Source organism: Cibotium barometz, chromosome 17 (genome assembly GCF_041138505.1).
Source record: "Cibotium barometz isolate CiBa-2024 chromosome 17, ASM4113850v1, whole genome shotgun sequence".
In the NCBI taxonomy this organism is placed as follows: domain Eukaryota; kingdom Viridiplantae; phylum Streptophyta; class Polypodiopsida; order Cyatheales; family Cibotiaceae; genus Cibotium; species Cibotium barometz.
In genome coordinates this window covers 17,908,511-18,052,689 of record NC_141062.1, presented here as the reverse complement: position 1 = coordinate 18,052,689, position 144,179 = coordinate 17,908,511, and the positions used below count along the sequence as shown (strand labels likewise).

The 144,179-nt window shown below is 42.2% G+C and overlaps 2 protein-coding genes across 3 annotated transcripts; one reads left to right on the top strand and one right to left on the bottom strand.

Annotated features, from left to right (window-relative positions):
• Positions 1–26,161: 26,161 nt before the first annotated feature.
• On the bottom strand, positions 26,162–116,485 carry LOC147629727 (uncharacterized). Of its 2 annotated transcripts, XM_086811270.1 has the most exons (9): positions 116,355–116,484; positions 116,120–116,276; positions 77,312–77,389; positions 76,041–76,205; positions 75,824–75,873; positions 75,671–75,731; positions 26,897–27,253; positions 26,723–26,821; positions 26,162–26,632 (listed from the first exon to the last, which is right to left on the bottom strand). In XM_086811270.1, exons 2-9 carry the CDS (start codon positions 116,266–116,268, stop codon positions 26,584–26,586), a joined length of 1,008 nt encoding a protein of 335 aa, XP_086667396.1. In that variant the 5' UTR covers positions 116,269–116,276; positions 116,355–116,484; the 3' UTR covers positions 26,162–26,583. The 2 variants fall into 2 exon arrangements, with proteins under 2 accessions (XP_086667396.1, XP_086667395.1); XM_086811269.1 differs by lacking the exon at positions 26,723–26,821 and having other exon boundaries at positions 26,162–26,668; positions 26,822–27,253; positions 116,355–116,485.
• On the top strand, positions 108,435–115,857 carry LOC147629728 (uncharacterized). Its single transcript, XM_086811906.1, has 3 exons — positions 108,435–109,968; positions 110,092–110,386; positions 115,756–115,857. Exons 1-3 carry the CDS (start codon positions 108,548–108,550, stop codon positions 115,855–115,857), a joined length of 1,818 nt encoding a protein of 605 aa, XP_086668032.1. The 5' UTR covers positions 108,435–108,547.
• Positions 116,486–144,179: the final 27,694 nt, after the last annotated feature.

Here is a 144,179-nt window from a genome sequence, read left to right as displayed (position 1 = left end):
AGGGTTAGGTATGAGCCGCAACACTCCATCATTACCCTGACGATATAATCTCCCTAAGATTAACTTGAATGGTCGTCATAGGTCCACATTAGGACCCGCTAGTTGTATCTGCCCACTTGACAAAATTTCTAAGATGGATTTAGACCATCTAGGAGCTGTCTCTACAAGGAAAAGTGTTGAATCTAACATATCATCGTCCACACCCACAGGAGCTTCGCCAGAGGTGATTCAAGACAAATGATCTGCTCTAAGATGAGTTGTTCCTTTTCGAACTGCCACTTCAAAATCAAACTCAAGAAGGATGATAAACCACCTCACAATCCTTCCAGTTGCACAAGGCTTATTGACCAAATATAGCAATGCTTGATGGTCCACAAAAAATATGAATTTGTTTGCCAAAAGATAATGGCAAAACTTTTTCACCGCATATATCATGGACAAACCTTCTCTTTCTGTTGTGGTATAATTCTTCTCAGCATTGTTCAACTGTCGACTAGCATATGAGATTGGCAAATCCTTATTATGTTCTCCCGATTGAGCCAAAATACATCCAATTGCAAAGTTTGAAGCATCAATATGGACATGAAAGATTTGGTTCCAATCTGGTGCCCGTAAGATGGGTGCAATCACTAATGCTTGCTTCAACTTTTCAAAGGATTCCTCACACTCACCAGTCCAATTAATCTTTACAAGAAGAGTATATAATGGTCTGGCTACTAGGACGGCGTACATGTAGATGAATCTACGATAATAGCCACAATGTCCCATGAATGTTTGTACCCCTTTAGGGTTGATAGGTCGAGGTAATGAGACAATGACATCAATTTTATCCATATCTGTTGAAATCCCATTGCGAGAAACAATATGGCCCAAGATTTTCCCTTGTCTTACCATGAATTTGCACTTGTCAGGATTCAAGCATATACGATAAAGTTGACACTTTTGAAACACAAGTCTGAGGTGTTCTATATGATCATCACGCTCTTGTGAGTGAACACATAAATCATCCATGAAGATCTCAAGAAATTCCATAAGGTACTCCTTGAATACATGACTCATTAACTGCTGAAAGGTTGCTGGTGCATTTGTTAGACCAAATGGCATAACACGATAGGCAAAGATGCCATCTTCAGTAGCAAAGGCTGTCTTGTGTTGATCCTTTGGATTAATTGACACTTGATTGTAACCGGAGAATCCATCCAAGAAACTATATGCCTTTTTCCCTGCAACTCGTTCCAGAACATGATCCGTGATTGGAAGTGGGTAATGATCACGCACAGTAGCTGCATTTACCTTCTTGAGGTTTACACATACTCGAAGTTTTCCATTTTTCTTGGGCACCACTACAATAGGGGAGACCCATTCAGTGTGTTCAATCTCATAGATAAATTCTGCCTCTAAGAGCTTGTCTATTTCTTCTTTTATCTTTCGTGCAAAATTCTCATTGTAAGTATAAGGACGTTGCTTGGAAGTCTTTGCATCCTCTCGCAATGGAATTGTATGCTGACATATGCTTGGATCAACTCCTTTGAGGTCTTTATAACTCCAAGCAAAAACATCGCGATACTCCTTTATTGTTTGAATTAATAACTTCTCCTCATCTAAGGACAAGTCTGTGGCAATCCACACATAGCGAGGATCTTCTCCTGGCTTAGCAATATCAATCTTTTTTGCATCTTCTTGACCATCATATGAAACCCCTGGCACGCTTGGTTTTTGTCGCATGGGCTGTTGAAGAACAATCTTACGATCCTGAAGAGTGTACTGTGTGAAGTTGGGGGGAACATTGAGACCTTGTTCTTGTCCACTTGAGTCGTCACTCATTGAAGACCATGTGGTTTTAAGCTCTCCTTTGCCATCTTCCATCGGATTTTTTTGTTCAACCGTTGTCTTTACACTTCCGACACTCTTTTGAATCGGTTTTAGACTTGAGTTTTGGTTTTTGTTTCTTCGTTTTTTTACGATTTTTGCTAATAGTTGTTAGCTTTTCTCCTGCTTGGAATCCATCTGATCGTTTTACTTGGTCTTTGATACTATCTTGTGCTTGGACATAATATAGATATCCGTTCTTTCCTGAGAAGTGAGGTGGTGGTCGAGAGTGTTCACTCTTAGACTCCTCCTTTTCTTTTTGTAGTCTCTCACGTCGTTCCCTCTCATCTTGTTTACGGATTCTCTTATGGCTCTTACATCATTTATGTTTAAGTCGGCTTCAAGGGATCTCTACTTGAACCTCTTTTCCTCTCAAGAGTAGGCGTGCCTTTCCTAACTCTTCCTCAGGGATTATCACATCATTATCAAAATCAGAGTCCCATCCATCTTCCTTATCAGTATCATTAGCAGATTCGAGTGTTAAATCCTCCACTGAGACTTCATCTACATGCAGAGCTGTTGTGGATGCATCCCTATATCAGTATCATTAGCAGATTCGAGTGTTAAATCCTCCACTGAGACTTCATCTACATGCAGAGCTGTTGTGGATGCATCCCTATAGTACAAATCATCTAGAAGGTCACGTGGTTGTACCATTCGTATAGGAATAATATCATATCCATCTGAGTCACAAAATTGAATTGGCTTAGGTAAAGCACAGGTCGATAATGTTGCAAGGACATGACTCCATTCTAGTGGATCAATTAAATGCTCAGGGAAGGGTTGTGGAATGTATGCCTCATCTGATACACTTCGATTACCCTTAAGTCTCTCAGTGTTGAAATCCCTACATGAGGCTCCACACATCCACAGATCTTCTCTCCCGTCTGACAATGTAACTCTTGAGCCCTCAGATGAAGCAGAATCAAACTCATCTATTGGAGACCTTGTTACATCACGATATGAGCGATTCCTTAGGTTGACCCTTGTGATGACAGAATCATGTTGGAGGTACAAATAATTGTATCCCCAATCTTGAATCATTTGAAATTGTCGCATGAATGGTCTACCCAATATCACTTCATAGTTTGGATGTTTTCCAAAATCCACTACTGCAAAGGTGTGCTCATATTCAATCCCACATGTGGTGACCAATATGTTCTCAAGCAGCCCAAGGGGATGTTCTAAGCTTCCATCTGCTAGCTGCAAGCACATCTTGGTACTCCGAATAGCTGGTTTGCCCCACTTTTCCCAAATGGACCTTGTCACAATGCCCACTCCTGCACCACTATCAAGTATTGCACTTGAAGCTACTTTTTGCACTTCTAATGGGAGGGTAGCATTTCCCTGATCGTCCTCACAAAATTTTCCTACTTTGTTTTGATAGGAACTGGCATAACATGCTTTGTCGCAGGGTGTATAGTACACTCATAGTGACCCTTTTGTAGCAATACCTGTTCTGACAAACATGTGGCAATATCATTCCACAACTCAGGTCGAAGCTTTATCAAATCAAGCAAAGGTAAGGTACAAGCCACTGGTGCTGACAAAATAGCTTGCACGATACCCATATCCATCTCCTTTGTCAACCTTTTATGCATGGAGGGTATTCTCAAGGTTTGAGAACAGTTCTCATATTCTCCCAAATATGATGGTAAGGTTTTCATTGTATGCTTACTTCTAGGAGAAACAATTGTTTGAACTTCCTCCTGGATGCTTGGGCGTCTAGAATTGTTTTCTGTGCCCCTGGTAAAATCCACCTTAGAGAATGGAGGTGAACTAATAGAGGACATGTTCTCATTAACTTTCTCATGAACTGCTGCCCACATCTCATTTGCCATGTCCTCGTTAGCATGAATAACTTCATCATTGCATGGGAAGACAAGGCTAGATGGTGGCAGAATATCTTCTTTCAATGGGGTGTCAATTGGTGCAGACCTCTCGCTATGAGCTTGTGAAATGAGCTCACTTTTCATAAGGTCAAATTTTTTTGGTTTTTTATGTGTTTTTTTAATGTTTTTCTTTTTTGTTTTGTTTTGTTTTTGTTTTTGTTTTTTTTAAATATAAATATATATATATATATATATATATATTTATGTATATATATATATATTTTTTACCCTACCTAACCACTAAATGCAACTAAAATGAGTATGTGTGTAACTATCTATTTTTTTTATTTTTTTATGATTTTATTTTTTTTTACTTTTTTTTCTAATTACACAAAAATATGAATTACGCTAAAAATATACTAATTATGCACAAAATTTACAAAAGTTTGAAACAATGCAAGTTACACTAATTATGCAAAAAATTACAAAAATTTAAGAAAATAAAAAGTTGCAAAATATGCAAAAAATTTGGATTCCTAAAAAATGCATAATTTACAGATTTTTTTTTCTATTTCTATTTCTATTATTTTCTTTTCTTCTCTCTCCTCTTTTTTTTTAATTTTTCTTTTTCTTTTTTTAATTTTTTTAATTTTATTTTTTTCTTACTAATTACACAAAAATACTAACTATGCACAAAATTTCAGAAATTCTAAAAAAATGCAAGTTACTTTAATTATGCAAAATTTTATAGAAATTTTAAAAATGAAAAATGGTCTCAAAATACAAACACAAAAATTGTTTTTTTTCTTTCTTTCTTTCTTTTCTCTCTTTTTTTCTAAAATTTATTGTTTTGTGGTTTTTTCTTTATTTTATTTATCTTTTTATTTTTATTTTTTATTTTAAAAAAAACAAAAAAGCAAAATAATAAATTAAAAAAATAAAAAATAAAAAAAATTACTAACCTTAACGTTATCGGCTCCGGATTCCCTGCTGCACCCACGCGCCTTCACGTGCTTGGCTTTGATGATCTTCACAACTGGCCTTCGCCCACCGCCTCCCCTCCAAGCAGGTCTTCTGCGACCTTCTCTCTCCACTTCGACCCTCCTTCCACGCCTTTGTCGACCACTGGCTGCGCTCTTTCCATGCTGCCTTCTCTCCACACGGCCTCTCAAGCCAGCCACGCAGCCTGCACTTCGACCTCCTCTTCGCCTGTCTTCCACGCACTGCTGCTGTCTGCGCTGCCTTGCTCTCCACGCAGCCTCTCCTTCTCAACTCCACGTAGCCTCTCCAGTTCGCTTCCCACGTTCTTCTCGTCGGTCTTCTTCGTTCACCACCTCCACAGCCCGCCTACAGCGACACCTTCAACCGCCGCCTCCACGCAGCCTGCACTTCGACCTCCTCTTCGCCTGTCTTCCACGCACTGCTGCAGTCCGCGTTGCCTTGCTCTCCACGGCCTTGCTCTCCACGCGGCCTCTCCTTCTCAACTCCACGTAGCCTCTCCACTTCGCTTCCCACCTTCTTCTCGTCTGCTGCAGCCAACCCTACACAGCTGCAGCCGACCAGTCACCACCGCCATCTTCAACGCCATCTTCACACTGCCATCTACAACGCCATCTACAACGCCTTCTACAACGCCGTCTTCAACGCCATCTACAACGTCGTCTACTACGTCGTCTTTGAACCAGGCCGCCAACAGTTTTGTGTGTTTTATATATATATATATATATATATATAACAAAATTTCAAACTCTCCTCTCTTCCTTTCTCCCTTCTCTTTCCCTCTCTCCTCTCATCCTTTCTCCCTTCTCACTTGGGAGCCTATGGAGTTTGCCTAAGCTAGCAACGCACCTCTTTTCTTTTTTTTCTTTTTTTTCTTTTTTTTCTTTTTTTTTATTTTTTACTAATCACATGTTAGCGAAAAGCATGAAAGCATGAAATGGCAAAAAAAACAATGAGAATGTAAGCATAATGACGGTACTTGAAAAGGAATAAAAGCAATAAAACATAAAAAACAATGCGGGAGAAACCTCAACTGCTCAATAGTTTTTTTTTCTTATCCTAACCTTATCCACTCACACTGGGATCGCACACCCGAACTTAACCTAATCACTCAATGGTTTTGCAACCAAAAGAGGAAATAGTGGTGGTTTCTACACACTCTCAACCGGATTTGAGTCTTCTCCCCGGCAGTGGCACCAATGGAGAGACGGAAAACTCTCACTTGTAGCAAGAGTAGTATGATCCACACTTAGCTCAATCCAATGGGATTTGCATCCCTTTCGGGGCTAGGGATTCAACCCGTACCGGTGCACAAAAGCTTATCCATTTGATGGAGAGAATGCTAGGAATACTACTACTATTAACATAGACTTAACATACACACAAGCTCAATCTTGCTATTGCTCACTCTACTCCACATTCCACTCATCCATGCATCCAAACAAGAAGAAAGCTTAGCTATTGCATACACAAGATCAAAGCATTCTTCATTCTCAAATACTCATTTCCCTAGCATGCACACAACCCTTGAAGCTATCAATAAGAAACATGCACACTAGAGAATAGACATGAGAAGAGAGACAAATATCAACTCATTACATTTAATTAACAAAAAATAGAACTTACAACAATGTAGATGGGGAGAGAGAAGAGCTTGCACCTCTATGGGAAAAGAGGGAGAGCTAGTCTCAAGAGAGCTCAAACATGAGTTTTGCCAAAGTGTCCATAAGCTCTCAAATGAGCCACTTTTTATACAAAAACTCTAAAACTCCCAAAAGTTTCCATGTGGGATTATTGTCAAGCCCACTCCCACACTCATCTACAACTTGGAACTCTTTACAAGAGCCCTAAGTGTCTTTTTGTTGCATCCTTGCATTGATCTTCACTCCCCATCCAACGAACTGTGTGAGCTACTCTCAAAGCTGAAGAGTCTCAGAAGGGACACAAGATCAGCAAAAAGGCTTTTATTTTTTAGGATTATGATGGCAAAAAGGATGCACATGTCGTACTCGCATGGTTGAGCTAGTTTTATGATTATTTTTATGAAGAAAAAAATTCTGAGAAGGATAAGGTTAAATGTGCTACTGATCATTCGGTAAGCAGTGCAGCTCTTTGGTGGAATGTTATTAGACAAGGCAAACACAAACCAAAGTCATGGAAAGAATTCAAGAAGCTAATCAAGAAGGATTTCTTACCTCTGTTGTATAAGAGTAAAGCTAGACAGCAATGGGATATTTTTAAACAGCTTGAAAAGGAGAACATATCAGCTTATGTTGACAGATTTTGGCAAACTTTACCATACAGCAATGGGATATTTTTAAACAGCTCAAAAAGGATAAACATATCATCTTATGTTGACAGATTTTGGCAAACTTTATTGCAACTTCAAGCTATAGAGACAGTGCGTGAAAAAGAGCAAAGGAGGAAGTTCATAGCAGGTCTGAAACCAGTTATTAAAGCAGAAGCAAACATGTTTCATCCTCGTTCTCTTAGCAATGCCATCTCTCTAGCAACAAACTGTTTCATCCTCGTTCTCTTAACAATGCCATCTCTCTAGCAACAAACTGCCAGAAGAAAAATGGGTTTCCAAGGGACACTATAGTGACAGATTCTCATATTCCTCGATCTTCTTGATCTACACATTTTGAGAAGTTTCAGCACAAAGAGAAAGTAGAGAAGCACAATGGTCCACAAGCAAATGGAAAGAAAACTAAAGCTGCAAAAAAGACCAACAATGGGGATCAAAAACCTCGCGTGATTACATGCTACAGGTGCGACAAGAAATTTGAATTATGCATATGAGTGTCCAAAGAAGACAAAGAATCGAGTCGCAACCGCAAATATGGTTAAAGACGAAGACGGCAACCAACCTAAACAGGAGGGTACTCCCAATCATGATTTCTACCACTTGAGAGGTAAGCCTTAAACTCATACTTATGCATTGTTCAATTAAAAAAAACTATAATTAAATTCAGATATATTAGTTAAGATAGTTCAATGATTAATATGTACTTTCTACACGTGAAAGAAAATACATATTAGACCATTCACTATTAGGACTTGAGTGAAGTAATAATGATGCACATATGTTTTTCAATTGATCACCGAAGAATGTATATAACTTATTGTTATTTCACATTCAACCTTTAAACTTTAACACCTAATTTAAAACACTTTCTTCAAATTATTCTCTTTTCTATTTCAAATAAGGTTAACCAGGTGTCTGTGAAAGATACTTGTGTTGGTGTCTATGAGAGATACTTGTGTTGGTGTGAGATACTCATGTTACTGTTCTGAAAGATACTCGTATTAGTATATGTGAAAGATATCTGTGAGATGGATAACTTATCACAATCTAGTGTTGAGAGGGATTCTAACTGACAGATATTATATCATGACTCTCTTCACTTGCTAATTAAATATGCAACTGAGGGATGTTATGATAATTAATTTATTATTGGGTGACCTAATGAGTGAAAAGAATGAATATCTTGGGTGACCTAAGTGTGATTGAAGAATTATTTGGATGTGAGTGAATTCAACCAACTATGACATGTGTGACGCATGTAAGAAATGTGTGAGTTTGATTGTGAGTGAATCCGATTAACTCTTTTAAATTAATTTTTGATAAGGGTGACCCTAGTTGGTTGTGACTGATCCAACTAGTTGTGACATGTGTGAAACGTGTGGTATACTCTGTGAATACGTGTGACGTGTATAAAAACATTGTGGGTGAATCCAATGTAGGAGTTTGATTGTTGTGAGTGAATCCAATCAACTCTAAGACACGTGTGATGCGTGTAAAGGTTTTGTGAGTTTGATTGTGAGTGAATTCGATCAACTCTAAGACACGTGTGACATGTGCAAAGATTATGCGAGTTCGATCGTGAGTGAATCGATCAACTTTAAGACACGTGTGAGGACATTGGGAGTGAATCCAATATGAGAATGATTAATGTGTTTCATCACTCGTGTGTGCTGATAGTTACAACTAAGGATGGTTTTCTTCTCAAATAGAAGGACTATCACAAGAGCTGCATATGTCTGCAATAGTTTGTAGTCATTTGGAGCTTGGCTATCCAGATGGAGTGTTTGACTGAGCAATGTGTTTTGCAGCTCGAACATTCATCAACTCAGGTGGGGTACACAAAGCTACTTCGGTATTGGAAGTATCATTCGTGGGCCACTAAGGCATTGGAGTCGTTGTTATCATTCTGGATCTCCATTTACTAAAATCCAAAATGAATATCTTAAGGCTCTACAAACATCTCTTTATATCTTTGTCAACATATAGCATAACCCTAACTGTATACCAGCATTATATACATGTAGACACCTTGTTGATAGAAAAAGTACACAATGATAACTCTTAGCAATACATATAATTGTCTCTCTAGAAGTCTAGTATTTCCAAAACCATAAAGAAAGTTCTTTACTTTTAAATAATATTTCTTTTCTACTCTAAGACTACTATAGTTTACATATTCTCTAAGGCCCATATATTCTCTCTCTAGAACTCTCTCTATAATCTCTGCTATTCTAAGGCTACTATAGTTTGTATATTCTCTAAGCCTACTATAGATTGTATATTCTCTAAGGCCCATATATTCTCTCTCTACACTTCAGTATTCCCTGAAAATGAAGCACTTTTCCTCGGAGCTCCTACATCTACTACCCACAATGTACAAGCCATCAACTAATCCCAATGCCTCTTTGATTAAGAGGAGCTTGAGATTGTCATCTAGCCTATAAGGATCTAAGACTATATAAATATAGGGTGGATTGGGATCATCCCATTCATCAAATCCAAGAACTTCCCATTTTGGGCTAGGTTGGTATCCAAAAAAACCCAATTGTGGCATCTCCTCAAAGAAGATCATATCAAACAATTTATTATTATCATAGGTCAACTTTAAAATGTCTAATGCCATATTTTGTAAAAAGCATAATCAAAATATACATTAATAACAATCATGTTCTTTTTATAGTTAGCCACATAGAGAGAGCAAAGGAAAAGAATGAGACAGACAAGCACAATATTTTATTTAAAAAAATACCAAAAGCAACCTGTTAGCACCAATGGGCATAGAAGAAGAACACAATCATATTTATTTTTGAATGAGCTTCCGTTTTGGGATACATTTAATTACTTGATCAAATACTTGTCATACTTGATCTCTATCACCAGGGACATTATAGTCTATTTCATAATGATCAATCAAGCCTAGGCTTTCTTTAATATTCATTAGCGTAATATTTTCCTCTAATTTTTAAAAATCTAAACATATAATAATTTTTAAAAATCTAAACATATAATAATTTTAAAAACATCATTCCATTTAACATCATGAACCGCCCTGGTCTAAACCAGTTTGGGCCATGAAAATAGCGACGCTCAAATTCTTTAGCCACCTCATGTGCTAAAAAAATTGCAAGTCATCTTCTCCATCTCTGTCAAACATACATGCATACATATAAGTAAGTTCATGCATGACTACTATGTGCATGCGTGACATGGGTGTAATAATCATGATTGTAACTACTATATGCGTGCGCATGGGTGTAAATATCATAATTGTAACTACTATGTGTGTGTACATGTGTGTTTCAATTTTTCCATTTGGGTGCTTTCCCTTTTGTGTGTGTACATGTGTGTTTGAATAAATACATGTAATTCTTTATATTTTCCTCGATGTATGTGTGTGTGTGTGTGTGTGTGTGTGTGTGTGTGTGTGTGTGTGTGAGAGAGAGAGAGAGAGAGAGAGAGAGAAAGAGAGAGAGAACATTCTTCATTATTTACAACATCATAATTCATCGAATAAGATAGTAAAATTTATCTCTCCCCCTAGGTGTAAGTGCAACTTGGTTTCTTATAAACCTACTATAGAATAGTAAAACATGTCTCTCTCACTCCCCCTAGGTGTAAGTGCAACTTGGATTCTTATAAACCTACTATGCAAAACATACGGCATGATGTATACTACAAAGTTAACACACATACAACATACATGCCATTCAAATCACAACAACAAACATTTCAAATAGCCATGTCACTAAAGCGCATATGCATCCATGTGTCATCTATGTGCTCTACATGTTTCAACATATGTGAGTCAAATGTGCCTCTCTCTCTCTCTCTCTCTCTCTCTCAAATAAACACAAAGTTAATGCATGCCAATAATGCCAAAGTATATTCAATCATTTATCACACTTTAAAGGCAATAAACATGCAAAGGGATCACACACACACATATGGGTATATGTATGTTGTACTCTCTCTCTCTCTCTCTCTCTCTCTCTCTCTCTCTCTCTCTCTCTCTCTCTCTCTCTCACACACACACACACACACACACACACACACACAACTTTTTATCGCACTTTAAAGGCAACAAACATGGAAGGGCAAAGATCAATATTACATTTCAAATAACAGTGTTACTAAGCAACTGCATCCATGTGCCATCTATGTGCTCAACATGTTTCAACATATGTGAGTCAAATGTGCCTCTCTCTCTCTCTCTCTCTCTCTCTCTCTCTCTCTCTCTCTCTCTCTCTCTCTCTCTCTCTCTCATGTAAGGGCAGAGATCAGTATTACATTTCAAATAATAATGTGACTAAGCATCTGCATCGATGTGTCATCTATGTGCTCTACATGTTTCAACATGTGAGTCAAATGTTCCTGTGTGTGGACAAACATATAAATATGTTTCAACATATGCCTATATTTGAGCAAACATATAAATATATATTTATCTCTGTCTCTCTCTCTCTCTCTCTCTCTCTCTCTCTCTCTCTCTCTCTCTCTCTCTCTCTCTCTCTCTCTCTCTCTCAAACACTCTTTCTAGGTAAGATAGCTATACCTACTATGCATCATTGTCTAAGAGAGAAAAACAAAATCCACATGTCTACCCGTGTATAACTCAATAATCACCACATCATTACATGCTCTTGGATGATGGCACAATCATACTTTATCTAGTGCAAAGTATAGTTAAGCCACCACATGCTCTTTCACCTTCAAAAAGAAGACTTTTGACACCCACTCAAGCCAAATGCTTTCATAATTACAAATTAGGTCATAAAGACATAAATTGAATGGGTAATATGATTATTAGGTCACAAAGATGCAAATTGAATGGATAATATGAACATTAATTATTACAAAAGTTGAAATATCGATGTATTTTTAGAAAATGTTTTTTTGTATTATTTGTGCCTATTCAATCTTACTAAGGTCTACATGGAAGATTTTGTGAACATTGCTGCTCAACATGTTGAAGAGTTAGATAAAATGTTTGATGTTATTACGTTTGCAAATCGATTGCTTTATAAATAGTTTATCCACTTACATTTTATGCATGCTAAATGTATCTTCACATTTGTGCATGCTAAATGAGTTTATTTAAATTTTATTCCAATATTAATATCGATAATATATGTATCTAACTACAATGCTTCCCCTTAGTCACCACACTTCCAATAGTGCATTTATAGAGACAATGCAAGACTAAATGGATGTGTCCATGTGAGTAGAGTAAGAGTGAGACTAAGCATCTGCATCCATGTGTCATCTATGTGCTCTACATGTTTCAACATATGTGAGTCAAATGTGCCTATATGTGAGCAAACATATAAATACATATTTATCTCTCTCTCTCTCTCTCTCTCTCTCTCTCTCTCTCTCTCTCTCTCTCTCTCTCTCTCTCTCTCTCAAACACAAAAAGTTAATGCATGCCAATAATGCCAAAGTATATTACCAATGGTAGCCACCATCATTGTTATTAAAGGTAAGATACCTATACCTACTATGCATCATTTTCTAAGAGAGAAAAATAAAATCCACATGTCTACCCATGTAACTCAATAAGCAACAAATCATTACATGCTCTTGGATGATGGCACAATAATCCTTTCTCTAGTGTACAATATAGTTAAGCCACCACATGCTCTTTCACCTTAAAAAAGAAGACACCCACTCAAGCAAGATGCTTTCATAATTACATATTAGGTCATAAAGACATTAATTGAATGGGTAATATGATTATTAGGTCACAAAGATGCATATTGAATGGATAATATGAACACTTCCAATAGTGCATTTCCAAGAGTGTATTTATAGAGACAAAGCAAGACTAAATGGAAGTGTCCATGTGAGTAGAGTAAGAGTGAGGCAATGTGTAGGTTGTCCACAATGTCATGTCCATAGAGTCTAAAAAGGCCAAACTCGCAAGTGCATTTGCACTCCTTTAGTCCTTAGGGTCAATATAAAAATATTAATTGATACTTGCAAAGAGAATATGAAGCTTAGTATAACCTTTTTAAAATGTCTATAAGCATGTAGCTTGCAATGGCCACAATCTATGCACACCCCCCCAAATCAATCTCTCTCTCTCTCTCTCTCACACACACAAAAAAGTCGACGTAAAGCGACTCCGTCTCCATCTCTTCTCTCTCTCTCTCTCTCTCACACACACACGCGCACACACACACACACACCCAATAAATTACACCCACACACACACACACACACACACCCACCCACCCAATAAATTACTGCACACACGTCCCCGAAGTTGCTTGCTGCATGCGCACCAGGCTCTCTCTCTCTCTCTCTCTCTCTCTCTCTCTCTCTCTCTCTCACACACACACACACACACACACACACACACACACACCACACACACACACACACCCCTCCTTCAATGTTGGCAGCTAAATTTGAATTCGAGCAAGCTTTCCTCTTTGAGTGACCTTTCTTTCATCATCTTCATCTTCATTCCTATTCCTTCTTCATTTCAATCTGCAGACGTACTCCCTTACGGCTCTGTTTGCAATTGTTACACATCCAATCTTATCTCGACTAGATAAGATAAGCTAGCAGAGGACGGTGAAGTTGTAGGGCTTACACTTCCAAGTAGAGAGCAGATGGTCGGCCAGGCATTGGGAGGATGATTCTTTCATATTCCTTAAAAGGATCAAAGAGATAATGTTCAGAGGGCTATGGTTGTTCAGAGGGCTATGGTTGTTTGGATACTTATGGTCTTGCTTTAGGGTTATGCATTAATATGCATAAATCTGCTCTAATAAGTTGTATCAAGAGCGATTTGCTTGGTTTATGATGGAATGGGCAGGTCATATAAAGGGGATGCATCACACACCACTTGGGTTATCCAATTGGAGTTGATGTTAACTCATAGGCTTTGTTGGCATGGATTTCTGCAAGGATAACTAATAAGTTTGTGTATTAGAAATCTCAGGGTTGGCCTATGCATGTTCAGCTCTCAAAGTGGCACAATCCATTATGATTAGCATGATATCTTTTTTCTTGCTTTTATTGCCATGGACGGGCAAAACTTTGCATCAGACACAATAGCCAATTCGATTTATGCTATAGAAAAGAGCAAGAAATAAGCCAGGGTAGTCTTGTGGATTTCTTGGGAACATGTTACTACTCCGAAGAGGAGTGGAGGGGCAGCCCTATTAGATGTCATATTACATATGGTCGTTAGGAGATGGTCTTTAATACCAGGATTGATGGTACATGGTGGGCCCTCCTTTCTTATTTGATGATCTCATGGAAGGAGGTGTTGGCACACACTAAATGGAAGCCTTCAGATTAGTAGTTGCAATTGAATTCCATGACATGTGAGGTGTTGGCTACTTCACGACTTCTGGAGTGGCATGACAAACTTGTTGAGCGGCCAAAATTCAATAGAATGGCTCGATTGGGACTAGTGAGAATTCTGGATGCTTTATTGCCACGTAGAGGCCGCTTATTGTCTTTTCAAAAAATCCGTCAATATTTTCGTGTTCCATGTACAGTTATGGGAGAAGGTGAGGGCATCACTTACACCGTTTAGTGATATTACTCAGTTGGAGGATCAAAAACCTTGGTTAGATTGGGCATTTAAGCCTCATGACATTGTCTAGTGTACAACAAATCAAGTGTACCATATGATGGTGGAAGATAAGTGCTAGATCATTGAGAATGCTAATATGGTATTATGGAACATTAGGAAGAGTAGGGCATGGTGGAAGGAAGTAATCTTACAGGGCTAGTGGTCTAAGATTCCATATCAAGGGAAGGTGTTCCTTTGGCGCATGCTAGTTGGAGGCCTACCATTGGGGGACCAGTTGTAAAAGTGGTGGATTGATTCTAGTAATTGTGTGTTTTGTACTACATGCTTGGAAACATGCCCGCATCTTTTCATTTCATGTTCGGTGGCAAGTAAGGTGTGGGATTTACTTTCTCGCGTATAGACTCCATTGATAGATAGGCCCATAAAGGTTAAAGACTAGAATTTTGGCAAGATTTCAAATGGGGCCAGATAACCCAGAACATTCAATTTTCTTTCATTTTTTAAGGTGGACAGGTTTATGGCATATCTGGTTATGCTTGCGATCATCTCATTTGGTGGAGAATGACACGATTATATATTGGATGAGGGTACTCCGAGCTACACTTGTGGTTTGGAGTAATTGTTGAGGAAAAGCTAGTACATCACATGGCGGCCATGTGGCCATTTGTAAAGTAATTTTGGTAATATATCTTCTATTATGAAAAAAGAGAGAGTGATTTGGGTAATAAATTTAAACTCCACACAAAGTTCCTTGCTATGAGAGGAGGATTGAGTGTCAATGCCACCTCTACATTTAATATACATGGCTCAAGGGTAAGTCACACGATCATCTAGTATTATCGTAGCCTACCATGTGCACAACCATTGAAAGTTACTTCCATTAAGCATGCAATCCATTGGTGGTGACAGAAATATGAGATGGAGCATATAGGCTTTTCTTGCCCATTTTTTAAGAATGGAGGAAAGATTTTGTCAATTGACTTTGGCTCCTACGTTGATAGAGTTGTGCTTGGCATGATCAAGGAAAACACAATGTTTCACTTGAAAAAAGACGATACCATCATATAGATTTGCAATTGAAGTATGCTGATGCAAGAAACTCCATAGCTAAGAATGTGAGGTCCCATTTCACCCTAGTGGCATTTTCTTCTTAGATGGGTTAGCATAATCAAATAAGTGTCTTAGGTGGATTTTTAGAATTGTTGGGATGGATGGCTCAAGAATTGAAGACAAGGTGCAAGAATTATGGGCAATAAACACACTTCTAGCATATCAACTATCCAGAATGGACGAGATAAGAATTAAGTTAATCAATCAAGATTAAGAGAAGGGTTAGGCGATATTAGCAAGAACTCCATGTGAGCCAAGTGGAAGAGTGGAAGGTATAGAAACCTATTTTTAGGGACATGAAGGGTTATAGTTGGAGGGGTTCTATCACAAATTTGGAAGGGAAAGTGTTGCTAGTTTTGGACCAGTCATGCTTGCGTTAATAATGGTTTTTGCAAATGGATTTTGAACTTACCTCAAAAGAATAAACTCTTGTGTTCGCTTCTAAATTTCTAAAAACCTAAGATCACAAATTGCCATGGAATTTTTTAGCTAGGTAATATTTTGGGGATCATTTGAAATTGAAGTGGTAAGATTGGTTTCATATTGGGCTAATTTTGGCTTTTATGGAGAATCTATGGGATTGTTTACAATATTTTGCAAGGTCATGTGATCAAGTATATGGTGGAATCCCTTGGGGCATGATGTGGGCTTACTTTTGGACTTTGGAAATCTTTTATCATATCAAAGGCTCATGCAAAATTATGTTGGGGGAGGCTACTAAAATCAATATTGATAATTTATTAGGGCTATTTAAAGCCTCAGGCTTTGTTAATAGTCTACACAAGCTCTAGTCTCTAAAGTGGAGAAATAGGAGAATGGAGCAAAAAGTACACCTTCAAATGGACAATATAGCCATGTGACAGTTTTTAGGTGTCCCATTAGTGTGGGCATCACCAACAAACAAAGGTAAAAATGGTTGAAAAAATAAAGAAAGAGCTAGAGAATATTGAAACACATTACAATTCTCACTTAGAGGGAAAATGACTGCATGTTTTTACAATTCTCACTTAAAGGGAAAATGACTATATTAATAGCCTACTTTTGTGGCCTCTATCTGCATTTTTGAAAAAATAAAGAAAAAGCTAGCATATTGGAACACATTACAATTCTCACTTGGAGGAAAAATGACTATATTAACATCCTTTATTGTCTTTTTAGCCTCTATCTACATTTTTGAAAAGACACATGGGGTCAAGATTGAGTAGGTATTTATAAAATTTTTGTGGGGTTTAAAAAATAGGAGATAGCATGCATTATCATGGGATTGCATGACTAGCCCTAAAAGAAGAGGGTTGGAGCTCCCTAGATCTAGATAAGGGCAAGGGTTTGGTATATAAATGAATCTATCTTTTGTTACCTTGTAAAGTGAAGAACCTTGGAGCTTGGTTAAGCACACCACATGGAATACCATGAAGATGAAATTTGACAGGTGGAAAGGGTATCAACAAAACTTGAAAAGCGGATGCCTAGTTTTGAGACACATTCTCATCCCTTCAACCATGTCCTGCTCGAGGTCCTCTAATAGTGATCTCAAAGTACTAGAAGCTATGTGTATGATTTTTCTTTAATCAGGGGATTCTAGCATATAAAAAATTCCAAAAGTGGCTTTGAAAGTCTACACTCTACCAAAAGCTTGGTACTCTCACGAGCATCCACCTTTTCTATATAGAGAACTTTAAGAGATGGAGGGACTTGCCTCTTTTGCCTCTCTTCTTTGGACCTCTTCAAACCAAAGCCCATAGGCCCTCTTACTAAGGATTTTTGGAAAGCATGGAACTAATAAATATGCTTATTGATAATGTGAGGTTTAAACCTCACCTCTCCCATCCAAATTCAATAATGGTTTGCACTAGTACCAATGCATCTTTGAAGGTTTGATAGTCAGAGATAGTTGACTAGGGAGGAAATATAGTTAACCTATAGACTCTTACTAAGGATTTTTGGAAAGCATGGAACTAATAAATATGCTTATTGATAATGTGAGGTTTAAACCTCACCTCTCCCATCCAAATTCAATAATGGTTTGCACTAGTACCAATGCATCTTTGAAGGTTTGATAGTCAGAGATAGTTGACTAGGGAGGAAATATAGTTAACCTATAGAGTTAATAGATATCCTTGAACTGATATATATGAGGTTTGACAGTTAGAGATAGTTGACTAGGGAGGAAATATAGTTTACAGAGTTAATAGATATCCTTGAACTGATATATATGAGGATGGAGCTTTGGGATGCACTTAGTAGCCCCCTTATTCAAGGAAAATGCCTAATCAACATCAGAGCCATAGTATGGAAAGGAAAATATTGGCTACTCCCAATCCCTTGCTTCAAGTCTCACAGTTCCTACCTATATATAAAAGCTCAATGGTACTCTGCCTTTGTACTCGACAAGGCAACTGTTGTGGCTGCTTCTTACTGCTCCAACTCACAGTATCACTCCCAAATGAGAACATAAAATCCCTGGAAGATCTCTTGTCTGCAATACTACCAGCCCAATCAACATCTGTGAATCCATGCAATACTACCAGCCCAATCAACATCTATGTATCCATGCAACTGTATCTCTGTACCAGTCTCATAGAAAAGTTCATAATCAACTGTGGACTTTATGTACCTGAGGATCCGTCTAGCCGCATCCAAGTGTGGCTTCCTAGGGGCCTGCATAAACTGACTCACAAGTCCAACAATGGTCATGTAGATCAAACTACCCACTATGCGCCTGTATGTAGTGGGGTCCTCTAAAAGCTCACCCGTGTCTATGGAAAGCTTTGTGTTCTGCTCCAATGGCACTGAAATAGACTTACAACCTGTCATACCATACTTGGATAACATGTCCAAGCCATACTGCCTCTACAATAGCAAAATGCCATGAGGTGATCTCACCACCTCTATGCCCAAGAAATACCGCAGCTCACCTAAATCCTTCATCTCAAACTTCTGCTTCAAAAGTATCCTGATATCATGTATGTTTGCATCACTATCACCAGTGATAATCAAGTCATCCATATAGATGACTAATAGCATGATCCCTCTATCTGTCTTTTTCACATATAGTGAAAAATCTGCATTGGATATCTGAAATCCAATGGTAGCAAGATACTCCCCGATCTTGTTTGACCATGCTCTGGGTGCCTGCTTCAAGCCATACAAGGCTTTGTGTAACCTGCACATAAAATTTGGATATCTGAAATCCAATGGTAGCAAGATACTCCCCGATCTTGTTTGACCATGCTCTGGGTTCCTGCTTCAAGCCATACAAGGCTTTGTGTAACCATATAAGGCTTTGTGTAACCTGCCTGCTTCGCGCAATACAAGGCTTTGTGTAACCTGCACATAAAATTTGGATGTGCATCACTCTCATAACCTGGTGGCTGCATCATGTACACTTCTTCTTGCAAATCACCATGCAAGAAATCATTCTTTACATCCATTTGATGTAAAGACCAACCCTTCGTAGTAGCCGTAGTAATGACAGCTCTCACGGTTGCCATTCTTGCAACCGGGCTCATAGTTTATGCCATAAGTTTGCACATAGCCCATCCATTTGATGTAAAGACCAGCCCTTCGCAGTCGTAGTAATGACAGCTCTCACGGTTGCCATTCTTGCAACCGGGCTCATAGTTTATGCCATAAGTTTGTGCATAGCCCTTGGCAACCAATCTTGCCTTGTACCTGCTCACTGAACCATCAACATTGTGCTTGACTTTATACACCCACTTACATCCAATTGCCTTCTTTTCCTTAGGCAAAGGCACTAACTCTCATGTTGCATTTGCATCCAATGCTGCCATCTCCTCATCCATGGCATCTTCCCATTTCTTATTTCCAAGTGCCTGCTCAAAGCAAGTGGGCTCAACCTCCTATATTGCTTTTACCATGTAAGCATAATGATAGGTTGTATATCCATCATATCTCAACCTGTCAATAGGGTATCTAACCCTCGTAGACTTGCGTACACTAGGATCACTGCCAAGTGTCCTCAAAACAATCTTGTTTCTCCTTACACTAGGAGTAATCACAGACGGAATGCCAAGCTTCTTAGCAAGGCTCTGCTTAGAGCCACTAGAGTCACCATCCACATATGAGTGACCTGCTGAAAGATCAGGCATACAATATTGATATACCTTTTCCTTCCCTTTCCCTGATACATGCGTACCTGCATCATTCCTCAACATGCCTGACCATGGGCTAACATTGGATCCACTGCTCGAGAACTCGCCATGTCCACTCAACACCTGTGATTGCTCCTCTACATGTGGTGCAACATCAGCACTTTTTACATCTGCATCTTCTGTTGCCTTCACTACTGGTGCATACGAGCTACTCATCTCATTGAAGATAACATCTCTGCTTACTCGCATCTCACGAGTGGTTATAGCATCTATAACCTTTTTTCTCCATAGCATAACCAATGAAGATGCATTTCTTTGCCGTTGGATCCAACTTTGTTCTCTCTTCCATCAGGAACATGTACATATGCAATACACCCAAGCACTTTCAAGTGAGACACATCTGGTCTTATGCCTGTAAACTTCTGTTCACGAGTCATACTATGAATAGCTGCAGTGGGTGTCCTATTCATAATGTACACAACAGTTGCTACTGCTTCTGCCCAAAAGTAATGTGGCATATTCTTTTCAGCCCATCCGAGGCACGTGCCACTTTCGCAATATGATTGTTTTTCCTTTCTGCAACACCATTCTATTGTGGAGTGTACCTGTACGTAAACTGCCTCTTGATTCCCTGCTTTCTCAGGAAATCGCTGAACTCATTGGAGAAATATTCTCCCCCACCATCTGATCTTAGGCATTTTATAGTGTGGTCATCAATGAATGTAACATAGTACCTGCAACCTGTAATTGTTGCAGTCTTGGTCGGTCCCCATGTATCTGAATGTATGACATCCAATGGCCTTACACTGTCATGCTTTTTATGTGGGAAAGCATGTTTGGCCTACATACCAAGTTGGCATGCTTCACATACCTTATGCATACCGTCAACCTTAAACTTTGGCAAACCTGCAATAATATTTTGGGTCTGCATAGACTTCAGTCTCGCTGTACATTCACATGACCAATGCGTTTGTGCCATATGCCAATATTTGCACAATGACACATGTTCCATGTGCAAACATGTTGCCTTTATCTCAAGTATGTTCACATCCAAAGTAAACATCCTGCCATTTTTGTTACCCTTTGCAACCAAGGGACACTTATTTTTAAAGTCTTCCACAAAACATCCTTGAGGATTAAACCTCACTTGTGCAGACCCTGCTCAACCATCTGTCCAACAGAAACCAAGTTCTTTGTAATATTCGAAACATGAAGTACATCAGCCAAGTACTTCATTTTGCCATCCTGTATAGACAATGGCACTTTACCAACGTGCGCAACAATGGGATGCTCAGTCACCTGTTTCTACATAACCTGGTTTTTTTATTTTCTGCATGTCTCTAAACCACTCAGCATGATTGGTCATGTGGTTAGAGGCGCCATAATCCACATACCATATATCTTGAGATCTTGACACATCCCCTGTTATGGAACTAAGCATGTGCTGCATCACAAACAACTGCTCACTTCTGCCATCACCTCCATGTTTTCTAGATGATGCATAGTTGCCTTGCTGCAATTTTCCACTTTTAATGGCATTCTGCTTTTTGTAGCAGTCCTTTGCCATGTGTTCTGGTTTGCCACAATAATAGCACTCTATGCTATTTGCATTTTGATTTTTTTGCCAACTACCTCGGCCTCTTTGGCAACCCCTACCTCTAGACTGGCCTCTTCTACCTGTGTATGATTATTGTTGTGAATCATTGAACTGTTGTTATCCAGAATTCTGATTTCCTTATCGGCCACCACCTTGGCCTCGACCACGGCCTCTACCTTTGCCTCTATCTGAATTAGAATAGAAGACATGTTCTGATGTGTTCTTGCTTTGTGAAGAAGAATCCTCACCTAAAGCATTTTCTTCTATGATCAGCATAGATATCAAGTCCCGAAAGTTGGCAATATTCTCCCTAACTGCAATGGAGGTCTTGAATGGTTTGTACTGCCAAGTCCATTCAGACAGACACTCACCAAATCATCATCCTCCACTGATCTTTAAGGCATATTCATTGATGGACGTGCTTTTCTTTTCCACAGTATGCGATTCTTTCTTTAACTACAACTTCCTTGCCTTTGTGTTAGTCTGGAACATTTGAACCAGATTCTGCCATACAACTGCTGGAGTGTTTACATTGTGTATGTGTCCTATCATAGTGTCTGTGACACTAATTGAAAGCCAGTACATGACTTTTCTTGCACCCTGATTCCAATCCTTGAATGCCTTTATATCTACAGGAGTGGCATTCTCCTCAGAGAACACTCTGGAGGCTCCTCATTGTCTCCTTCTACATAATCCCAAAATCCTTTACCCATTAGGAAATTGGTCATTCTGAACTTCCAAGCATGGAAGTTATTCTTATCCAGCTTCTCACTAACAATCTAATTTATTCCATCAGACATGTTTTCCTGCAGTAATCAAATAACCTACAAACAAACAACTTCTATATGCAACCTGTAATACAGCAGTATCTCCTGTAATAAGTGCTGCAGCGATACTTCAGCATAGCCTGTGTGTCACCAAATGTGACCAGAGTACATGTACATATACCCAGTATCAACAATACATGTGCAAACCCTGTCTGCACTTCCAAAATGCATTGTCGCATTGCAATAACCAGATTTTGAGCAGAAATAGTTCTCTACTACAACTGCCGAAAATACCCTACAGTGACAAAACGGGACCCGTAACACACCTGAAACGTGAATCTTGCTGAAAAAATACGTCTAATAAGACAATACACCTGCCCTGTAGCTCCTCTCCCACAAAGACAGCTTCTCAATCAGAGATATGTAGCTCCCAGAGCTACTGAGGGGGTGTTGTACCTAAACCAAGAAGGGGAAAGAGATGATGGTGCTCTTACCCGTGTAGTACCGCTTCCTTCCTTGCTTGTTCTTGCCTCTTGCTTGCCTCCTTAGCTCTTATATGAACCATGCTCTGATACCATAAAGAGAATGTGGAGGAGAGGGAGAGCTTCAAACCCGAACAAGCAAACACACACACACGAGAGAGCAAGATACAAGAGAGAGATGGATAGTTGAATTTTCTTCTATCTTCTTCTTCTCTACCAACTCCTTTAGAGACATACTTAACTATTTTTTTTGCAACATGGGTCCTTCCCCCACAACATTACACACACCCAATCAAGTTCGAGTCCATGGAAGTGATATTAATGCCATACGATGTTCAAGGTTAGTACTATCACATTAGAGCTATTAGCTACAAAGTATGTCCCCTAAGCATGTTTTCATGACAGCCAGTGCTAATAGCTATTGGTTAAATGCAGCTCACATTGGAGTTTAATAGCTTTTGAACTTGTTCTTTTTTGTTGCTACTTTCTTAATAGTAAACTCAATCCACATGGAATCACCAAAACATAAGGATGTCCTATTATGTTTATGTTGTTTGATCACACAATTATAACATTGCAATTCTTTTAAACTCTTTACCCCACTGTGTGAAATCTTCTAAATGTGCAAGGAAATTCATTGGTATTGCAGATAATTGTCAAACCAATTATCAACTCCTTGACAACATAATTTACATACCTTTACAAGTAAGTGATAGACCTCAAACTCATTTGCAAACGATAGACAAGGAAAAATATGAGTGGGTAAGTGTCCAGGCATTAGAGGACATCAATATTATCTAGCTAGGGGGTTTTCTAGGTGTAAGGCAAGAAGCAAGATGTTTATCGTTCGTGATTGAAAGGGGCGAGATATGTTGGTCCTCTCACCATGTGAACAGTCACAGGAAATCTTATCTTCTCAAGTTAGCATGCACAAGGGAATAAGGAAGGGAGGAGGATTCACATGCCATCAGTCGATTTGATTCACTTTCCATCATCTTCTTCCTAGAGTTTTGGAGTGCAAAAAGGGTTCTCAAGTTAGCAAGCACAAGAAGGGAATAGGGAAGGGGAGAGTATTCACATGCCATGAGCTGATTGTTTCATTTTCCATCTCCTTCTTTCCCAGAGTTCCGGAGTGCAAAAGGGGTGTCTTTCACTTGGTATTAGAGCATGTCGTACAACTATCTTGACCAAAATGGTTCAACATGAGTGGGTAAGCATCTAGGCATTATTCTGGGTGTCTTACCAAACACCAATAGGGTGCCTAGGAGGACATCAGTATTACCCAACTAGGGGGTTTCCATGGTGCAAGAAGGCGAGAGTCAAGGGGTTTATAGTATGTGATTGAAGAGGGCCAGATAGGTCGTGTGACCAGTCCCAAAAAATCTTATCTTCTCAAGTTAGCATGCACAAGGGAATAAGGGGGGAATATTCACATGACATGAGCCAATTTGTTTCATTCTCCATCTTCTTCTTCCCAGAGTTTCGGATCGCAAAAAGAGTCTTCTCAAGTTAGCATCATGCACAAGGGAATAAGGGAGTATTCACATGCCATGAGCCGATTTGTTTCATTTTCCATCTTCTTCTTCCCATAGTTTTAGGGTGCAAAAAGGGTCTTTCACTTGCTATTGGAGCTTGTCATCACCGCCATAGCCACCACCCACCATCGCACCATGAGCAACATATCCAAGGACCATCATGCACAGCTGACAATGCTCATAACCACGCCCTCGCTTGTGCATGTGCTTCATTTTTCATCTTCTTCCGAGAGTTTTGGAGTGCAAAAAATGGTGTTTTGACATGGTATCAAAGTGTGTCGTATTTCTATCTTCCATTAAGATAGCCAACTCCCACCATCACACCATCAGCAACATATCAAAACGTTGTCACACACAATCGGCAATGTGCATAGCCATGCCCTCGCTCATGAATGTACATGCTCACACAGGCTAGCCCACGTACAACTATCTTCCACTACCATAGACACCACCCACCATGTCATCGTGAGCAACATATCCAGATGTCATCACGCACAACTGGCGACATGCATAGCCACACCCTTCCTTACGCATGCACATGCTCACATAGGCCGGCTTGTGCATAGCCACACCCTCGCTTGTGCATGTGCTTTATTTTTCAGCTTCTTCCCAGAGTTTCGGAGTGCAAAAAGAGTGTGTTCACTTAGTATCGGAGTGTGTCTTATAGCTATCTTCCATCAGGATAGTGTCGCCCACTATCACACCATAAATATATCCAGACATTGCTATGCATAGCCCACAACTACGCGCATAGCCATGCCCTCGCTCGCACATGCGCATGCTCATGCAGACCTACTCGCGTAGAGTTATCTTTCACTACCATAGCCACCATCCACCACCATCGCACCATGAGTAACGTAGCCCCGATAACGTGTATAGCCACATCCTTGCTCATGTAGGACCACCTATGCCCATGCACCCAATTTAAGGATATTGTTACAACACATTTAAGTAATATCAAAAGTCTCATTATCAACCTTCAGGGACTAGTGTAATCATTATAGAAGTTGTCTTTATGTTGCTCTCTTTAATGCATTCAAAGTTTGATAATATGACTCGTGTTATTACCAATCAATCAAATTTAGCAACATCACATTTGGTAATGGAAGAAGCTCAACAGAGTTTCATCATATGGCATTGAATCCTAAAGTGTGGAAGTACTTGTTGCAGAATCTACCATGATGTCCAAAGAAGAGAAGAAAAAGAAGAAGGGACCCAAACCTTGCTTTCACTACAAGAAGAAAGATCATATGATCAAAGAATTTCCAAAAGTAGGTAGAAATGTTATAGATGTTATAACCCTAATACTCGTGAGATGCAAGTAAGCAGAGCTGTTGTCTTGTAGTTGTAGTGAAACCAACTGGTATGACTAAATACTCATAATGACCAAATTTTGTTTTGACAGAAGTTTTATATACATCCTCTTCTCTAATTCTAATTTGATGGTAACCAGTTTGCAACTCTTACAAAGGGATGATTCTAAAAGCTTGTAATTCACTTGAGATTGAAACACATCACCTATTTATTTGATGTGGTTATATGCTCAAGTCTCCTAAAGCCAATACTTCAACCACCCGAGTAGTGCTAACCGAGTAATGAAACAACTAGCAGAGCACTCTCTACGCTTGAGGGATCTAGGAATATGAGATGCATCTATACAGAGTTAAGAACATTGAAAGAACGATTTGATGAAATACACGTTTGCTTAAGTACGGTATGCTCCTAATAATTTCCACTAAAACTGCAAACCTCCATATACATGCATATATAACTTTTGAGAAGGCAAAAGGAATACAAGGTTACGGCTATTGTTCTTTTGGCAATGCCTTCATAAAAGGTAGATCAAAACCGTATGCTTTTGTGCTTAGAGACCCTTTTTTTCAAAATCACGATTTCAGTAATGTTCTCTCTCCACTCCCTGTATGCACTAGTATTTTGGCAATTTTGTTTCTTTTAATATTGTTGTTATATTCAAGCCAAGATTTTGAAACTCCTTGCTTAAAAAGCTTTAACCCATTCCACTTCCTATCAAAATCTATTTAAAAACTTCATACAATACTATCCTCTACATGGAGAGGTGAGGCTTAAGAGGAACCCACATGAGGTGATTTCAAGGTGAGCCTATTGACTTGTAACAATAGTAAGCACAAAATTTAGCATCACTGGTGTTGAAAAACATGGTGTCAATAAAAATAACCTTCGTAGCACTATTTCTCATCTCCTAATACTAGTGACGCAACAAACATATATTTATCAATGAAGTTGCCTTACAGTATTACTAAGTAGGGAGACTGTCTCATCATAGCACCATTGCAAGTTGCTTCAGCTGTAGGGAATAGTAGTGTACTACATTAAGGATTCCTCTGCTCAAGAAACCAGGGTTACATCACAAAATCTGCCACAGAGCTCACCTCCAACTTTCAGTCCTCCATTGATGAATGCTCAGGTGAAGCGCCTCCATCTTGAGATCTATTTCCATGAGTGTAAGAGCAATAAGCAGCTGACCTACAGCACCAGAAAGAAACTTTTCAAGAAGAAAAAAAATCAAGACGCACATACCGATCCTCAGTAGGTGATCGGGATCGTGAATCTGGAGAGCGAGATGAGTGACCCCTTCTTGGGGGTAAAGAAGGAGACCTGGGGGGTGATCTCATGTACCTGCAAGCAGGAAAAGCCCTTAAATATTGCTGAGTAAAGATCTTCAGGGTGACAAGATGCATGTGTTGGGCACACCTATCTGGCGAAGACGCCTCGCTGTGGTAGGGGGACTTGTGCCTGCCTTTCGCGGAATCTCTGACTGGACTTGGCAAATGCACAGGAGCAGCAGACTCAGAGTGATCCTGTGCCAACCTCTTGCTGTCGGAGCGGGATTCGTATTTACTGCCTTTATGGGGATGTCTGCTGAGTGGACTTGATGAATGCACCGGAGATCGAGAGCGAGATCGTTCTCCTCTGGACCTCTTGCTATCCGAGCGGGATCGCCGCTGCTCATGCCTCCTGCTTCTGTGCTGATCTCTCTCAGGACTTGGTGATCTCGCGGGAGACTCGGGAGAAAATTCATGTGCCCTTCTTTCGTTATAAGATGGAGACCTAACTTTTCAACAATGTTACAGATTAATGCATTACTTTAGAAGTTAAAAATCACTAGCAACATACATGGTAAAATCTTCTTTAAAGGACAGGCTTCCCTGTTTCACCACCACCACCAAAAGAGGTTTTGAAGAAGGGAAAAAGGGGGAGAGAGAGAGAGAGAGAGAGAGAGAGAGAGAGTTGTCTGTCTCTCTCCATCACAAGCTATCACCTGAATCTGCTGCAAGAAAGGAATGAGATCTGCTGATTTTTACAGAGTTTCCTGGCTGTGTTAAAGCTGTCTGGGACTGCAATGTGTGCAACGTTGCTGTCTTCAAATTAACCTATTTTTGGAAGTAAATTCATCACTATTCCTGATACCAGCCTCAGTGATGTCCATCAATACAGGGGTTATCCAAGTTCCCATACACATGTGCCATATCTTAGTGGCACTACTTTCTTTGCGAAAGAAAGAAGGTAGAGATACGTAATTCTCAATGCCAAACACTTCTGTAGCCTGTAAAAAACAAGAGTTAAGGCCAAAAGCATACACCTTTAAGACTGTCCTCAAATACCAAGTCAATCATGACAATTCCATTGATTGCTTTCTTTCAGGAGCCTGAGGCCGTCCCAATATGATCTGTGAGAAATTTTCTACAGTGCCCAGGCATCGAAGCCTGTGGCTACATCTTATGTATGGGGGGAAAACAGCTAAATCATGTGAGAATCAAGCTTTCTTCTCCAGCCCGCGTATTGAGACCTCACCTGTGTGAGCAGCCATCTCCCCATGTATCCATTTCAATATAATCCTGAACAAAAGACAAAGTGCTATATTAATGCAGCAGAGACCATGTGACTAACCCCTAATCCGTGGTGGCACTAACGGGTTCAACATGAAGGACACATCTGAAGGTGCAGATAATGGACCGTCTAAAGGCCATGTATCCAAATTCAATTCACGAACGACCCATTGATTTTTCTCTAAAGCTGCCAGCCACGGATATGCCTAAAGGCCATGTATCCTTCCTCAATTCAAATGCCTTATTGAGAACCACCCACTGTGCAGGTGTGGCCCAAAAAAGGAATCATGGAAAATGATGTAAAAAAGAAAGCAGTACCACCTCTGATGACAAGCCTAAGCTTGGTGTCATTAGGTCAACTGGATTGCCCACAAACTCAGTAAACAGCAATGCCTTTTTTTGGCAGCAGCTTCCAGTAATGGCCCTTGGAGCACAAAGAGATCACAATGACGTAGACTAGGTTTCTAGTCTTTTGCTTTGCATTTTTGCACTCATATAGCAAAAAGATTCTCCGCAGAGGGAGGAGGGAAGCTGTTGGGACAAGCATCCATGACGTGTGTGAGTGACATCTTTTCGTTCTTGTTTCTTTTTGTTGCTGTCTAAAAGATCAGTACCCTAATGTGTTGGAAATACAAGTGACAAAGGGTTCAATAATTTGGCACTAAGAGGGGGCACACAACCTTAGGATATAATGGGGTGGATTTGATGTAGCTTGTATGCATAAAAATGAGTGCAATGTGAACAATAATCAGCCCCAAACTAACTCAAAAGTAGGCGCCTCCTTCAAGTGCGCTACTGGATGAGTTGTAGTCAATAATAAGCATTAATGCACCTAAAAGTGGGGAAGGTGGTCCTTGATTAGTGGGAGCTTGATTAAGTATGATTATGGAGCCAAATGTGGGGGGGGGGGGAGGGGGGGATGTATTCTCTGCCTATTTAAGAGCCATCCATCTAACGCAATGCATGTGTTCATCTTATATCATTGCCTTGTTATTTTGTTAATCCAATTGCTAATTGTAGTAGTACTCTCTTATGCTAAAACCATGACAATAATCCATTTCTACACTCCATGGCTTGCTCCCATGTTGGATTTCCACATAGTAGTAGAGCCTCCACCATCCCCTCATCAATCTAGAGCATCTAATCATCTCTATTAGTTAATTGCAATTAATTCCTAATCACACTACTAATCCATTTACCATTGCTAATTGTATTAGTACTCTATTACGCTAAAACCATGAGTTTAATCCATTTCTACACTCCATGGCTTGCTCCCATGTTGGATTTCCACACAGTACAGAGCCTCCACCATCCCCTCGTCAATCTAGAGCATCTAATCATCTCTATTAGTTACCAATCAAGTGTACGCTACCAGTCTCCTTGCCAGATTTTTTGGGTCTCTCAACAGCCCCAAATGGAGAGTGGACACGAAAGTTGCGAAGTATTGCGGGCATTTGTGATCTTCGTTGAGCAGGATTTCTATTTCTATTGAGCATTTGGTGTTTTTTTCTCAAGGGGGGGGGGGGGAGACTTGTACCGTACAATATCGTATGGAACCGTACCATACGAGCTGTACGGTATGAATAGGTTCATACCGATACGAGAAACAACCATGCACGCATGTGATAAGATAATAAGTGCCTGTAGGGATTGGCCTATGCCAATGAACAAACTAGGAATGAATGAGCCAAAAAGGATGGGGGTTGAACACTAGTGACCAAGAATGAGGCAAAAGCCACATAAATTGGGCAAGTTTAAGAAGTTTTGGGCAGCCTTAGAACACCCACAATGTTACGTCCCAATAGGTCTAGGGTGAGAGCTAGATATGTATATATATGCCTAGATGAATCCAGGAACATGTCCAAATTCGCCTTTTAAGAACGTGCATGTTATATACTCATGGTAGTCAACCCACGAGACTATATAACTATAAACTCCATTATGTATAGTATGGACTAGATACTATGACATCCCCACTAACGTCATCAGTGCCTAATAGTGGGTGTAGAACTCTGTATCAAGATATGCTTGCACACACGCACTCCACACACACACACACACACACACACAAGAGCATATATTCACACAGCCTTTCATATTGAGTTTTTATCAAACCTTCGGAGATGCAGGGCAGACTCAACCATAATGAAGCCTAATACTAAGGAAAGTAGCAAATAGAAAGAATTAGTACAACAAAAGTTAGTTGATAGGGCAAATGCACCGCTAAAGATAGAAAGAATCAGCAAAATATCAACTGGCCGCAACTCGGACGAAAACTTCACATGTGAAATCTGCATGTCCGCTAATACAGCTGAATTATATACCTAGATGAATCCAGGAACATGCCCAAATTCACCTTTTAGGAACGTGCATGTTTTATACTCATAGTAGTCAACCAACAAGACTATATAACTATCAACTCCATTATGGATAGTATGGACTAGATACTACGACATCCCCACTAACGTCATCAGTGCCCAATAGTGGGTGTAGAACTCTGTATCAAGATATGCTTACACACGCACTCCACACACACACACACACACAAGAGCATATATTCACACAAATCCCTTCATATTGAGTTTTTGTCACTGTCTGTAACTCGCGGCGGTGCCCGGGAGACTAGGGCCTTTGACACACTTGTTGATACCATCAATGCATATCAAAAACACTTAAACATAGCCACAGCCTTAACACATATCCATCATCACTTTGCATAAAACATAAAAGCGATAAAACATCCACAAATGCTGAAGGAGCTTGCACGTGTGACACCACATAGAGGCCGGAATGGGCCGCCCCCCCCCCCCCCCCCCCCGCCCCACCCCCTTGGAGTATTTTATTACCCAAGGAGAATAATATCATGTACAAGCTTTGAGGGCCTTACTCTCCCCACGGGAGATGCCGGATTATCCATATACAAATGCCAAAACACAGCCCAACACAAGGCAACTGAGCCGGAACATAGGCTGTAGAAAAGCCGAGCCAACAATATAATCCATATACCTCCGTGTGGGTACTGATTCTTCCCCAAAAACCACGGGTCTTCATGTAATAGAGCTGGTACAGCAAGTACAACTCTCCATTCAACCGGTACAGCAAGTACAATGGCTGGTATAGCCGGTACAATGGCTGGTATAGCAAGTACAATGGCTAGTATAGCCGGTACGGTGACTGGTATAGTCGGTACAACAAGTACAAATGCTGGTACAGCATGTACAATGACTAGTACAAAAGGTACAGTGGCTGGTACAGCAAGTACAAAAGCTCATACAACCGGTACAATGGGTGATACAACAAGTACAAGGACTGGTACAACCAATACAATGGCTGGTACAACAAGTACAAAGGTTGGTACAACAAGTACAATGGCTAGAAATCATAATAAATGATTAAATACCCTTGCCTTCAGCGATGGAAGCCTCCAAAATAGTCCCCAACAGCCGGTATTCTTCATGGGCAGCCTTCAAGAGAGAGAGAAAGAGAGTAGCCATCATTAGGGCAGCCTGTAACGGTAGTAGAGGCTAGTGTGCAGCAAGAGAGCCTCCATCAATGAAGAGAGAGGACTCCAATTTATAGATTTGGGTCTCCCATGAGCTAAAATGGCAAGAAAAGGCTACAATGCCAAGTGGAGAGCCACTCAATAGCTGAAGTGACAAGTGTGAGGCTGCTTGTCTCACTTTGATTCACTTTCTAACAAGTGTCAGGCCACTTTGTCTCACTTTGGTCCACTTTCTTGCCACATGTCCCAATCTAAGAGATGGGTCCTTCCAAAAACTTTATCTCTAAAAATATCCCAACTGGTAGACATTCTGTCATAGGCACTTTGCCAACTCTTGGTATCTGCTCAATTCTAGATGTAATGACGCGAATAGAATTTCCATCGGAGTCGGGCCAAAAATAGCAACTCTCCTAAATTTTAGGAGTGTGGTCCTTGGTATTCTAGGATAATCTCCCATTCCCAAAGCTTGTACTTTCCAAATATTTAGACATCCTGGAGTCCACAAGCCTCCTTTCATAATGGGAAATGTCCAGGCTGGTGACATCCTCCTCGGCTTCTAAAAATATGTCTGCAACTTTAAGCTTCAAGCCATATATTCAAGATATAATCATGTTCCATCAAGTGGGCGAGACGAGACAGTCTCAAAAATCCTATATATCTGAAGAATCCATGTCCCAAAGAAATGGGTGAGACTAAATAAGTCTCCATAATAGCAATATCATGTCCCAAAATAAATGGGCGAGACAAATCAGTCCCATAAGTCCAGATATCATAATCCATGTCCTAAGTAAATGGGCGAGACAAATCAGTCCCATAAGTCCAGATATCATAATCCATGTCCCAAGTAAATGGACGAGACAAAATAAGTCTCCTGTCAACAAGACATCAGTCCACATGACCCTTGGCATAGACATAAGTCCCGTGCCAACCAAGCGTCATGTCCACTTTACAGCTTGCACTCCGTGTTGGTACTCTAACCACACACCTTGGATGAGAGGTGGGCTTAAGTAACAAGATAAAACAATCACTCGCAAGCATAGATAACCTGGTGTTCCATAACCATTTCTGCTACACATAGTTTATAGGCATTTCGGCCACCAATAGTTTGTAGGCATTTCGACCACCAACTCACACTACCCTCTCAAGTGCCCATGTTCCCTTCCATCTAATCTCTATTGTTCCACCCAGATATGGTAGAAACAATCTTCAAGAGAGGACGTAGGACAAGAGAACACTACACACGGCATAATGTGCTCGACACTACCCTCTGAAGTACCCATGTTCCCTTCCATCTGCTCTCTATTGTTCCATCCACACATGGTAGAAACAATCTTCAAGAGAGCACGTAGAACAAGAGAACACTACACAGGGTATGTGAACCATGAGTTTCATAAGTCCAATGCATCCCAAATAAAGGAAGCCAAAAAGAATAATCCATAAACTTGAGGATAGATCCAAATCCCTAGAAAAGAAGTCTAAGAATCCATAGACTTGTATACCATAACTCTTACCACATACTCCGTGCTAACCACACACCTTGGAGTAGAGGTGGACTTTATCCATAAAAGCATCATATCCATGAGATATCCAAAGATTTCTTCTCTATAAACTCGGATAGATTCGTCCATAGAAAGTGCTTGTGAAGCCCAATATCTATATAAATCTCGACCAAGAAAGAAATCTCCATAGATATAATCCATCCCAATAAAGGGAGCCATAAACAATGTTTCCCTGAAACCATCTCAAGGCAAACAACACCACCTTTCTCCTTGCATGGCTATACAAGGGTTAGTGAACATCAAAAACACTTCATAGTAAATAGCAAAAGCACCAACTTTGCAAACTCAAAGTATACTTAGCTTTTCTTTGCCAGGTTGGTCATAAAGCCAAAAGAAATATCTCGTCACCATATCCTTAAGATATCCTGAGATATATCTCTATATAGCGTGCCTGTAAGCTTGATAATATAATCCACAATATCCATATGGAAAGAGTGCTAAACGTGTGCACATAAAGCCAACTCCATACTACCAAGATAAATTTTGTGAATTCATAAATCCTTATATCAACAAGCTGTCTACTGCTCATGCTCTTGCTTCATAAGCTATGAAGCGGCTGGCCATGCTTAATAGCAATGATGGTAAGTGTGGTCTCCACTTGAGATCTTTTCTCTTCCTTATTGATAGAAGGAAGCCTCCGCTTTCAAGAAAGCCTATGCTCTGATACCAATGTAACTCGCGGCGGGTGCCCGAGAGACTAGGGCCTTTGACACACTTGTTGATACCATCAATGCATATCAAAAACACTTAAACATAGCCACAGCCTTAACACATATCCATCATCACTTTGCATAAAACATAAAAGCGATAAAACATCCACAAATGCTGAAAATGGAGCTTGCACGTGTGACACCGCATAGAGGCCGGAATGGGCCGATCCCCCCCCCCCCCCCCCCCCTTGGAGTATTTTATTACCCAAGGAGAATAATATCATGTACAAGCTTTGAGGGCCTTACTCTCCCCACGGGAGATGCCAGATTATCCATATACAAATGCCAAAACACAGCCCAACACAAGGCAACTGAGCCGGAACATAGGCTGTAGAAAAGCCGAGCCAACAATATAATCCATATACCTCCGTGTGGGTTCCCCAAAAACCACGGGTCTTCATGCAATAGAGTTGGTACAGCAAGTACAACTCTCCATTCAACCGGTACAGTAGGTGCAGTGGCTGGTACAGTAAGTACAGTGGCTGGTACAGCCGATACCGTAGCTGGTACTACAAGTACAACAGGTACAAATGCTGGTAAAGCATGTACAATTGACTAGTACAACAAGTACAATGGCTGGTATAGCAAGTACAGAAGCTGGTACAACAAGTACAAAAGTTGATATAGCAAGTACAACAAGTACAAGGACTGGTACAACCAATACAATGGCTGGTACAGTAGGCACAAAGGCTGGTACAACAAGTACAATGGCTAGAAATCGTAATAAATGATTAAATACCCTTGCCTTCAGTATTTCTTCGCGATGGAAGCCTCCCAACAAACAGTCCCCAACAGCTGGTATTCTTCATGGACAGCCTTCAAGAGAGAGAGAAAGAGAGTAGCCATCATTAGGGCAGCCTGTAACGGTGGTAGAGACTAGTGTGGAGCAAGAGAGCCTCCATTAATGAAGAGAGAGGGCTCCAATTTATAGATTTGGGCCTCCCATGAGCTAAAATGGCAAGAGAAGGCTACAATGACAAGTGGAGAGCCACTCAATAGCTGAAGTGACAAGTGTGAGGCCGCTTGTCTCACTTTGATCCACTTTCTAACAAGTGTCAGGCCACTTGTCTCACTTTGGTCCACTTTCTTGCACACGTCCCAATCTAAGGTCCTTCCATAAACTTTATCTCTAAAAATATCCCAATTGGTAGGCATTCTGTCATAGGCACTTTGCCAACTCTTGGTATCTGCTCAATTCCAGATGTAATGACGCAAACAGAATTTCCATCGGAGTCGGCGGGCCAAAAATAGCAACTCTCCTAAATTTTAGGAGTGTGGTCCTTTGTATTCTAGGATAATCCCCCATTCCCAAAGCTTGTACTTTCCGAATATTTAGACATCCTGGAGTCCCCTTTCATACTGGGAAATGTCCAAGCTGGTGACACTGTCCCTTTGAGGCCCTTCTTCTGTTTCCTCTACAATGAGGGATGTAACATGGAGCAAGCATACTGCAAGACCATAGCAGGAGTGGAGCTTTATGGAGGGCAAGATCAGGGATCAACTGGCCCACATCTCATCCCAGTCTAATTGTATCGCTGAATAGGGATCCTGCAGGAGCTTCAGATGTTGGGTTTTATGCTGTGTATGCACCCAGAGGAGTGCTAGTGATCATGAGTAGATTACTGGGGCACTTTTTACTTCAGTTAGTGGTGGTTTTTTCCCCCAGTTTAGCTTAGTTTCACTTATAACAGTTAATAAGTGTTTTGGTCCACCTGGCACACTTTATGGCCGGACATGTGAACACATCTTTTAGGTCACTTCATTATGTGGCTATTGTACTTCACATTATCATACTGAATACAACAAGAGTTGTGTTCTCTCTCTCTGCTCTCTACGTTTATGTTTGCAATACCTCCAAACCCTAACCCTAACTGCTGAAAGCCTTCACTTGGTATCAAAGCCATCCGTACTGGCCATCGCCATCAGCTGAAGCAATCAACTGTCCGTACTATCAGAGCTGGTTCGCCTGCAACTGCCCGTACAGCTTCGCCTGCCCGTACCCTGCAGTTGTTCGTACAAGTTCGCCGACAGCTACACAGCACCGTACAGGCTACTATCCTGCTCCGTACACTGTGCCTGCCCGTACTGTTCCACACCTGCGCAGACAGCGCCGTCAACCTCCGTACACACCTGCGCAGACAGCACCGCCTTCAGTCGTGTACCTGCTCGCTCTGTTTCCGTACAGTACCACGACTGTACTGCAGTACCTGCTTCCGTACAGTACCATGACTGCAGCTGTTGTGTACCTACACAGTACAGTCGACTGTACTTGTTCCTTACAGGACACCAGAACCTGCTCCGTATAGTTGTGGTAAGCTTTACAAGTTTTGAAATTTGGGCATTTTTCTCTGTGAAAATTTTCTGGTAGATATAGACAGATATTCTTGCAAAGAAATCTCTACAGGTTTTTTCCAAGGTTTTGGGTGCATTAATTTTGGGCATTTTTGGGCATTTTGGCACTGTGTAAGCCATTTTTGCTGCTCTACTCAGTCAGTGGTGCATTGTGTTGCACATTCAGAGGATTGAGAGTGCAGGCATATTTGGGTTAGCTCTATTCAGTGGAGTACAGTTGCTTTCAAGGTTATTGCTTGGGTTTTTTGATACACAGGTACAACATTGTGCATTGGCATAATGGCAAATCAACAGCAGAGTGATGTATTCACGTATTTGTCTAAGGAAGACAAATTGGACAGCACGAACTACTCCTTGTGGAGTTTTATGCTGAGAAATGTGCTCGTGGCAAAAGGTCTTTGGGATTTTGTTAGTGGTGATGAGCCACGTCCAGGTCCATTGGCTCCAGAGACTCCTCCCCAAGGGGGTGCTCGCGTGGACGAGGACAACAGGTAAACGCACCAGGTCAGCCATTGCGTGTTCAAAGAACAAATGCTCAGAAGACATGGGATGCCAAAGATGCACAAGCCTTGTCACTCATTGCATTGTCAGTACAGAGGTCTATTATACCTCATATTCGTTCAGCTGGCTCTTCACGGAATGCATGGGTGACTTTGGAGCAGATGTATGCTGCTCGTAATGAGGCTCAGATCTCGTTTTTGAAAAGAGAGCTAGAAAATCAGAAAATGCATGAAGGAGATGATATGTCTAGCCACTTAAACAAGTGGCAGGATTTGAGAGAGCAACTCATCAATGTGGATGAGATTATTCCTGAGACACAGCTTGTGTCCACCATCTTGAACTCTTTGCCAAGATCTTACTTGGCTTTTCATACCTCTTTGAACCTCAGCATGAGGAATGCTGTTGAACCCCTTAAGTATCAGGAACTTGTTGCTCTCTTGCTACAAGAAGAGCAAATCAGGAAGAATATGAATATGAACACAAGTGCTGAACAAGCATTTACTACATGTCAAAAGGGGAAAGGTAAATCTCAGCCAAAGAGTTCAAATCAGAATTCACGTGATGGTGGTTCATCTCAGGATACCAAGAAAGGTGATGGACAGCCCAAGAAGAAGGGCAAATGCCATTACTGTAAGAAGCCAGGTCACTACATCACAGAGTGTAGAAAGAGGATTGCCAAAGAGAAGGCAAAAGAATCTGGGATGTCTATAAATGATGCCTCTAAAGCTCCTCCAGAGACTGCTTCTTTTGTTGAGGACAGGGATTACTGTTTCTATACATGCAGCTATGATGCCTCTTGGTCTTCACAAGCACTCAGTATGACAGAGCATGCATGTACTTGGTATTTTGATAGTGGTGCTTCAAAGCATATCACATCTCGGATTTGTTTTGTCATGTAGGCCCTGCCCCTGCTGGCAAAATTGTTCAGTGTGCCAATAATGCTTCATATCCAGTTCGTGGCATTGGGGAGATTCAGCTCACAGCCATTGATGGCTCTATTCTTCGCCTTACAGATGCCTTATATGTACCAGGGATAAAGAAGAATTTGTTGTCCATTTCTTTAGCACACTGTGGTATGCAAGTCCACTTTGATGATGACAAATGCATGGTAAGAGACAAAGCTAATGCTTTGACCTTGATGCTTACTGGTACATTATGTCATGGACTTTATCAGTTGGATGCAGTTCAGCCAGTGGATTAGTCTGCTTATAATGCATTCACTCTTACTCCAGCTATGGTTGATGCGGAGTTATGGCATGCTCGCATGGGGCATGTAAATTTTGGTAGTCTTATGCTTATGCAGCGACATAACATGTTTACAAACCTACCTCTTATGGAGAAGCCTCCAGATCACATTTGTGAAGGATGTATTTTGAAAAAAATGCATCGGTTTTCCTTCCCACGTGATCAGGCTCTACGAGAAACTGCAAAGTTGCAGCTTATACACAGTGATCTTTGTGGTCCCATGCAGACGAAGTCATTAGGAGGTTGCTTCTATTTTACTACATTTATTGATGACTTCTCTCGTATATGCTGGGTCTATCCGTTGACACAGAAATCACAGGTATATGATGCATTTTTGGCCTTTGTAGCACTTGCTGAAACAGAGTCAGGATGCAAGGTTAAGACTCTCCGTTCTGACCGAGGGGGGGAATATATGTCACACATGTTGAATTCCTTTCTTGAGTGTAGAGGTATAAAACATCAGTATACTACTCCTTATACTCCACAGCAGAATGGGGTTACAGAAAGGAAGAATCGGTCACTCATGGAGATGGCCAGATGTATGTTAAAGGCAAAGAAGCTACCACATATCTTTTGGGTGGAAGCTGTCGTGTGTGCTTGTCATATTTTGAATCGATGTCCCACAAAGGCATTGGTTTCCATTACTCCTTTTGAGGCTTGGCATGGCTGCAAGCCTTCGGTATCACATTTTCGTACTTTTGGGTGTCTTGCATATGCACACATACCCAAAGAGTTGAGGAGGAAGTGGGATGATAAAGCCACAAAATGCATTTTTGTTGGGTATAGCCGTGAGAGCAAGGGCTATCGGTTATATGACCCACTATCCAGGAAGATATTCACTAGTCGGGATGTGATTTTTGATGAAAAATCAGAAATATCCATGGCTGGTTATGATGCAAATCAGGTTGAAAATGATGTGTTTGAAGGTCTACTACCTATGGAGTTTCATTCCACAGTTGGTGATCCAACTCATGAGGGTACAAGACAGCCAGCAAATCATGAAGGTGGTGCAGAGAATACAAGGGGGTGCATTACATTGGTATTAGAGCATGGTTGTTTCCAAAAAAGTACAAGTTGACTTGTTCCGTGCAACGTACAGATATGTATTGTACGGACTTAATCTTTCCGTACCAGTACGGAATGCAACTATGATCCAAACCACACCTTATAGCAGCTTATAGCTTCCGCATTGGCTACCAAGCAACTAGAGTTGAAGATCAAGAAATCTGAGAGGGATAATCCTGGTTACAACGCAAAAGAAAGGGCTGTCCCAAACCTGCAAAAAGGTGGACAGCCACTTAAAAGGGACTTTAAAGAGGGCAAAAGTGGCCGGAAAGCTGAAAAACCTCCTACCAATGATGGTCCTGTCAAGAGGCATAGGTTTGGAATCACTCCTGAGCAACGAGAACAATATGCACAAGGTTGCATCCATACGTACGTACCTTATGATAAGGTACGTTTTAGTGTACGGAATGGTAGTGTACCGTACGGTACAAATCCGTAGCCTTCTTCATACGTTGGAGACACCCAAGCAGGTGAGGATACATGCACTTTCTTGTTTGACTTATGTGTGTGTTTTATTGCACGATACACACATACTTTTGGTACTAACAACTTAGTAGCGAGAGATGATGATGATGCAGTGCTAGCCGCTACACTCATCGCCATTGCAGAGCCAGAGTATGATAGTAAAGGAAACATGTTGACGGATAAAGATCTTGAATCTTCATCTTCTTCATCATCTCATGGTGATAAAGTGGATTGATCATTCAGCGCTCTAAAATATGCAGTGATAGTGATACTAGTGACTAGAACTATTATTTTTTGGCTTCTCTAGATAGTAAATTGTCTTTTAACTTTTAAATTTTGATTGACTACTTATAGTATGTAACCCGTGGCATTTGAGTCATGGGTACTGAACGTTTGAGTGATTCCACTTCATGAAGCCTATTTATGCTTTTGTTTCCTGATAGCTCTCATTTTGGTAATTGTGTTGCTATTCAAAAATGAAGTGTTTTTCAAATTCAAAATTTGCAATTTTTCGTTCATTTTTCTATATATATATACTATATAGTATATTTTTTATGTTTTTATGTACCTTACGTATTTAACGTACCCCAAAATCTCAACCCGTACCTAAATGCATATCTTATGATTTGATTCGTACCGTACCTTACGTACCTTTCCACAATATGCAGAGGAGGGTAAGTGCTTTTCTTGTGGGAGTAAAGATCACATGTTTAGGGATTGCCCGCAACGCAAAAAGAAAGAGGAGGATAAGCAACCAAAAGTAAATGTACATGTAGTTCCAGATATACAAGGAAATACAAGGCATGACAATAAAGAGAGGGTTGTATGCAAAACATGTGGCCAAATTAAGGATCAGCCCTTTCTTTTCATATTTGATGATTGTGCCATGGACAACTGCAGCTCTACACATATAGCAACCCCATTGGGCATTGAGGTTGGGGACATGGGACCCCAAATTGAAGCAGAATCTGCCTTTGTGGGGAAGGTGGTGCAAGTTTTCTCTCTTATTGGAAAGTTACATGTGCATATTAAGGGATATCTCGACCATGAGCATTTCTTGGTTGCTCCACTCAATGGATGTGATGTGCTACTTGGCAAACCATGGCATTACTGTCTCAACCCTTCAAGGACTACAAGTCAAATAAGATCACTTTTATGCATAAGGGCCATAAGCATGTTGTTGATGCCGGCAAGGAAGGGGATTCAATCCCAATTGTATACCACATCCAAATAAATAAAGCAATGAAAAAGATCCTTTCCGTGTACTTGGTTTTGTTTGAGATAATGTAGAACATAGCGATGTTCATGTGGATACTCTAACACAGGATAGACTGAAATCTCTAAATGGCTTTAAAGATTGTTTTGCTGACACATTGCCCGCGGAGCTACCTCCAGAAAGACCAAAGGATCATCACATAGATCTTGTGCCAGGTAGTTCTCCACCTAACAGACCCACATATTGTGTGAGTGCCGCACAGCAAGAGGAGATTATGAAGCAAGTTAATCAGCTTTTGAAGAAGGGCTTGGTTCAGCCAAGCTCTTCACCATTCTGTTCTCCCGTGCTTCTAGTACAAAATGAGGATGGCTCCTTCCGTATGTGCATGGATTACAAGGCTTTAAACAAGCTCACAATCAAGAACATGTTTCCTATTCCACGCATTGATGACATCCTTGATAAGTTGGATGGATCAGTATGCTTTATTAGCCGTATTGATTTGAAGAGTGGGTATCACCAAGTGCGTGTAGTACCCCAGGATGTACATAAGACGGCATTCCAGATAGCTTTTGATTTGTATGAGTATTTGTTCATCTCTTTCAGCAAATGCCCCGGCAACATTCAATAGAATGATGGATCGAATTTTCTACGAACACTTGAAATTCACAAGTGTCTTTTTCAATGACATCTTATTCTCCAAAAATGAGGAAGAACATCCGAGTTCATTTGGTCATTGTTTTTTATGAGCTACGAAAGCACACACTCTTCGTTAATGCCAAGAAGAGCGAATTCTTTCTTTCAGAGATACACGATTTCGGTCATATTGTTTCAAAAGATGGTGCCCATGTGGACCCAACAAAGATTGATACAATCCCAAATTGGCCAAAGTTACCTAATGTACACAAGGTTCGAAGGTTTCTTGGTTTATGCTCAAATTATAGACAATTCATAAGGCACTTTGCTCTTATTGCCTCGTCGTTACATGAGTTGGCACCGTTCAAATGCTATGACAATGAAAGGGATGCCTTAAATCTCAAGGATGCAATCATACATGGGCCAGTTCTGACCATTCGAGACTTGCATAAACCATTCAGTATAGAATGTGATGCATGTGCGGATTGCATTGGAGCTCTCATAGATAACAAAGGGAACAAGTTGGAGTTCTCATCAACTTATCATCCCAAAACTGATGGCCAAAGTGAAACTGCAAATTCAGCCGTGTTAGATCTTCTCAAATGCTATGTTGCAGATCAAAAGACAGCATGGGAGAAGTATCTACCGCTTGTAGAGTTTGCGTACAACAACACGGTACATACATCCACAGGGAAGGCCCCATTTGAGATTGTTTATGGAAAAGTGATTCTACCTCCCATCCTTTGCACTAAGATGAGATCTTTGTTGTATGTAAGAGACCTTAATGTAGCCTTTGCACAAGTACAGATAACCATTGCTATATCTCAAGATAACCATAAAAAGGCTGCAGACAAACATGGAAGGCAATTGGACATCAAAGAAGGAGATTGTGTATTGCTAAAATTTGAGAAAGCAAGACTTCATAAGAGGCCAGGTAAAGAGAGAGCATATCCTAAGCTCTCTACCAGATATTATGGTCCCTTCAAAGTGATCAAGCAGATCAATGAAGTTGCCTTCAGGTTGGCATTACGTGATCATTGGAAGATTCACAATGCTTTTCATGTGAGTTTGCGGAAGTACGTGAGGCCAGACCCGCAAGAGCCTATCACGGAAGATCCACTAGAAGTTGATCAGCTAAAAGAGATACTTCAATCAAAACAGATATTCTTCCACAAGGAGAGAAAGCTAGCTAGAGGTAAGGTTTCTAGGTGATACCTTGTAAAGTTTAAGAACTATCTTCCCATCGATGCAAAGTGGGTTAAGGATGATTTCTTCACCGACTATCCACAGCTTCTTTAGGCATACCTCCACACTTTTTAGTTGAAGACAATTGTTTAGAAACCGGGGGGGTGTCACCATTTGGCCACTTAAATGGTTTTCCCCCGTTTCTCGTGCCCAAATGTGGCCAATGTGTGGATCAAGTGTTTTGGGTCCCAGTTCTGAGCTTTCCAATGTGCCAGATTTGTGTTCGGAAATGCCAGTGTTGTACATGTTCCATGACCGAACGATCAAGTGCACATGCACACATATTCGCATGCATTGCATTGTTTTTGCGTGCTCTGTATTCGTGTGTTTGCCTGCTATGAATGTCCTGTTCACAGGCTTGGGACGCCTACCCGTGAACCGTGCGAGTCCCCCCGTCCCCCCCCCCCCCCCTTGGAGTATTTTATTACCCAAGGAGAATAATATCATGTACAAGCTTTGAGGGCCTTACTCTCCCCACGGGAGATGCCGGATTATCCATATACAAATGGCATAACACAGCCCACCACGAGGCTATACCAATCCGGGACATAGGTTGTAGAAATGCCGAGCCAACAATATAATCCATATACCTCCGTGTGGGTACCGATTCTTCCCCAAAAACCACGGGTCTTCATGCAATAGAGTTGGTACAGCAAGTACCACTCTCCATTCAGCCGGTACACCATGTACAATGGCTCGTACAGCCGGTACAGTGCCTGGTACAACAGGTACAGTGGCTGGTACATCCGGTACGATGGTTGGTACAGCAGGTACAACAAGTACAAATGTTGGTACAGCAGGTACACTGGCCTTGCCTTCAGTATTTCTTCGCGATGGAAGCCTCCAAAACAGTCCCCAACAACCGGTATTCTTCATGGACAGCCTTCAAGAGAGAGAGAGAGAGAGTAGCCATCATTAGGGCAGCCTGTAACGGTGGTAGAGGGTAGTGTGCAGCAAGAGAGCCTCTATTAATGAAGAGAGAGCACTCCAATTTATAGATTTGGGCCTCCCAAGAGCTAAAATGGCAAGAGAAGGTTACGATGACAAGTGGAGAGCCACACAATAGCTGAAGTGACAAGTGTGAGGCCACTTGTCTCAATTTGATCCCTTTTTCTAACAAGTGTCAAGCCACTTGTCTCACTTTGGTCCACTTTCTTGCCACATGTCCCAATCTAAGAGATGGGTCCTTCTATAATCTTTACCTCTAAAAATATCCCAACTGGTAGACATTCTGTCATAGGCACTTTGCCAACTCTTGGTATCTGCTCAATTCCAGATGTAATGACGCGAACAGAATTTCCATCAGAGTCGGGCCAAAAATAGCAACTCTCCTAAATTTTAGGAGTGTGGTCCTTTGTATTCTAGGATAATCCCCCATTCCCAAAGCTTGTACTTTCCAAATATTTAAACATCCTGGAGTCCACCAGACCCCTTTCAGACTGGGAAATGTCCAGGCTGGTGACATCCTTCCCAGCTTCTTAAAAGTTGTCCGCAACTTTAAGCTTCAAGCCATATATTCAAGATATAATCATGTCCCATCGATTGGGCAAGACGAGACAGTCTCAAAAATCCAATATAACTGAAGAATCCATGTCCCAAAGAAATGGACGAGACTAAAGAAGTCTCCATAATACCAATATCAAAATCATGTCCCAAGATAAATGGGCGAGACAAAAACAGTCCCATAAGTCCAGATATCATAATCATGTCCCAAGATAAATGGGCGAGACAAATCAGTCCCATAAGTCCAGATATCATAATCCATGTCCCAAGTAAATGGGTGAGACAAATCAGTCCCATAAGTCCAGACATCATAATCCATGTCCCAAGTAAATGGGTGAGACAAAATAAGTCTCCTGCCAACAAGACATCGGTCCACATGACCCTTGGCATAGACATAAGTCCCGTCATGCCACTTGCACTCTGTGTTGGTACTCTGACCACACACCTTGGATGAGAGGTGGGCTCAAGTAACAAGATAAAACAATCACTCACAAGCATAGATAACCTGGTGTTCCATAAGCATTTCTGCTACACATAGTTTATAGGCATTTCGGCCACCAACTCACACTACCCTCTCAAGTGCCCATGTTCCCTTCCATCTGCTCTCTATTGTTCCACCCACACATGGTAGAATCAATCTTCAAGAGAGCATGTAGGACAAGAGAACACTACACAGGGTATGTTTTGCTTGTCACTATCCTTTGAAGTGCCCATGTTTCCTTCCATCTGCTCTCTATTGTTCCATCCTCACATGGTAGAAACAATCTTCAAGAGAGCATGTAGGACAAGAGAACACTACACAGGGTATGTGAATCATGAGTTTCATAAGTCCAATGCATCCCAAATAAAGGGAGCCAAAAGAAATAATCCATCCTTGTAAAAGGGAGTCGTAAACATAATCCATAACCTGAGGATGGATCCAAATCCCTGGAAAAGAATTCCAAGAATCCATAGACGTGTATATCATAATCCTTGTATACCATAACTCTTACCACATACTCTGTGCTAACCACACACCTTGGAGTAGAGGTGGACTTTATCCATAAAAGCATCATATCCATGAGATATCCAAAGATTTCTTCTCTATAAACTTGGACAGATTCGTCCATAGAAATTGCTTGTGAAGCCCAATGTCTATATAAATCTCGTCCAAGAAAGAAATCTCCATGGATATAATCCATCCCAATAAAGGGAGCCATGAAAAGAATTCATCCCATTATTAAAGGGAGCCATAAACAATGTTTCCCTGAAACCATCTCAAGGCAAACAACACCACCTTTCTCCTTGCATAGCTATACAAGGGTTAGTGAACATCAAAAACACTCCATAGTAAATAGCAAAAGCACCAACTTTGCAAACTCAAAGTATACTTAGCTGTTCTTTGCCAAGTTGGTCATGAAGCCAAAAGAAATATCTCCTCTCCATATCCTTAAGATATCCCGAGATATATCTCCATATAGCTTGCCTGTAAGCTTGATAATATAATCCACAATATCCATACGGAAAAAGTGCTGAACGTGTGCACATAAAGCCAACTCCATACTTCCAAGATAAATTTTGTGAATTCATAAATCCTTAGATCAACAAGCTGTCTACTGCTCATGCTCTTGCTTCATAGGCTATGGAGCGGCTAGCCATGCTTAACAGCAATGATGGTAAGTGTGGTCCCCACTTGAGATCTTTTCTCTTCCTTATTGATAGAAGGAAGCCTCCGCTCCCAAGAAAGCCTATGCTCTGATACCAATGAAACTCGCGGCGGGTGCCCGGGGGACTAGGGCGTTTGACACACTTGTTGATACCATCAATGCATATTAGAACATTTAAACATAAAAGCTGGACAAAAACATCCACAAATGCTGAAAATGGAGCTTGCACGTGTGACACCACATAGAGGTCGGAATGGGCCGACCCCCCCCCCCCCCTTGGAGTATTTTATTACCTAAGGAGAATAATATCATGTACAAGCTTTGAGGGCCTTACTCTCCCCATGGGAGATGCCGGATTATCCATATACAAATGGCATAACACAACCCAACACGAGGCTACCAAGCCGGAACATAGGTTGTAGAAATGCCGAGCCAACAATATAATCCATATACCTCCATGTTCCCAAAAAACCACGGGTCTTCATGCAATAGAGTTGGTACAGCAAGTACCACTCTCCATTCAGCTGGTACGGTAGGTACAATGGCTGGTACAGCCGGTACAATGGTTGGTACAACGGCTGGTACATCCGGTACGATGGTTGGTACGATAGGTACAGCAAGTACAAATGCTAGTACAGGAGGTACAGTGGCCTTGCCTTCAGTATTTCTTCGCGATGGAAGCCTCCAGAACAGTCTCCAACAACCGGTATTCTTCATGGGCAGCCTTCAAGAGAGAGAGAAAAAGAGTAGCCATCATTAGGGCAGCCTGTAACGGTGGTAGAGGCTAGTGTGCAGCAAGAGAGCCTCTATTAATGAAGAGAGAGGACTCCAATTTATAGATTTGGGCCTCCCATGAGCTAAAATGGCAAGAGAAGGTTACGATGACAAGTGGAGAGCCACACAATAGCTAAAGTGACAAATGTGAGGCCACTTGTCTCACTTTGATCCCTTTTTCTAACAAGTGTCAGGCCACTTGTCTCACTTTGGTCCATAGTTGGAACCGGACGCGTCCGATTGAAGATTCCAGACGTATGATACGTTTGATATCATACGCGTATGGAAAACAGTTTCAGACGTGGCCTTTTTTGGGAAAAAAAACGGCGTGCCCGATAAAGTTGTGTTAAACAATTCTGGCAGGAGTCGTACGTCGTGTCGCTGTCATCTGTGGGTGCGCTTCTCGACAAAGGTGCCGCTCTCGACGATTGAAGTTGCAGCCTTGCAGGCTGCAGCCACAGCCTCCACCTCCTACGGTCCTACTATCCAAGTCCTCATTCTTCAGGCAAGTGCGTGTTGGTGGCTGGCCCTCTCATCATCCTTCCCATGGGGAATCACCAAAGCTGAAGGCTTGGAAGTTGAAGGAGACGTGCGTTGAAACGCAGCTCCTTGCACGTTGCAAGTTGCAACCACAACTCCCACGCACGAGGGCTGGTCCCTGGGCCTGAATTTTGCTCTCTTCACTTGCCCAAAGCTCCCAAACTGTCTCGGGACTCTACAGAGAATTCTCTGTCTGTGTGACTGTGTCTCCCTCAACTTTCAACTTTCAAGTTCTCTACATTTCAATGTTCATGATTTCAGCCTTCATATTCTATAATTTCTATCGAAGTTGATTTGTTTCTTGACTCAATTGTCCTCTCTTTGTGCATACGGAGTCCAGGACTCCAGACCACAATCTTCACTTGCCCAAATGGGAAGAAAGCGTGGAGCTGAATGGGAGTTTGTGGACGCAGTCAAGCCCTTGGGAAAGGGACAATACACATGCAAATGCAAGTATTGCCCGCATCAATGGGATGGAGGACCGCTCCGTATAAGGGCGCACATGCTTGGGTTGTCAGGCTTGGGGGTTGACAAGTGTACCAATCCACCCCAAAATGTCAGAGATGCTTGCCGAAGGTTGCATGCAAAGGCGGAGGTGATTGATTTGAAAGCAATGGTTGATGCAAAGGTGGCTGATTTGGGGGCTGCTAGTTATGTAAATATTGATGCAGAGGGGGCAGAATTTGTTGATTTGGGGGCTGCAAGTGCAAGTGCATCATCAGGTCAGCCTTTGCAAAAGAAACAAAAGGTGTCCAAGGGAGCTTTGGCTGCAGCATGGGAGTCACAGGCAAGAAAAGATGCATACATTGCTCTCCGTCGTTTTTTCTTTGCAGAGGACATTCCTCATTGGAAGGTGAGGAGTCCTTATTTTTTGGACATGGTTCAGGCGATTGGGAAAGTTGGACCTACCTTTAAGCCTCCAACATACAGAGCTTTGCGTACTACGGAGTTAAATAATGAAGTGGTTTGCATAGAGCAGGAGTTGCTAGACCTTCAAGAGAAGTGGAAAAAATATGGTTGCAGCATTGTGTGTGATGGTTGGTCTGACACTCGACGTCGGCCTATCATCAATGTGATGGTGTCATGCATATATGGCTCTGTGTTTTAGTAGGCAGTGGATACAAGTGGGCAGTACAAGTCAGGGGAGTACATTTTTGAGATATTGAAGGGTGCAATTCAAGTTGTTGGCCCTGATAATGTGGTGCAGGTATGTATGGACAATGCCTCTACTTGTGTGCGAGCAGGAGAATTAGTGGAGCAAGAGTGGCCCCATATTTTCTACACTAGGTGTACATGCCATTGCCTTGACCTCCTATTTGAGGACATTGGACAGCTTGCATGGGTGAAGCCAGTGTTGGCACATGCCACTAAGGTTGTGACATTTGTTACACGGAAGCACACTGTGTTGGCATTGTATAGGATTTTCAGCAAAAAGGAATTGGTGAAACCTACACAGACTCGGTTTGCCTACGTGTTTATCATGTTAGCAAACTTGTTGGATGAGAGGGTATACAATGGATTGCGCCGCATGCTTGTCAGTGATGAATATTGCAGGAAGAAGGTGTCACGCACTGTGAAAGCACAAGAGGTGTCTTCTATTGTTTTGGGCTCTTCATTTTGGCAGGATGCTAGGGTCATTGTGAAGATTTGTGCACCTATTTTGAAGATCCTTCGCCTTGCTGACAGGGAAGGGGCCACCATGGGGCTTGTGTATGAGCTTACTGATCGAATGGTGGAGAAGATACAAAGTGTAGAAGGGGTTGAGTCCTCTAAGTTGGCAGACATCAAAGCCTTGTGTGTTAATAGGTGGGATATGATGCACTCTCCATTGCATGCAGCTGCTTTTGTTCTCCATCCTATTTGGAGAGAGAAAAATCCTGATTCTGACAAGGAGGTACATGATGGGCTGATGGATGTTATGGAGCGATTCACAAAGTTTGATGTTGAAAAGCAGGGCATATTATGTGATGAGCTGGATATTTATAAGTCAATGGCAGGCACATTTGCTCGTGCCATTGCAAAGGATCAAAAGAGGATGCATCAAGGGGTGAAATGGTGGGAGACATTTGGGGCACACACACCAAAATTGCAGCAATTGGCTCTTCGAGTGCTCTCCCAGGGCACATGTGCTTCTCCTTGTGAGAGGAATTGGAGCACATTCTCTCTTATCCATACCAAAAGAAGAAACATGTTGCTTCCTAAGAATACGGAGAAATTAGTGTACATCCACACTAATTTGCGTCTCATCTCCAAAATCAAGGAAAGGGGATTTGAAAAGATAGAGATTACCTTGGAAATGATCAACAAGGAGAAGGATGATGACAGGCTGCTTGCTTTGCAGGAGACTACAGAGGGAGACGAGGAGATTACAGCTCCTTTTGTTGCAGGAAGGATGGGTGGTGCTGCAGCTTCAAGTAGCTCCACTCCTTTCGAGTCCCATGGCGAAGAGGCAACCGAGGATGTTAGTGAAGACTCTGCTGAGGATGATGAGGATGAGGAGGATGAGGATGAGGAGGAAGAGGAAGTTGCTGGCATTGATGAGGATGAGGATGACCAGCCTTCAGTATGTGGATGATGAGGATGCATCATGTGTGTGACATGCAGGCTGCAGCCTGAGACTTGAACATGCTAGCCAGTGGCACTGGGCAGTGGGCACTGGGCAGGCTGCAGCTACTTTATGAGTCATCATTTGTGATGCATTTTGGTGTTTGATCATTGATGTTTTGGTGTGGGCCCTAGGACCTAGGCTGTAGCCTGGGCCCTGTAGCTATTTCTTTGAAGTTTCATATTTTTGTTGTAGCTAGTAGGCTGTAGCTACTATTTCAAAATTCATGTTGAACTGTTTGAACTTTGAAGTTGAACTTTGAACTTTGAACATCAGTAACCAGTTGGAACTTGGAAGTTTGAACTTGGAAATTGGAATTTGGAAGTACTAAAGTGTCTCTGAAGTTTAAATGTGTGCAAATTAAATTGTATATTTTCTTGTCTTTTTTCATGGAAATTAGGGTCACGTATGGTTCAGCCCCAGGGGCTGAACCATACTCCAATCATACTTCCGTACACGTATGTGTTTGCCGTATGGTCCCGTATGGAAAAAACTATGCTTTGGTCCACTTTCTTGCCACATGTCCCAATCTAAGAGATGGGTCCTTCCATAATCTTTACCTCTAAAAATATCCCAACTGGTAGTAGACATTCTGTCATAGGCACTTTGCCAACTCTTGGTATCTGCTCAATTCCAGATGTAATGACGCGAACAGAATTTCCATTGGAGTCGGGCCAAAAATAGCAACTCTCCTAAATTTTAGGAGTGTGGTCCTTGGTATTCTAGGATAATCCCCCATTCCCAAAGCTTGTACTTTCCAAATATTTAAACATCCTGGAGTCCACCAGACCCCTTTCAGACTGGGAAATGTCCAGGCTGGTGACAAGTTTCACTCTAGGTTTTTTCATATTTTCAAAATTTGGGCAAGAAAAGGAGAGAAAGAGAGAAGGAAAGAAATAAGTTGGAAGGGAAGAGAAGAAAAGGAGGTGAGAACTTAGAAGGAGAGGAAGAGGAGGAGTGAGGAGGGGTGGACCGTGGAGGAGAAGAGAGAAAGAGGAGAAGGGAAGAGGAAGGGAAGGGAAGAGGAGTGGAGAAGGAGGAAGAGAGGATGGAAGAGGAGGAGGGGAGGAGGAGGGGAGGAGCAAAGGAAAAGGAGCAGCGAGCCACATCAGGGAGCTGCCGGGATGAACCGTGGGATTAGCGAATTGGCAAAGTGTAGCAAACAGGGACGCAAACAACGGCCAAAATTCACATTTGCACAAAAAAAAAAACCTTCCGTCTGTTTTTTGACCTTACTTGACATTTGGGCGAAACGTCGTGCCAGAAACGTTTCATGCCGTTTTGAGAGAGCGAAACGCATTTTTATGTAACTATGGTTGTAACCCATCAACATGTTAGGGGTGGAATATGTTATAACCATTGTCCTTCAAGATTTCTATTAATGGGATGGCATGGACTTTTAGTAACCTTAAGGTCATTCCAATTTGGAGGAGTGAAAAGTACCTGGAAGATGTATGTGGTCTTCAGGCTATTCGAGGACCTGGGACATACGCAAAAACTAATGGGGAGTTTTATACTTGTCCTAGAGCCTTTCCTCTTTTTCTCACAGAATGAAACTCGATATGTTATGGCTCTTCCACCCCTGGTAGTTTCTCCAATACAGGCTCCTCTGGGAGGAACCTTGTACATGGTTTCCATAAATTGTCATGGAAGGCATTATATATCCTCCAATGATCTGAATGGTCCAACCAATAACAAACATGGTTTATCTTCTTGGTATCCTCAGAAAGGTCCATACACCATCATTCCCTGACTTTGGCAATCCAAAGATAAAATCCATAGCAATACTCTCCCATACAACATTCAATGGGTGGAATAATCCTTCTAGCTTTTGTCGGTCAAACTTGATCATTTGACAAAACCAAACATTCTTGAACATATTACTCAATGTTCTTTCTCATACAAGGCCTAATAAAAGTAGCCTTCCAAAGCTTGAGTTGTAGTCAATATGCTTCTTTAACCTATGTATGGTGGAGCATGGCTTTTCTTTTGTTCACTTTTGGCCTCAAATCCTTTGTTACACATATACGGGATTACTTCATAAAAGAATCTTTCTTGATGACAAGAAAAGTCACAAAATTTCCATTCTAAAATCCGTTCCAATACAATCCTAGAAATCCTCATCTAAGAATTTCATAGGCTACACCATGGTCCTCAAGGTACGAGACTGCCTCTTAACAGACTTCCTGGCAGAATGTCAATTTGATGATCTTTCCCTCTGTCTGGCTTGTTGCTTTAGCTTGTCAGGACAATTTGCAGCCAAGTTCTTTCCACATTGAAAACACTTCCCTTCTTTGGCATATTCTTTGCTCGAGGGACAATCTTCTTCGAAAGAGTGGAAGTTTGTCCTCACTCCGCTGCTCCTCTTGTGACTCGGCTCTTGATGGGGATCAGTCTTTAAACTTCTTCCTTTGAAGTGGATCCCGATTGTCGTTCTTTGTCTTGCCATCCATCCAAGGCATGTACAAGGCCTCGGCTTGTAAAGCCTTGCCTTGGGTTTCTTCCAAGGTTTTCGGTCCAGTCATATAAACTGCTTGCATAAGCTTAGGTTGCAATCCATTCACAAACTTACGCATCCCCATTAGTGGTGGAATGGGAGTATATGAAGTAAACTTCCAAGAAACAGCTGCAAATTTGTTAAGGTAAGAAGCCACATTCTCACGAACTTTCTGCTTTACCTCATCCCATTCCTTTTGCACATCTTCTTCAAAGTTTGCGGGTAGGAACTTCTTGTTGAACGTAGTCTTGAAGTTGTTCCACGTCTTCGGCTCGGTCCCTTCTTGTACTGCTTTTAGCCGCCAATTCAAGGTGAACCATGCGAAGTTTGGACTTTTCAGAGTAGTCGTCTCCTCCAAAAGCGGCATCAAACTGCTTAACAAAAGATAATGCTTTTTGTGTATCCCCCTTTCCATGAAAAGCATCAAACTTGACACTCTTCTCTCTCGGCTTGAAGTCCATCTTGTCGGTTGATGAAAGCTGAGTAGCTCTGGATCCTTCTGCAATGGTCACTCCTTTAGCCCGAAGATAAGCTTTAGCAGCTTCAACTCATTTTGCTTCGGTGGCTCGATCCTTGATGAAATCTTCAAACATTCAAGCCCTTCTTTGGTCCTGTTCCTTCTTGGCTCTCCAAGCTATTCTTCATCTTGAAGAAACTCTCTAAACTGCTGAAAATCTCGGTGCTTTGCCAATGTCGTGGCTATTGTCTCATGAGAAACACTGTCGGCCTTGGTTCCCATCTTGAAGTCCTGGATTGGCCTCATAGTCGTTCCCTTCATTACGCCCTTGGTATCCCTCTACTCTCGACATAGCTCTATCACCCCAAGAAAGTTTCTTTAAGAGAAATCTTGCTCGGATACCACTGTAAGCCTAGCAGGGCATCCCCTGACAGATTCAACCACGTGTTCAGAGTAATGAGAGAGAGAGAGAGAGAGAGAGAGAGAGAGAGAGAGAGAGGGAATAGGGATCTTGCACAGTACACCACACTAAGTGGGAAACAGGCCCTGCCTGTCACCAACCTCGACATTTCCTAGTATAAAAGGGTTCTGGTGGACTCCAGGATGTCTAAATATTTGGAAAGTACAAGCTTTGGGAATGGGGGATTATCCTAGAATACAAAGGACCGAACTCCTAAAATTTAGGGCCCTTAACAAGATTACTATCAAGAACAAGTTTCCGATTCTCTGAATCGATGATATTCTTGACAAACTTGAGGGAGCTGCTTGTTTCAGTCACATTGACGTGGTTACCATCAAAGTGAGACAAGTGGCCTGACACTTGTTAGAAAGTGGATCAAAGTGAGACAAGTGGCCTCACACTTGTCACTTCAGCTATTGTGTGGCTCTCCACTTGTCATTGTAGCCTTCTCTTGCCATTTTAGCTCATGGGAGGCCTAAATCTATAAATTGGAGCCCTCTCTCTTCATTAATAGAGGCTCTCTTGCTACACACTAGCCTCTACCACCGTTACAGGCTGCCCTAATGATGGCTACTCTCTTTCTCTCTTGAAGGCTGCACATGAAGGCATACCGGCTGTTGGGGACAGTTTTGGAGGCTTCCATCACAAAGAAATACTGAAGGCAAGGATATTTAATCATTTATTATGATTTCTAGCCATTGTACTTGTTGTACCAACCTTTGTACCTACTGTACCAGCCATTGTATGGGCTATACTAGTCCTTGTACTTGTTGTACTTGTTGTAGCACCCATTGTACCCATTGTACCAGCTTCTGTACTTGCTATACCAACCACTGTACCTACTGTACTAGTCACTGTACATGCTATACCAGCATTTGTACTTGTTGTACCTGCTGTACTAGCCACTATACCGACTGTACCAGCCACTGTACCTGTTGTACCAAGCACTGTACCGGCTGTACCAACCATTGTACCTACTGTACCGGCTGAATGGAGAGTTGTACTTGCTGTACCAGCTCTATTGCATGAAGACCCGTGATTTTTGGGGAAAAATCAGTACCCACACGGAGGTATATGGATTATGTTGTTGGCTTGGCATTTCTACAACCTATGTTCCGGCTTGGTTGCCTCGTGTTGGGCTGTGTTATGGCATTTGTATATGGATAATCCGGCATCTCCCGTGGGGAGAGTAAGGCCCTCAAAGCTTGTAAATGATATTATTCCCCTTGGATAATAAAGTACTCCAAGGGGGGGTCGGCCCATTCCGGCCTCTATGTGGTGTCACACGTGCAAGCTCCATTTTCAGCATTTGTGGATGTTTTGTCCAGCTTTTATGTTTTATGCAAAGTGATGATGGATATGTGTTAAGGCTGTGGCCATGTTTAAGTGCTTTAATATGCATTGACGGTATCAACAAGTGTGTCAAAGGCCCTAGTCCCGCGGGCACCGCCGCGAGTTACATTGGCATCAGAGCATAGGCTTTCTTGGAAGCGGAGGCTTCCTTCTATCAATAAGGAAGAGAAAAGATCTCAAGTGGGGACCACACTTACCATCATTGCTGTTAAGCATGGCCAGCCGCTTCACAGCTGATGAAGCAAGAGCATGAGCAGTAGACAGCTTGTTGATCTAAGGATTTATGAATTAACAAAAATTTGTCTTGAGAGTGTAAGTTGGCTTTATGTGCACACGTTTAGTACTCTTTCCATATGGATATTGTGGATTATATTATCAAGCTTACAGGCAAGCTATACAGAGATATATCTCGGGATATCTTAAGGATATGGTGACGGGATATTTCTTTTGGCTTCATGACCAACCTGGCAAAGAAAAGGTTGTGATTTTTGAGTTTGCAAAGTTGGTGCTTTGGCTATTTACTTAGAAGTGTTTTTGATGTTCACTAACCCTTGTATAGCCATGCAAGGAGAAAGGTGGTGTTGTTTGCCTTGAGATGGTTTCAGGAAAACATTGTTTATGGCTCCCTTTATTGGGATGAATTATATCTATGGAGATTTCTTTCTTGGACGAGATTTATATAGGCATTGGGCTTCACAAGCAATTTCTATGGACAAATCTGTCCAAGTTTATCGAGAAGAAATCTTTGGATATCTCATGGATATGATGCTTTTATGGATAAAGTCCACCATTACTCCAAGGTGTGTGGTTAGTACGGAGTATCTGGTAAGACAGGTCTATGGATTCCTCGACTTCTTTTCTAGCGATTTGGATATATCCTCGGGTTTATGGATTATTCTTTTTGGCTCCCTTTATTTGGGATGCATTGGACTTATGAAACTCATGGTTCACATACCCTGTGTACTGTTCTCTTGTCCTACGTGCTCTCTTGAAGATTGTTTCTACCATGTGTGGGTGGAACAATAGAGAGCAGATGGAAGGGAACATGGGCACTTCAGAGGGTAGTGTCGAGCACAACATACCGTGTGTAGTGTTCTCTTGTCCTACGTGCTCGGTGGGTTCACAAACAGGCTGACAAGTGTCCCCATAAGGTGTCCAGGTAGGTGTCCAGCACATAGTGTTCGATTTGTCCTGTTTGTATAAGTTTAGGTCCAACCAAATGGGAAATGGCCATAAGCTGTCCGGACTTCATTAATTTTGGTCCAACCAAATGCGAACGCATTATAAGTTGTCCGGCCACTTATTAATGAGTGTGGACCTGCAAACCAATAAACTTTAGTAGTAAATGAAATAAGCTGTAAATTGAGTGTGGACGCACTTACCACCTGCAAAACCCATAAGCCCACAGTTTTAGGCCCAAGCAGGAGTGCACACACGTGTCCACAAGGTGCCCGGGCGTCCCCGGTCCCTTGGACTTCACAAGCCAAAATAACAAGCATTGTCCAGGCAGCAAGACAATGTCACGCAAAGTAAAATAAAGTTATGGCATGCATCATTTATGCATTGTGCACATGTAAACTTGGAGAACCACCTATCATCATTCTTGTACTTGAAAATATTCCGCCTGCCATCATAACACACCATGTGTGCATGGCCGGAATCCGCACGGGCACCGCCCAAAAGTCCACAAATGTCCTGCCATGTCCTTGGACTCATATGCATCCACTCATATGATCCATACACATGTCCAGGTATAATACATACATGCATCCGCATGTTTCTAGGCCTGACACGCATCCGCATGTCCCTAGAATATAGGGATTTGTGACATCCCCCCGGCTTCTAATCAGTTGACCGCAACTGAAAAGCCTCCAGATAGGCCTTCAAAAGATCTGGGTAATCCTCGAAGTAGGCCTCATCCATCCATTTCGCATCCAAAGCTGAATAATTCTTGAACTTCACAAGGTACCTACGAACAAGTTTGCCTCCCGCAAGCTTTCGTTCCTTGTGAAAAACAATCTGTTCAGGTTGAAGAATCTCTTCCAGCTCATCCACCTCGGGTGGGTCTTCCAAAACCGGCTCAAACGGTGTCGGTCCCACATAAGGCCTCAATAGGCTCACATGAAAAGCATTATGCATGTTCCAATGATCTGGGAGTACAAGCCGAAATGCAACATCATTGATCTTCTCCAAGATCTGAAAAGGTCCATAGTACCTGTTGGAAAGTTTAGGATACTTTCCCTCTTTTCCTGGCCTCTTCCGAAGGCGTGCCTTTCCAAATTTCAGCAAGACCCAATCACCTTGTTTGAATTGTACATCCCTTCTATGCTTATCAGCTGCCTTTTTATTCTTGATTTGAGACCTCTCTATGGCTGTCCGTACCTGTGCAAATGCAGTATCCAAGTCTCTGACATACTCATCTGCAGCAAAAATCTCATCCTTTGTACGAAGGATGGGTGGTAGTACCACCTTGCCATAGATAATCTCAAAGGGCGCCTTGCCCGTAGAAGTATGTACCGTATTGTTGTAGGCAAACTCCACAAGTGGCAAATACTTCTCCCAATCCGATTTGCGGTCGGATACATAAGATTTCAGCAAGTCGAGGACGGCTGAATTTGCTATTTCACTTTGCCCATCTGTCTGTGGATGGTAAGCTGATGAGAAGTTCAGCTTTGTACCCATATTGTCAAACAATGCGCGCCAAAATAAGCTTGTGGTTCTAGGATCTCTATCCCCCACAATAGATTTAGGCATGCCATGGTGTTTGAATATCTGTGCCAAAAACATCCTAGCCATATGATCTGGCTTTATTGTCTTGCGCACGGGAATGAAATGTGCCTGCTTGCTAAACCTGTCAATAATGGTCCAAATAGCATCATTTCCCTGTGTCGTCCTTGGCAAATCCATAATGAAATCCATAGCAATGCTTTCCCATGGTTCATTTGGTATAGGCAAAGGCTGAAGCAATCCAGGTGCTTTATGTCGATCAAACTTGACCTTTTGACACACCATACATTCACGTACATATGCTTCAATATCTTTGCGAATATGTGGCCAAAAGAAATACCTCTCCAAAGCTTGTGCTGTGGCCAAAATGCCTCTATGACCTGCATATGGAGGAGCATGACACTCATCCATAACCTTATGGCGAAGGTTCTTTACCACACACATACGATTTTGCATCATGAGATATCCATCTCTTATGACATAAGATGGGACAGCAATACCCTCTTGCAAATCAGCCCATACATGTGCAAAATCCTCATCCAAATGATAAGTATTACGCATATCCGATAAGTCCTCATGGTATGCAACTGTAATAGCATGAACCTGTGGTCGTCTAGATAAGGCATCCGCCACCACATTCTTTTTCCCTGGAGTGTGTAAAATCTGAAAATGAAACATTGAGAGGAAATTTGCCCATCTCATATGCTTCTCTGAGAGCTTACTTTGAGTCAAAAAGTATCTCAAACTTTGATGATCAGTTTTGACCATAAAATCAGCCCCTAAAAGATAGTGTTTCCAAATAGTAAGGGCATGAATTACAGCCAACAACTCCTTCTCATAAACCTGTAAGTGAAGCTCTGCATGTTGCAAGCGTCTGCTCTCATAGGCAATGGCATGTCCTTCTTGGTTCAAAACAGCCCCTATGCAGTCCCCACTTGCATCACATTCCACAACAAAAGGTTTGTGCAAATCCGGAATAATGAGTACCGGTCCCGAGATGATTGCACTCTTCAACTTTTGAAAGGCATCTCTCTCTTCTTGTGTCCATTTAAAGATTGCTTTCTTCTTCGTTAAGTCATGTAACGGAGCGGCAATGAAAGCAAAATGCTTGACGAACCTCCTGTAGTAAGCACATAAACCAAGGAAGCTCCTCACTTCATGGACTGATTTCAGCTCTGGCCATTCTTGCATGGCTTGTATCTTTGCGGGATCCATGCGTACACCATCCTTTGATACAATGTGACCAAGATAGTGAATCTCTGGGAGGAAGAATTCACTCTTTTTTGCATTTATGTAGAGCTGATTTTCCTTAAGCTCTTTAAACACAATAGCTAGGTGCTCACGATGTTGGGCTTCATTCTTTGAGAATACAATAATGTCATCAAAGAATATACCTGTGAACTTTCTATGCTTTCTGAACACCCTGTCCATCATCCTGTTGAAGGTAGCGGGTGCATTTGTAAGGCCAAAAGGCACCACCAAAAACTCATAAAGACCAAAGGCTGTCCTGAATGCAGTCTTGTGTACATCTTGAGGTGCTACTCTCACTTGATGATACCCACTCTTGAGGTCTATTCGGCTGAAACATGCCGAACCTTCAAGCTTGTCCAAGATGTCATCAATACGCGGAATGGGAAACCGATTCTTGATGGTTATCTTATTGAGGGCACGGTAATCAACACACATCCTGTAAGTACCATCCTTCTTTTGAACAAGAAGTACCGGCGAGCAATATGGCGAGGAACTAGGCCGAATCAAACCCTTTTCCAAAAGTTCATTCACCTGAGCCATAATTTCTTCTTGTTGACTAGCACTCACCCTGTATGGTGGCCTATTAGGTGGAGAGCTACCGGGAATTAGATCTATGCAATGATCTTCCGGCCTCTCTGGTGGCAACCTTGCTGGCAAAGCATTTGCAAAACAATCTTTGAACTCATTCAAAAAGTTAAGCTTGTCTTGATCTAATGCACTAACATCAACACTAGAATGTTCAATGGTATCACGTACAAAAACCAAGTAAGAACAAGCTGATTTCTTTATTGCCTTATTAATTTGTACATGGCTTACAAGAGGTATGGTACTTCCAGTAGTACTAGCATCTATAGAGTGCTCACGGCCTCTATGTACAAAGCTGATTTTCTTCTCTTTGTAAGCCTTAACAGGCTCTAAACGGTGATGCCAGGGCATCCCCAACAAAACATCACAACCTGTAAGAGGAGCCACTAGAAAGCTCTCATAGTCGAGGTAGTCCTGTATATGTACACGGAGCTTACCAATGACCGGAGTTACATCAACCTGTTTGCCCTCAAAGGCGGCATCTGCATTCATTTGCATTCCCATGTCTTCCACATTGAGACCTATGGCGGCAGCCATCTGTACGGATATAAAGTTATCTGTGGAAGCATCATCAAAAAGAAACAAAGCGGGCTGATCCTTCAATTTGCCCCAAGCCTTGCATATGACTCTACTCTTGGGCTCATGCCCTGTATTACCCTGCACATCGGGTACAACATTCACAAGAGGCTTTTGCACATTAGGCTCAGCATTCTTAGGATTCTGTGGGCATTTAGGATATATATGATCTTTACTGCCACACTTAAAGCATTTTCCAGCCTTCCTGTACTCTTCCAATTGCTGTTTTGAGAGCCCAAAATTGTGGCGTTTACCCCCCGGCTTCTTTTCGGAGTCATCCTTTGCATCTCGGCCATCTTTGGGAGCATTCTTAGGTGGCTGTCCACCCTTTTTCTGGTCATAACCAGCCCTGAATTTGCTCTTGTTTTGACCTGCAAATGGCTTATTTGTGGGTGCTTTTATGTGCAAGTTCTCCGCAATCATAGCTGAGTGTATAAGCTCTTGTATGGTCTTATTTGGGTACACTCCCAAGCTTTGTTGGATGATGTGATGGAGCCCCGATTCAAACTTTCTCTTCTTCTCGTCCTCTCCAATCTTCATGAAGGGAGTAACCTTGAGAAGGACTTTCCAAAACTTTGCTATGTATGAAGCAACGGACTCTCCCTCATCTTGGGATAGCCAATCCCACTCCTTGCGTACATCCTTTGCAAAGTTTGGTGGTAAGAATTGATCATAAAACTGAATTTTGAAAGAAGACCAAGTTGGGGCAGCACTTCCATCAAGTATTTTTGCAAGCCACCAATCACTTGCCGTATCCTTGAGATGCATTCCCACATGCCTGAGCATAGACTTTTCTGAAAAGTCTTCATTGCAAAAAGCTATCTCAAACTGTCTAATGAAAGCAAGTGCTTTGGTAGAGTCCATCCATCCCTGAAAGTTTTCAAACTTTACATCCTTGTCACCGGACTTGAACTCTCGAGGCTTCTTCCTTCTATAAGCATCCCTATGTACATCCTGTTCATCTGCATGATGATGATGCCACGATGAAGATTCACGATCCCTCTTCGTTCTCTCTTGAGTCACACTCTCCAAATGAGTGGAAAGCTCAACACGAGAACGTATATGTCTTCTTGGAGCAAAGCGGGAATGAGTAGAGGATCCCTCATCCTTACTCTTCTCTTGACCTGCATCAAGCCTAGCACCAGGGACTCTTGTCCTTTCAGCATTTGGCACTTGCTGTGCTCTTTCTGCTTGTTGTGCATCATATGCATCACCACGGGCAGCCATGAGGGGTGGGTTCTTGAAAGCCAAACTACCATCTGCTTCAGTGTATACATCACCCTTAACCATTAGGTATGCAAGTGCAAGCTCTCGGGGTTTCTCAACATCCATTTTCTTTGCAATTGCTTCAAAAGTGACTTCATGGACCGAAGCCTTTGCCTTCGCAGCCAACACCCTTTGTACATCCGGGTCATTTTTCAATGACCTAAGCTCTTCGGTTTCAGCCCTATAGCGTCGCACTTGACGCCTCAAAGATTCCAAATCAGAATGCATAGTGTCATGAGTACCTGCATCTCCATAGACATCATTGCCTGCAGCATCTCTTGCATCCCTTGTACCATGAAATTCACGGTCCTGTGTGTTCTCCACACTGTCAGAAATCTGGCTGTCCATGACACTCAAATCAAGTCACCACTTAAGATTCCAAGCCTCAGACCGTTTTCCAATAAGGGGAAAAACTGAGCTCTGATACCAATGTAACGGGAGGCGGACGCGTGTATTGGAATCGTATATATGTGAACAAGATTCTGAGCACTTAACACTTGAGCATTACAACCACAAAGCTGAAAATGACAGTACACCACATAAAGGGGCCGATGATAGGTTGACCCCCCCCCTTTAGGTTATATTACCAAAAGAGTCTGCAAAGTACAAGATTACGGGTGCCTAGGGATTCACCACCAGCCTGCACCTGATTCTTCCAAATACATCATGTATGAATACATCTCAAACAAGAGAATCTGTAGGTACATCCGCCCTGCATAAGCCTCTTCACAGGTACATCCGCCCTGCACAAGAGTATCACAATCCTCACAGGTACTCCGCCCTGCACAGGATGTAAATGGATCTTTAGGTCCTGTTTCCACGCGAGAAACTGATCCAGAAACCTGTGTTCTCTGGCAAGTGTCTCCAATGCTTGCCCTAAGCACCTGTTACACCAGGAATCCTTGAGACACTTCCATGCTCTCATATTCCATTGCTGTCCGGCCTGTTTTATGCAATAACCAGTCCAAAACAGCAGCTTTCCATCGCGAGAAATCCACCTGTAAAGGGTCCTACAGCCCTGTGGAGGTCCCTAGAGCTGTCCTGTATTGTCCAAGTTGACTTTGGACACCTGTAACCAGCCCAAATCTCGCAATAACCAGAAAATACAGGTCTGAAATTTACCAACCAGCCCTTTAGAAGAGTGTGGGGATCGATATCCAAGCTTGTGTGAGTCCGGGAAGCAAGCAACCAGCCCTGTAGCAACTCCCAAAGCTTCAACCAGCTCTCCAATGTGTTGAGTTATGAATAAAACAGCCCAAATGACCTCTTGAAGGAGGCGCCTTTCTCCAGTGCCACCTATGGGGCTTGGTGGGTTCACAAACAGGCTGACAAGTGTCCCCATAAGGTGTCCAGGTAGGTGTCCAGCCCATAGTGCTCCATTTGTCCTGTTTGTATAAGTTTAGGTCCAACCAAATGGGAAATGGCCATAAGCTATCCGGACTTCATTAATTTTGGTCCAACCAAATGCGAACGCATTATAAGTTGTCCGGCCACTTATTAATGAGTGTGGACCTGCAAACCAATAAACTTTAGTAGTAAATGAAATAAGCTGTAAATTGAGTGTGGACGCACTTACCACCTGCAAAACCCATAAGCCCACAGTTTTAGGCCCAAGCAGGAGTGCACACACGTGTCCACAAGGTGCCCGGGCGTCCCCGGTCCCTCTGACTTCACAAGCCAAAATAACAAGCATTGTCCAGGCAGCAAGACAATGTCACGCAAAGTAAAATAAAGTTATGGCATGCATCATTTATGCATTGTGCACATGTAAACTTGGAGAACCACCTATCATCATTCTTGTACTTAAAAATATTCCGCCTGCCATCATAACACACCATGTGTGCATGGCCGGAATCCACACGGGCACCGCCCGAAAGTCCACAAATGTCCTGCCATGTCCTTGGACTCATATGCATCCACTCATATGATCCATACACATGTCCAGGTATAATACATACATGCATCCGCATGTTTCTAGGCCTGACACGCATCCGCATGTCCCTAGAATATAGGGATTTGTGACAGGAACAAAAGAGATCAGATGGAAGGGAACATGGGCACTTGAGAGGGTAGTGTGAGTTGGTGGCCGAAATGCCTATAAACTATGTGTAGCAGAAATGCTTATGGAACACCAGGTTATCTATGCCTGCGAGTGATTGTTTTATCTTGTTACTCGAGCCCACCTCTCATCCAAGGTGTGTGGCCAGAGTACCAACACAGAGTGCAAGTGGTAAAGTGGACATGATGCCTGGTTGGCACAGGACTTATGTCTATGCCAAGGGTCATGTGGACCGATGCCTTGTTGGCAAGAGACTTATTTTGTCTTGCCCATTTACTTGGGACATGGAATATGATATCTGGACTTATGGGACTAATTTGTCTTGCCCATTTACTTGGGACATGATTATGATATCTTGACTTCTGGGACTGTTTTGTCTCACCCATTTCTTTGGGACATGGATTCTTCAGATATATTGGATTTTTGAGACTGTCTCGTCTCGCCCACTTGATGGGACACGATTATATCTTGAATATATGGCTTGAAGCTTAAAGTTGCGGACAACTTTTAAGAAGCTGGGGAGGATGTCACCAACCTCGACATTTCCCAGTATAAAAGGGGTCTGGTGAACTCCACGATGTCTAAATATTTGGAAAGTACAAGCTTTGGGAATGGGAGATTATCCTAGAATACAAAGGACCACACTCCTAAAATTTAGGAGAAATGTTATTTTTGGCCCGACTCCGATGAAAATTCTGTTCGCGTCATTACATCTGGAATTGAGTAGATACCAAGTGCCTATGACAGAATGTCTACCAGTTGGGATATTTTTAGAGATAAAGTTTATGGAAGGACCCATTTCTTAGATTGGGACATGTGGCAAGAAAGTGGACCAAAGTGAGACAAGTGGCCTGACACTTGTTAGAAAGTGGATCAAAATGAAACAAGTGGCCTCACACTTGTCACTTCAGCTATTGTGTGGCTCTCCACTTGTCATTGTAGTCTTCTCTTGCCATTTTAGCTCATGGGAGGCCTAAATCTATAAATTGGAGTCCTCTCTCTTCATTAATAGAGGCTCTCTTGCTGCATACTAGCCTCTACCACCGTTAAAGGCTGCCCTAATGATGGCTACTCTCTTTCTCTCTCTCTCTTGAAGGCTGCCCATGAAGAATACCGGCTGTTGGGGACTGTTTTGGAGGCTTCCATCGCAAAGAAATACTCAAGGCAAGGGTATTTAATCATTTATTATGATTTCTAGCCATTGTACTTGTTGTACTAGCCTTTGTACCTACTGTACCAACCATTGTACTGGCTGTACCAATCCTTGTACTTATTGTACCACCCATTGTACCCGTTGTACTAGCTTTTGTACTTGCTATACCAACCATTGTACCTGTTGTTCTAGTCACTGTACATGCTGTACCAGCATTTGTACTTATTGTACCTGCCGTAGCAGCCACTGTATTGATAGTACCAGCCACTGTACCTACTATACCAACCACTGTACCGGCTGTACCAGCCATTGTACCTACTGTACCCGGCTCGTTTCCCAAGTATTCGCTGAGTCTATGTTTCTCGGGGTATTCGCTGAGTCTGTGTTTCTCGGCTGAATGGAGAGTTGTACTTGCTATACCAGCTCTATTTCATGAAGACCCGTGGTTTTTGGGGAAGAATCAGTACCCACACGGAGGTATATGGATTATGTTGTTGGCTTGGCATTTCTACAGCCTATGTTCCGGCTTGGTTGCCTTGTGTTGGGTTGTGTTATGGCATTTGTATATGGATAATCCGGCATCTCCCGTGGGGAGAGTAAGGCCCTCAAAGCTTGTACATGATATTATTCTCCTTGGGTAATAAAATACTCCAAGGGGGGGGTCGGCCCATTCCGGCCTCTATGTGGTGTCACACGTGCAAGCTCCATTTTCAGCATTTGTGGATGTTTTGTCCAGCTTTTATGTTTTATGCAAAGTGATGATAGATATGTGTTAAGGCTGTGGCCATGTTTAAGTGTTTTAGTATGCATTGATGGTATCAACAAGTGTGTCAAAGGCCCTCGTCCCCCCGGCACCGCCGCGAGTTACACTGTCCTCTTTCAAGAATTTGTTCAAGAACAATCCACGGGCATGCTGGCCAATATCAATACAATCAATGAATACAAAACAAATAGATATGCCGATGTAGGATATCCAAGTCGATGTCGAGGTACAAGATCTCTAATGCCAAGCACACCATGGGGATGACCCACAAGTATCTCTCACCGGGCTAGTACCAAATCTAATATTCAAATCCAAATCCAATATCCAATATCCAATATCCAACATCCAAGTCCAAGTCCAAGATCTAAAAGATGTCCAAGGGATCTCGATATCTAATCTATAGAAAAATCCTCAAGGAGCTTTTTAAAAAAACAATCACCCAAGTGGTGGATATGAGCGGGCAGCACTGCCCAGGTGGCGGCGGGGTGGCAACAGCGGCTCGGGGGGGAGGAGGTGCGGGGGGGGGGGGGGGGGGGGGGGGGGGGTTTGCGGTCAATTGAGCTAGGCGGGGCTGAGCAACATAGAGTGAAACAGGGCGACACACAACGGCTGGCTCTGGAGATGTAATCCAGCAACGTCAGTGATGATAGTAATGATGATGATAAAAACGATCTTCTCACATTTCCAGAATCTTGCTCACGAAGATGGCAATAGTTAGCTCCAACCCTCAACGATGGAGAGAAAGGAGTGATTTAAGCCGTTTTAAACCTTGGGGAAGCCTTGCTTTTTGCTACAAAGCTTGCCTTTGCTTTTACTCCTCTTTTTGCCTTTGCTTTTTCTCTTTTTACTTTTATTAATAAAATATTACTCAACTTTTGATAAAGTTCTTGTGCTTTGCTTTTCTTGTTGTTTGGCCTTAGAACTACTTTTTGAGAAAGCACCTTTTAGCTTTTTGATCTGGCTCAATCTCCTCTTTCCAATGGTGTTCTTGGCTCGTGGTCGATCCAGTTTGACTTTTTGCTTTTCCCTGCTTTTTGACTAAGACGGGTGATTTTTCTTGAGCCAAATGCATGATTCTTGTTCCCATGCTTTCATCAATCTCCGAGCATGAGTTCCATCATGTGAAAAAGAGCTAGGAGAAGAATAAGCTCTTGTCCTTATGCATTCACGAGGATGTGAATTGAACAAAATAAGGGAAGTATGTTACGTCCCGACAAGTCTAGGATTCGAGCAAGGGATGTGTACTAAACTAAGATTAGAGTTAGGATTAACACAAGCTTAGGGTTAGGGCTTAGCTACGATGTGGGGACCTAGAGGGTTCACACGTAGGCTAAGGACACTACCAAGATGAGGTCTAGATTGGCTAAGAGCTTATAATTAATAGCCTAGGGCTAATAACGGCTTAAAGCTTATAAATAAAGCAAGGGTCAATAACAACCAAGTTATTGCTATAAGAGTGACCTTGGGGACACTTCTATTGCGGTACACACGAGAGCTACGCGTAGCATGCGTGCAAGACCTCATGGCCATGGAGTTGCAAGGTGGGTGGTTCGGCCTAGTGGTATGTTGCGGCCATCCGTACCAAGCAAGCTCGCGGCATTAGACCTCGGGCTCGGGGGTGGTTTGAGACACTGAACTTGCACTTGGGTGATGAGTCGCTAGCCACAATCTATCGCAGTCATGCAATGCGTACAATGTTTAATCTATGAAACCTTGTTAGGGTTTCAATTCTATGTCACATGATCCTTGGGCGTGGTCTATGGAGACCTTACACACAAGCAGCCCCAACCTCCCACCCACAGCCCGCCAAGAGCTTCACACGTAAAAAATCCCTAAAGAAGATTAAATGAGATTTTTTCGCCAATTTAGGGCCCTTGGCTTTGCTAGCCGACAAGACGACCAGCAATTGGGGAGCAGGCAAGCCATCATCGGAGCAACATGCATAACCTTACCCAATTCAGTCCCTAAGTAGACCCTCTCTTCAAAGCGTGATCACATGAAAACCCATTTTGTTCCTATGAAACACGAAACAGACCAAACGGATGAAACGTTTCCAAATGAAAGGAAACACTCCCAAATGATACGTCATTTCACCCAAATTTGATTTAAAAATTAAAAAAACTTTTTCTCCTCCTCTTCTTTCCCTTCACTTTCTTCTTGACACCTAATTGTTTATAAGTATTCCACTAGCTCTTCAATTTCTCACCTACCCTCAATTTATAAATCCCAATTTGAAACACCGTTTTGCCCAAACTTGACTTCTTCCTCAATTTCATCTAATTTTACACCCAATTGTTCAAATTTCCAACTAGTATTCCACTAGCTCTTCAATTTTTCACTTTGTTCCATTCATAAATCCCAATTTCATACTTCAACCTCAATTACATCTAATTTCATACCTAATTATTGGAATTTTCTTACAATTTCTCACTTTTCTCTCAATTTAATGCTTTCAAATTAAGCGCATCTAATTCCACACCCAATTATTGAAATTTCTTACATTTTCCTTAAATTTTCACTCTTCTCCAATTCAAAACCTCTCAATTTCGTCCATAGAAATGAAATGAAACGTGTTGAAATGATGAAACAGACGAAACGTTTCTTATGACTATGCTTCAAAGGCTGCAATTTCAGCAAAGTTAGTCTCTTGAAAGAGAAGAGAGAACTTGCTCAGTCAGTATTGAAATTTCAGCAAAGTCAGCCTGTTGAAGTTGAAGGAGAAGAGACAGAACTAGCTTAATTCTCCGTTTGTATTGCACAGAGAGAACAATGTGAAATAACCCCTAAATAAGGTAAAAGGAAGGTTTTGCCAATTTAGGGCCCTTGGTTGCTGGCCAACAAGCCGATCAACAACTGGGAAGGAGGTGAGCCATCATCAAAGAAACATGCATAACTACTTTCCAAATTCAGCCCACAAAGTGACAACTACCCAACCATGTGGCATCCCAACAAGTGTCCACGTCTACTCATCCTCCTCAACAAATTTTCGAGGAGTATGAAAAGGCCTTCGCCTAGTGTGTTGGGTTTTATGCTGTGTATGCACCCAGAGGAGTGCTAGTGATCATCAGTAGGTTACTGGGGCACTTTTTACTTCAGTTAGTGGAGGTTTTTTCCCCCAGTTTAGTTCAGTTTCACTTATATGCAGTTTATAAGTGTTTTGGTCCACCCGGCACATTTATGGCCGGACATGTGAACACTTATCTTTTAGGGTCACTATCATGTGGCTATTGTACTTGATTATTATTCATTGAAGCATATTGGAAGTCGTGTTCTCTCATCTTGGTTTCCACGCTTGCTTGAACCTGTGTAAACCCTAACCCTAACCCTTGAGTACCTTCAATTGGTATCAGAGCATTGAAGCTCTGCATTGCCCTGCCCGTACACTTGTTGCTGCTGCCCGTACAGAATACGCACATCCAGACTGCGCCGGCTTCAACATCTGCTGCCCGTACACCTTGTATGCGCCGCCTTCAGCTACAGCTGTGCACCTGCTGCCCGTACACCCTTAAGCTACAGTCGTGCGCCGTACAGCATTCAGTTAAGTCAGCGCTTATGTACCAGCCAGTCTGCGCCGCCTGCAAATAGCCGCCTTCAGTACCCGTACTGTACCTGCAGCGCACGTGTTTACTGTACCTGCTCGTGCCTGGTCGCCTTCAGTCGGCCTTCAGCCCGTACATCTGTGCGCCGCCTGCATTGCCTTCAGTGACTGTACCTACCCGTACAGTCAAGCGCAGCCATCCTGACGTGTACCTGCTCACACTTTCTGTATCTGGCGACTGTACCTTCAGTGCAGCATTCAGTGCTGCGTACTTGGCGACTGTACCTGCAGAGATACGTCTGTATGCTTTCGTACCTGGCTTCCGTACAGAACCAGTAGACTGTACAAGCATAGTACAGTCAACAGTACCTGCAGAAATAACACAACCTACACAGTCATTCGGTGGTAAGCATTAAAATTCAGTTTTTGGGCATTTTTATTTTCTCTGTGAAAAATATACAAGCACAACAGGCAGATTTTCTAGCAAGGAAATATACAGGTTTTTTGCACAGTTTGCGTGCAGAAAATTTGGGCATTTTTGGGGCATTTTGGCATTGTGTACGCCATTTGCTGCTCTACTCAGTCATTGGTGCATTGAGCTGCACATTCAGAGGATTGAGAGTGCAGGCAGATTTGGGTGAACTGTATTCAGTGGAGTACAGTTATTATCAGGGTTTCTGTTATTGGGTTTTTTGGTAAACAGGTACAACATTGTGCGTAAAGCATAATGGCAAATCAACAGCAAAGTGATGTATTCACATATTTGTCTAAGGAAGACAAATTGGATGGCACAACTACTCCTTGTGGAGTTTTATGCTGAAAAATGTGCTTGTGGCAAAAGGTCTTTGGGATTTTGTTAGTGGTGATGAACCACGTCCAGGTCCATTGGCTCCAGAGACTCCTCCCCAAGGGGGTGCTCGTGGACGAGGACAACAGGTACAGGCTCCAGGACAGCCATTGCCTGTTCAGAGAACAAATGCTCAAAAGACATGGGATGCCAGGGATGCACAAGCTTTGTCACTCATTGCATTGTCAGTACAGAGGTCCATTATACCTCATATTCGTTCAGCTGGCTCTTCACAGAATGCATGGGTGACTTTGGAGCAGATATATGCTGCTCGTAATGAGGCTAGGATCTCATTTTTGAAAAGAGAACTGGAAAATCAGAAGATGAATGAAGGAGATGATATGTCTAGCCACTTAAACAAGCTGCAGGATTTGAGAGAGCAACTCATCAATGTGGATGAGATTATTCCTGAGACAGCTTGTGTCCACCATCTTGCACTCTTTGCCAAGATCTTACTTGGCTTTCCATACCTCTTTGAACCTCAGCATGAGGAATGCTGTTGAACCCCTCAAGTATCAGGAACTTGTTGCTCTCTTACTACAAGAGGAGAAAATGAGGAAGAATATGAATATGAACACAAATGCTGAACAAGCATTTACAACAGGTCAAAAGGGGAAAGGAAAAACTCAGCCAAAGAGTGCAAATCAAAACTCAGGTGATGGTGGTTCTTCACAGGATACCAAGAAAGGTGATGGACAGCCCAAGAAGAAGGGCAAATGTCATTACTGTAAGAAGCCAGGTCACTACATCACGGAATGTAGGAAGAGGATTGCCAAAGAGAAGGCAAAGGAAGCTGGGATGTCTGTTAATGATGCTCCTAAAGCTCCTCCAGAGACTGCTTCTTTTGTTGAGGACAGGGATTACTGTTTTTATACATGCAGCTATGATGCCTCTTGGTCTTCACAGGCACTCAGTTTGACAGAGCATGCATGTACTTGGTATTTTGATAGTGGTGCCTCAAAGCATATCACATCTCGCAGGGATTTGTTTAGTCATGTTGGCCCTGCCCCTGTTGGCAAAACTGTTCAGTGTGCCAACAATGCTTCATATCCAGTTCGTGGCATTGGGGAGATTCAGCTCACAGCCATTGATGGCTCCATTCTCCGCCTTACAGATGCTTTATATGTACCAGGGATAAAGAAGAATTTGTTGTCCATTTCTTCTTTAGCACATTGTGGAATGCAGGTCCATTTTGATGATGATAAATGCATGGTCAGAGACAAAGCTAATGCCTTGACCTTGATGCTTACTGGTACATTATGTCATGGACTTTATGAGTTGGATGCATTTCAGCCAGTGGATCAGTCTGCTTATCATGCATTCACTCTTACTCCAGCTATGGTTGATGCGGAGTTATGGCATGCTCGCATGGGGCATGTAAATTTTGGTAGTCTTATGCTTATGCAGCGACATAATATGTTTACAGATCTACCTCTCATGGAGAAGCCTCCAGATCACATTTGTGAAGGATGTATTTTGGGAAAAATGCACAGGTTTTCCTTCCCACGTGATCAGGCTCTAGGAGCAACTGCAAAGTTGCAACTTATACACAGTGATCTTTGTGGTCCCATGCAGACAAAGTCATTAGGTGGTTGCTTTTATTTTGCAACATTTATTGATGACTTCTCTCGTATATGCTGGGTCTATCCTTTGACACAGAAATCACAGGTATATGATGCATTTTTGGCCTTTGTAGCACTTGCTGAGACAGAGTCAGGATGCAAGGTGAAGACTCTCCGTTCTGACCGAGGGGGGGAATATATGTCACATGTGCTGAATTCCTTTCTTGGGAGTAGAGGTATAAAACATCAGTATACTACTCCTTACACTCCACAGCAGAATGGGGTTGCAGAAAGGAAAAATCGGTCACTCATGGAGATGGCCAGATGTATGCTAAAGGCAAAAAGACTACCACATATCTTTTGGGTGGAAGCAGTAATGTGTGCTTGTCATATTTTGAATCGATGTCCCACAAAGGCATTGGTTTCTATTACTCCTTTTGAGGCTTGGCATGGCCGCAAGCCTTCTGTATCGCATTTTCGTATCTTTGGGTGTCTTGCATATGCACACATACCCAAAGAGTTGAGGAGGAAGCTTGATGATAAAGCCACAAAATGCATTTTTGTTGGGTATAGCCGTGAGAGCAAGGGCTACAGGTTATATGACCCACTATCCAGGAAGATATTCATCAGTCGGGATGTGATTTTTGATGAAAAATCAGAAATATCCATGGCTGGTTATGAGGCAAATCAGGCTGAAAATGATGTGTTTGAAGGTCTACTACCCATGGAGTTTCATTCCACAGTTGGTGATCCAACTCATGAGGGTACTGGACAGCCAGCAAATGATGTAGGTGGTGCAGAAATTCAGCAGCCAAATGAGCCAGAAGCTGAACCAAATATGGGACAGCAGGCACCACAGGTCAGACATATACCTAGATGGTATTTGAGGACATAACAGGACAGCCATTTAGAGGGTCCTCTTGCTGGTCGTACTCGTAGGGAGACAAGGACCAATGAGCATGCACACATCATGGATTTGAATCTGGTTATGGCAGCCAGTTTACAGGATGATGATGAGCCTGATTCATTTGTGGATGCACGAGATAATGTGCATTGGAACAAAGCCATGCAGGATGAGATTGATTCTATTAAAAAGAATCAAACATGGGATTTGGTTAATCTGCCCAAAGGCAAGAAAGCAATTGGTACTAAATGGGTCTATAAGTTGAAAAGACATGCAGATGGATCCATTGACAGGTACAAAGCCCGTCTAGTTGCAAAGGGCTATGCACAGAAGAAGGGCATTGATTATGAGGAGACATTTGCTCCTACATCCCGTATGTCGACACTTAGGTGTGTCATTGCATTGGCTGCACATCGTGGTTGGGTTGTTCACCAGTTGGACATAAAGACTGCATTCCTACATGGGGACCTCGAGGAGGAAGTTTATGTATTTCAGCCCATGGGATTTGCAGAACATGGTCATGAGGGGAAAGTATGCAGGCTGAAAAAGGCCTTGTATGGTTTGAAACAAGCTCCACGAGCTTGGTATGCAAAAATAGATGCTTTTCTACTCACTCAGGGATTTGTGAACAGTCCATCAGAGGCCACTTTGTATGTGAAGAAAGAAGAGCCAGATCTGCTGGTCATCAGTCTTTATGTGGATGATCTCTTGCTCATGGGATCAAATGATGACAAAATTGCAGCTTTTAAAGAGATACTGCAACAGACATTTGACATGTCTGACTTGGGCCTTGTACATTACTATTTGGGCATACAGTTTGTGCAGGATAACAGAGGCATTGGGTTGTTGCAATCACGCTATGTTGCTAAACTTCTAGAGAAGTTTAAATTTCAGGATTGCAAGCCTATTAGTACTCCTATGGAGCCTGGGATGAAACTGTCACTACAAGATGACAGTGTTTCCTTTGATGCCACTACATATGCTCAGGCTGTTGGGTGCCTCATTTACTTGTGTAATACAAGGCCAGACATTCAGTATGCAGTCTCTCAGTTGAGCAGATTCATGCACAGCCCACGGTTGTCACATTGGCAAGCTGTGAAGCGTGTATTCCGTTATTTGCAGGGTACCTTGTCTCTTGGGTTGCTTTATCCTGAGGGGGGTGACATGCAGTTACATGCTTACAGTGATTCAGATTGGGCTGGTGACTTTGATACCAGACATTCCACTAGTGGAAATTGTTTCTTCCTTGGCGCTTCATGCATTTCTTGGCTAAGCAAGAAACAGACCACAGTGGCCACTTCGTCTTGTGAGGCAGAGTACAGAGCAGCCTACACTACTACTGTTGAGTGTGTTTGGCTGCGTCGTCTTATGACTGATATGGATATTTCAGTGGAGGAGCCTACACCTATCTATACTGATAGTCAGAGTGCCATTGCTGTGGCCAGGAATCCTGTGTTTCATGCTCGCACGAAACACATTGAGATTCACTATCATTTTGTTCGGGAGAGACTCCAGGCAGGAGATATCAGTCTGATCTACTGTCCTACAGATCAGAATGTGGCAAACATCTTCACCAAGGCATTACCACGTCCAAAATTTGAAGCATTCCGCAATGCTTTGAATTTGTTTCCTTTTGGTGGATGATGTACAGTGATCACATATCACCCCAGGGGGGGTTTGTTGGGTTTTATGCTGTGTATGCACCCAGAGGAGTGCTAGTGATCATCAGTAGGTTACTGGGGCACTTTTTACTTCAGTTAGTGGAGGTTTTTTCCCCCAGTTTAGTTAAGTTTCACTTATATGCAGTTTATAAGTGTTTTGGTCCACCCGGCACATTTATGGCCGGACATGTGAACACTTATCTTTTAGGGTCACTATCATGTGGCTATTGTACTTGATTATTATTCATTGAAGCATATTGGAAGTCGTGTTCTCTCATCTTGGTTTCCACGCTTGCTTGAACCTGTGTAAACCCTAACCCTAACCCTTGAGTACCTTCATAGTGGTTTTGCCCTTGGCTTCCATTTCACAAGGTTGTGAGTTCAACTTGGAGACAATTTTCTCCCTTAAAGGAAATTCAAATTGCTTAAAGCTTGTTGTGGAAGTGACCTGTGTTTGCAAGGATCACCCGTGTTGGAATGATGGTTCTTCACATGTATTCTTTGGTCCTCTAGCATGGGAAGGCTCTCTATCAATGGAGGATGTATCTAGAAGGTGCAACTCGGCACATGGGTCACCTTGATGTGACATCACTCATGATGTATTGAGGCCACATGTATTTGCCTATTAAAGAGGCACATTAGTGAATGGAAAATACACACGATACCTTGCTAGTCTTATCTTTTGGTTTATTGTCTTTCCCACACGCTTTCTCTCACCCTCTATCTCACTGTCAAGTCCAACACCATAGTCATGTTTCTCTTCCAGCCACCATAGCCGTAGCTAACCCTAGCATTGCTTTTTCTACAAGTGGTATCACAGCATAGCGCTCCTGCCCTACAATGAGCACCTACCTACTGAGCGTGTGCTGCTCACTGTCGACCACCATTACTGCTGTGTAACATCATTTGTTGCTGTCCACCTAGCATCCTAGTGCCACCGGCTATATCTGGCCTTTTAAGCCTTGTCTAAGGCTTTATAAGCCTTATATTATAAGGCATATTAAAAGCTTTAATTAAAGGCACCAACCTATTGCTACTGGCCACCGCCAATGTCAAAACCCACTCTTTCTGCACACATCTCGAAAAAGGGGAGACCCAGCATCAAAACAATATGAAGAAGAAGAGAGCTTCCATCAAAAGCATCAAGAAGGTACATATTTGGGGATTTTAACTTTTTTCTGCAAACCAGAAAAATTGAGGCATTAATCTCAAGTTTTTCATCATTTTTAAAATTGAGGGTGCATTACAAGCATTGAAGGGGTGCTACAACCTCCTATAACATCAATTTCAGAAAACCCTAATTTTTCCCGAGAGATGAAAATATGTTGTATGTAATGATTCAACCTCTGAGCCACCAGATGAGTAAGGCAAGTTGGAATCAAGTAAGGGTGAAGAAAAAATGTGGTGCTACAAAGCACAAATCTATGTTCTTGTGTGTGTCAAATCTATGTGTGTTATTTTTTTGTGTATGTCTGGGCTTATTTAAGTCCAAGATATATGTTGTGTTATGTTCCGTTATGTGTTGTTTGTGTTTGGAACATTTGTTTGCATGGTACCCTAGATCAAGTACTTGTTCTGGTTGTAACCACTCCTCTAGTCACCTATGATGTAGGCCATGTGGAATGTGTGTGGTTGTTTGGTCCTTCTTCCTGTTTGGTTGTCCCTACTCATGTAGAACCCCTCATCAGCGTGAGAAAAACTCATGACATAGGTGAGGAGAGATATCTCTTGAGGGGGGTTCCTACCCAAGTGGCACCCCTGACTGGCTTGAGAAACTAGACCATGAGTCTGAGATTTATCCTTGACACAGTAGGAGAGACAGCCCTTGAGGGGGGTTCCTACCCAAGTGGCACCCCTGACTGGCTTGAGAAACTAGACCATGAGTCTAAGATTTATCCTTGACACAGCAAGAGAGAGAGCCCTTGAGGAGGGTTTGTTGGAAGCAAGGCCATATCTTTAGTTGTATGTGTGTACTTCATCTAGAAGGTGTGGGTGTGTGTGAATTTTTCCCTTGGCACCTTGATTTTGACATTTGTAAAAACCTAAGTCCACCCATGTTTGGACCATGGGAGGGTGTTGGAATGATGGTCCTTCACATGTACTCTTTGGTCCTCTAGCATGGGAAGGCTCTTGCCTATTAAAGCGGCACTTTACTGAATGGAAAATACACACATTACCTTGCTAGTCTTATCTTTTCCCTCTATCTCACTGTCGAGTCCAACACCATAGCCATGTTTCTCTTCCAGCCACCATAGCCGTAGCTAACCCTAGCATTGCTTTCTACAACCCTTTCATATCATCACTCCCAAATGCTACAAGTGACTTCATATTTCCCTTCCCCTCTTCCTAGTCTATTTGCAAAAGGCTCAGATTCAATTTAAGAACATTTCTGAAAAGAAATAAGTATCAAGAACACACCGTGAGTAGCAGCGGTGTCCCCTCGGTGGTGTTCGAGAGCGAGAGCGTGACTTTGACCGACCTTAAAAAGCAGAGCGCCAGCATAAGATACACATCAGGCATGAGCATCATAAATTGCAAGCACCAAAAGTTTGTCTTTTAAAAACTCCATACCATGATGAGGATAGTAAGATCGTCCATCATCTTCTGAAAACCCTCGACCCCTGAATAAATCCAATTACAAAAACAAATTGCTTATCAAAACACACCACAGAAGACTAATCAGCTAAGAAGACCAGACAATCATTGTCCATCACAGTGCAGACAGTTAACTTTCTCACAAAAACACTACTGAAGAAGAAAGACAAGAAAGATCTTAGCAAAAGATTACCTCTGCCTCTCTTTAGTTCTCATTTCTGCAGGTTTTTTCCTATTCTCTTCGGCAAAAACCACAGTTAACTCGCGCCCATAAAGAAGCTGATGATTCATATAGTACTGTGCCTCCTCTGCATCTAAGGGATCCAGAAACTGCACGAATCCAAAGCCACGAGGTTGCCTGCATGCCGATCCATAACTTATCAGGCACCAAAAAAGCAACTATACCGCATCCAACCCCTCAACAGTCCTGCTTAAAGGGTCAGAGTTTGATTGCTGTAGCAACCTGAGACCAGTATTTCTTCCATTAAAAGAATGTGAGTCAAGATATCTCATCCTGACCTTGGAAAAAGTCACTAGTGACTGCCTGCTCATCTACATGAGTGAGACTTCATCATAATCTTCACTTGAAATAAGAGAATGGAGAACTTGAAATCAAATCCCTGCAAGTATTATCTTCCCACCACTTCTTCAAAAGAGCCTCTTCAGAAACATCTTGCACACCATCTATACAGCCTTGAAGAACACATGTTAGGAAGGGCATACAAGAGCACTGAAATTTACAAGCCAGGCTTGTCACACTGCCACACGTCGGCAATCCTCCTAGTATGAGACATCTTGGACAACAGAAAGTATCAATACTCTCAACATATGGGCAATGGCATGTTCGAATAAGAAACATGGTCTCAAAATCCAACACCCTTTGCAATAATTTCGGATTCCTTCTTATAGCCCACAGCTCAGGTGTATAAATGCATACATGCATGCATACATACAAACCTACATACATGTAGCAACATGCATGTATGCATAAGCAACAGGCGTGTGTGAAAACACCTGAGCGCACAAGAGATGCTTTCTTTATTAGTTCTACTAACAGTCCCTACATTTGTGGGTAATGATTTGTTGGCTTCTAATAGATCTGATTTACAGTTGGGGTGTTAAATATTCATCTTGAAGGTGTGTATACTCAAAAAAGATGATCTATAACTTCACAAAATATGTAAAATAGACCTTATCATCCCCACGTGATGTGGGTTTTCTAAGCAGCAGGCCCCCAAGTAGAGCACAAATTGGCACATGCATTGTCCCATGCAGATAAAGCTTTGGGGGTTCTTTGTGAAGTATATTGCATATTTCTCTTGCGAAGAGTAATCATAAAATGCATTGTCGATGGGAATAAAGTGACTGATCTTTAGCCAGTAACTTTGCTGATACGCAGCACCAGTTTAACTTGAGTATGACACAAAATTGAAAATAATTTGGTGTGGACGTGGGAGAAAATACCCAGTGTAATAATCCTTTGGTAGATAAATATCTCTGAGGGGTCCAAACCGTTTGAATGGGCCACGGAGGTCCTCGGCTCTGCAAAAAAATGGGTGAAAAAGTAAACATATAGGCATAATTTTGGGAAAAAATATGCAATGCTTACATTTTTCAAGCTTCAATACATGACACACTTACAACACTTCAATCAATAATTGATACTATGGAGCTCAATAGTGCAGTGCCACATTATTTTCATGTTATTATGGCCTTTCAAGAAAAGCTTCCAATACTTAAAGCACATTATACATTGATTTTGGGAACTATCTTGACATGCCACCTATGTGCCAATTCACATGCACCAATTACATATTTAACATAATGCCTGATTATTGGAAGTTTGCATCTAGATTGGGTAGAGCTCATTGTGATGATTAAAAATGTGGAGGCTTGGCCTTGCTTGATATCAATTTACGCCTCCCAAATTAACAAGGTCCCAATCGAGAAGGCCTCCAATGTAACTCCAAGCGGGGGTGTGGAAGGGGGTTTCGCAAAAACACTTGACCATTAATGCAATTAAACACGTCAATTGGTCATAGCCTTAAACAAATGCCACTTAATCCATAAAACCATAAAAGAGAGATGTGCACAGCCAAAGAGGCTGGAATGGGCCAACCCCTACCTTGGAGTATATAATTACCCAAGGAGAATATCATGTACAAGCTTTGCGGGCCTTACTCTCCCCACGGGAGATGCAAGATTATCCATATACAAAAATGCCATAATACAACCCAACACGAGGCAACCATAAAATTCAGCTGGTACACAAGCTGTAGAAATGCCGAGCCAACAATATATTCCATATACCTGGTACAACACGTATAGAATCTGAAATAGCACATACAGCCCTCCATTCAGCCAGTATAGCAAGTACATGGGCTGGTACAATAGATACAAGGGCTGGTACAACAGGTACAGTGGCTGATAAGCGAGTGGAAGGGTTGGTACAGTAGGTACAGCCCTCAAATCAGCTGGTACAAGCCTCCATTCAGCTGGTATAGTACACAAATCAGCCGGCATTGTTGACCATCTGGTCCTCTGGGAAGTTCTAGTGTGAACAAACCTACTCATGGGCATTTTTTTCCCTATGACTGGACATAGGTTTTTTCCCCATGTGAACACACTTATGTGTGTTGGGCACATCTTATTATTATCAAGTACACACTTTCCAGCACCTCACACTCTCTCTCTCTCTCTCTCGTGTTTCTTTCTCAGTGTGTGTGCATTAGGGTTGTGCTATAGGTATCCTCCCCGACCCAATATTTGTATCAAAACAATGTCACCCCCTCCATTGGGACCTGCATCTTTGCAATTAGGGTTTTCACCTCTGTCCCTATAGCTGCACCTCGGAATCTGCTCATTTTAGGGTTTCAGCAATTTAGTGTTTTTCAGCCGATTTTAGGGTTTTTTCCTTGAATCTAACCAAACCCTTCATACACGGGACTCATCAGACCATTGCGAATCTGATTCTAGAGGCGTTTCAAAAAACCCTAATTTTCAGCTGTACGACCAGTGTGTTCAATTATACGACCAAACCCTAAAATCAGATTTGACATCAACCATGTGTTCGCCTCGCTCTCCCGCATCTGTCCGTACAGCTCTCAGCTGATTTCGCATGTCCGTACCTATCTGTACCTCAGCCCGTACTGCCGCCCATCGTACAGTTGTCCACCTACTAAACCTGCTATACCCAAGCGCCCACCTACTTCACCATACCTCTTGACTCTCAGCACATTTTCCCCTTCTCTAAAATTGGGCATTTTTACAAATATCCCCCTTCCCGAAATCTTAGATCTACTCCGATTTCACCTGTAAAATTTGGGGCTTTTCACATTTTTGTGACATTGAGCACCATTTGCAAGCATTGGATCGACGTTGAACAATTAATTTGGAGCTTTCACATTGGAGGCCTGCTATTCGACATTGGGCTCAAAATTGGACCATTGGTGACTTCTACCTTCCAATTTGACATTTGGGGGTTTTTCTGCATCAGATTCAGCAATACACTCACCTGTAAATCATCTTTTCCTACACACTTGTCATTTTTATACATTTGCAGGTCATACAAATCAGTGAGCTATGTGTGCCTATTGGGTACAATCAATAGCACGACACTTGCAGTGTAGTGGATATTTGCATTTGGCGTGGGACACAGTATCTTTTGCAGGTTGAAATGGCAAGCAATGATGTATTTGGCATGCTTACAACTGAGGATAAGTTGGATGACACCAACTATCCTATGTGGACATACATGATGAAACATGTATTGGTTACCAAAAATTTGTAGGTGTATGTATCTGGAACAGAACCCAAACCCATTGCTCTTGCTACTGCAGCACAGATTGTGGATGCATGTGATGTTGCATCTTCAAGTGGTGGTGTCACTTCAGTACCCTTGCCCTACACAAGAACAACTCCGGTGGGATGCAAAAGATGCTCAGGCTCATGCAATAATTGCCCTCTCTTGAAAGAGGCAAGTTATACCACATATCCGTTCATGCACTTCTGCAAAAGGTGCATGGGATGTACTTGCTTCGATGTATCAGGTTCCATGAGGCTCGTGTGGCCTATCTTCGAAAGAAGATTGATACTGAGCATATGGATGAGGGTGATTCTATGGACAAATATCTCACCGCATCAAGGATCTCAAGGATGCAGCTCATCGACATTGATGAGATCATTCCAGATAGTTCACTTGTATCTACTGTACTTCAGGGGTTGTCGGAGTCCTACCATGATTTGCCACCACTCTTCGTCTACTCATGAAGGGTAATCCGAATTTGTGATCTTTGTGGCCCTATGAGGGCTCCATCTTTTGGAGGACATCTGTATTTCATTACTTTCATTGACGATTACACTCGTTTCTGTTGGGTGTATGGTTTGAAGGTGAAGTCAGGTGCATTTGCAACTTTCAAAGATTTCCGTCCCATGGCTGAAAATGCTTGTGGACACAAGCTTGTCACATTGCGTACAGATCGACGAGGGGGGGGGATATTTGTCAAATGAGTTCACATCTTACATGCAGTTACATGGTATTTCCCATCAGTGTAATACCACAGCAAAATGGAGTTGCAGAGAGACGTAATCGTACACTTATGGCGATGGCATGTTGCATGCTCAAGAGCAAGGATCTGCCTAGTAAGTTTTGGCTTGAAGCGGTTATGTGTGCAAAGAGACGTAATCATACACTTATGGCGATGGCATGTTGCATGCTCAAGAGCAAGGATCTGCCTAGTAAGTTTTGGCTTGAAGCGGTTATGTGTGCAAATTATGTGCTTAACCGTTGCCCCATTAAAGCCTTGAAATCTATGACTGCCTATGAGGCATGGAATGGCAGGATTCCAATGGTGACTCATATGAGAGTCTTTGGGTGTTTGGCATATGTGCATGTGCCCACACAACAAAGACATAAATTTGATGCAAAGGCAATCAAATGCATTTTTGTTGGCTATAGTAGTGAGAGCAAGGGATACCGACTCTATGTGCCTACTATGGGTAAGATCATTGTATCCACGGATGTTATCTTTGATGAGTATGCATCTCAACCCCTTCTTTCATGCACAAAACAGCCATCAATTGGATTGTTGCCTTTATTCAATACAAATGCGGATAATGTGGAGCCCATACAGGCTCATTTACAGCCACCTATGCCTGCTGAAAATCAGCAAAATCAGCAACCAAATTTGCCCCAAATTGATCCTGAAATGCCTCAAATTGATCAAGATATGTTGGGAGATGTATTGGCAGAGGTAGATGCAGATACTGGGAAGTCAAAGACTGTTCGTAGATGGCTGGTTGAGACTTTGCGTGATAGCAAACAGTCTTCTTTTATGCCAGGTCGTACACGTGCTGCCTCTCGCCATGCACATTTAGTACATACAGCTCTTGTTGCCACCGCATGTAATGAGAAGCCTCTTTCTCATGTTGATGCATTGGAGGATGACAATTGGGTTGCAGTCGTGCAGTTATAGTTAGACTCCATTGACAAGAATGGTACAAGGGAGTTATGTGACTTGCCTCCTGGCAGGCATGCCATTGGCACAAAATGGGTCTTCAAGCTGAAGCGTAAGCCTGATGGTTCTGTTGATCGCCATAAGGCTAGATTGGTTGCCAAAGGGTATGCCCAGTGTGAGGGCATTGACTACGAGGAGACTTTTTCTCCCACTTAATGCATGACCACCATACATACAGTTATAGCATTGGCTACACAAAGAGGATGGCATGTCCATCAGTTGGATGTCAAAACCGCCTTCTTGAATGGTGATTTACAGGAGGAAGGGCATGCATCTGAGCCTCCTGGCTTTGTTCAAAAGGGTACAAAACACAAGGTATGTTGCTTACATAAAGCACTATATGGCTTGAAGCGGGCTCCTCATGCTTGGTACCAAAAGATTCATGCATACTTGACTACCAAGGGTTTCAGAACAGTTCAACTGCAAGTACACTTTATGTCCGCCACATTGGGGACAACGTGCTCATCCTCATTTTGTAACTTGGTTGAAAAACTTTGCTAATCAATACACTTAAATACACTAAGATTTGATGGACACATGCTCAGTACAAGAAGTAATGTGCTGAATTGACAAGAGACACACAATGAGCCGGAACGGCCAGCCCCTCCCTCAAATAGAGTATATTGATCTTGGGAGAATCAAGTACATAGTGTCATGGGCATTTCTGACCAGATTTCCATACCAATGCATATGAATAGAGTATTGCAAACAAGCGGTTATCGGTGTAGAATTGCAACTCACACTACCCTCTCAAGTGCCCATGTTCCCTACCATCTTCTCTCTATTGTTCCACCAAAACATGGTAGCAACAATCTACAAGAGAGCACGTAGGCCAAAAGAACACTACACAGGGTATGTGATCTTGTAATCCGGTTCCTGCCTCCTGCTACTTGCTTCCATATTTAAGTATAAAAGCTTACCAATTGCAAGTAGAGTCGACGACAGCGGATATCTTTGCGATGGAAGTGCTTGGAGTGTTGAAATCTTTGATTTGTCGCAATTCTTCGCAACAAAAGTCTTCAAGAGGATGAAGGGAACCCTGGGAAAGCTTCCCCTATGGTTCAACTTGAGAAAGGAGGGCTGAAATTAGGATTTTCAGCAAAAAGACCAGAAATTACAGCAAGAAAGAGAGCTGTTTTGCTGAATTTCAATCATTGGGAGTGTGTAGGAGAGTGATTAGCACCTGGAAACACTCTTGGAAGCTTGGGAAACACCTTAGCAAGCTTGGATATGGAGTTGGGAAGGAGAAAGTGCAGAAAATACAACCCAAAAGCCCTCATGAAGGAGACGTCTTCTTCTAGAGAGGGGGAAGAATGAGGTGGTGAGTTGTCCACTCTAGGTGGGGAGTGTTGAAATGTCAAGCTCGTATACAGCTGGAGAATAGCACATGGGTGCTGACAGAGTGACAGTATGGTAGAGGGATATCGTGTGGTGTGTTTATGACCGCGTCCAGCTGGTCATGTGTGGTGTGGACATTACATTAGGTTTACTTTGTAGTGTGGACATAACACTATGTTGTGTCCCCTTTTGTGTGTGTGAGAGAGATGATGACTATGGCTTCTCTCCTTCTTTATGATTGATGAATATGGATTAGGGTTTGCTTCTCTTTGTGTGTGCTCCCTCCTTCTTCTGTTTTTTATCATGGTATCAGAGCCTAAAGCTCATTAGTTGTGTTGTGAGAGTGAGTGAGAGAAGAGGGAAGAAGAAGAAGAAGCTGTGAAGATTTCCATTGAAGCTGTGGAGCAAAAGAAAGCTGTGGAGCTCACCTCGGTTACAGATCTGAAGCTTGGCCTAACGGGTAAGAGTAGCAAAACTCTCTTGAGCGGATTGCAGGTGCCAAAGAGCAGGTTCAGTGACGATTGAAGTGCATAAAGCAAGCAGAAAATTTCTGGTCTTGAAGCTTTCATGGAAAGCTTGTGAAGGAATGTATTTTGTCAAATGTATTGGGGCAAATACAAAGGAAACACAGAGGTTCTCATGTATTGTGAAAGGGCACATGTATTAGCAACACTGGAGCAAACCATTGCATGAAACATTGATGTATTTCACGAGATTTGTGAAAGAAAAATTCTGGTTTTTTTGACTCCTGCAAAACAGAGAATATATGCCCCGTGGAGGATCAAATGCGGCAATACTACTCAAAATTGGAGCTTGCCCTTCATACCCATGATGCATTAGGTCATAACTAAGGATCCTATCAACTCAATGGTGATAACCCCTCTCTCCTAGAGCCTCAGAAGCAGGCGGCGCTTTTCTGTAGCAATTTTGGGACAGGTTTCAACATTTTTCATGCCATTTACTCATTTCTACACCATTTGATGCCATTCAAAGCTTGGGGAGTTGAGCAAAGGCATTGCTAAGGCATTGTGAAGCTTGGTTGGAGCTCATTTGTTGGATTAAGAGCTCATTGAAGTCAATTATCAGTCATTTGCAAGTTTACAGAACTGTCTGCAGAAACAGAGTCCTACTAATCAAAGCATTAATCCCTACCTGTAGCAAATTAAGCTAATTCCTTTGGTACAAGCAAGGAGCTATGAGTTGCTAAACTTTTGATTCAAAAAGTTTTGAATTTGGATGAGATTTGAAGAATCTATGAGCTTTTTAGTGACTGTTGGTCACTGACATATGCAGAAATAAGCAAACCAGAGAGTCACATTTTTTATTGTAGCTCACTCAACTTGAAGAATTTGGTCATTTCCTCTTAGGAGCACTTGGAGCAAAGTATTGGGAAGCTAAAGCATACCTCAAACTTGGATTTCAACAACTTTTTGAAGGATTAAGGATCATTCTTTGACTGGTTTTTTTATTGGTTCTCTGGCGAGAAAAAAAACCAGAAAATTTCAACTAAACTTTTTTGAAGTGTAATGCCTTGGATGGTTGAGATACATGCATTGGAGAGTGTTTGGAGATAAATGTGTATGCAAAACACATATTTGAAGCATTTTACAAAGGATTGAAGTCTTGGACAGCATTTGCAAGTGTGACATTACAGGGTACATTTAGTACATTGTTTCGAGTACAATCAATCTGTAAGCAAACATGGGAGATGGTCCGGTACAAATTGTTGGAGAGAAGCTTGACAGAACGAACTTTCAAGTGTGGAAGTTTCGAATGAAGAGTTTTTTGAAAGGCAAAGGTTTATGGAGTCTCGTGTCGGATGAAGACCCGGAGCCATTTCTACCGCCTCAACCAAATAATGCTCAGTTGGTGGCTCACAAGCAATGGGTAGACCGGTCTTCGAAAGTGTTGCATTACTTTTCAATAATTGTAACAGATGCCTTGCTTATTCACATCCAAGATGCAAATACACCGAAAGAAGCATGGGATATATTGTGCCGAATGTATGAGACAGACACTGGTGCAAGGAAGATACAACTAAAGCAACAGATTCACAGTGTAACACGAAGGAATAGGAGTATACATGAGTATGTTCAAGAAATCAAGGGTTATGCAGATTCACTATCATCAATTCATGCCCCAATGGATGATGATGATTTGGTTGCTCTCACATTGCGTGGTTTAGGCCGGGAGTACAAATCTTTTGATACTTCCATCTCAGTAAGGTTGGGAGGAATGCCAGACTTTAATGACCTTGTGTCATTGCTCATTGTGGAAGAATTAAAGCTTGGACTTGGTGGTATGAATATTACAAGTGGTGCATCCTCATCCAGTAATGATGAGCATGCAAGGAATCAAGCTTTTTACTCATCTAGAGGCTCTCGAGGCAGGGGGAGATTTGCCTCTCGAGGCCGTGGAGGACGTGGTTGGAATGACAGGTCTACTCAACCACAATCAAATCAGAATTTTCAGAATTCACAGTCATCATTTGGACCACGTGGAGGTCGTGGATTTCAATCCCGTAGGGGGAGAGTTGGAACAGGTGCTCGTGGTAGAGGACGATGGCAAGGTCCTCAACAAAATTTGAATGGGATTGAATGTCACTATTATGGCAAACTTGGACATATGGCAAAAGATTGTTACAAAAAGCAGAATGATGTCAGGAATGGAAGACCACAACATGGAAATTATGCATCTACTAGTAACAATGATGGGAGTTCAAATCATCTTTTTGCAATGAAGCACATTATGGGGACAGTGGATTCTCAGAATGCTGGAGATGAGTCATGGTATATGGATTCGGGTGCCTCAAACCACATGACATGTCATGGTGAGTGGTTTGAGAAGATACAACCATTGGGTACAAATGGTTATGTGGTCACAGGAGATGATACTCAGCATCTTATAACACATGTTGGCAGTGTGCCTTTGAGGATGCATGATGGAAATGTGAAGAATATGTCAGAAGTGCTATATGTACCATCCATTACAAAGAATTTGGCATCAGTAGGCCAAATGGTTGAGCAGGGACTACAAGTAAGATTCAATGAGAATGGCTGTTTTGTGGAAGACTTTAAGCATTGCTGCAGATTGATTGCCAAACGTAAAAAGGAAGGAAGGTTATTCAAACTAGATGCAGGCATACCAGAATTGAGCTCAGCCATGTTTTCAAAGAGCAATGGGATTGTGCAGGACATTGATATGTGGCACAAGAGGATTGGACATGTCAATATACAGAGATTAAAGAACATGCAAACAAGAGGCATTGTCAGTGGATTGCCTAGATTCAAATATGATGGACATATGCATGTTTGTGAAGCCTGTCAGTTTGGAAAGCAGGCAAGGTTAAGGTTTCCTAGAGAAGGAAATATGAGTTGCAGGCCACTTGAGATCGTACATAGTGATGTAGGGGATCCTGCACAAAACCCATCTATCAAAGGCAGTTTATACTATGTGACATTCATAGATGATTTCAGCAGGATGACATGGATATACTTTCTGAGAGAGAAGAGTGAAGTGTTGGAAAAGTTCATGGATTTCAAAGCTCTTGCAGAAAAGCAATATGGCTGTTGGATTAAATGTTTGAGAACAGATGGAGGTGGTGAATACACCTCAAAAGCTTTTGAGCATTTCTTGAGGAAGCATGGAATAAGAAGACAGTTGACTTGCAGGTATACACCTCAGCAGAATGGTGTGGCTGAGAGAAAGAATAGAGTCATATGTGAAGTGGCAAGGGCAATGCTCAATGAAAAGAGCATGCCAGATTACTATTGGGCAGAAGCATGTGCTACTGCAGTGTATATTCTGAACAAAACACCTACAGCAGTCATTCCTGGAAGCACGCCAGAGATGCGGCTTACAGGTTACAGGCCAGACATTGGATATCTCAAAGTTTTTGGATACATAGCTTATGTACATGTGCCTGACGAAAGAAGAAGGAAGTTAGATCCTAAGGCAGAGAAATGTGTATTTGTTGGATATGCACAGGATCGAAAGGCATACAAATGTTATAACCCTCAAACTAGACAAGTGGTCATCTCACGAGATGTGGTGTTTGATGAGCTTGCTAGTTGGTACAAAGCAAAAGATGAGGGAGTCATTGAGTCACTTGAGGCAGATGTGCATGTGAACTTGCCACAAGCAAGTTCTAGTTCTACTACTATGTCTGGGCCAGCAGCAAAAGCTGAGAGTAGCAGTGTACGTCCATGATCAGGACGTTTGAGGCATGAGAGTGTGAGCACTGGGAGTAATGCTATGGATAAAGGACAGAAGAAGGTTGAAGGAATTGGAATCACAGGTTATGAGTCATCTAGTTCAGAGAGTTTGGATGAGGAGCTTGACATACCTGTTTTACGCACACCTGGTGCTAGGCAGGACAGATATGTGCCACCACATTCTAGAGTTACAGGTGTACAGAGTGACCCGCATGCATTGCGGAGATCCCAGAGAGTCAGATATCCAGTTGACAAATTGACATATCGAGATTTTGCTATGCACTATGCATACATGACATCTATGGTGAAGCATGTGGAACCTACATGCTATACAGAGGCTATTGGAGAGCATGTATGGGAGAAAGCCATGGATGAAGAGATGGATGCTTTGGACAAAAATGATACATGGAAATTGGTTGAGTTACCGCAAGGAAAGAATGCAATTGGTTGCAAATGGGTGTATAAGGTAAAGTGCAAGTCAGATGACAGCCTAGAGAGACATAAAGCAAGGCTGGTCGCTAAAGGATACGCACAAACTTATGGTCTTGATTATGATGAAACTTTCAGCCCAGTGGCTAAGATGGCTACTGTGAGGTCGAGTAGTATTCAGCTTACTAGCAACCCAGTTTATCATGCCAGGACCAAACATATTGAGGTCCACTATCATTTCATCAGAGAGAAAGTGCTAGATGGGCATGTTGATTTGACATATGTACAGACAGATGAGCAGGTTGCAGATATCTTTACCAAAGCACTTGGTAAGGATAAGTTCGAGTAATTCCGTACTAGATTGGGAGTCCTAGAGATGAACATGTCGAGCTTGAGGGGGAGTGTTGAAATGTCAAGCTCGTATACAGCTGGAGGATAGCACATGGGTGCTGACAGAGTGACAATATGGTAGATGGATATCGTGTGGTGTGTTTATGACCGTGTCCAGCTGGTCATGTGTGGTGTGGACATTACATTAGGTTTACTTTGTAGTGTGGACACAACACTATTTTGTGCATGATAGATATCGTGTGGTGTGTTTATGACCGCGTCCAGCTGGTCATGTGTGGTGTGGACATTACATTAGGTTTACTTTGTAGTGTGGACACAACATAGTGTTATGCACAAAATAGTGTTCTGTCCACACTACAAAGTAAACCTAATGTAATGTCCACACCACACATGACCAGTTGGACGCGGTCATAAACACACCACACGATATCCATCTACCATACTGTCACTCTGTCAGCACCCATGTGCTATCCTCCAGCTGTATATGAGCTTGACATTTCAACACTCCCCCTCAAGCTCGACATGTCCATCTCTAAGACTCCCAATCTAGTACGGAATTACTCGAACTTATCCTTACCAAGTGCTTTGGTAAAGATATCTGCAACCTGCTCATCTGTCTGTACATATGTCAAATCAACATGCCCATCTAGCACTTTCTCTCTGATGAAATGATAGTGGACCTCAATATGTTTGGTCCTGGCATGATAAACTCGGTTGCTAGCAAGCTGAATACTACTCATGTTGTCACAATGAATGACAACTCTCATATCACTCTGTAACCTGACATCATCTAGCAACTTCTTCAACCACATAGCCTCACATGCAGCTATGGCTGCTCCACGATACTCAGCCTCTGTGGTAGATAAAGCAACTGTAGGTTGCTTTTACTGCTCCAACTCACAGCTCCACTACCAAGGCTGAAAACATAGCCACTGGTAGACCTCCTGTCATATGCACTACCGGCCCAATCTGCATCTATATATCCATAGACATGCATGTCTTTTCCTGCCTCATAGAAAAGACCATAATGCACGGTAGTTTTGACGTATCTCAGAATACGTCTCACAGCATCCAAGTGAGGTTTACGAGGACTCTGCATAAACTGACTTACCAAACCAACTGCATAGCTGAGATCTGGCCTCGTAATGGTCATGTAGATAAGGCTACCAACCATTTTTCTGTACATGGTGATATCATCAAGCTCATCACCCAAATCAGCCCTAAGCTTCATGTTTTGCTCTAATGGCATCAACATTGGTTTGCATGCTGTCATACCATACTTTGCCAGAATGTCAAGTGCATATTGCCTTTGCACCAGCCATATACCCTTGCTTGTTCTTATCACCTCAATGCCAAGAAAGAACCTTAAATCACCAAGGTCTTTCATATCAAACTCTTTGCATAAAGAGGCCTTAACCTCATCAATGCCTTTCCCACAATCACCTGTGATAATCAAATCATCAACATAAATGACTATCATCACGATACCATCATGTATCTTCTTCACATAAAGTGAAGAGTCTACATTTCCAACCACAAATCCAATACTGACAAGATATCTGCTGATCTTGTCACTCCAAGCACGAGGTGCTTGCTTCAAACCATATATTGCTTTCTTTAACCTGCAAACAAAAGTAGGATATTCTGGATGTACATATCCTTCTGGCTGTTCCATGTACACCTCTTCTTGTAGTTCACCATTCAAGAAAGCATTTTTTACATCCATTTGATGTAAAGCCCAACCTTTTTGTGCTGCTAGTGCAATGATAGACCTCACAGTAGCCATCTTAGCCACTGGGCTGAAAGTTTCATCATAATCAAGACCATAAGTTTGTGCGTATCCTTTAGCGACCAGCCTTGCTTTATGTCTCTCTAGGCTGCCATCTGACTTGCACTTTACCTTATACACCCATTTGCAACCAATTGCATTCTTTCCTTGCGGTAACTCAACCAATTTCCATGTATCATTTTTGTCCAAAGCATCCATCTCTTCATCCATGGCTTTCTCCCATACATGCTCTCCAATAGCCTCTGTATAGCATGTAGGTTCCACATGCTTCACCATAGATGTCATGTATGCATAGTGCATAGCAAAATCTCGATATATCAATCTGTCAACTGGATATCTGACTCTCTGGGATCTCCGCAATGCATGCGGGTCACTCTGTACACCTGTAACTCTAGCATGTGGTGGCACATATCTGTCCTGCCTAGCACCAGGTGTGCGTAAAACAGGTATGCCAAGCTCCTCATCCAAACTCTCTGAACTAGATGACTCATAACCTGTGATTCCAATTCCTTCGACCTTCTTCTTTCCTTTATCCATAGCACTACTCCCAGTGCTCACACTCTCATGCCTCAAACGTCCTGACCATGGACGTACACTGCTACTCTCAGCTTTTGCTGCTGGCCCAGACATAGTAGTAGAACTAGAACTTGCTTGTGGCAAGTTCACATGCACATCTGCCTCAAGTGACTCAATGACTCCCTCATCTTTTGCTTTGTACCAACTAGCAAGCTCATCAAACACCACATCTCGTGAGATGACCACTTGTCTAGTTTGAGGGTTATAACATTTGTATGCCTTTCGATCCTGTGCATATCCAACAGATACACATTTCTCTGTCTTAAGATCCAACTTCCTTCTTCTTTCGTCAGGCACATGTACATAAGCTATGCATCCAAAAACTTTGAGATATCCAATGTCTGGCCTATAACCTGTAAGCCGCATCTCTGGCGTGCTTCCAGGAATGGCTGCTGTAGGTGTTTTGTTCATAATATACACTGCAGTAGCACATGCTTCTGCCCAATAGTAATCTGGCATGCTCTTTTCATTGAGCATTGCCCTTGCCACTTCACATATGACTCTATTCTTTCTCTCAGCCACACCATTCTGCTGAGGTGTATACCTGCAAGTCAACTGTCTTCTTATTCCATGCTTCCTCAAAAAATGCTCAAAAGCTTTTGAGGTGTATTCACCACCTCCATCTGTTCTCAAACATTTAATCCAACAGCCATATTGCTTTTCTGCAAGAGCTTTGAAATCCATGAACTTTTCCAACACTTCACTCTTCTCTCTCAGAAAGTATATCCATGTCATCCTGCTAAAATCATCTATGAATGTCACATAGTATAAACTGCCTTTGATAGATGGGTTTTGTGCAGGACCCCCTACATCACTATGTACGTTCTCAAGTGGCCTGCAACTCATATTTCCTTCTCTAGGAAACCTCAACCTTGCCTGCTTTCCAAACTGACAGGCTTCACAAACATGTATATGTCCATCATATTTGAATCTAGGCAATCCACTGACAATGCCTCTTGTTTGCATGTTCTTTAATCTCTGTATATTGACATGTCCAATCCTCTTGTGCCACATATCAATGTCCTGCACAATCCCATTGCTCTTTGAAAACATGGCTGAGCTCAATTCTGGTATGCCTGCATCTAGTTTGAATAACCTTCCTTCCTTTTTACCTTTGGCAATCAATCTGCAGCAATGCTTAAAGTCTTCCACAAAACAGCCATTCTCATTGAATCTTACTTGTAGTCCCTGCTCAACCATTTGGCCTACTGATACCAAATTCTTTGTAATGGATGGTACATATAGCACTTCTGACATATTCTTCACATTTCCATCATGCATCCTCAAAGGCACACTGCCAACATGTGTTATAAGATGCTGAGTATCATCTCCTGTGACCACATAACCATTTGTACCCAATGGTTGCATCTTCTCAAACCACTCACCATGACATGTCATGTGGTTTGAGGCACCCGAATCCATATACCATGACTCATCTCCAGCATTCTGAGAATCCACTGTCCCCATAATGTGCTTCATTGCAAAAAGATGATTTGAACTCCCATCATTGTTACTAGTAGATGCATAATTTCCATGTTGTGGTCTTCCATTCCTGACATCATTCTGCTTTTTGTAACAATCTTTTGCCATATGTCCAAGTTTGCCACAATAGTGACATTCAATCCCATTCAAATTTTGTTGAGGACCTTGCCATCGTCCTCTACCACGAGCACCTGTTCCAACTCTCCCCCTATGGGATTGAAATCCACGACCTCCACGTGGTCCAAATGATGACTGTGAATTCTGAAAATTCTGATTTGATTGTGGTCGAGTAGACCTGTCATTCCAACCACGTCCTCCACGGCCTCGAGAGGCAAATCTCCCCCTGCCTCGAGAGCCTCTAGATGAGTAAAAAGCCTGATTCCTTGCATGCTCATCATTACTGGATGAGGATGCACCACTTGTAATATTCATACCACCAAGTCCAAGCTTTAATTCTTCCACAATGAGCAATGACACAAGGTCATTAAAGTCTGGCATTCCTCCCAACCTTACTGAGATGGAAGTATCAAAAGATTTGTACTCTCGGCCTAAACCACGCAATGTGAGAGCAACCAAATCATCATCATCCATTGGGGCATGAATTGATGATAGTGAATCTGCATAACCCTTGATTTCTTGAACATACTCATGTATACTCCTATTCCTTCGTGTTACACTGTGAATCTGTTGCTTTAGTTGTATCTTCCTTGCACCAGTGTCTGTCTCATACATTCGGCACAATATATCCCATGCTTCTTTCGATGTATTTGCATCTTGGATGTGAATAAGCAAGGCATCTGTTACACATATTGAAAAGTAATGCAACACTTTCGAAGACTGCTCTACCCATTGCTTGTGAGCCACCAACTGAGCATTATTTGGTTGAGGCGGTAGAAATGGCTCCGGGTCTTCATCCGACACGAGACTCCATAAACCTTTGCCTTTCAAAAAACTCTTCATTCGAAACTTCCACACTTGAAAGTTCGTTCTGTCAAGCTTCTCTCCAACAATTTGTACCGGACCATCTCCCATGTTTGCTTACAGATTGATTGTACTCGAAACAATGTACTAAATGTACCCTGTAATGTCACACTTGCAAATGCTGTCCAAGACTTCAATCCTTTGTAAAATGCTTCAAATATGTGTTTTGCATACACATTTATCTCCAAACACTCTCCAATGCATGTATCTCAACCATCCAAGGCATTACACTTCAAAAAAGTTTAGTTGAAATTTTCTGGTTTTTTTTCTCGCCAGAGAACCAATAAAAAAACCAGTCAAAGAATGATCCTTAATCCTTCAAAAAGTGTTTGAAATGCAAGTTTGAGGTATGCTTTAGCTTCCCAATACTTTGCTCCAAGTGCTCCTAAGAGAAAATGACCAAATTCTTCAAGTTGAGTGAGCTACAATAAAAAATGTGACTCTCTGGTTTGCTTATTTCTGCATATGTCAGTGACCAACAGTCACTAAAAAGCTCATAGATTCTTCAAATCTCATCCAAATTCAAAACTTTTTGAATCAAAAGTTTAGCAACTCATAGCTCCTTGCTTGTACCAAAGGAATTAGCTTAATTTGCTACAGGTAGGGATTAATGCTTTGATTAGTAGGACTCTGTTTCTGCAGACAGTTCTGTAAACCTGCAAATGACTGATAATTGACTTCAATGAGCTCTTAATCCAACAAATGAGCTCCAACCAAGCTTCACAATGCCTTAGCAATGCCTTTGCTCAACTCCCCAAGCTTTGAATGGCATCAAATGGTGTAGAAATGAGTAAATGGCGTGAAAAATGTTGAAACATGTCCCAAAACTGCTACAGAAAAGCGCCGCCTGCTTCTGAGGCTCTAGGAGAGAGGGGTTATAACCATTGAGTTGATAGGATCCTTAGTTATGACCTAATGCATCATGGGTATGAAGGGCAAGCTCCAATTTTGAGTAGTATTGCCGCATTTGATCCTCCATGGAGCATATATTCTCTGTTTTGCAGGAGTCAAAAAAACCAGAATTTTTCTTTCACAAATCTCGTGAAATACATCAATGTTTCATGCAATGGTTTGCTCCAGTGTTGCTAATACATGTGCCCTTTCACAATACATGAGAACCTCTGTGTTTCCTTTGTATTTGCCCCAATACATTTGACAAAATACATTCCTTCACAAGCTTTCCATGAAAGCTTCAAAACCAGAAATTTTCTGCTTGCTTTATGCACTTCAATCTTCACTGAACCTGCTCTTTGGCACCTGCAATCCGCTCAAGAGAGTTTTGCTACTCTTACCCGTTAGGCCAAGCTTCAGTTCTGTAACCGAGGTGAGCTCCACAGCTTTCTTTTGCTCCACAGCTTCAATGGAAATCTTCACAGCTTCTTCTTCTTCTTCCCTCTTCTCTCACTCACTCTCACAACACAACTAATGAGCTCTAGGCTCTGATACCATGATAAAAAACAGGAGGAGGAGGGAGCACACACAAAGAGAAGCAAACCCTAATCCATATTCATCAATCATAAAGAAGGAGAGAAGCCATAGTCATCATCTCTCTCACACACACAAAAGAGGACACAACATAGTGTTATGTCCACACCACAAAGTAAACCTAATGTAATGTCCACACCACACATGACCAGCTGGACGAGGTCATAAACACACCACACGATATCCATCTACCATACTGTCACTCTGTCAGCACCCATGTGCTATCCTCCAGCTGTATACGAGCTTGACATTTCAACAGGTGGCAGGCAGACAGGTGCTTTGTGAAGCAAGCTAGAAAGGATACATGGCTGGTTACTCCCTTTGTACAAAGGAGATAAGGTCTAAGCGGTGGACATTGGGTTTTGTCCACCTCGGGAAAATAGTATGTGTGAACACCGGGCTGGTCATAATTTATAAGTGAGTTTTGGTCGCCCAAAACTTAATGAGGTGTGTACACACTCACTTATAAATTAGTGTTAACTCCTAAGGCCAGGTTTATGACCAATACTTACCACCTGTCACATGCCACATAACAATGTCAACATACAGTTTCACAAGCACGGTTCACGGACGGGTGTCCCCTTACCCGGAACTACACATTGGTCAAGCAAGCATGAAAACAGCATACACTTTCAATTGCAAGCAAGCACATAAAGATGCTATGCAATGCAACATTGGTATGGACAATTCCCGTTCATGAGACTATACCAAAATAGACGTGCTCCAGGCAAGTACACGAGAGGTACGAGATCCAATGGAACACCAATCCACCTGGCATTTCTGGGCATGCACACAGAGGCACAAGTCCCAACGGAAAGCCAAGTCCACAGTATCACATGAGTGGCATCAATCACCGGCATATACAACTACCATGGACACCAATCCAATGTACATACATGATGAGAAAGCACGGGTTGACCAATTGGTGGCCAAATGGTGACACATTCTTTATGTTGATGACATGCTCATTATTGGCCCTGAAGAGGGTGATATTTCAACTTTCAAAGCTGATTTACAGCATGCATTTGATGTCCCAGATATGGGGCATTTGCATTACTACTTGGGCATACAGTTTGTCTCAGTTGAGGGGGCTATTATGCTATCTCAAAAGAGAGATGTTGAGCAACTCCTTGAGCGGTTTTAAATGTCAGATTGTAAGTCTGTTTCCACTCCTATGGAACCAGGTTTAAAGCCGTCACTTGAGCATGCTGGAGAGCCATTTGATGTTACTATCTATCAACAGGCTGTGGGATGCCTCATTTACTTATACTCTACTCGTTTGGATATTCACTATGTTGTTTCCCAGTTGAGCAGGTTTATGCACTATCCAAGCACTATGCATTGGCAAGCATGTAAACCTGTTTTCAAATATCTTAAAGGCACATCAAACTTTGCCTTATTCTATGGCACGTCTTCTACATTATGCTTGAAGGCATACACAGACATTGATTGAGCAGCATACTATGACACAAGGGTGTCAACCAATGGTCACTATTTTCTTCTTGGTGACTCATGTATTTCATGGCTCAGTAAGAAGCAACCTACAATGGCCACTTCGAGCTGTGAAGCTAAATACAAGGCAGCATGTACAGCTGTTGTGGAATGTGTTTGGCTACGACGCCTAGTAGCCGATCTTGGTGTTGGACAGCAGTCTCCTACCACCATTTATACTGACAATCAGAGTGCTTTGGCAATTGCATGAAACCAAGTTTTTCATGCCCGCACAAAGCATATTGAGGTTCACTATCATTATGCCACGGAAAGGCTCGCCGCTCCATGCAGGACAAATTGACTTGGCTTATGTGCCTACACATGCCAATGTAGCAAATTGGTTTACGAAGCCTCTTTTGAGGGAAAGTTCGAAGCTTTCCGCAAAGCTTTGAGCTTACAGCCGCTACAAGGGTAGTCTGCTACACCCTGTTTCCGTTCACACTGTTCACTGCAGGGGGATTTGTTGACCATCTTGTCCTTCAGAGGGTAGTCTGCTACACAATGTTCACTTCAGGGGGATTTGTTGACCATCTTGTCCTCCAAGAAGTTCTAGTGTGAATAGACCTACTCATGGGCATTTTTTCCCTACGACTGGACATAGGTTTTTTCCCGTGTGAACACACTTATGTGTGTTGGGCACTTAGTCCTAGGTTATATTGTACTTGTACTTACATATCTTATTATTATTAAGTACACAATTTCCAACACCTCACTCTCTCTCTCTCTCTCTCTCTCTCTCTCTCTCTCTCTCTCTCTCTCTCTCTCTCTCTCTCCTGCATTTCTATCTCGGTGTGTGTGCATTAGGGTTGTGCTGCACGTATCCTCCCCGACCCAACATGTACAGGGACGGTGCAACCATCAAGAGGTTAAAGAAATAAATAAACCTTTTGTTGAGGGGAGTGGAGGATTGTAGGAACTCTCCACAAGTATTAGTTGACGAGAATGCGGGCAACCAACATGGTAGAGGCTAGTGTGCAGCAAGAGAACCTCCCTAAATGAAGAGAGAGGGCTCCAATTTATAGATTTGGGCCTCCCATGTGCTAAAATGGCAAGAGAAGGCTAAGATGACAAGCGAAGAGCCACATAAAAGCTAAAGTGCCAAGTGTGAGGCCACTTGTCTCACTTTGATCCACTTTCTAACAAGTGCAAGGCCCATAGTTGTCACATACAAAAAATACGATACGGTACACTACAATACATTATGATACTAAATGGTACCGGAAGATTTTTGGCATGCGGTGAGATAAGTGTACGATTATTTTTTACATCAAAGGTTAGAGTAGTTGTCATGAGCCAAAATTCCATTAAAAATGAAGAACATAAGTACAAGAGCATGTAGGCTATATCCTAGATCAAAAAAGCTGGTGCAGTGCGCGCTAGACACAAGTACAAAAAAGGCAAAACAAGATGTCAACATAGGAATAGGCCCTAAAGGCTAAGGCTAGAGCCTGGTACCAAGGAGGAAGGGAGGGCTACCACTATCACTATCACTATCACTATCAGAGTGAGAATACTCGTCAAGAGATAAATGCGAAGAAGGAGACTTTGCCTTTGAGGCCGAGTACTACTCGATATCACCCTCGCTAAGGAGGTTGCCCTCATCGTCAAACTCGGCTCTCTAAGCCCAAGTGACACGCTAACAGGTGCATCCTCATCTGCAACGACACATGAGCTACCGGAACCGCATCTCACGTAAGTATGCACTGAAGTTGAGTGGCCCGTGCCACTCAAAGTCAAACTCGGGCCACAGCGAATAGTCACTCTGCAACCACCGACTCAAATTCCTCTGCCACAAGCTCCACGCCCACACCAAGTACGAGTAGCTTGTCGATCAACTGCCTCCAGCTCTCTATAGAGCTCTGCAAAAAGCATCTCCTTGCCCTCATCGGGTTCCTACTGGACACTCTGAAGAGTCTCCCTTGTTAGCTTGAACTCGTCCACATTCACCTACATTCATGATTCATTAAATTTTCAACGAGTTATGAAACATTTACTAATTACCTGAAAGTGTGATACATCATGAATCACGATTCATAATTCATAAAGGCTAAAGCACTTAGCACACAAATACAAATACAAATACAAATACAAATGCATATATACCTGTCTAGCACTATCCATGCTATGCATGGCCTGCACCATGTGCAAGTAAGTGCGGCAATAGACTAGCCAGTCTAATTGTCATGTGCTCAAGCGATTGCATAGCTTCGTGTGTATGAGGAGTGAGTAGACACTCCAGTTCCTCTCACATGCACCCGAAGAGCAATCTTGCGCTAGGAGGCTCAAAGCCAGCTTTTGAAGAGTGCCGAGCATACACCCATATGTCTCCCACTAGACAAGGGGCTTCACAAGTGAATCTGGGCAAGGACGGTGTGGGGGACGGATCTTGTGGGGACGGTCAAGTGACCGTTGGGCAGCCCAACGGTCGCTTTTATGACCGTTGGTGGACGTCCGCTTTGGGGCCTTTTTCAGCCATAGTTCAAGGCCTTTGGCCCATAGTCACAAGGGCCATAGTGGCCCTCTTGGCCCTCCTTTTTGAGCTTCTAGCCTCTCCCTCTTGCCTTGCCTCTTCAAGTCTTCAAGACTCTTGCCTCTCCCTCTTGCCTATCTATATAAGAACAAGCGCGCACACACACTTCCTCACACACACCTTCAAGCCTTCAAGCCTCTAGAGTCAAGGAAGTTCAAGTCTCATTGCTCATTGGTCAAGCTTCAAGCCACACACACACACAAGCACTCTCTCCCTCAAGCCTCTTCCTCTCACACAAGCACTCTAGTCTTTCTCCCTCAAGCCTCTTCCAACTTCCAAGCCTCAAGGAGTGAGCTGGCCGACTACCTCTAGGACTGGCCAATTGCTCACAAGACAAATAAATAGGAGAAAATGCATAAAATACCCAATAAATGGTACAACCCCAAAACACTGAGATGCATAAATTCTAACACCCCCTCTGTAGCTCATAGTGTGCAAGAGTCGGAAGAAGATAAGCCAATGAAGAGGCAACCATGGACCCTCCAGCACTGCGAATACTAGAATCACCTCGGAGAGAGTATTCACCAACCTGTTTCCTTGAAACAAAATGCCACCATGAACAAGGAACTTTGCTTGGCTACGAATTCCTACACAAGTGTGCAGTGAAATCCAAGAATAGATGATGAGCTGCTGGACACACCGTGCCCATAATCCCCAACAGTGGACATAACACATCACGTTCCAAAAGCCTCGAACAATGAACTTGGAACAGACCCAGTTCATAATCTCTGTTGTACCAAAGATAACCATGTCTTGCCACATGTCTAATGCTTGGAACTCCGAATCACGGTCCCCATGCACCAATAAGTGGAGCTGCAATCAGCCCCCTCTCCCGCCCACAAGCCTCTTCTAGCTGGAAGCACATGGGGGAAGTTACATGTGTACTAGAGAAGTACACCATCTGGGTTCTCCTGTGTCAGAAGCGCCCTGAGAGCCCTAGAAGTGATACTAGAATCTGTATCACTATCTTGTGTCGTGTCTTTGCCTTTTCTTTGAGATGAAGCCTTGCCCTTGGTCTTGTCCTTCTTCTTACAGATGTCCTCTTTTTCCACAAGTAAAGCAGCGACTCCGACCTTTCTTTTGAACTGAGGAAAGTGCCTGGTCAGAACTATTGACTGACACCTTCAGTTTACCCTGTGAGACGAGAACGGATGACTCCTCCAAAAGTAGAGAGCTAAGATCATCAAAATCCAACTTAGTGGAAGTGACTTGGCACCGCAAAGATCGAGAAATCACATCATAGTCCGAAGGAAGCTTGGTGAGGTTAAGAGCAACCAACTGAGAAGAGGACAAAGTAGCACTCATAGCCAGTAAAACTGGTCATGGATAACCTTGGCCTTCATGAGAAAAGACTTCATTGGATTGTTTTCAGGGAATAACAACCCGTAGAGCTACCCCTTGCAAGGTAACTGCTCTCATCGATGAATCTCGAGCAAAGAGATCCTCCAATTTTGACCATACCTGATGAGCACTGTTGAGAGTTTGCACTCCCGATGAGACCTTCTCGGTGATGGTCCACACAAGCACAGAATGCGTCTTCGAGTCCCGATTCTCCCAGTCTTGTAATTCCGCAACAAATTCATCCTCCTAATCTTGAGTCCACCTCCTAGAGTTTTGAGGACGCTTGAGCTTCCTCTCACTGCCCTAAACAATATCCCACAAACCCTTGTGGATGAACTAGATACGCATCTGAAACTTCCAATGGGCATAGTCGGGTCCATTCAACTTGTCATCCTTGTTCGTAAGGGGGGAGCCATATCCACAGCAACAAGAAACACAAATCTCAGCTCTCAAGTGCTTTCCAACAAAGCGAGGCTCCAGAACTAATCAACCCCCTCTCAAACCTGAGAGAGAGGAGACTGGACAGCAACAAAACAGTCCAAGAAACCACCGGGAACCTCCTACCGGAAGGGCAGGGACTCCTAGAAGAAGAAGGAGATGTACAGCCACTTGTCTGGCAACTCCACATGCAAGAAACTCACCAACAACTGATGCTGAAAACAGAAAACCCAGCCAAGAACTCCACGACCTGCTTTTGAAGTGCAAAACACAGTCCGTAGGGCTGGCTGGACCAGAAAACGCAGCCACTGAATGGGATTGATATGCAGCCAGTGAAGCTATGAAAGCAAAAAACGCACAGCAGAATAGAAGAGATGGCGAGCAGATTTGCAGTAGACCTGAACCTAAGCGAGTGATACCATGTTGGAGAATGCACAAGCGGAAGCATGAACAAGACAAGAGAACAAGTAGAGAGAGCTTGTGAACAAGATCACCTTTTATATTAGCTTGAAGCTTTACAATGGCAATAGGCCAGCAAGAGATGTTGAACTTGTGCGAGGAAAGTTGATGAAATAGTGAATAATGGGGGAACTCCTTATATAGTGCATGAGTGAGCTGGCCGTTTATAGTGCATGAGTGAGCTGGCTGACTGCTCTAGGGCTGGTCGACTGCTCACAAGACAAATAAATAGGAGAAAATGCATAAAATATCCAATAAATGGTACAACCACAAAACATTGAGACGCATAAATTCTAACACCTCTCCCAAGCTATCAACTTTCAAGTGACAAGCCATCATCACCATGGCATCCTCCTCATGTGCCGGGGCTTCCCATAGAAGGACGACGGGATGGACATGGTAGGAGGAGGTGGTTCTTGGTCATGGGCATGCAAGCTTTGCCCGTACCAACGAACGGGTGGCACCGACAAAGTGTGAGCCCACCTCTTGCATGAGAGTGGGCATGAGGTGCAGTTTTGCACGAATGTCACGCCTGAAAAGAGACGGGAACTTCTTGACAAGCTTGCCATCTACGAGGTAGTCGAAGCGCCAAGAAGGACACCATAAGTGGCCGTGGATCCCACGACGATGGGGAGAGGAGCTCAAGCCTCTTCGATGGAGTCGTGTGGTGGATCGGGCCAATCGGCATCATGCACGCCATCACCTTCACCATCGAGTCGAAATGTTGCTCCATCCATCACGTCAGCACCCTCTCAACCCTCGCGTGGCCCACGACGACAATCTACACTTGGGGAGAATTGGAACCCCAAGTTAAAGAAGGAGGTGGATATGGTGGTGGCCCGCTTCTTCTTCCACGACCACATTGCCTTTCAAGCAGCTAGGTAAGTGCGATCGCTGATTCATCATTCATGTTTTCATCATACTAGTCCCCTGTAATATGCAACGGAAGTCTTTGTATTGGAAGATCCTATCACACAAATGCTCACACCGTCTTCTGTATCCTGAGTTTTGTGAGTTTAGCAATCCACTTTAATACTTCAAACTTTAAAGAGATGAGAGAGAGAGATATGAGAACTGTACACCAGATTGGGTCCCGAATTACCCACTAGCTCCAAGGTCAGTTATACAAGTTCCGTGCATAGTCTTGGTGTTACATGCGCAGAAGTCTTCTTCTGTGATCTAGCCCTAAGCTTGATTATGGAACATCTATAGATGTTTAATGAAATGATTCGACAAAGTAGAGAGAGAGAGTTGTTGGTATTCAGTATATTACTATGGTACAAAAAGATGTATGACTTTACAACTTCATGAGGCCTTTGGCCTACCCAAAAGGTGACTGATGCACTTCTACTACCTACTTGATGACCTAATTCCAAGGAGGAAAGAGATGATTTTATACAATGATGACTGATGCTTTATATAGACTCCATCAAAGCTAGTCGACCACCTTTACTGTTATCGGCCTGTTTTTGTTGTCCACGACTGATGGAATTCAACATTTTAATGCTGACGTTTGCACGTGTGAACCCTTTGGCTGCTATCGATTGATATCTATTGCCGACTAGCCTGAATGGTGCCTAAGCTAGGCCTAACCTACTGTCTAAATAGAGATTACTAAATATATGCTGAGAATATGCCATGTCCACGGCTTGTGCACGTGACATCCCCTCTTGCTAAACTTGATGATGGGGTGGATACTCTGTCATCCTTCCGTCCTCCCTGGACTACTGACTTTGACTTACTACTCTGACTACACCGTCCATTTTTGAACTCCACTTCAAGTCTTGATGAAGAACTGAGCATCTGTTCCATTGATGTCACCATGCTTGCTATCCCTTTCAACTATCATGTGCATCCCGCACTTGGATGCCACGTGGACGTATCTGAACAAGAAGGTGCAGGACCTGGAGTGGAAATTGGTCCCATGTGAGCCCAGTTGGGGACGAGTCAGCCAGGGTTCCACTCTATGCGGCCGAGGTGCCAAGGTCAGGTGTGCATTGTCCTACACACGAGGCAATGCCAATCCGTGCTGTGAGTCTCCCTCTAGAATGATGTCAAATGTTATGTGTATCTGGTTTGCAACTGGATGCCAGACCTCTGTAGGCATGTAGGTTTGGGGCCAGCCCATAGGGCTACCCCAGATTAGAGCTTAGAGCTCTTGCATTGGGCATGAGGAAGGTATTGAACCAACCCCAAGGGGCCAGGAGGGCCTAGGCTGTGCCCACCAGCCATGGCTTGGGCTGGAAGGGCTGTCAGCCAGCCCTAGGGCCCCAATCCCTGCACATATAAGACCGCATAGAGGCCGGAATGGTCCCACCCCCCCTCCCCCCTACCCCCCCCCCTCCCCCCTAGAGTATTTCATTATCCAAGGAGAAATATAAGATGTACAAGCTATGAGGGACTTACTCTCCCCATGGGAGATGCCAGATTATCCATATACAATCATAAACCTGTAATTAATGCAACAACATGTCCTTCCATAGGCGCACAAACATGTATAACAGCCCACATGGCTCTTCCATACACGTATAAACTTGTATGACAACCATAGTCATAGGGGACGGAAGGGACGAGGGCTTGGAACAGAGGGACGCCGAAACGGGACGGACCGGCGATGGGGACAGACGGACGTCCCCTAGGAATCGTCACTCACAGGCGACAGGGACGGGGACGCCTTCAAGAACGGGGACGCCGGTGGGGGGACGGCTCTGTGGGGAGCCATTGCGTGATTTTGTCTCATAGGTCATTTTGGCCTTCTGAAGACGTTAATATATCATTTCATTCATCTCTCTCTCTCTCTCTCTCTCTCTCTCTCTCTCTCTCTCAAGCCTCTTGAGTCTACAACTTCCAAGGCTCTAGGCTCTAGAGTCTAGCCCTCTCTCTCTCTCTCTCTCTCTCTCTCCATTCCTCAAGGCTCAAGAGTCGAGCCATCTTCAACCATGGCATCCTCCTCACGTGCCGGGGCTTCCCGTAGAAGTACAACAGGATGGACATGGTGGGAGGAGATTAACTACGCCCCATCCGCTCATGGAGGCGGTTCTCGGCCCTGGGCATGCAAGCTTTGCCCGTACCGGCGAACGGGTGGCGCAGACAAAGTGCGAGCCCACTTCTTGCATGAGAGTGGGCATGAGGTGAGGTTTTGCACGAATGTCACGCCCGAGAAGAGACGGGAACTTCTTGACAAGCTTAGCGTCTACGAGGCGGTCGAAGCGGCAAGAAGGATACCACGAGTGGCCGTGGATCTCGCGACGATGGGGAGAGGAACTCAAGCCTCTACAATGGAGTCATGTGGTGGATCGGGATCATGCACACCATCACCTTCACCATCAAGTCAGAATGTTACTCCATCCACGACGCCGGCACCCTCCGTCTCCACGGCCTCTCAACCATTACGTGGCCCACGACGACAATCTACACTTGGGGAGAATTGGAACCCTAAGTTGAAGGACGAGGTGGATATGGCGGTGGCCCGCTTCTTCTTCCACGACCACATTGCCTTTCAAGAGACTAGGTAAGTGCAATCGGTCATTGCCAATTCATCATTCATGTTTTCATCATCCTAGTCCCCTTCTCATTAGTAAATTACTTTCTTGAAGGTCGGAATACTTCAAGGTCATGGTTAAGAAGATAGGGGAGTATGGCTCAACCTATACGCCCCCCCTCATCCGAGAGCTTGCACACTACATTGCTCGAGAAGGAGAAGCGCATTGTAGAGAAAGCAGCCGACAACACAAAGCGGCAATGGGAGAGGAACGGAGTCTCCCTCATTGTGGATGGATGGAGTGACACCCAAAAGAGGAGTATTCACGGCGTGGTTGCATATTCCCGCGGAGAGATGTAATTCATCTCATCTCATGATGCATCCGGCACAGGGAAGAGCACGGATGTGCTTGCAGCGGAGTGGGCTACCACCATGGAGATCGTTGGCCCCGAGCATGTAGTGGGCTTTGTTGCGGATGGGGAGCCTTAGAATAGGGCGGTGGGAGCTATTCTCCAAGGTATGTATGGACATGTCACGGTGTCCTTTTGTATGGCTCATTGCCTAAACAACCTCCTTAAGGACATCGGGGCATTGCCATGGACCAGCCCGCTCATTGAGGAGGCCAACACCATGGTCTCCTTTGTCCGCAACCACCAAAGACTTCGGCAAGAGTTCAACAAGAGGTCCTATCTCTCTCCTCAAATATTCCGACACCCGGTTTGCCTATAACTTTCTCATGTTGGGCCGGTTGAAGGATTGTAGTGGTGCTTTGGGGGGGCTTTTCCTTAGCAATGAGTTTGTCGCCATGCAAGAGTCCCGTACAAACACTGGCCAAGAGTGTAGGCTACGGGCGGATGACGCCTCTTGGTGGGAGCGTGTGAAGACCACAAATGCTATGGGGAGGCCCATAGTTCACCTATTGAGGATTGTAGACGCTATGCAACCATGCATAGACAAGGTCTACGAGATCATGGATCGCATGATAGAGAAGTTGAAAGACTTCGTGCCTGACGAAGATAGATACGAGGAGATTCATGCCTTGTGTCTAGGAAGGTGGAATTCCTACTACTCTCCATTGCATGCATGCAGCTTATGTGGTGGACCCAGAATTCCAAGGCAACAAGCAGGAGAGCGACCGGGAGGTGAGCGCTGGATGGAGGATCATCTTGGATCGTCTTGTGCCTGATGTATCGGTTAGGCGCAAGATCAGGAACCAGCTTTCGATGTACAGGTCATTTCATGGCTCCTATGGCTGTCATGATGCACAGGTTGACCACTCCAAAGTTGGTGCTGCTCTATGGTGGGAGGACTTTGGTTCAGATGGACCGGAGCTACAGCAGCTTGCCATCCGCATACTTAGCCAAGCCGTCAGCTCCTCTTGCTTGGAGCAACTTTGGAATACCTACAGCCACATTGCCTTTAGGAAGAGGAACCGACTCGGGATAGAGCATGCCAATGACCTTGTCTTCGTCAGCGCGAACTTGGGAATGCTTTGCAAGAGCGTGACCAAGAAAACAGATTCCTTCACCGAGTGGGAGATGAGTCAACGAGAAGAGTAACAAGAGGATGAGGTGGAGGAGCAGCATGCCAATGAGGATGAAACTGAGGATGAGCTTGATGCTTCTTTGGCACAAGCTACCCATGACCATGAGGCGAGCACTTCACGTGGATGATCATTCATGGATCATTATTCATGGGCCTTACTACTTAGCTCTAGCCTCTAGACTTCAGCACTTTTTTGTCATTGACTCATTTGAGTCCGTCCATGTATTCTGTCTCCTTAAGGCTTAGTACTGACTCTTGAGTCATGACTCATTTTATATCTACTTAATTATTAATACAATCAACCGTGAACGCCTTCACTCTTTGATTGGCGTATTTTGTTAATATGACTCAAAAGCTTACCATTTTAGTATAAATTTGTGCTCATTTTGATGTACTTCCAAAGTAGAATAAGTGTGGAGTAGAAAAAAAAAATTTAAAAAAGTATTTTTTGAGTGCCGTTCCCGTCCCCGTCCCCGTCCCCGTCCCCGTTCCCTATTTATGGCCGTCCCGTCCCGTCCCGTCCCCATCCCCCGTCCCTTGTGATTATGATGACAGCCCATATGACTCTTCCAGGAGCACATAAACCTATAAACCAGCCCATGTGGCTCATCCATGAACTCATAAACCTGTAAACCAGCCCATATGGCTCATCCATGAACTCATAAACCTGTATAACAGCTTGTATGTCGCATCCATGAGCGCCAAAACCTGTAAACTAGTCCATGTGGCTCATCCATGAACTCATAAACTAGTATAATAGCCTGTATATCACATAAAACCAGAAATTTCAGTAAGCTTTAGGATTGTTTTGCTGAAAAACAGCCATACAGGGTGTCCAAGATGGTGCAGAGTAGTGAAAATCGTCTTCCCCAAGCTGGATATGACTATGGTGGGCTTAGAAATGAAGAGAAATGGAGAAAAATCAAAGTTTTCAGCCTCCAAAAACTTGCTTGAAGCTCAAACTCGCCCAAGAGATAACTCTCTCATGTTCAAATAAGCAAGAAAATGCTACAATGCCATGTGTCTCTAGCTGAATTGACAAGTGTGAGAACACTTGTCTCACTTTCATCCTCTTATCTGCCACATGTCCCAAATCCAAAGGCCAAAAATTCCACAATCTTTAGCTCTAAAAATATCCCAGTTGATAGCTAATTTCACATCGGCGCTTTGGCAATACTCAATCTCTGTCAAATTTCGGAGGTAATGACACAAACGAAAATTCCATCGGAGATTGCCAAAAATAGCAACTTTCCCTAAAATTTAGGAGACGATCTCTTTGTGTTCCACCACATGAGAAACACATGTAAGCACCATGTAGAAACCTGTTTCATTGCTCGATCTTCCCCAAATCCTCAAGAGTTCGCCATACATACTTTTCACTCGACACTTGAGCTCCAAAACCCATTTCTGTGTCCAAGGAACTGTCTGGAGTGCCTGGACCATGCTACGAACACTTGGTCCTCTCTACTCGATAATCCCCCTGTAACACGCGGAAGCTCTGGGGGTCTTCTTTCAGTCCTAAACACCACTGAGAACATGTTGATGCATAACACAGACAGAAGGGAGAGTAGAGAGAGAGAAAGAAAGAAAGAAAGAAAGATTTTATTAACGTCTTCCAAAAGACCGAACTCGGCCTATGAGACAAATCGGAGTACCTGTATGGGGTATCCTCTGTCATCCCAACAAAATGAAAAAGTACTGAATAAAAAAGCTCAATCTAGGTGTGCAGGGGATGGAGCTCTACTACTAGGAGAATGCAAAGCTACATGCATGGAGTATACAATCATGATATGCAACCTAGCTAGCTCCATCCTGTACCATACTGGGGGTATAAAATGGTATACATCAGTGAAGGGGGTGTCCACAGCTTCCTGAAGAACATGCCTGGGTGTGCTCTGAAGCGAGCCAGTCGCTCCGCACCCCCTCTCTGAAACTGAGCTCTGATCTCTGTCATCTCTCTCTGGTATAGGCGTGGTGTCCGAAAGCCAGGTGTCCTCTGTCTCCTGCGGGCTCTAAGTGTCTCTGCTCTCTGGAGAGTAATTCCCTGCCGTGTAGGGGCTGGGAGTGGGATGGATCTCTGAAAAAATGTAGTAATCTGTGTCTGTCGCCCCCCCTCTGGAGCTGTCTGAGCCTGTAATAATGTCTCTCTGTGGCGCTGTATGTCTAGAATGTATCTCCCGAGTATGCGCTGGTCTGCTGCCTCGAAGATCTGGTGTAGGGAATGTGGCTCTCTGAATAAAATGGGATATCTCTCTCTGATGGCTGTATATGCTCTGCATCTGCATACATAATGCTCCTCACTCTCCACCTCCTCTCTGCACAATCTGCATACCCTCTCCTCTCGGGGGATCCGTGCTGCTCTGCCAGTCTCAATCTCCAATCGGTGTGATGAAACTCTGAGCTGACCAATAGCCACTCGAGAGCCGTGTGGTAAAAAGCCCTCCATGTATCTAGGCCTCTCTATAAATCCATCATCAGTGATACTCATGAAGTGATCTCTGTAGTATAGCATCTTCGGTGGAAGAGGCTGTGTAGGCGATATCCATGTCTCTCGTGTATAGAGCTGCCATAGATCCTGTCTCAATACTCTGTTCCTCTCACTATGAGAGAGACGGATATGTGGTGCATCCCTGTCATACTGGAATGGTGGTAGATGATCCATGTCTAGGCCATGCTGTGAGAACCAATGTGTGACCTGTGCATACCATGATCCTCTGTCTCCTGCCTCAGCCAACTGTCTAGATGCCTCAAAAGCACTGTATGATAATCTGTCCTGTGGCATCTCTCTGAATCTGTCTAGCAGGCATATAGTCTGAAATATGGCCTCTACCATCATAGGAGGCACAGCAAACTCTGCTCGGATAATGTCATGAGGTACTCTCTCTCTCTCTCTCTCTCTCTCTCTCTCTCTCTCTCTCTCTCTCTCTCATTCATTCATCTCCGCTCGTAGGGGGTCGTTCGCTTCGTTCGCCGCCCCCCCCTCTGTCGCTTCGTTCGCCGTTCGCTGTGCTGGCCGCTGGTACGGCGCACTGTACTCTCGCATGTGTGGTCGGGCCCCCTTTGCCACCCACCCTTGCTCAGGCCCCCAAGGCAGCAACATAACTCTCTCTCTCTCTCTCTCTCTCTCTCTCTCTCTCTCTCTCTCTCTCTCTCGTCTCAATACATATTACATACTATCTACACACACACTCACACATGCATACTTATTACTACCTACAGGCTACACAGGCGGCGGCACTCGTGTGAGACACAACATGGGGAGAAAGAAATTAGCAGTATGGGATGAAGTGATCGAGAACAAGGCCGACAAAAATTGGCGGTGCAAGCATTGCAACATCGTCTACACCGGCAGTGCACCACGTGTTAGAGCTCACCTTCTCCACATTACTGGCCAGGGAGTTGATGTGTGTCCCAGCGACATTCCCGATGATGTCATTCAGAAATTGGGTGAAGATCCAAGTGTTGTTCGTGCCAGAAAGAGAGCCCGAGTTGAGGTTCAAGGTACGGCACCTTCCATCATAGATTCCTCCCAGACTTCACCACAACAGGATGTTCCCGCATCATCAATTGCCGGTTCTTCTCGAGCTCTAGCCTCTTTTCATCCACATAGCGGTGGTGCACATCCATCTTTCACCCCAAGCCCTGCACCTCCAAATGTGCCAAAGAAGTCTCTTCAACAAAGTTGGGCCAAAATCAAGCATGAGAATGCAAGACGAAGAGTTCGGCAATACTTCTTCGAGTGCAATGTGCCCTTTGACCATGCTCGCAAGCCGGCTTTTCTACACATGCTTAGTGCGGTGGCGGATGCGGGGCCCACATTCAAGCCTCCATCATATGAGGTTCTTCGCACCAAAGAATTGAAGGCAGAGGTCATGGACATTGAGAAGGAGCTAGCACCAATACGGGCGGCATGGGCAAGGTATGGGTGTACTATTATGTGTGACGGGTGGTCGGACACCAAACGCCGCCCTCTCTTAAATATCCTTGTCTCTTGTTGTCTCGGCACCATGTTCTTGATTGTCATAGATGGCTCTGGGGAGGCACATACAGCTGAATTTATCTATGGGCATCTAAAGGCAGCAATAGAACAAGTGGGAAGCGAGAATGTGATTGCGGTAGTCACAGATAATGCATCCAATTGCAAGGCTGCTGGCGCACTAGTGGAGAGAGACTATCCACAAATCAGTTGGGTTCCTTGTGCTTCGCATTCGATTGATCTTCTAATTGAAGATGTGGGAGCCATACCATGGGTGGCGGATGTGGTGAAGAAGGCTGAGTTTATGGTAAACTATGTGACAAGAAAGCAACGAGCTCTTGGTATCTATCGGGCAAATTGTGAGACGGAGCTCGCAAAGCCTTCAAGTACCCGCTTTGCCTACCTCTTCATTGTCCTCCAAAAATTGGTAAAATGTCGACGTGGTTTGCGGCGTATGATTACGGATGACAGATGGATTTCATGGGATGGTAGCCGCACCGAAAAGGGCAAAAGATTTGAGGATCTCATCTATGAGGCAGTCTTTTGGCATGATGCGGAGTGCATTGTAGCATTCATGGAGCCATTGATCGCAGCACTACACCTTAGCGACTCGGAGGGATGCACCATGGGCCTCATCTACGAGTTCATGGAGAAGGTGGGCACGGCCTTCAATGCAAGCAACCTCTTTGATGATAATAGGTATGCTACTTGCAAGTTGTAGGATGTAAGTCGTTCTTTGCTTTTGACTCTTGAGTCTTTTTTCTTATAATGTATTCTAGATTCTAATTTATTGTCTTTTGTTCTAAACTTCTTTGTCAAAAGGATGGATGAAATCAAGGAGATATGGCAAACACGATGGGATTGGTTTCATCGTCCAATTCATGCTGTTAGCCACATCTTGCATCCACTTTGGAGACAAGATGCTCAGAGACATGATTGCGAGCTAAATGTGGGATGGAGAGAGTACACCACCAAAGTGGAGAGAGACCCAATAACGCAAGATCTTCTCGAGACCCAGCTTCTTCGGTTTCGCGACATGCATGATGTTGATTTTGGCTCACCACGAGCTAGTCTTCGAGATGCCCATCAGTCCAATAAGTCCAGATATCATAATCATGTCCCAAGTAAATGGGCGAGACAAAATAAGTCTCCTACCAACATAGCATCAGTCCACATGACCCTTGGCATAGGCATAAGTCCCGTGCCAACCAAGCGTCATGTCCACTGTACCACTTGCACTCCGTCTTGGTACTCCGACCACAGTGCACACACCTTGGATGAGAGGTGGACTCAAGTAATAAGATAAAACAATCACTCGCAGACATAGATAGCCTAGTGTTCCATAAGCATTTCTGCTAGACATAGTTTATAGGCATTCGGCCACCAATAGTTTGTAGGCATTTCAACCACCAACACACACTACCCTCTCAAGTGTCCATGTTTCCTTCCATCTGCTCTCTATTGTTCCACCCACACATGGTAGAAACAATCTTCAAGAGAGGACGTAAGACAAGAGAACACTACACAGGGTATGTTGTGCTTGACACTACCCTCTAAAGTGCCCATGTTCCCTTCCATCTGCTCTCTATTGTTCCACCCACACATGGTAGAAACAATCTTCAAGATAGCATGTAGGACAAGAGAACACTACACAGGGTATGTGAGCCATGAGTTCCATAAGTCCAATGCATCCCAAATAAAGGGAGCCAAAAAGAATAATTCATCCCAGTAAAAGGGAGCCATAAACATGATCCATAAACCTAAGGATGGATCCAAATCCCTAGAAAAGAAGCCTTGGAATCCATAGATCTGTATACCATAACTCTTACTACATGCTCCGTGCTAACCACACACCTTGGAGTAGAGGTGGACTTTATCCATAAAAGCATCATATCCATGAGATATCCAAGTATTTCTTCTCTAAAAACTCGGACAGATTCATCCATAAAAATATCATATCCACATGAGATATCCAAGTGTTTCTTCTCTAAAAACTCGGACAGATTCATCCATAGAAATTGCGTGCGAAGCCCAATATCTATATAAATCTCGTCTAAAAAAGAAATCTCCATAAATATAATCCATTCCAATAAAGGGAGTCATGAAAAGAATTCATCCCATTAAAGGGAGCCATAAAGAATACAAAAGATGACCATCTATATATATACATATAATCATGTCATATATTACAATCCTCGAGCATCGTGCTCACAATAGAGATGACCTCTAGATTCTAGGCTTCTCAGCCATGAAAAACATTTTTCCTGAAACACATTCAAGAAAAACATACAACACTTCTCCTTGCATTCACACGCAAGGGTTAGGTGTTCAAAACACATAAACCATGAAAAATCAAAAAGTAATAGCTTTGTAACCACAAAGAATACTTAGCTCTTCTTCTTTGCTGAAAACATCATGAAGCCATGAGACAAATAGAACTCCATTATAGCTTGCTTTGAGCTTGAGAAGCAGCTTCCATAATACAAAGATAGCAAATAGACGTCTCCTCACAGACTCCGAGAAACCATAATGTTCACTTCCCATTATGCCAAGTATTGCTATGTATAATCCTACAAATGGCCATAGTATGCACCTTAATAAGATCGTTCTCACATAAGAATGAGAGAAAGCCTTATGCTCTAATACCAATGTAACTCGCTCGGGAAGCGCGGGAGTGGGCGTGCATCACTTGACCATATGAGCATAATTAAACATTTCGGCATTTAATCACAGCCATTAAACAATCCACAAAGCTGAAAATAGAAATTGCACATATAACACCGCATAGAGAGGAGAGAATGGACCGACCCTCCCCCCCCCCACCCCCCCGGAAGACCAGTGAAAGGCAGGTGTCCACCCAGTGAAGGTGGGAATGAGCCTGTGATTTGAGGCTACTCTACCCAACACGTCTTCATCGACTTGAACCAGTTCTTTTTGGTTGTTTTCACTCCGTTGTGGAGAAATCTGGCCTGTGAGGCCCGTGACACTTGTACAAATATAAATACTCCAAGAAATACAAAAAGTATTGAGGGGAGGGCCGACCCTTTCCGGCCCCAGTGTTGGTGTCATTTGTATTTTCAATATTTCTAGTATTTGTGTTGCTAATGTTGTTTCCATTGTTTAATAATAGTTAAATTAGGTGTTCTAAATATGTGTATATTGTCTTCTGATCTGTAGGCCTCCTGTAGGGAGCGGTCACACCAGATTATCCATATACAATCATAAACCTGTAATCAATGCAACAACATGTCCTTCCATAGATGCACAAACATGTATAACAGCCCGCATGGCTCTTCCATACACGTATAAACTTGTATGACAGCCCAAATGGCTCTTCCAGGAGCACATAAACCTATAAACCAGTCCATGTGGCTCATCCATGAACTCATAAACCTGTAAACCAGCCCATATGGCTCATCCATGAACTTATAAACCTGTATAACAGCCTGTATGTCGCATCCATGAGCGCCAAAACCTGTAAACCAGCCCATGTGGCTCATCCATGAACTCATAAACTAGTATAACAGCCTGTATATCGCATAAAACCAGAAATTTCGGCAAGCTTTACGACTGTTTTGCTGAAAAACAGCCATCCAGGGTGTGCAAGATGGTGCAGAGTAGTGAAAATCATCTTCCCCAAGCTGGATATGGCTATGGTGGGCTTAGAAATGAAGAGAAATGGAGAAAAATCAAAGTTTTCAGCCTCCAAAAACTTGCTTGAAGCTCAAACTCGCCCAAGAGATAACTCTCTCATGTTCAAATAAGCAAGAAAATGCTACAATGCCATGTGTCTCTAGCTAAATTGACAAGTGTGAGAACACTTGTCTCACTTTTATCCCTCTTATCTGCCACATGTCCCAAATCCAAAGGCCAAAAATTCCACAATCTTTAGCTCTAAAAATATCCCAGATGATAGCTAATTTCACATCGGCGCTTTGGCAATACTCGATCTCTGTTGAATTCCGAAGGTAATGACACAAACGGGAATTCCATCAGAGATTGCCAAAAATAGCAACTTTTCCTAAAATTGAGGAGACGATCTCTTTGTGTTCCACCACATGAGAAATACATATAAGCACCATGTAGAAACCTGTTTCATTGCTCGATCTCCCCCAAACCCTCAAGAGTTCTCCATAGTACATACATACTTTGCACTTGACACTTGAGCTCCAAAACCCATTTCTGTGTCCAAGAAACCGTCTCAAGTGCCTGGACCTACGAACACTTGGTCCTCTATATGGATAATCCCCCATTCCCAAAGCTTGTACATTCTTGATCTATTGGGCATCCAAAGCCCATCCACACACATGAATTCTGGAGATCACAAAAATGGTGACACTTCTTCCTCTCCCTCTCTCTCTATTTACTGAACATCTACTTCAGTTTTGTGCGTTATATTCGTCATGAAAGATTGCTGAATTCTGAGCATTGAAGTTACCGATTAGACCACGAAGCTTCCGCATGTTACATTAACACAGCGGCGGGTCGCCTGCCAGAACCGATCATGCCTATTGCTAGGCCTTTGGAACTAATCTGAGAGCTAACTCATATATTGGTTCTGAGTACATAATCCCAGAGAATGTTTTCCTCCAACTTTGTCTGCTGCAAACCACTCCATATGCTACCCTAGCTGCATTCTTCTAATGGATCTGTGCACCTCCTTGGGACTTGCTTGGTGGCTGAGCCTGAATGCTGGATACCAAAGTTGCATGGTCATCACACCCCCAAAAGATCAAGACATGGGCAATGGTTTCATCCATGCGCAATGCAATACGGATGGGTGGGACATGGATAGCAACAATATCTCAAAATCAGCTTGAAGCTGTGATAACAATGTAACATGCGCGGAAGCCTTCTTCTGTGATCCAACCCTAAGCCTGATTATGCAACACTTGTAGATGCTTAATGAAATGATTAGACAAAGAAGAGAGAGAGAGAGAGAGAGAGAGAGAGAGAGAGAGAGAGAGAGCTGTTCGTATTCAATATATTACCATGGTACAAAAAGATGTATGACTTTACAACTTCATGAGGTCTTTGGCCTGCCCAAAAGGTGGCTGATGCCCTTCTACTACCTACATGATGACCTAATGCCAAAGAGGAAAAGGATTTAATTACATTAATAGTTGAGCATTTTAAACCTCCCCTATTTAAATTACACCTACACTTCTTAACATGTTGAAATTGTTTTCCATGATCAACCTCCCTTGGAGACCCGCATTCTCTCACACTCTACCCTAGACCCATCTCATCTCCTTGGCGTCGATTTCATGCATTCCTATTGCATCGATATGTTTTGCAGGATCATCATCTAGGACTACCCCTCAAACCATTTTGACAACTTTATGAGGCCCACTAAATTTGGCATATAGCTTGTAAACTCTTCTACATGTGAATCCTCGTGTATTTGAACAACTTTACAATTTTTCTTTCTTTATTCACCCTTGATTCTTGTAATAAACTTACTACTTGCATAGCCCATAAAGCTCTTAATCATTAAAAAGACAAAAAATCGTTGGAAATTGACCAACCCATTTATCGATCACAAATATTTTCACATGCAATAAAACCTATGCAATGTCCATGTCCAAAAACAAGTGATGCACACGTCACATCCAATTATCCAAGCATTCACACATTAACAACTAGAACAAAGCGAAGAGCTCTTCAAGTAATTTTAATAACAATAGTGAGAAACCTATGCAAGAAAGAAGAGGCATGTGTGCCATCATCCATGTGCGCTTGCCTACAAAAGTGCATGTGTGCCAAAAATGTACATGTGGACTGTGCATATACATGTTCCTCAACTTGCGCATTGAAAGATGACGTGTGTAATGGCTCTCGGCATCTAGCAAGCATGCGATTGGTAGGTGTGATCCTAACAATTGACTAGCAGCATAGTGACCTTGAGAGTTCACTAACATAGTAGCGCCATTGATCTTGTTATGTTAACATGGCTCTTGCTGAATCTACGACCATGCACTAGTAGTGATCTTTTCTTATGCAAAAGTTCTTGATGATGATGGGTGCCCCAAGCTTAAACATGTGCATCTCCACCTGTACAAGCACATGCTTGCCTTTCTCAGCACATCTGTACCTCCTCCAATTGATCCAAACCAATAGTTCTTTTCGTGGAATTTCCATCAAGGTGAGAATCCATCATATCAATCAATTGAAAGAGATGTGGGGCACTCTAGATAGCGATATATCTACACTCGTCTGCTGGCTCTACTACTTGGAAACTTCGTTTAAGAAGGCCAGAGTAGGCTGGATAGCTAACAAAAACAGGAAGGACTGGGCAGGCAGCATGTAGCGAAGGACTGGGCAGGCGGTGGGTAGGGCAGGACTAGGAAGGCGGGGGGGCAACCTCTAGTCTTACCCAAGCTAGAGAGGCAAGCATTATGAAGTTGTAAGACGTCACCTCCACTCGCATACAAAGTGGCTAACTTCAAGCACTTAAGCAATCTTTTCGTTGGACAAACTATGCAGGAGCTTCCGAACAACACGATTGTGCAGACCGATAATCTGAAAAGCTCTTTGCATCCTCGAGACAGGCTAGTAAAGCTGGAGCTTAAGCTCCTAATTGTGTAAAGCTTTTTGAGTGGCAGTGCCACTGAAATCCTTCATTTTCTTAATTATTATTATTTTATTTGTCTCCAGAGACCTATGTACCCTTGTTTACCCAACCTCCTTTTGTTTCTCTTTTGCTTTGTTTATTTTTCTACAAAACACCAGACCAGTTACTGAGACGACAGAAATCCAACACCAGAAATTCAACACACATAATAACCTTTTTTCCCTTCTTTTCCTTTTCCTTGGATCTCTTACCAAGCAGAATATGGTGATGATTTACCTGCAATTTTTGGGGAGATTTCGGACAAGGAGACTGGTAGGGGGCTCTCTGCGCACAGCATAACGTCCTCTAGGGCTTGGACTTCGGCTTCGACTTCGGCCCCTTCCACGCCTTGGCGGAGGGCTGTAGCTAGGGCTTCGTCTCCTCATGACAATTTCTAAGAAACCAAGAAACTGTGTAAGAAATGCTTATACCCTAATCCTATAAGGGAAGAATTCTGTTAAAACAACATTACCCTCTGAAGGCGTGTAGAAGTGGGGGGTGGTGGTTCCTCTTCTAGCCTAAGGGTCACGAGTATCAAGCATGTACACATGTACTCATAGAAAAGCCTACATATACACCAAATGAATGGTTGTCCGGACGGCCTAACTCTTCGAGTTGCGACTTGGCCCCGGCTCTAGTGAAAGCTCGGGTAAAGAGTGTGGATGGGTCAACAAAAGACCATTGGAGATCAACTTGTACACCTTGGTGAGTCATACAACCATTTTCATTCTCACTCTCAATTGAATAGCCATACAAATAGTATTGATGTCCGGTTCTACAAGCGATGGAAAAGCATGTTGCATTATTATAGTGGATGGTTCTGGCAAATGTTCGGACTTGAAGCTCTTTAACAATACTTTTTAAGGTTTTATTCACACACACAAGAGAAGTGACACGATGCTTAGTTTTTCCGATATCGTGTCGCATCTCTTGCCTATGTGAATAGGTTGAAAAATGAACCTCGAAAAGTTTGTCATGACATGGCGTACAATGTCAACACTCCTCTATTTGTGATAGTGAGAGAAGTCTAAACATCCTCATCCATCATTTTCCACCAGTTAAGGCACGAGATTGACGATTGTAAAGTATATTTTCTTATTTTGATAATTATTTTCAAGCCTCTTCATTTAATCCCTAGGTTAACATTACATGGTGCTTTGCATATGCTTCGTTATGTACATTCATTGTCCTTACTGTATTCAGTATGATTATCATTATTCACCACCACTAAGCTTTAGTTTGTCAATGGGTGGTGATTTTACTAGCAAAGTGGTAAAAAGACTAAGTGGGTGTGAGTGAGCCAATGCAGCATGCAATGCATGCCATTCCCTTTAGTTGATTCGTACAACTTTGGCGAAGTGACTTGATTTCCATTCTATTTTAGTTTGACCATAAGTCAAGGCAATATTAAAATATTCACTTTTTTAATTATGCTAGGAACAATAAGCTTACTAATAGCTCTCCCCTTTTCAAGCATTCACTTCATTCTTTGCAATAGTCAAATTTGGGTTATGAGCATGGTTTACCCATTCATGATCCACAAAGCTTAGGTCTTTCCTAGGTCGAGGAGGCTTTTGAGGAAACTCAAATGTTGCCAATTGGCATTCTAGCAAAGATAAAGATGGCATTGGAGCAAAATGTTGCCAGTTGTTTAGCCTTGTTTATGCAAGGGTCATTAACGGACTTACTTCGAAGTGGATTTCTTAACCTCATAATAGTAGAAGCTACCATATCCACTCTTTGGCATGCTCCATGGCTCTCTATTTGTCAAGTAAGGAGAAATCCTCAAAGGATAGTTGGCTACGTGGTCACCACCACTCACACACCACCGCTAATCTCACACACACTCACAATAGAGATGAGTAGGTAGAAGAAGAAATCTATCACCTAAGCATGTAAGCAATCCCTCTCCGTCATACACATAACCACACTTAGCAACACCAATGAGAGCATCACACAAGAGATATTGAGAGTAAACTCAAGTTTGGATAATAGGATTTTGTCCTTTCTCATTAGAAAAGTGTATACATGACCACCTTTTTACATGTGGTCACCCAAGTCTACATCCAGGGTGCTTGTGGTCCAAGGTGGTTTTGGCTCATAGATTTATGCTTTAGAGCCTAGGTACTCATGAGCTCTTAAACATTAAGCACTTAGTGTAGGAAAATACATCAATGTGCCACTACACTTATTAAAAAAAGGCCAGATTATCAAAGAATTGGTCAAACATGCTAGTTAGCATACCCTCTTCCTAACTTGGATTCCAATCACTGGAGTTGAAGTAGCGATGAATGCAAAGTGTACTTCAATCATAAGAAGGTTGAAAAGCTCTCGTTTGAAAAGGATTGGTGACCAAAACTTAGTCTCAAACATGTCTTCAAAGTGATAAGACGATCTAGGGTGCTCGTGGTCCAAGGTGGTTTTAGCTCATAGATTTATGCCTTAGAACCTGAATACCCGTTAACTCTTAAACATTAAGCACTTAGTGCAGGAAAATACATCAATGTACCACTACACTTATAAAAAAAGGTCACATTATCAAAGAATTGGTCATGTTAAACATGGCAGTTAAGATACCCCCCTTCCTAACTTGGATTCCGATCACACTGGCCAAAGTTGAAGTAGTGATGCAAAGTGTACTTGAATCATAAGAAGGTTGTGAGGCTCTTGTTTGAAAAGGATTGGTGGCCAAAACTTAATCTGAAACATGTCTTCAAAGTGATAAGACATGTGCAGCCAAATATCTAAGCCTATAGAAGTACGAGATGACTTACACAAGAGTCAACACCTAGGTCAAGTTAAACACCATGCAATTTGGTGTGAGTCTTCATGCTGGTGTGTCAAGGATAGTCTTTAACAAGATAGGAATGAGCTTAAAGAACCGGATAGTCATTGATAAACTTGGCCATGCACTTTAGCATCTTATGCTCTTCCATTTCATAGGGATTGTGGAAGTACCCAAAGTTGAAGGTAATGCTAGGATTTTTCTCATTCATCTCATTAAACTCCTTCTAGCTTCACCTCCTTGTGATTGGCATGTATGACTTGGAACAATATTCTAGACAATTTTTATACACATTAAAGAACTATTTCCTCCACCATAATTCTCTTCAGTGGGGTGTTACATTGCGTTGTCACGCAAGCCTATGGTACACCCGCCTCTGGTTTCTTTGGGGAATTTGGTGATGGCTTTAGCCCACCATCATCCGCACTTGAGCCTTTTGGCCCTAATGTTTTTATTCATCTCCACATGATCTCTAACTCCCATGGTCCTCCTTTGTTAAGTGCGTTTGTGCCACTTGAGATTAGCCACCCTTCGGTGGATCTATCTCCTTGTTTGTGTCTAATGAGGCATCATCATGGTGCTCTGGCATCTCCACATGCTCTATTTGTGGTGCTCTTTCTTCCTTTTCAACGCAGTTAATGAGTGTGGCGTCTCTACATGCTTTGTTTGTGGTGCTCCTCCTTCCTTTTCAATGCAGTTAATGAGGGTGGAAATGGTGTGAGGAGTTGTATGATTTTGTCCCTATCCCACTCTTTTATTGACTCGTCCCTATCAAGGCTATCAATGAAAGCTTGTATATGTATATTTACTAGCAAATCCGTAATGAATATAGTAAATGGTACATGAGAAGAAGATGGATCTTTAGAGCTTGGTGCATATTGTGTGTGATGTCCATGTGCTTGCTAGCCTATTGTGGCTTCTTGCAACTTGCCCTTACCCTTATCTACATGTCTACTTTTAAAACTCCTTTAGGAGGATATAATTGCTTGTTATATGCTCCTAAGGATCCTCCTTATGTGCATGGGCTTCTTGCACCTTACCCTTACCCTTATCTACATGTCTAATTTATCTACTTTAAGATGACTACCCTTTATCTGCTCCTCCTGAGGATCCTCCTTCTATGCATGGGCTTACATCTTTGTTGCCTTCCTCACCTTGGTTTCTTAGGCCTTGGTCCTCCTTGTCTTAACTATCCTTTGGGTGCATGTTCTAAAAGAAGAACATGGCATCCTATATTTCATCTTCATTAGCATTTTCATTCTTTTTACATGATATCTATATGAATCAGAGCTCTCATTCATGATATCTATGTGAATGAGAGCTCATAAGAGGCCTCACAATGCATGAGATTCATATGCATGAGAGCTCATAAGAGGTATCACAATGGCTCTCCCAATGCATGATATCACTATATGCATGAGAGCTCTCTGTGCATGACACATCTCATTTCTTGAGAGGATAAGCTACATGTTTATGTTAAACTAACTTTGATAGTTAACCCTATAGAGCCATGCAAAATCCTTGTTGGTATAATGTCCCTTGGGTGTTACTTGCTTTAAGAAGGTGTGGTATGTCATATCAACACATCTCTATCCATTGCAATCCTTAAGCTATTAAAGGCTTCCTATTTATCTGCTCTTGTGGAGGGATGTGTCAAGTTTGGAGCCTTCTCTAGCACGATGAAGTCCTTTATGTCATCATGCTTATGCACCAAGTTTATGTACAATGGGATGGTATGAAATATTATAAATAACATTGGGGCATATTCAAGACCAATGTTATCTACAATGGGATGGTATGGAGAATTATAAATAACATCATACTCAAGGTTGAATAGGAAGACCTTATTATGAGCAATATTTCAAACTGATATGTGTTGAGAGGGAGAGGTGTGTGTTCATGTCAAGAGCTTACCTTAGCCTTGTCAAAGTATGTGTCATCTTAGAGCTATAATTTGTAACTTCCCATGTGGATGTGCTAGAGCTCATCCAACACGTCCTCACTTCGTTGTCACATTAGAATGCTCATTTGGATAAAGGGAGAGCTCTCAATGCCTAGATAGAGGCAAGAAGAGATGGTCCTTTTGTAATTGTTCTCTCTCATAAAAGGCAAGAAAAGAAGAAGCTAATGCAAGAGGGAAACCTACAATCACACCTATCCAAAAGAGCATACATCAATCAAGTAAGAACACAATAGCAAGCAAGAAGAGGGAACGAGGAGAACTCACAAGAAAACTATTACAAGGGAATGATTGTGTTTTTCTTATTGTCAAAAATAACTTATATACACGTGACTAGTTTTTACATTAGGCTAGCTAAACTGTCCTCTATTACTAGTCTTAAGCAAGTATATGTAGACTTTCCTTATTTGACATTAAGCTTAGAGTTAGGCTGCTTTATATGTTCTAGGACTGTCTTACAAAAAGATAAGTGTCTGTTTATATGGGTAAGATGGCAAAGCACCTTACGAGAGCCTTACGATATGTTGGGCGGCGGGCTGAAACTATGTTAACCTACTGAGTGGTTAACATACCCCCCTTTCTAACAGTGTGACTGCATATCCAAGTTGGTGTTAAATCTATTTTTTGGATGGTGTGAATGGTCCAGGATACACCATGGAGTTGGAAATTAAGGTTAAGTTGTTAGTTCGAGATCAATCCATAGCCAGATGATAGGGCAAGGTGATGGGCAAAATTAGGTAGCCTTGATGGCAGAATAGGTAGCTTGTTGAGGAAAGTGATATGCAATGGAGAGGTTCTTCATGTCGGGCCTCCATTGGTTGTGGAAGTGGTATAGACCCTTCAACATGAGGTAGTCTGTAGAAGTAGTCTGCACCATGTGTTTGGTAGAATGAGTGCCAGGACCCCATGGAATTATTAGCATGGGTAGATGGATGTCTTACACGATAGAATATTATGCTTAGAACTCATCATGATGCCAAGAGATTGGGCTTTTTCTTGACAAATACGTCAGCAAGGGGGATAGGTTTTATTGGTGTTAAATTGGAGTCAAAGCAAAGGATATAGGCATGGAAGCTCATTGGAGGTTGTTGCCTTCTTGGACATTTACTAGACATCCTATATCTTGAGGAGTCAAGATCAATAAAGGGTTAGAGGCATGGCAATGGACTTTGCACAAGGTTGTGTCCATAGCTGCAATGGATGTAGGCGGCCCCTATGCCTTGAGGGATTTGGTGGTGTGTCGAGCACATAGGATAGAAGCAGGGTGGGCTAAACAGGTGGGTTTATCGAAGATGAGCTCATCAATCTACTTTGAGTGTTGTGCTTCCATTTATCTCTCCTTGCTCGCATCTATGTGTGTGTAGCTACATTGATCTCCTTGCTCGCATCTATGTGTGTGTGTAGCTACATTGATCTCCACTAAAACAATTGGTATCAAAGCAGGTCCTCTTGGCTGTTGCCCCCTTGTCATCTACTCCTTAAGATACTCTTTTGATTATCTTAGATTGAGCTATCCTCTTAGGTGGAGAAGGTATACCCTATACGTTAACATAATTTTATCTGTTTTGGAATGTTTTAGATACGTTTTAGGGCTTGCTCGCATATGTTGTAAGGTTACCACCGAAGGCATTCAAGGGGAGTGCCAATTCATTTAAAAAAAATCATTTGATTTTGGGTTTTTTTTGCATGGCACCATTGATGAGTAACGTGATTTCTTTGCCTTATTACTTGATTATATTCTTGTGTTGGGTTTGTTTCTCTTGCCACATGGTGAAAGACACATGTGTGGGTATCTTTTGAGGAAAACAAGCATTGGAAAGCTTGTTGTGGTTGGATTTAGTGATTTTTTACTTCATTGTTGTGTTAGGATTGATTAGCCTTGATTAGGTAGAGCATATGAGCTTTTTTGCAGCATTTGGTGTTTCTTTAGGTTAGCATTAAGCCTTTTTGAGAGATTTAATGGCCTGATTTGGTTACGTGGGAGGCTGGTGGGGCTAATAAATTAAGTGTGACTGAGGGTGTGACTGAGGTTAAGTTGTCTAAGAATGGAAGAATTTCAAGACACCCAGGTTGGCTAGAACTTGGTTGGAACATTGGTAAGCCATGAATGATGGGTGGTTCATCGGACATGGTTTCATGGATGTGGATGCTTCTTAAGCCTTGTTTTGAAATGCGGTTGGCTATACGGTTTGCTTGCTTGAAGCATTACAAAGTGGCTATGGCTTGGGGGTGAAATGTTGGAATGTCGAACACTACCAACCTTATCATGCGGCATTACATTGAATGAAGCTTTTTGGAATGCCGGTAGCGACTGGATGAGAGTGTCTTCTTGTTGGTAGTTTTGTGCCCATGGCGGTCTAGCCTTGGTGCTTTGCCAGGTTGTAGCCACAGTGGTTAGAAAGAGCTAGTGATTTGCGTGGTGTGGTTGGAAACTCTCGAGGGTTCTTGTTGTCGAAGATGTGGTGGTTGGTGTGTAAAGGGAGACGCCACTACCTTGTGTTGTTACGTGAGATCAGGGGACATTCCTTACTCTCACACTCTTTCTATGTCCCTTAGTAATGGTACGGAGAAGAGACATCATAAGGGTCATGGGATCACATCCACATCATAGGTAGGATTTTCTTTGGTTGGGCATTGGCTACTGCTATTTTGGAGCTGAATTACGATGATTTTCCAACACTAAAGGTCCAAGAATCAGTCTAAAAAGGGATGCCTGCCTATTTAATCTTATAGCCAGCTCATGACTTAGGACTAGCATAGCCTCCCATTGACATTATCAAATTGTGAGCATCAAAACACATTTATGCATTAACAACCATGGCCCATTCTACATCTGTTTATACTAATAATCCATGTCTAGTGCAATCCGTGCTAGCATGTGATGAACTACATATTACCTTGCTCTAATAGAATATATGTGGTGACTATTTGGCCCTTCCATCATTAATCTACAAAAATTGGAAGCTATGTATCTTATCATGATAGCATCCTTGTTAACCCCCATTAGACACATGTCTAGCGTTGATGCCATCCCCATTGGCAACCGTCACTTCATTTGGCCGTTAACATTTAAAAATTCTAACATTGTATATTTTACGTGTGTGATCGCCGCTTGTCTATGTGAAAGGCGTGCCACGAGATTAATTATGGAGATTGTATTCTCATGTGTGAAGGCTGGTGGGGGCCAAGATAAGGGTCATTTTGTATTCTCACCATTCATTCTCTTATGCAACTAATAGAGTGCTCTTCTTCTCTACTCTCTTTCTCTCTTGTGTGTCTTGCTTTCTTGCCTAACTCAATTAGAGCTACTATATGCTCATTGTGTATGTGTGAGTACATATGTGAGACGGAGATTGAGTGAGAGGAGGGTCGAGCTTCCATTCATTCTCTTATGCAACTAATAGAGTGCTCTTCTTCTCTACTCTCTTGCTCTCTTGTGGTGCACTCTATTGTGTGAACTTAACAACTCTTGCAAAAATTGTTGCTCAGCAATGTATGTGGCAATCTAAAATATCAAGCATGCAAGCCTTCTGCTTAATTTTCATTAGAGTTTTGGTTGTTGACCCCTTTTCAACCCTACAGAATGCAATCACAACTTGTATTGTTTGGCAAAATCTCTAAGCATTCTATTCATGGGAGCTATGCCAAAGTATCAATTTACAAAGACATGATGTGGTGATGAATACCTTGAAGCAATCTGAGATTTAGATTGGTGCACAAATGTTGGATGTAGATTGTCGGAGGAGCGGATCGTAACCAACCATTGTGGCACCATGTAGGCTCTTCTTTTCTTCAAAACATTGATGAAATGAGTACACACACGACTGCAATTCTCAATCGAATTGTCCACATTGAAAATGGGTCAGCCTCGTGATCCAAATTGTAGCAATCCAAAAAATTTGATGCTATGAAACTTGGACGATCTGAAAAGCAAACGATTTTAAAATGAGGCGATTTAAAATTTAACAATCCAAAAAGGAGGCATTCTAAAACCAAAGAAAGTTAAAATAAGGTGAGCTGAAATCAAACAATCTAAAAATGAGGATGGGTTATCTAAAAGTGCAATGATTGAAGACTTAGGATCAACGAGATCAGATGATCAGTGATCACAATAGTGAATTTTTGGGATTGGTGATTAAAATAATGAAGTTTGAGATCGGTGATTGGAATGATGAAGTTTGGGATCAGAATAGTGAAGTTTAGGATCGGCCAATCAAAATATGATGATAATCCAAGATTTGGGATCATTGGTATGGATTCAGATTGGTGATCCAAAACATGGTACTACTGATTTTCTTTTTAGGTTTCTTCTGCCTTAACTAGGGTGTGTGTGTGCTTTGTTCCAACAATTGCAAGGTGCTTAATGCATGTGTCTATGTAATATAGGCACACCTAGGGGTGCATTTGGATGCATAAACATGCAGTGTAAGAACGCTCAATGAGGGTCCATGGACTCCTTAACAATGAGGTTTTTACCCTAGGAAATTTTTGCACTATGAGAGAGGATTTAACATGGAATTTTGAGGTGACATGTTGTACACTAGGCCAAGCCAAGAAAGGTTTCCCTTCCATCATCTCGTAGTGCACCCCCTCCAAAAATGTACCTGCTGAGAGAATCTTGGAGTCAAGGTTTCACCTAAGGGTTTTCTATAGTTAGTGAGACATTATTCTTCATTCATTCGACCCGAATTGACCTTTAATGCCTATGCCTATTGCATCCCAAATAATAGGCGACTCAGCTCGATAGTTATGCTTGCCTCACCAACACAAGCGACTTGACTTTAAAGATATTATAAATGACACAATGTGCCATGCTACTTAGGATTTACACTTGGTCTCTTTTTGGCCGCCGTTCACAACCCAACTCTTATGCCCTTGGCACATTTTGGCCTCCGGTGATGACTTAACATTATAACAAGCATATATTGTAAAACCTTTGACCATGATACTAAAAACTGTCCCGCTTCATCCACAATTGACTCAAAACCTCCATCTCTCGTGCACCAAACAGAAACCGTCCAAAAAGGGTAGAAACTGCTCCAGGAAAAGCAATTAATCGAACACTTCAGTGTTTCTATTGTTGTGGACCCCATAAGGTGGTAGACTGTACAATTTGGAATACTTCCATGCCCATAATCACTAACACCTTGCGACCCATGTGTGAACGATGTGGCATTGAACACGTGTTCCAAGATTGCCCAAAACGAGTTACGTCAATGCAACTCATCTCACAAAATACAACTTTTAACATCTTAAGTGTATAAAACGGAAAATTGGCCACGGTACCTTTGAATGTGCTTACATGCTTCCAAGCCAAAGCACGAGAAACAGTCAAAAAGAATGTAGAAGACAATACCTCAACATGGGTAGAAGAACATGCTTTAAAGCAGAACCCAAAAGAAAAAGCAAACCCTTCTAAAACCAAGAAAAACAAAGGACAACAAACTATTGAAACCAAGGTTAAATTAAAAGACAGGGAAAAGGAGCCTGTAGAGGACATAAACCCAAAAGGGGACATAAACACAAAAGAGCCAAAAGCTATACATGATGTAGAAGTATCCACCTCAAAGACCACCACACAAACCACAAAACCTATATATATGGACACAGGATACAAAAGCCCAAAGAGAAAATTCAATCTCGTCTCGCATGGGTAAACATAATGAAAAACTGACAATCCAAAGAAAGTCAGACAATGAAACAAGTTCTAGTAGGTCGCTAAGTCAGGATGAAACAAGTTCTGACTCTCCACTCACTACACCACATAGACCAATCAAGAAACTAGAACCCACCCAACCACCCCAAATGGATATTAGTGATCACATCACATATGTGGAATGCAAAAAGCAAGCTCAGGAGAGCACACTTAGCTTTGTTGAATGTCTTACAGGGTCACCAGCTATGATTGAGCCTCATAATGCAAATCCTAAAAAAGCAACAAAAAAACAAAGCCCAGAGGAGTACTGTTTCCTCTTTCAAGAGGAAGCCATACTCTCTACAGAAGAGTTGAAACAAATTGTACGACCTATACACTTGAGAAAGCATGTGAGGAATTCGATAATTCACTTACAAGATTAAAACAATCTCTCAAAACCTCATTTGGAGGAATGCTCTTCTCTCATGATGAAGCCAGCTTAACATCCGCACTTGCACCATTAAGGGCTCAACCTAAGTTATATAAAGACATAAGGAACTCCATAAAAGCTGAGAGCCAAACAGGGGATGAAAGTGAATGGGAATATGAAATAGAAACAAGATCTAAACCTGAAACAAAAACTGAAACATCCATGGTTCCTTTAGAAGATTCATCATGGTATGGTTGTATTTCCCTACAGGAAATGATGTTAAGTGCAAACGTGAAATGATTACCCCTTGAGCTAGTCATAACATTGTGACAATAGACACTTGGGTGTCATTGGGATAACCTAAACTCATCCTTACACACAATAGTCTTGCAAGAGGAGCCAATGGACAAAACATTAAAGTTTCAGGGGGTTACTTCAGATACAGTACTCAAACAATCGATGGCGATATGAAATTTACATTCCATGTTACCCTAGATTCCTTGAGTATGATGTTGTCCTTGGCGGAACTTGGATAAGTGAATCATTGTATTCACTAGATGAATCCATGTAAATAGTTACCTTGAACACTCCTACAGGCAATGTACAATTGCTATTACAGGAGGAAGAAACCTTGCAGGAGCTGGAACTTCCAACATATCTCACAGAAAATATCCCTAGGATTTTGGTTGGATTGGAAATTTCAAATAAAATCACATCTCAAGTACAGTTTTATCCAACACGAGAACACAATCTCATAATCCTCGAGCTATGGGATTTGTTAAGTTAACCAACACTCACGGCATATCCTGAAAGGATTGCCTTTATAAAAGACTTGAACATGCCATGTTTGGGGTACTTTGAACATACAATGTATATTGAAACTAACCCCCTTACTTGCAAGTTTTTTGTGGTTGATTATGTGTTGGAAGTAGATTTGATCTTGGGGCATAAATGGACTATTGCTGCCCAAGCACCACTGTGCTTTGCTAGCGATAGAGTCATCATGATTGTCAACAACAAAAAGTTGACAATACCATACTGCAAGGAAGAGGATACAACTTTAATGGATATCTATGATGCTAAACGCAAAAGGATACAAGCCTCTTCCACAAAATCCCCTCTACACAATGACCTACCATCTGCGCCAATGACCGAATCCAATAAATCATCTACTCCTTCAACCCCATCCTCACCTACAAAGTTCAATGCCAAAACCTCGCAATCAACAGCTACTCCTGAAGAAGTTCCCACAGCTAAAGCATCTATCTCTAACAAGGAACTCAAAGGAAAGACCCTGGAGCCTATGCATCTTCATCAACAAACCTCACCAAAGGAGACAACCACATGCTCAAAGGCCTCGTCTCATCGACAGCCACTCCACAAGAGACTCTAGCTTCATCATCATAAAAAATGCCCATGAGACTCAAACCTATAAGCACCAACCAAAGTCAAGGAGGGTCCAAAACCTTCCACATTAACCCAAAATAAAACTCCACCATGACAACCACAATCAAGGCATCTTAATAGTATCAAGATGTGGGTGAAGAAGTAACTACTTGTAGCTCAAGGCTACTATGAAGGTGCTAATCAAATTTGGGTGCCTCGACAGTCAAAGCCTCTTCCTCAATGCAGCACTCGGAGGCCAAGAAAAAAGAAAAGTACTCCACAACATAGTCCACAAAAGCCTATGCGAGTTCCTCAAAAAACTCATTAAGTGTGGGTACCAAAAACACTGATGCACGCACAAGAGTACTACCAAAGAAATACCAAAGCTTGGGTCCCCAAGTGCATCACAAGCTTACACAAAGAAGAAAGCCTCAGCACCAAGCACATCGGCCACCACCAGTTTACAATGTTCATAAAAAATGGATGCCGGTGCATGTGCTTCAACAAGGATACTATGCCTCAGCACCAAGCACATCGGCCACCACCAGTTTACAATGTTCATCAAAAATGGATGCCGGTGCATGTGCTTCAACAAGGATACTATGATGGTAATTCCATTATATGGTTGCCAAAATCAGACAATGTGAAGAAAACCTCACCACCGACTTCAACCCCAACAGCTTCACCTAAAGTTTGACAAGAATGGAGGCCAAAGCAACAATAAGCAAATCACTCAACCACTCTCATGCATTCAGCACCAACACAAGAGCTTGTGTGTTCAAACAAACAATCAGCAGTCTTTCCTACTGCCTCGACAACATTTGATCAACAAATTCAAGAATTAATACCCACGTCTGTAACGGAGACTTATGAGTGCATCAAGGACAAAATAACAATGCTCTTATCGCCCCTCTGGATGTGAAAAATAAGTGCACAAGAAGCTATTGCTTGCAAGTAATAACCTAGCTGACCCATGAAATCAAATAAAATCAAAAAACTATCGAGGTCAAAACCTGTAACTTCATGAGGTCAAAACTTGCAATCTTACGGAATTCTAGTCCATGGCTTGCACTTTCACGGGATTAGGCCATCTCACGGAATATCCCTTCACGGCCAAAAAACCCACAATCTCACGAGTTCAGGTTTTTCATGAATTATAGTCTCACGGCTTAAGAACCTGCACTTTCACGATTTAATCCTCATCACACGGATTAAGCCATCCCATGCATTAACACTTTACCAACGATCTTCAATAGCCATTATATATTTGTTAAGCTTTTTGCTTACTATTCTTTTGGCTAAATTAATGTAGCAGTTGCTCCATGAGTACATATCCATACTCATGCACTGGAAATCATTTGCACCAAAGCCTCACCATCGACAACTTTTAAGTACCTCTCTGGATGGGGGGGCCATGGTGGGCGAAAGCCTAGTCAATGGTACAACCCATCGCCTGGAATTTTCTTTCAAATTACAAAACTATCCAAATGACGCTACCATCTTTACAAATTAATGATCTTCAATCTTTCGTGAAGATATCTATCTTCGCAAGTCGACGTAATTCTTTCAATCCTTACCACAACAAGTGGCTAATTCAACATAGAGCAGTTTAATAAGAGTCTATATAACTCAATTTTTATACTTCATGTAAATCTTCTTCATAAGAGCACTTAAATATACATAAAAACATAAAAAGCACATGGGCAGAAGAAGACAGGAACCGGTCCTTCTCCAACAACATTTGACAAGAATCCTGCCACACAAAGGGACATCATCAAAAGCCAATTACTTCAAAAGATGAATGTCGCTTCAATGAATCAAATAAGAAACTGAGAATCACCATCTTGTTCTGATGATTAAGTCTATGTTCCCCTGGATCCTTCCATCTCTTCTCTCCCATTATTAACATCTCTTAGTGTCCCCACTGACAAAAATCAAATGTCACCTTGCCGATGATTGTTGCCAAAAATAAATTGAGTAAAAAAAAAGGCTCACACAAATATAAAAATGCAATCATTCACAAAAACCCCACCCCCCACCTCGTTAGGAATTCCCAATACAGAACTAACCTCTTCATTCATTAACTAGCTTTCCTTATTCTTTCCGGAGGAACAAAGTCAACATCAAAGCCATCGCTAAATCTTGTTCATTCTCCCCACACAAAGGTCTTCAATGCAATCACACAAAGGTCTTCAATGCGATCACACAAGGACACGATCGCCATCAAGAAGGGGGGGATGTTAATCCAATTCTAGGATTAACAAGAGCGACCGCCATTATCTTACATCAAGGTGTCATGGTAGATACACCAAAGGGTCATACATTCAAGATATAAAGTAATAGTGTCCAAAGCTACAACTTGGACGGGCCCCCGTAATGGTGTGATGGAGTATTTATGGCGATTACCACTTCAAGAGCGTGTGGTAGGCAAGTTAGGATGAAGTCCTAAGTGATGTACTTCATGGATATATTATGAGAGTAGTCATTGTAATAGCATTAGGCCTCTTATGAGCCTAAAGTGCCCGACTAGCCACAGTTTAAGTGAGTGTGAACACTTAAGGCCATGTATATAAGTGAATATCTCTCTTATTACAACATACTCTCCCATTGTGCAATTGTCTTGCTAATCTCTCTCCCTAATGCATGCTAGTGAGTGTGTGTGAGTGAAGTGAGGTGAGAGGAAAGACGAGTACCCGTAGTGCAACGCGGCAGTGTGACAACGCTCGCGGGAGGCACGGTGGAATTTCTTCTCAAGGAGTTGTAGAGCTTGGAGACCTCAAGGGTTATGAGCTCGGCCATTGGAAAGATCCTCATGACAGTTGCGGTTCAGCACAGGTAATATCTTTTTGGATGTTTTTCAAGGAGGGTTAGGGTGAGCCATAACACACTGCCACCTCCTAGTGGTATAGATATCTAGCTTATACCACCCCATGAACCCCATCATCTTTAGGAATCCTTATAGGGACATGGAGATTCCACCTCTATTGTTACCTCCTCAATCAAGCCTTCCAAAAACAACTCCTATGAGGCTAGTCGAGACTGAGCCAATCATTGATAAAAATCCTAATCTTCCAAATTTTCACGTTGAATCCCTTGTTTCAGCAATTGGAAGCCCACCAAGGGGTGAACACCACATGGCCTAATGAGGACATTTAATGCATACGGACCAATTGACAATATTAATGCAAATAGTATCATGGGTATAATGACTAAGTGACATAAATATGCCAAGGCAATCTCCCATAGCATGTCTCAGACGTGAAGGCCCTCATAGAGTGGTTGATTGCACAAGGAGAGCTAATGAAGCAACAACTACAAACCCACTACCATAAGATAGATGGTGTATGAAGTGCAACATTGATCATTTGATCAGTGATGACTGCCCTCTTAAGCTAACAAATCTAAATCCTCGCCATGATTACATCGTCTCTCACCCATAGGATTGGTAATTATTAACATAACATGTACGAAGTGCAACATTGATCAGTGAAACTGCCCTCTTAAGCTAGAAAATCTAAATCCCCCCATGATTACATCATCTCCTACCATATGGTTGTCTTCTTTAAACGATGAAAAACTAGTTCCATTGAAGATCATGATGAGAGCACAAGCTAAGTAATTACAAGATTAAGCAGCCTTATCCATGACATCTTCTGCTGCATAAGGACTCCCTACGAGAAAAAAAGGCAAAAGAAAAAGTAGGGACTATAAACAAGGGGAAGGCGATAGTGTTGCCAAATGAGATTACAACAAAACCACTAAGACCAAGGAATTCTCAAAGTCCCAAACGATGTGAATGAAACTAAAGAGAAAGATATAAGAAATCTACTAGGATATTTTGAGATTGAGGATGTTCCGAATTCCTCCACTCAAACTACTTTAGAAGAAGAACATGGAGCAGAAAAGAGAAGTTACTACTTTTGATGTAACCCTAATCGAAGAGAGGAGATCTCAAAGTTGAGTGAAGCACATGACTTAGTGTAGCATATCCAACTAGAAATAGAGGGACCTGCAATGTAACAAAGTGTTGTTAGGATGCACATGCACATGGGATGGGCCTAGGCACATGGGCTTAGGGTCATTTACATGTGGGGTTAGGGCACATGGGCCTTGGGGACTATAAAAGGCATGTGCTCTAGGAGTATTGTACCTTTTGATACCTTGAGACCTTTTGACATCTTATGATATTCATCACACTTTACTTTCCATGCTTCTTAGTGCTAATCTTTCTTGCTTTCCCTAATCAAGGCTAATTAAGATAATCCTAGGCTAATCTAGCTACACCTTTCTTTCATTGGTATTAAAGCTCTTGGCTTAGATCCTTGCTTAAGAAGTGATTAGTGATAATTATTTTTAGATTATGCCTAATCTAATTTTTAGAATCCATTTTCTTGATCTTAATTAATGATAATCATTTTTGGATTACTGTTAATCTAATTTTTTGAAATGTATTTTCTTAATATTGATTAGTGTTAATCATTTTTTAAATTAATTTTTACATAGTTTTTTAGATTTGCTAATTTTTTATTTTGATAAGATTAGCAATAAAAATTATGTTAATCATTTTTAAATTTGTATTAATCACTATTTTCATAACCCTAATCCACTTCACCGTTTTGATTTCTTGATCTTCTTGATCTTGATTTTCTTGAAATTTTCTTGATTTTTAAAATTAAGGTTTGCAGAGATTTTAGCAACTAGTTTTCTCAGTGAATTTCTTACATTATCCTGATTAGAGAGCTTATATTCCCAATTATTAATCCATTAAGCCTCTATCTTTGCCCTATTTTCCCAAATCTTGGAGTTCTTGGAGCGTATTTGCAAGAAGTTCGGTTGCTAAAGCAGTTTTGCAAAAATTTCATTACAGTTTTCAAAGACTGGTGCAAATTATGTAAATTTTTATTACAAATTTTCATATTACTATACATAGTATTCAGATTGTAGAGTTTATGCAAAGTACAGCTTACAGAACAGAGCAATTTATAGATTATGCAAAGTTATTTGTGCTGAAATCAAATCTTGATATAGAACAGAACAGTAAGTGATTCTTGATCAAATCTATCTAATCTTGATACTTTCTTGCAAAGAAGTTAGACAAAGATTACAAATCTGTTGGAGTAGTTTAAGAATAACAAAATTAAACTAGCTTGGCTTGGTTTTTCCTTAGCAGCAAGGATGCCTGCTATTCAAATGTTTGAGACGATTGATGTAGTCTCTCATTGTTTTATGTTTAAGCTACTTAAATTAATATAAATAAGTTGCATAGCTATGCTTGAAACCTATCTTAGAGAATCCTATTATAAATGCTAGCTCCAAGTCTTCCATTGTTTCTCTTTATGAATCTTCTAACATTTGAAACTTGATCAAAGGGTTTCTTTTTAAAGTTAAGCTAAAAGCATCTTTCTTAATTCAAGGGTCTGTCAACCTTTTTTATTGTACAGACTTGCTTGTGAAAGCAGCCAAATGGCTGTAGGGATCTCCCATTCCTTCAAGCTTCAAAGTCAATTTTGGCAAATGAAAGAGGTTTTTATCCTGAGATGGCCATACTCCACTTCCTCTCTGAGTCCCCTTATTAGAGATCCCTATAGCCAAATGGCTATAGGGATTTCCCATTCTATTAAACTTCAAAATCAATTTGGCAATGAAAGAGGTTCTTATCCTAGGATGGTCATACTTCGCTTCCTCTCTTAATCCCCTTATGAGTTTGACTAGTGAAAGAGGTTCTTATCATGAGATGTCCATCCTCCACTTCCTCTCTTAGTCCCCTTATGAGCCTGACTAGTCCTAGAATGACATATGTAGTTCTTCTCATCTCCTAAGCTTGGTTTTGGTTGGTTCTATTATTGGCTTGGGAGCCATTATGGCCATGTGCCTAAGTTCAACTCTAGGAGGTACCCGTGTATAGGAGGATGGTCCTACATAACCATAGGCTACTACCCCAAAAGATGTTTCTCTTGGTTTCTCACACATGGGATGTACCAAGCCTGAAGGTGTCATTAGTGCCCATATATACTGATGATCCTGGCTGGTACACTTGAGGCTGTATATTCTTGGCTCTTAACTCTTACGATTTACCATCCTGATTGGATTTGGTACTACTACCTCAATTGGGATTATCAATTTGTTTCTTTCTAAAGGCTCTAGCATAATGTTTCTCATACTAGTGGAAGCTAAATGTTCCTCCCTTACACTTTCCCGTCCTAATTGGATTTGGTACTACTACCTCAATTGGGATTATCAATTGTATGTGTTATTATCCTCATCTTTATATGTTGTTGAATCACTGGTTAGATGATATAACACTTGCGTGCTAACTAAGGGTGCATCTAGAAACTTGTGGTTTCCATCCACATCCCTTTGTACAATGATGATGTTAAAGCGGTTTTGCTAGGGGCATCCTTACACAAGCCTATATCACCTTGATTGGCTTTGACTCTCCTAAAAAGAATCTATTTATACAAATATTTTGTGGACTCTATGAGGTCCTTGTGCTCCAATTGGCATGCAATCTGACATTGGAGGAGCCTTGCATGGAGATATCCATTGTTAACCATAGATGGTCGTTAACACATTTCTATGACAACTGTCTGTACACTTATGTAATGGGCACCCATACTATATTGTAAATACCATTATTTGATGAGGGAAATTCTCTAAAGACACTCCCAAGACTTGAGCTTCAAAGAAAAAGCAAGAGGATCTTGGTTAGTTGGCCAAACCATAAAGAAAAGCCTTGTAGCTATGTTTTGGGTGCCTCAGGTCACTTACTCCCAAGCAACCTAGTGGAAAAAGGCTTGGAACTATTAAAGCCAATTTCTCTTGTTTGTAACTCATTCTCCTATTTATGCAATAGAAGTGGAGTGTTCTCTCCCCCTCTCTCTTTTCCAACTCTAATCTAGCATGTATGGTGTGCTTAAGGTTAGGGTTTGGGTGTGATTAGTGCTAATTGTTGGTTCCCTCTTGCTTCTTCTCTCCCTCTTCCTTAAGTGATTAGGCTATCACCGCGATCATCTTCCTCAAAGATTCACATGATCTTCGTGAGAGAGGTTGCACCACCCATAGGATTAGGAACCGCCTCGAGTGCTGGAGAATTGCGGCGAGATGAGCAACTATGCACACACGATGGTGGAGCTCTTGAGCATAGCTCAAGCTTTATGGACTACCCACCATGACACGTTAGGGTGAGTTTTAACATCTTTGGTGCTGCTGTCGAGGAGCGTAAATCTGCTTCTTATCAAAGCCTTCCTTGTTCAAATCTGACGGAGTCTCCATTGCTCTCAGTTCCAAGTAAGTAACTATGGCGTTCAGTTTTGGGTTGTTTGATTTATTTTGTTGATTATCTTGGTTGTTTTTATTGTTTTTGTTTTGATTTTATGCATAGCTTATGGTTGGGATAGGATTAGCAAGTGTTTAAGCTAAAAAACTAGAGATTTCAATGATTAGAGAGCTCAAAAGAAAGGGTTTTTGCTTAAACCAATCATGTTTTTTGTTAGATTTGTGTATATAGGTAGGTTAGGAATGTAAGATAGAACCCTAATAAACCAAAAAAGATAAAAATATCATAAACCATCTCTTAATTTTCACTAATTATCACTAATCTATTGGTTAGTGTAATTAGTGAGCTTAAAGAGAGTAGGTCATTATTAGTGAGCATTACTAATTAGGTCCCATATGCCTAATTTTTCCTCTTTTGAGTGGATTACTAAGAGATTTAATAATAAGGATTAATTAGGGATGATAATATTAGTAGATTAGCCTTAACATTGCTAATCCACTTATCAAATCTCCTCATCATTAAGGAGTAATTAGAGAGCAAAGAAAGAGGATTAAAGGGTGATTAATAGTGGAATTAGGGAAGATAAATTTTTAGTCAAGTTAGAGAATCTCTAGATTAGTTGAAAACCACTAATTTAGAGTTAACCTCTAGCTTTAGCCTCTTCCCACTTACTTGTCATTAAGAGGGAATTTTAGTTGTCCCCCCCTCTCAAAATTCAAATCTCCACCCCACTCAAATTCAAAACGTGTGGCGTACGGACGTACGGACATAACAATAAAAAAAATCGTGTGGTGTACGGACAATAAAAAAGCCTTTTTTTCTTAAAAAAACACACTCATAAAACCACGGCTGTTCACTTATAAGCTCTCGCTCGCGACTGTTTTTTCACTCCTAAGTGTATGGACGTGCGCTTCTGAATTCTTTAAAAAAAAAACACTCTTAAGCCACGACCGTTCACACACCCAAAGCCATAGTTGTTCACTCCTAAGCTCGCAGCCGTTTACTCCTAAGTGTACTGATGTACGCTTCCTAAAAAACTTATTTTTAAAAATTTAAAAATTAATTTTTTTAAAAAATTTCCAAATCTTTAGAGGTGCTTAAGGTTTTTAGACACACAAAACACCTAAAAAGACCTTATTTCACCTTAAGGGTGTTTTCATGTGTAAGGACAAAGAGAGCAAAAACTTCTATTTTGGATCTGCGCTCACACTGTTGAAGCTTTTATTAAGAGACTAAGGTTATGTAAAAGGGGAGGAGAAGGGTGTGTGCGCGTGAATGGACTTATGGTCCACTAGCTCATCTATTTAAAGGTGGAGCTAGAAGGCATTTTATGAGCATGAAGCTTAGTTGTATTTTGAGCAACTTAATAAGCAAGATCTTTTCTTGTATTTTGTGAGTCTCTCTCCTCCACATATTTGATCTAGCATGAGCATCACGAAATTCTAACATGGTATCTAGAGCTTGGAAAGATTAGGTCATTTTTGTGGTGTAGAATAAGTCAATTTTATTCCCTTTTCTTTTGTGGAGCTGAACCTCTTGCTAGTGGAGGAGCTCTAGCAACTTGTGGAGGCAAGAACTCGGCATGATTCCATCTGGGAAAATGTAGAGGAGGTCTGGGCGCTCAGGAACGTACAGCTAATTAGTCGATTACTCCTCCCTCAGCCGCGCCATTGCACTCTGAGCAGGTCGGCGCTCGTTTTCTGAACCGCTATTTTTTGTACGACCATTCGTCACCGTGTGTAGGCGATTGTAGGCTTAGTGGGCTTAGGGCTTTTGAAGCCCATAGTCTCAAGGCTCTACAACTGAGAGATGAGCTTCAAAGCCTGTTAGATATGCTCGTAATCAGCAAAAGACCAGGTCCCTTGTGAGGAAGCCATGGAAGCTTCAATAAAAGCTTCACAATAATGTTTTTTTCACTAATCTCCTCTTCTTAGCTCTAAATCTCTTAAGTGCCTCTTGAAAGGGCTTTGCTCTAGATCCTCTGATGCTGTGGGCATCACCTTGAGGTGTTCATAAGCCTCATTGTCATCAAGCTTCATCAACATCTTCAAGTGCACAAAGCTTCTCAAAGTGTGCTTATAAGCACTAATAGTGTTGATTAACACTAATGAGGCTACTAATCCAGCAAAGGGGAGCCATTCCAAAGTGTTTGTAAACATTAAGAGAATGGTGAATCTAATCACCAATGCAAGTGTCATTAGATGCTAGAAATGTGCTCTTAAAGCACTAATAGTATTGCTAAACACTAATGGTGATCTTAATCACCAAACAAAGTGTTCTTTGACACTAATGAAGCTAATCTCCATTAAAATTAGTGGTTGGGCAAACCCTAAATGCTAAACTATAAGCTTCACCATCTTAATGTCCTTTTTTATGCAACATCCTTGGCTTGATTAAAGGTTGTTGCACTCTCATAAGCCTCTCTTTCTACTTAAGCCAAAACATCAAAAATTTTTGGTTTTTTCCTCTTCATAAGTCAGCCCATTACTCTCTAGTAATCTCCTTCAAATGTCAAAGGACAACACCCAAATTAAGAAGTTCTCAGGAGAGAGCTTCCACACTTGGCAAGTCCTTGTCAAGTACAAGATGATGTCCATCCGACACTAAGGTTATTGATCTAACGAAGGCTGAAGATATTGAAGATGATGAGAGGGCACAAGCCATCATCATGCTTCATCTTGATGAGGCTCTCATTCACCATGTTGTGGACCAGCTTTCGACTGGAGAAATGGGATGAGCTTGACAAGCTCTATGGAGCTCGTGGTAAGAATTCCAAGATCTCACTTAAAATTGAATTTTTCAGCTTGGAACCCAAAGAGAGAGACAGCATTGGAGGCTTCATCTCTCACTTGAAGGGCCTTATTATGGCTCAACTTGCATAAGTGAATGCGAGAATGGATGAAGATGATGCAGTGGCTGTTTTGCTAAAAGCAGTCAAGAAGGTGTACCCCACCTTAGTCACCACCCTAAAGAACATACCTAATCCCACCCTTGAAGGAGTCATTCAATCTTGTCTTGATGAAAGATCTCAAGATTAAAGTCCTTGACATGAGCTTCAAACACACATTTGTAGTCATGGACTTTACTCAAGGTGGCTATGACAACATCGTGGGAAGGCTCTTCATGAGACTTACATGATTGGTCCATGACTGGGACACATATCCTGTCTACCTCTGTAAATAGGTTTGCATGCTCAAAGTGAACTTATGTACATATGGAAGACATATCCCATGATGAGAGTTTCCTTCACAAAAGATTTTGTGACCACCATAGCAAGGACTAACGATCTCTTTGTTTGCCAAGCTTGTCATCAAAGCTTGTCAAGGACTAACGATCTCTTTGTTTATCAAGGACTAACGATCTCTTTGTTTGCAAAGGACTAACGATCTCTTTATTTGCCAAGGACTAACGACCTCTTTATTTGCCAAGCTTGTCATCAAACCCTTGATGACAAGCGAGAGCCAACCACAATGGACAACAACGAAGTCATCCATGATAGTTGGTTCTGTCATGGATGACGAAGTTGACCACATCTGGATGAAAATCCTAGCTACACTTGATACACTCCCAAATCACAAACTTGGAACACAATTTGTGGTCCCAACCTCCCAGTACCTTCATGAACCCTACAAGGCCTTTGCCTTGCTTAACACTCTGAGTGTAAGCGTAGCTCCCCAACATGAAACCATAACCCTTCGGGTATGGTTAGATTTTCCCTTTGGCAGAAATATGCAAAGAAAGTGTGTCTTATTGTCTCCAATAGCTAGCCACAATCTTTTGCCATGGGAAACATGGGTCTCCCTAGGCAAACTAATTGTTCACAATGCTCATGCCAAAATTCAGTTGCCTAGTGTCAAACGGATATGAAGCCTTGGGTCTTTTACACAAACGGCACATACCATCTCTAACCCATTGGCTTGTAAGTTTTATGTGGTTCCCACATGTGAGACCAAAGAAGCAGTCATCCTTGAAGGGAGCTAGGACTAGAACGCCCCATGTACAATTAACTCAGCTGACAACACAGCTACCCTCAAGCTTCATGGCGGGCAAGGTAACGATGATCCTCTGGGATAGAGAGTCCACTGTATCTGACCCTATCCACTGTATCTGACCCTATGCCCATAGCAAATTTCTTCCACAAAGGGTACTCTATCACCCACAAAAACTGGTAAACCTTTCATCGCCCCCGACCTACCACAAGAATTAAACCCACCAAGAATATGGATTGGATTATCAACTATGAATGGTTAACAAAGGTGGCAAGCCCACATATATCCTATGGTCCACAACACAAATCTCATATTCTTGGGGGCGTGGAAAATTCTCAGAAAACCCATACTTACACCTGCAAACACTGACATTCAAATCTCACATAAAATGCATCTAATGAGTGTTGGGTATTTCATTCCTATAATACCTATTGGAAAGAACCATTTGGAGTGCAAATTTCATGTCATAGATACAGGAGCACTCTAAGGCCAGATTATAGTTGAAAAAGAGTAGATTGATGCCACTCAGTGCCAAATTAATTGGCAAGAAGAAATGGCCACCACCATGGAAATCAACTGGCAAAAAAGCACAGTCCTCTTGTGTCCAAAAGAGGAAATGATTAACACAGCCTCACCCTCGATTGCGCTTCACATTCAAGTCACATCCTCATCACCGGCAGTCTCCCCCCTATTACCACACCTTGTGCCTCACCAAAGCTGGTCGAAGGGGCACCGTCAACACCATCCCCAACACCGACAATCAAGCCTCGTCATCGTCGACAATCACCCTTAACTCTACATCCTCGACCATCCACACCCGTAAGCACCCCAATCTCTCTCCACTATCATGACAAATCAATGGTCGGTGGCCAAGAATCTTCTTACAGCTCACAAAACTCTGGATCCCAAAATGGCCATCTCAAAAACACAAGAGCAAAAAGCAAACCAAGTCGATTAAAACCAACCCTACGCCAAACCTGCAATGTTGGCTAGTCCCCGATCACTGAAGGAAAGATGAAAGGCTCAGGAGAAGCAAGAATTTCTGCCAGTCTCGCAGCTTCAAACAAGAGGGCAATTCTTTGTTGGAAGAAAATCTTCCGACTCAGAATTATGTGAACGAAAACATACGGGGAATGTTGGTAAGGTTCATCCGTTCGAATTGGGCAATTTGGACGGAACATATTAAAGCAAAAGAATATAGCAATCACTTACAAAAGGATAAGACACATGAGATTTGCCTTTTGATAAGAGATTAGGAGGAATTAATCATTATTAAGAAGAAAGAATGGAAAAAAGTCTATAAAAACAGAGATACACAGAGAATTATAGTTTTAAATCCATAAAGATTGTGCAAAAAAGGATTACATAGGTACATAAAGCTTGAAGAGAGCTTCATGCCTATATAAAAACTTTCAAAAATGGGCAACCGAGCGAAAAGTTATGAGCATTTTACTACAAGACTATAAAACTGTCAAAATTCGCCTAAAAGTTAGCAACTTTGGGAGAAATTTTGATCATCAATGAAGTAAAAGATTAAGAAATTAGTTATATGAGTGGAAAGAGAATATAAAGAGCTTCCTAGCCATATGATCAATTTTAGAAACCAATACTCGAGTGATGAGTAATTACCGGTTGAAATTTGGGTATTGGACCACAAAAACTGCACTTCCCTCTCTTTGCATGAAACCTCAATTTTCACATAGCCTCTTGCCTCTCATCTCTTTCATGATTCAAGCTAGAGGGTAAGGGTTAACATTGCTCAGCGGACAATCGTAAAGATTTACCTATGGTCGCCAAAGTCTTTCCACATGCTCATTATTGCTAAAACCATTGGTACCTCCACAGGAGGGCGGCAATAAGGCAAGGGCTACCTTGAGAAGTCACAAGCCCACCAAGATAACTCCTTATCCCACTTATTATGAATCATCAAAGAGATCCAAAATTGGGTTAAGCATGAGGAGCTAATGCTAAATGAGACATTCACATGTAAAGAGAGTGTTTGAATAAGGATTTGAAGATAAGAGAATGGCAATGACACAAAATGCTCAATTGAGGAGGCTTCATTCATTGATTTGAAAGGGAGAGGAGGGCTCCTTTTATAGGTGGAGAATCACCCTCTCTTCCATTGTTACAAATTACAACATAAAAATCTTCAACCCTTCAGTGACTTAAGAGTAGATGTCACCATCAATTGTCCTCTTAGGCTAAGTATTCTATTGATTATTAAATTGAAGACTTTTTTACTTTGAAAGTGTGATGAGATAATAGCCAAGTCTAAGTGGCATGTAGGTGGAGATCCCACTTACACATGGCAGAATTCTCCTCTTCCATGTAGGCATTCTAGAAGAATCTTTCCCAATTATGCACCTACACACACTCCTCCACATGCCTTCCACACTCCCCAACTTGTAGTCTTATGGTGAATACCATATTAATAATACAATAAAAATCCATGTGAGCATGAAGGCCCACTTTTATTTTCCACATCACTAGCCTATCTACCATACCAAAGTATTTATCAAGCATACTTGTGGCATTTACAATGTGTGCACCCTAAGTCAAGTAAAACCATTATATTTGAAGATAGAATACTGTTATTAGGGTAGCCGCCAAGCCGCCGCATCACCACGCCGTTATTCCATTGTGGGCACCACAATCTTCTTGGACAAGCTTCCACCTTATTACCATTGAGAAACCATCAAAATATGCACAAAATTGAAAATGAAAGATATCAAATTTTCATGTCACATCTTGCCCCCCAGTAGATCCTCCATGCTTGTCTTGGGGATCTGCTGGCCATAGTGCTCGAGGGTAAAATATCTTTAGCCGGTACTCATTGGCACGTCCAAGAACCTCCTGGCCACTTGCATCCTCTAGAAGATAGGTGTTATTTTTGAACTTCTGCTTTATCCTGAAGGGGCCTTCCCAGCGTTGAAGAAGCTTCTTATCTAGCCGTTTCTCCACATGGCCATCATACCTCATGACTAAGCTTCCTTGCTTGAGTTCTGGCTTGTTCTTCTTCTTCGTGAGATTGTCAGGCCTTGCCTTGCGCCGTTGTTGTGCAGCCTCCAAATTTTGAAGTGCCTGAAGTCGCCTCTCATCCAAGGTCTCCAATATTGTACTAGGAGTTGGGCATGTATTTCTTCTTCATTATTCAACCGTGCAAAAGATGTGCGAAGGCTTGTGATTTCCAATTCTATTGGCAAAATAGCCTCCATTCCATAAACTATCTGAAAAGGTGTGAAACCAAGAGAGAGTTTGTGAGTTATCCTATAGGCCCATAGGACCTCTGGCAAATGCACATCCCACTTTCTCTTCATAGTATCCACTAGCTTAGACAAAGATCCACAAAGCAGTTTCTACTAAACCATTACATTGGGGATAATAGGGAGTTGACATAGCATGCTTTATTTTTAATTTCTGCACCAAAGCTTCAATCAAGTCATTCCTGAAAGACCTCCCCCCATCCGTAAGGATTTCTAATGGACACCCAAATCGGGCACATATGTATTCCCTGAGAAAGGATGCCACAGCCATTGCTTTATTATTGACCATGGCCTTTACTTCTACCCACCTTCTTGCATAAGCTGTGTAATACTTCCCATGTGAGAAACGAGAAAGTGGGCCCACAAAATCTAATCCCCACCTTTGAAATGGACCATATGCTGGGATAGGGTTTAAGGGTCTGGGAACCAATTGCTTATGCCCATATGCCTGGCATACTTTACAGCTTCTGCACCACTCATAGACATCTTTGCTGAGTCGAGGCCAATAATAACCTGTGTTAAGGATCCTCCGAGTTGTGCTGGCTGAGGCAAAGTGACCTGAACATTCATGACATAATTCCATAATCCTTTTAGATTCTTCCAAGCTCACTACTCTCCAAAGAATCTTATCCTTACCTTGCTTGTAAAGAGCATCCCCTAGAATTCTGTAAGGATGAGCTTTCCTGGTAAGCCTTTGCTTCTGTTGAGGATTCAATCTAGGAGGGAAGTATCCTGTATCTAAATAGTGTTGAACATCTTGGAGCTCAAGCCAACCTGTATCCATTAATGCAAGAGTAGCTACTTTGAAAGAAGCCAAGGTTTTAGTAGCCAATTCATCAGCCTTTTGATTATCCTTCCTGTTAACATGCACAAATTTACAAAACTTAAAAGCTTCTTTTAACTCCATTACCCTTTTATACAATTCTTGGAGATTAGGACTCCTTGCCTTATATTCTCCTTTCATTTGTCAGATGACCAATTGTAAATCCCCTTTAACCTCTACCTCTTTAATTCCAACTTTTATGCAATCTTCTAATCCCCAAATTAATGCATTGTACTCAGCCACATTATTTGATATAGCCTTTGGAAATTCCCTACCCGTGTCCCATACCTCTTTTCCTTCTGGATCAAATAAAACTATCCCCCCAGCCCCACATTGCCTAGAAGGGCTAAAGGCTCCATCAAAATGCATAGTGAAAGCAGTTGGTGTCTCCAAATCTTCATATACTTCTTCCTTTGTTCCTGATCTTTCTTCCTCTTCCTTAAGCAAATCTACAAGAGAGGTCCTAGTGGTGTTTTCTGTAATAAAAGTGAAAGAGAATTCTTGAAGCTCACAAATCCACTTTGTAAACTTCCCTCTTGCAGGATTGGGTTTACGGACCAAGAATTGTAAAGAAGGTTGAGATGTGAGGAAGAAAAAAGGGCGAGGTAACAAGTATGACCTGAACTTCTTTACTGCAAAAACAAGAGACAAACCACCTTTCTCCATTTCACCATACCTCTCCTCGGCATCAGTGAGTTGTCGGCTTGCATAATACACTGGTTGCATACGCCCTTGCTCTCCCTTGCA

Bases quoted from the DNA above. Each gene is read 5' to 3' on its own strand.
- LOC147629728 (XM_086811906.1), top strand. From the start codon at position 108,548: ATGGGGAGAAAGAAATTAGCAGTATGGGATGAAGTGATCGAGAACAAG. The intron at 109,969-110,091 runs GTATGCTACTTG...CTTTGTCAAAAG, and splicing joins AACCTCTTTGATGATAATAG to GATGGATGAAATCAAGGAGA. The intron at 110,387-115,755 runs GTCCCAAGTAAA...CAAACTATGCAG, and splicing joins AGTCCAGATATCATAATCAT to GAGCTTCCGAACAACACGAT.
- LOC147629727 (XM_086811269.1), bottom strand. From the start codon at position 116,268: ATGAGGAGACGAAGCCCTAGCTACAGCCCTCCGCCAAGGCGTGGAAGG. The intron at 77,390-116,119 runs GTAAATCATCAC...ATTTTTTTGCAG, and splicing joins AATCTCCCCAAAAATTGCAG to AGCCGAGGACCTCCGTGGCC. The intron at 26,669-26,821 runs GTACATGAGATC...CTGGTGCTGTAG, and splicing joins AGGGCTTTTCCTGCTTGCAG to GTCAGCTGCTTATTGCTCTT.